Here is a 144,179-nt window from a genome sequence, read left to right as displayed (position 1 = left end):
AGGAAGATAAGAAGATTCTCATAATCTTGGGAAGGCCTTTCTTGGCTACTGGCCGTACCTTGATAGATGTGCAAAAAGGTGAACTTACTATGCGGGTCCAAGATCAGGATGTGACCTTCAATGTATTCAAGGCAATGAAATTCCCTACAGAAGATGAGGAGTGCTTAAAAGTGGATGTGATTGATACTGCGGTTACTTCAGAACTCGATCACATGCTAATGTCTGATGCATTGGAAAAGGCCTTAGTGGGGGATTTTGACAGCGATGATGAAGATAGCAACGAGCAATTACAATATCTGAACGCGTCTCCATAGAAGCGAAAGCTGGACATACCATTTGAATCTCTTGGTACTTCTGACCTTAAGAATGCTGAAGGGAAGCTCAAACCATCAATAGAGGAAGCACCTACCTTGGAGCTCAAACCATTACCTGAACACTTGAGGTATGCTTTTTTAGGTGATTCATCTACGTTACCTGTTATTATTTCATCTGACCTTTCAGGTAGTGAGGAAGACAAGCTCTTAAGGATTTTGAGAGAATTCAAATCGGCTATAGGATGGACCATAACAGACATCAAGGGGATAAGTCCTTCATATTGTATGCATAAAATTCTGCTAGAGGAAGGTAGTAAGCTAACTGTGGAACAACAGCGAAGACTGAATCCCATCATGAAGGAGGTGGTGAAGAAAGAAATTCTGAAATGGCTAGATGCAGGCATCATTTATCCTATTTCTGACAGCTCGTGGGTGAGCCCCGTACAATGTGTACCTAAGAAGGGAGGTATCACTGTGGTCGCAAAGGAAAAGAATGAGCTCATCCCTACTCGAACAGTTACAGGATGGAGAGTATGCATGGATTATAGAAAATTGAACAAAGCCATAAGGAAGGATCACTTCCCCCTTCCATTTATTGATCAAATGCTTGACAGATTGGCGGGTCATGAGTATTTTTGTCTTCTGGATGGTTATTCCGGGTATAATCAGATTTGTATTACACCAGAGGATCAGGAAAAGACTACCTTCACTTGTCCATTTGGCACATTTGCTTTTCGCAGAGTTTCGTTTGGGTTATGTGGCGCCCCGGCCACTTTTCAGAGATGTATGATGGCTATATTCTCTGACATGATTGGAAATAACGTCGAAGTGTTCATGGATGACTTCTCCGTCTTTGGACACTCATATGATGAATGTTTGAATAATCTGCGCGCCGTACTCAAAAGATGCGTGGAAACTAATTTGGTGCTTAATTGGGAGAAATGTCATTTTATGGTGCGTGAAGGCATTATCCTTGGGCATAAGGTCTCTAGCAAGGGTCTGGAGGTGGACAAGGCCAAGGTGGGAGTCATTGAAAATCTTCCCCCACCTAATTCTGTGAAAGGAATCCGTAGTTTTCTTGGTCATGCGGGTTTTTATCGGCGATTCATCAAGGACTTTTCAAAGATATCTAAGCCGTTGTGCAATTTGCTTGAGAAAGATGTGTCATTCAAATTTGATGATGAATGTTTGGCAGCATTCGAGACTCTCAAGAAGAGTTTGATCACTGCACCAGTTATTACAGCACCAGATTGGACAGAACCGTTTGAGATGATGTGTGATGCAAGTGATTATGCGGTAGGTGCAGTTCTGGGACAGCGCAAGAAAAATCTCTTCCATGTGGTCTACTATGCGAGTAAGACTTTAAATGGTGCCCAATTGAACTACACCACTACTGAGAAGGAGCTTTTGGCTATAATCTTTGGCTTTCAGAAATTTCGATCTTATCTGCTTGGTACGAAAGTAACAGTATTCACTGATCAAGCAGCTATTCGCTATCTGGTTTCTAAGAAGGATTCGAAGCCAAGACTCATTCGTTGGGTGCTTTTACTTCAGGAATTTGAGTTAGAGATCAAAGATAGAAAAGGTACTGAGAATCAAGTAGCTGACCATCTCTCTAGGTTGGAGAATCCCGATTCTACTTCACAAGATAGGACGTTAATCAATGAATCTTTTCCGGATGAGCAGTTGTTTGCAATTCAGAAGGAAGAACCATGGTTTGCAGATATTGTAAACTATCTCGTTAGCAATATAATGCCTCTTAATTTGACATCCGCTCAAAAGAAGAAGTTTCTGCATGAGGTGAAGTGGTATATGTGGGATGAACCATATTTGTTTAGACAGGGAGCTGATCAGATCATCAGGAGATGTATCCCGTTCTGTGAGACGGAGGGGATATTACGAGACTGCCATTCCACGGTGTATGGTGGACACTATGGAGGTGAGAAGACGGCAGCTCGTATTCTGCAAGCAGGTTTTTTCTGGCCTACTTTGTTCAAGGATGCTCATCAGTTTGTTTTAAGGTGTGATCGTTGCCAAAGAGTGGGAAATTTGTCAAGGAAAGGATGAGATGCCATTAAATGTGATGCTTGAAGTCGAGGTCTTTGATGTGTGGGGAATCGATTTCATGGGGCCTTTTATCGCGTCTTGCAATAATCAGTACATCTTGCTGGCAGTCGATTATGTCTCAAAATGGGTCGAAGTTAAAGCTTTACCGACAAATGATGCAAAGGCAGTGCTAAATTTTCTTCATAAGCAAATTTTCACAAGGTTTGGAACACCTCGGGTAATCATAAGTGATGAAGGATCGCATTTTTGCAACCGTAAGTTCACTTCTATGATGCAGCGTTATAATGTGAATCATCGAGTAGCTATTGCCTATCATCCGCAAACAAATGGTCAAGCGGAAGTGTCTAACAGAGAGATAAAGCGTATTCTAGAGAAGGTTGTTTGTCCGTCAAGGAAGGATTGGTCTTTAAAGCTCGATGAAGCTGTTTGGGCTTACAGAACAGCATACAAAACTCCACTTGGGATGTAACCGTTTCAGTTGGTGTACGGTAAGGGATGTCATCTACCGGCGGAGCTTGAGCATAAGGCCTATTGGGCATTGAAGAAATTGAACCTGGATTTAGATGCAGCTGGTAAGAAAAGAATGCTTCAGCTTAATGAACTTGATGAATTTCGACTTCAAGCGTACGAGAATAACAAAATGTATAAGGAAAAGGTGAAGAGGTGGCACGATAGGAAGCTACATCCTAAGTTATTTGTGCCAGGGCAACAAGTTCTTTTATTCAACTCTCGGCTCCGACTTTTTCCTGGGAAGTTGAAATCAAGGTGGTCTGGACCTTTTATTGTCAAAACTGTGTTTCCACATGGAGCGGTGGAAATTTTTGAGAATGATTCGGACCAAGCATTCAAGGTTAACGGTCAGCGGTTGAAGCACTACTATGGGGACATGGCAAACCGAGAGGTGGTTAGTGCCATTTTGTTGACTACTTGAGAAAGGTACGGAACGTCAAGCTAATGACGAAAAAGAAGCGCTGCGTGGGAGGCAACCCATGAATTGTTGTTACAGGAACCCTTAGAAGTTAATAACCTATCCAAAAACATAAAAAAATCAGAAAACAGGGGCTAAAAAAAAAATTTCCAGAGACCCTCTGCGCGCCCGCGCAGCTATGCTGAGCGGCCGCGCAGGGGTCGAGTTCCAGAAATTTTTTTACAGTTCAAAAAAAAAAAAAAACAAAAACACAAAAATAGTTTTAGCCCATAAACCCACGAATTGTTCCCACTACCCCTTCATTTTATCCCTTAATTCCCAAACCCTAATCTAATCCACACCCTATATATACATACACATATCCTACATATCTCCCACAAAACTTCCTACACTTAAACCCTCTCACAAACATCAAAAATCAGTTCTTACACACTTTTATTCACGAATCAATGGCACCCAAGAGAGCACGCACTATTGACAGCAGCAGCACAGTTCCTACTGCTGATTCATCGAGGGGTACTGCTGCAAGGCCTCGGTTAACTCACAGAGCTGCGGAGGAGGAGTACACTAGGCTGTTGGGGAAGCCGATTCTGAAGGAGAGGGGGTTTTTACCATCAGGGAGGGATGGTGAGTTGTTGCCCATGATTGCAGAGAAGGGGTGGATAGCTTTTTGTGAGTCACCCGAAGCAGTACCGATGAGCGTTGTTCGCGAGTTCTACGCGAAGGCTGAAAAGAATGGGTTTTCTGTAGTCCGTGAGCTGACGGTTGATTATCATTCCGCGGCGATTCGCCGTGTGATTGAACAGCGAGAGAGGAAGCCCGAGGAGGAGAACTGGAATGAAAAGACTACTGAGGATTTTGACTTGGATTTGATTTGTGCGACTCTCTGTCGACCGGGCACAGTTTGGACCCGCAGTCCAGGCAATAATGAGTATCGTCACTTTCCGGCGATCGCCATGAACAGGTATGCCCGTGCATGGAATGCATTTATATGTGCTAATATTTTGCCTTCTTCACATGCACACGAGGTCACAGTTGAGAGAGCACAGTTGTTGTGGGGAATTCTGCATGATGAGTACTATGTAGACCTTGGTGAGTTTATCTACCAAGGAATTCTGAAGTTTTTGAGGGGAGCAAAGCATATGAACATCCCTTATGCATCCACGGTTACGAAGCTATGCCGAGCAGTGGGAGTGAACTGGCCGGCTCATGAGCAGTTGCAGTTGCCAGCAGCTCCGATTGATTCTGGCACTCTGAATGGGATGCAGGAGTGGACCGGTGGTGAGCCTGAGGAGCATGGGTTGGGTTATCGTCTTCCAGGAGGGCGTCCAGCACGAGGTGCTACTATGGCTAGGCCAGGGCGTGGTGAGGCTGGTTCTTCGAGAGCTCAGGAGGGTGCTGGGATGGGTGATGCCCAGTATAGGAGGCTTTCACGGCGGATGGATGCCATGTATGAGACGCAGAGCAGGTTTGCTCAAGAGCTCACCCTTGCGTTAGGGACTGCTTTTCGAGGCCTTGGAGCTGATATCCAGTGGCCAGTTTTTGGTGAGGACTCTGCATACCCACCGCCTGATACTCCACCCACTGAGGGTGATGATGATGATGACTCCGAGTAGGTATACCCTGTGTTCCTTTCTACTACTTTCACTGAGGACAGTGCAGATTTTTAGTTTGGGGGTGGTAGTTAAGGAATATTGTGTGTGTGTCATTTAGTTGCATATTCATGATAGTTTAGTTCATATAGTTGCATAATTTATGCCATTTAGTTTTTTTTATGAATGTCATGTAGCTCATGCATTTACTATGATCCCTTTTGCAATAAGTTATCGACTGAATTGTGATATTGATACGAGTGTAGTGATAGCATTAAAGTGATATTAAGTTATGTAGGTTGATATGCATGCTAGAAACAATTGTAAGTCCACTAAGTCTTAAAGAATGCGTAAGGGCTAGATTGTTGTTATGATTTGGTTGTTTTCAAAGTCAATCTACTTATTATGCTTAGAATTCGATTATAGGTTCTTAGTGATAAAGACATGAAAAAAGAAAAAATTTTGGAGAAAAAAATATGGAAGTTGTTGCTAGTTGTGGCTAGGCGTCAAATGGCTAGTAGCCGGCTCGCGTATGTTGCGAGTAGTCTAGGGTTGAGCAAGATGGAGCGAAACGCACTTGCTCAGAAATTAAAAAAAAAAAAAATTTGGCATAATTGATCAAGAGTGGGCTCTTTGGTATTCGAGTTATTAAGTTCTTAGGGGACTTTGTGCCTAACGACCTAAGGCTTTTAGAGTCTGGGATCCGCTAACCTAACGCTCGTTACATGGATATCATTGTATAAGTCTTTTGTGGACCTCACTCATTGCACGGTCAAATAAGCATTTGAGTTGTAAATAAAAAGCACGATTCCGTAGTAAGCTCCAGAGTTCTTGTAGTGTTGTATATCACTTTGTGCCTAGAATTTTTATTCTTTGTATAATCGTAGGATTGCCTTGAGGATAGTCTAGTCATAGTAATTGGTCTAGTTCCGAAGCATATCTGTTAAGCATTTGCACACACCACGTTTCTGGCTGTATGTCCGTTTGCATTAGTTTATTGATCTTTAGTTGTCTAACTGCATTCGTTGAGATGTGACAATTTGGTGGGTTAATTGTAGTAAGGGGGATCGTTGCATTTTCATATAGATTGCATTCATGCATATTTTTATTTGTTTTTGAGTCTGTGACGCTTAAGGACAAGCATCGATTTAAGTTTGGGGGTGTGATAAGTGGCATTTTATACCACTTAGAACGTCTTAAAATGGCTTAAATTGGTGTCTTGAAATCAAGTATCTTGTGTATTTGATGCGTTTTTCTAGTGTTTATGCATTTCAGGGTATTAGTTGCATTTCGGGGGAGGAATCATCAAGAATAAGCCTTGGCATGTGTTCACCATTGCGAGAGGAAAGGAACGGGTAGATTACGGCGAAGAAATGGAGCAAACCTGGATTTTTTCCAGTAGAAGCCTGTGCGCCCGCGCAGCAATGCTGAGCGGCCGCGCAGCAACCTGCGCGCCCGCGCAGCTATGCTGAGCGACCGCGCAGGGTCGGGGAAAAAGATAAATTATTTTAGACTTCTACTTCTGTTTGGCTTCCAACTTCTATGTAATCTGAGTTTTATGGGACTATTATATAGGTAGATTTGAGACGTTTTCACAGAGAGTATTAAGGGGATTATGTTTTAGATTGTGTTTTACGCAAGAAGCGAAGGAGATAAGGAAGAAGACCGATTTAGCACACCATAACGAAGAGGAAGCATATTTTCTTGTGATTCTTGTTTCTTTGTAACGTTGGATGCTAGTTTTCTTGCTTTGACTTATTTACTCTTGTGATGTACTCTGTTTTAATATAATTAGTTTAGTTATTATTTTCTTGTGTTTGTTTGTCATGATTTCATATGAACCCATGATGGCGATAAGTTCTATTATGGGCTAATCGTGATCATGGGGTTGCAACGGATTTATTATGGAATTCTTTAGTTAATTGTTTAATATTTTAGTGTGTGATGATTGTTTGATATCTAGTATTGGTTGTGCGTATTCGTCTTATATGCGTCGCGAACATATAAGATAGGGTGTTAATCTCTTGTGAAGTGACGGTGGATCTTGAGATTTAGAACTTGCCATGCTAGCATAGGTTCATGTACGTTGTGCATGATTAGTGGGTAACTCTAACAGTTTTATTTGCCCTATGTAATCAAAAAGGAATAACTTGAGCTTAAATCGTTGTGTTGTCAATTTCTGTAGACATATAGGAACTTAACATAATTGATGACTATTCAACTTCTATCTTAATTGTGGATGCTTGGTAGAATGGTATTAGTACAATGAAAGTTGGCTTTTATCAGTTTCGTGTTATTCGATTAATATCATCACTGTCACATGCTAAAGGTAATAACAATGGCTATAGAAGGAAGTAATAAGGAAGTTGTGATCTCATGAGTGTTTTATTATTGATAAATTGAAGTGTTAGTTAAGTGGTTAATTAAGTAGTTAATTATAGTTAATATTTAATCAACAATTTTAAGTGTTATTATCTTAACATTGAGAAGTAATCATACATTGGTGAGTGAGTTTAATTAGACAATAATTTAGTCTGAGTCTCTGAGGGAACGAACTAGAAAATATTCTATATTACTTGCGAACGCGTATACTTGCGTGAATATTAGCGCGTGTTTTCGCCCTAACATTCACCCCTCCCCTCACCACTCACACCCTGTTCACTCCCTTCAGGGTTTTTGGTAGTTGTTACAACTGTTGTCTTTTGAGAAACAACAGATGTGGTTTTCTTTGACTTGTGTTTTGGAATTTTAGTTTTGGTGGCTTTGGTAGACATATGTTGGGATAAAGACACATATTCCATGGCCACACTAGAAGTCAAAGAAACAATGGGGTTGGAAAAAGTAAGAGTTGCAGAAGTATTTACCTCACTTATCTGAGGTGCATTCATTATTGGTAAATATACCAATGGCACCTGGCTGTTGAGGTTGATTCTCAAAAGGTCTGCAAGGACCCTTTTCTCTTGTGCTCAACATTTTAGTTTATTGCTCTCATTAGTTATGACCAAACCTTCAGCAACATGGTTAACCAATAACATAAAGAATCTAGCACAGTAGATGTTATGAGGTCTATTTGCTTTGTTACCTAACCTGGAACCTAATTCTAGCATGACATAGTTGCTAAAATTAAAGTACCTATCAGAAACTAGCATGTAGAGCATATTAACAAGAGATGAAGTTATGGCATCAAAATTGCTAATCTTCCCAGAGAAAACCTTGATAAAGGAATCTCCAATAAAACTCCATTCTTTCCTAAGGCCCTTTCTTCTAATGCTTCTTAAACTAGCAGAATTAAAAGAATAGCCTATGGAATCTAACATAGCAGATACATCTTTATCAGTGTGTGGTGTCATGGCATTATTATCAGGCAACTTAAAGCAAGACTGTATATCGTCACAGTTAATGCAATAATCATTACCTTTGAGAGAGAAAGCAATGGTCATATCTGTGGAGTTGAACTCTGCAGTTGTCCAAATCTCCTCAATTACCTCACAGTAGCTGGTTGGGGCTTCCAGCATTGCATAGCTTAGTTTGCAGTTTTTGATGAAGTCCATCATCTTGTGATAATCAGAGTGGGCTTCATTCTTTTCAACCAAGGCTATGAAATTGTTCTTTTCGTAAACAAATCCAGACTGAGACATAATTTTGACTACTGGTGCCATTGTTGTGAGTAGAGGTTGCAGAGAAAAACTTGAGAGTTTTGGGAGAGAAAGAGAGTAAAATTTGCAAGAAAGCGTAAAGTGAAAATAAGAATTCAATGGGCTTTTATACTTTCTTGAATTAAAATGTAAATAAAATGATTAAATGATACTTTTAAATAAATTACAGCCGTTTGAGAATAAAGAAAACTGTAGAAATTCTGAAAACTACCTTTAATACAAATACATACACTTGTGTATATATATGTATGAACGGGTAAGTAAAAGAATCAACGGATGTGACTCACTTAAAGTAACTGATGTGACACTTCAACGGATGAGGTAAATAGTTATCCGTTGAAGATTAACACAGTTTTTATCCGTTGAAGGATAAAATTACCGGAAATGTATTTGTCTTTCAATGAACATCCGTTGATAGAACAATTTTGGCTTTCAACGGATAGGGAATTTCCATTGATAGAATAATCTTTACTTAAAGTCAACTTTGTTCTTGCAGCAAATTCATTTCAGGCTTCAATGCAGATTATAAAGAGGACATAAATTTATGAATAATTAAGCATACCTAGCTCACTTACTAATCTTGTGAATGTTGATTCATCAAGTGGTTTGGTAAATATGTCTGCAATCTGCTTTTCACTTGGAACAAAATGAAGTTCCACTGTACCTTTCATCACATGTTCCCTAATGAAGTGGTACTTGATGTCAATGTGCTTGGTTCTTGAGTGCTGCACTGGATTTTCAGTAATGGCAATGGCACTTGTGTTGTCACAGAATATAGGAATTTTGTCAACAGTTAGTCCATAGTCAAATAGTTGATTCCTCATCCACAGGTATCTGTGCACAGCAACTACCAGCAACAATATACTCAGCTTCAGCTATTGATGTAGAAACATAATTTTGCTTCTTGTTGAACCATGACACAAGCTTATTCCCTAGAAATTGACAGGTGCCAGTTGTGCTTTTCCTGTCTATTTTGTAGCCTGCATAATCTGCATCTGAGTAGCCAATTAGATCAAAATCAGACTCTCTAGGGTACCAAATTCCTAGATTTGGAGTCCCTTTAAGATATCTGAAAATTCTTTTAATAGCCACTAAGTGAGATTCTTTAGGGTCAGCTTGAAATCAAGCACAGAGACATGTAGAAAACATTATATCAGGTCTACTAGCAGTTAAATATAAAAATGAGCCAACCATGCCTCTATAACTTGAAATGTCCACAGACTTTTCAGCCTTGTTTAATTCAAGCTTGGTAGCATTGGCCATGGGAGTTTTTGCAGATGAACAGTCCATTAGGTCAAACTTCTTTAAAAGATCATAAATATATTTAGTTTGACTAATGAAAATTCCACCACTAACTTGTTTAACTTGTAAACCAAGAAAATAAGTTAGCTCTCCCATTATGCTCATTTCATATTTACTTTGCATTAGCTTAGCAAACTTTTTACAAAGCTTATCATCTGTAGATCCAAATATAATATCATCTACATAAATTTGAACAAGTATTGTAAAGCCATTAACATTGCTAAAGAAAAGAGTTTTGTCAACAGTACCTCTTGTGAAGTGATTATCTAGAAGAAATTTTAACAAAGTCTCATACCAGGCTCTAGGTGCTTGCTTTAGTCCATAGAGTGCTTTCAACAGATAATACACATAGTCTGGAAAATTTGGATCTTCAAATCCTGGAGGTTGGCTTACATAAACTTCTTCCTCCAATTCCCCATTCAGAAATGCACTCTTGACATCCATTTGATAGACCTTAAAATTGGCATGGGCTGCATAGGCTAGAAAGATTCTGATGGCTTCAAGTCTGGCAACTGGAGCAAATGTCTCATCAAAATCTATTCCCTCTTGTTGAGAATAGCCTTTAGCAACCAATCTGGCTTTATTCATTATGACAATGCCATTTTCATCCATCTTGTTTCTGAATACCCATTTTGTGTCAATAGAACTCTTGTTCTTTAGTTTGGGTACCAGCTTCCATACTTTGTTTCTCTCAAATTGGTTTAGCTCCTCTTGCATTGCTAAAATCCAATCTGGATCCAATAGAGCTTCTTCCACTCTCTAAGGTTCCTCCTGTGACAGAAAGCTAGTATACAGACAGACATTCATCTTGAGTAGCCCTTCTAGTTTGCCCTTTAGATGTAGCATCACCAATGATCAGTTCAAAAGGGTGATCCTTGGTCCATTTCCTTTGAGGTGGCAGATTAGCTCTAGATGAGGTTGCCTCAGTATTGTCATGATATGAGATAGAATGTTGATTGGTTGAAACTCCCCCTGAGTTGCTGATCCTTTGAAAAGAATTGGGAGTTCTATCAACTGATGAAGTGAATTGATTATCTGTTGACAGACTATGATCAACGGATGCTTCATTATGAACTTCAACGGATGATGCACTTTGTCTTTCAACGGATGCTGCATTGCTTCTTTCAACGGAAGCTGAATTAAGACTTTCAACGGATGCAGCATTCTGTGCATTATCCAAAGGCATATTTTGTATTCTTTTCGAGGTGCCTTCTTCATCATTCTCATCTTCACTATCATCACAATATATCTCAATGTTGTCAAATTTGAGTCCTTCATGATGTCCCTCATCTGTCAATCCATCAATCTTTTTATCATCAAACACAACATGCACAGATTCCATGACAATGTTGGTTCTTAGATTGTAGACCCTATATGATTTTCCAGCAGAATAACCAACAAATATTCCTTCATCAGCCTTTGCATCAAACATTCCTTTGTGATCAGGTTGATTCCTTAGAATGTAGCATTTGCAACCAAAGACATGTATAAAATTTAAAGTTGGTTTTCTTCTTTTGAACAATTGATAGAGAGTCATGCCTTTTGCCTGATTAATTAGAGAAATATTATGAGTATAACATGCACAGTTTACAGCCTCAGCCCAAAAGTATGTTGGGAGTTTTGACTCTTCAAGCATTATTCTTGCAGCTTCAATTAGTGATATGTTCTTCCTTTCCACCACACCATTTTTTTGTGGAGTTCTTGGAGCTGAGAACTCATGTACGATCCCATTTTCTTCACAGAACAACTTCATGGTTGAATTCTTGAACTCAGTTCCATTGTCACTCCTAATATTCCTTACTTTGAAATCAGGATGATTGTTGACTTGCTTGATATGATTGATAATGATTTCACTAGCTTCATCCTTTGATCCAAGAAAATGAACCCATCAAAACTTTGAGAAATCATCTACAATCACTAGGCAATATCTTTTCCTTGAAATTGACAATACATTGATTGGTCCAAAAAGATCCATGTGTAGCAGTTGTAGTGGTTCATCAATTGCAGATTCAAGCTTCTTACTGAATGATACTTTCTTTTGCTTTCCTTTCTGACAAGCATCACACATCCCATTCCTTGAAAATTCTACTAGGGGCAATCCTCTAACTAAGTCCTTTTTGACTACATCATTCATTGTTTTGTAATTCAAATGGGACAGCTTCTTGTGCCATAACCAACTTTCAACTGGACTTGCTTTGCTAAAAAGACAAGTAATTGATTTTGCATCTGTAGAGTTGAAGTCAGCTAAATACACATTCCCTTTTCTAACTCCAGTTGGAACCACTTTGTTGTCCTTCTTACTTGTGACAACACAGGCTTCAGAATTGAAGGAAACAGTGTTCCCTCTGTCACATAGTTGACTGATGCTCAATAAATTGTGTTTGAGACCATAAACTAATGCAACTTCATCAATGATGACATTTTCTTTTGAAATCAAGCCATATCCCATAGTGAACCCTTTGCTATCATCTCTAAAGGTTATGCTAGGGCCAGCTCTCTCCTTAAACTCTATGAGCAGGGTGAAATCTCCTGTCATATGTCTTGAACAGCCACTGTCCAAGTACCATAGATTCCTTCTTTTTCCCTGCACACAACAAAATTAATCAAGTTGATTTTGGTACCCAAGTTTCCTTAGGTCCAGCCTTGTTAATCTTTTTCCTAGACTTCATTCCTCCTGCATCTTTTGACTTAGGTAACTTTGGGTCAACCTTGATCTCAGATGTAGTTGGTTGAAGAGTAGGGTTAGTCACAAAATCATTTGGCACATTTGATTGAATTTGGTAAGGCATGGATTGTGCAAACATATTATTCCACATAGGCATGTTGTATGGCATATGAGGTATACTGAATGCAGTAAAATAGGGATTATTAACATATGGCATGTTTGCAAAATGTGCATGAGGATTCTGATGAGACATAACAGGCATAGTATGCAGAGGTGACATAGACATGTTAGGCATGGAGGGAGTTAAAGGCGTGGGAGCATTCTTAACAGATTTGCAGTTATCAGATAGATGATTAACACTTTTACAATGCACACAGCTTTTTCTAGGAGCATACTTATCAGGTGTGTAATTGTTGTGTTTATTAATCCCTACCATCCCATTTCTATTAGATTTTCTTTTAGTTTCCTTTTTATCCTCAACCAATTTAAGCCTATTTTTCAGCTGATCTAAAGTCATGTGTCCTATGTTCACCTTATTGGCATCTTTGGATGTGCTATCTCCTTCTTTGACAAAGTTCTTGAAAGTTGAACCATCCTTCTTATTGAAATTTTTCTTTTTAGAATCACTTGCCTATTTTAATTGACGAGCCTTCAACGGATGCTCTTTTTCTTCCTTCAACGGATAACTTTCATCATCCGTTGATTCCACATCTGTTGATAATCCATCAATTAATTCTAACTCCTTTTTGTTTTTCTTCCAAGAATTCTCACAGAATGATTCAATTCCCTGAACCTTGGCAATCTGAACACTAACATCCCTAGATTTTTTCCAGGCCTTGATTACCTCTTGCTCACTTTCTAACTGTTTAGAAAGAATTTCTACTTTCTTAACAGCTTCTTCTAGTTCACTCTCAACAATCAAGCATTTAAGTTTAATCTTTTCAAGCTCAATTACCTGATCCTCTAACACAGCATTCCTATCACTTAAAAACACATTATTCTCTTTGATCCTTGTGTTTTCTTTAGCTAGTGATTTAAGGGACACACGCAAATGATATAATTCACTGGACATATCATTTATGGCTTCATTTCATTCATTTTTAGAAAGCTGAGAGAGGTCAGTAGTAATTACCTGGTTGCTTGATGAACTAGTTTCATTTTTATCAGACTTAGCCATCAGGGCTAGGTTGACATATTCCATATCATCATCTTCATTGGCTCCATATGCTGCCCAGTCATCTTGAGTGAGAAAAGCTCTTTCCTTTTGTTTGAGCAAATCAAAATACTTCTTTTTATAATCAACTTGCTCAAATTTCTTCTTATTAGAGGTTGGATTTCTGCACTCATTTGCAAAGTGTCCACTAATGCCACAGTAATAACATTTGAACTTAGACTTGTCCACCATGTTTTTGTTTGACTTAATGAATTTTGCATTTTTCCTGAATTTCATCTTTGCAAACCTCCTGGACAGAAAAGCCAGATGTTCATCAACATCATCAGAGTCATCTTGACTGGAATTGTCTTCATCCTCAGCTACTTGCTCTTTTCCCTTGCTTGATTCTGATTTGCTTGTGCCAATTTTGAGACTTGGCATTTTCTTCTCCTCAATCCTGGCTTCAATTTTCTCATTGTCAGCTACAAGTGCAACTGATCCCCCTTTTCTCCTTCCCTTTTCCAACAGCTCATCTTGCTCCATCTCCAGTTCATAAGTCTTCAAAATTCCATATAATCTTTCAAGCGTGAAGTTCTTATAATCTTAAGAATTTCTTAGAGAAACAGTCATAGGCTTCCATTCCTTTGGTAGAGACCTCAGAAATTTTAAGTTGGAATCTTTGACTTGGTACACTCTACCATACAGCTTCAATCCATTTAACAGTTTCTGAAATCTGTTGAAGGTATCATTTAATGATTCTCCTTCTTCAAAGTGAAAATATTCATACTATTGAATAAGAAGCTGCATCTTGTTCTCTCTAACCTGCTCAGTACCTTCACAGATGATTTACACAATATCCCAAACTTCCTTTGCAGTTTGGCTATTGATGACATTGTCAAACATATCTTGATCTAAGCTATTAAACAGAATGTTCATGGCTTTCTTGTCCTTGCGAATTTCTTCCATGTCTTCAATAGTCCATTCTGCTTTTGGCTTGGGAATGGACTGTCCAACAGCAACTGTTGCAGTAGCAGCTGTGGCCACTTTGTGAGGAATGTGAGGACCATTTTCAATGCAGTTGATGTAGCTTTCATCCTGAGACAGTAGATGTAAATGCATCTTCACTTTCCAGTGATGATAGTTATCTTTTTCCAGGACTGGAATCTTTATACCAATATCCTTCCTACTCATGTTGGTAGCAGGAGGATTCTTCTGTGCACTCATGATGTTAGCAGAATAGATCTTTAAACTCTTTGAATGTTAAGAGCTCGCTCTGATACCAATTGTTATTCCCAGTGAACTAACAATGAGTTTTACAGAAGGGGGTTGAATGTAAAACTCAAAATTTTTTCAAGTTTTGAGCAGTTTCTAGTCTATGTGTTTTGATGAGCAAGTGTGTGTGAATTGCTTTTGAGCTAATGCAGACAGATATATATCCAAACACAAATGTAAAGAACACAACAGACTTAAAAACTTTTCTGGTGGATTTGTTGTTCCACCAGAGATGTGTTATTTCAGAAAATCTGTGATTCAAAGAATTAAATCACAGCTGCTTCCTAGTACAAACTAGATGATTTTCTCTCTGGATTTTTCTAAACAGCTCTGGAAAATCACATCTAATTACTAGCTGCTACTTGGTTTATATATCACCAAGTTTACAAGTGAAGACAAAACTGTAAAATACAATTAAAAGGTTCTTCACATGTTTCTTCTTCATTTCTCTATCCAATGCAATTTAGGTTTGGCTGTGAATCTTTGAATACTTTCTTGTTTTCACCAGAATGGAAATGCTGCATTTTCTTGATTCCTCCTAGAGGCTGCCACATTCCAGTTTGTCTCTGTCAACCCATGTGCCTCTGTCAGCTTATAAATTGTCACTATCAACTGCTATTGAACTAAGCATCCTTTGAAGCTTTCATCTGTTGATGCTTTATCCGTTGAAGCTTTATCCGTTGATGCATTAGCAGTTGAAGCTTTATCCGTTTACGCACTTATCCGTTGATGGATCTTATCTGTTGAAGCTTTAGAGACATCTGTTGAAGCTTTGTTTCTTATCCGTTGAAGGTCTTTAATATCAGTTGATACTTTTTTACTTATACAAAATTACAAGGCATGAAATATTTACAATTAGACCTCCTATTTGCATATCCACTAGTAGTCAACATGACTGATAATTTCCCACAACATCTAAGAAGTACAACTTAAATACAGAGACTGAAATGTGCTACAATACTAAACTTATTTCTAAGTGAAGCTACTCCTTCAACGGATAGCCAAGATGGTCTTATCCGTTGAGGCTACAAACACTAGATTTCTACTTAAGTGTTTTGTTTAACTTATCATCAAACTAATACACATATTCCTAACAGTACTTCTCAGCATATCGCGACTATCCGGATAATACGAATTCACTGCTTAGAATACCAAGAACCTATTCAGTGAATAGTTACCGTACAATTAATTACTTCTATCCTGCAATGTTATGATTAAATACAAGGCATGGAACTCGTGTCAAGCCTACCTTATTTAATCATATGCTTTCCCATTCACTTTGCTTAGTTCTAATTAATGTGAATTAGAAATTCCTTTCTAATTTCATTCACTCTGGCCAGAGATTTCTGAACTAGCATAAGTGGATCAGCATTGAACATTCTCTTCCTTCACTGGAAGGGGTAGATCCTTTATTAATCATACACTATCTTCGTATACAAATTCCTACACCCAGTAGAGCCCTTATTATTGTTCCTGGAGACTAAGAACTAAACCAAAGTATAGTTCAGTGTACACAAGATGACTATGATGACCTCAAGTCTAAGGATACTTGTACAACTATCACTATGTGAACATCTGCTGACACGTGAGTGAACTCCATCAGTTGTTCAGCTGTGTGAGTCATGTTCAGTGAACTTATTCTATAATAAGCACCTACATACTAGCTATAGTGTCACCACAAAAATGTCTATGAGAACAGACATCCTTCATAATAAAGCAAACATAGTACGTACCGATCTTTGCGGATTACTAATTACCAGTTAGTAATCCTACGACCAGTAACTATTTAAGTTCAGAGTTATCATCTTTTAGGTCTCATTATTATGAAATCATCATAATCTATAAAAAACTTTACTCTAAACTATGGTATATCTTATTTAAACACTTAAATAGATAAAGCCCGCAATAAAACCAAAACAAGTCTTTTATTAATATCAATGAAATCAAAACAGATTACATAAAAGTTATTCCTAAATCATCATACATGATTGGACTTTGGACACATCTCTTTCAAAAATTACTTGGTATATAAGCATGGCATGACTTTTGAATTGCTTGCATAGAAATCTCCAAGCAAAGTTAAACTACTTGCAATAGATACTTGAGGATTCATGACATTTGCATAAAATACAAAAGATAGATTTGAAACAATTTGGATCATATATATCAAGGTGAATTAGAATACTCGCATCATATATAAAAGCTAGGCTAACACTATCTTGCACTATAAACAAAATGGTAGGTTGAAACACTTAACTTGAGAAAGGCTTGACTTGACTGGCAGGTGGGAGCAACTGGAGCTTCACTCGACTTTAATGGAAATTTTATTCTCATCTTGAGAGCACTAGAATGGCAAGGATTTGATGAAGAAAAATTAAAGGGAATGGGGGAAGGGGCTTCGGCCGAATGAAGAAAAAGAGAGGGGGAGAAGAGAAAATTTGAGAGTAAAAATGATGAGCTTGAGTGGAGTGTGGTTTTGGGTTAACTCCTCTCTTTACGGTTCATCATGCACTAATTCAATAATGAAATTTGGAATGTATTAAAGTGCCCTTCTCCAATAACCAAGCGAAACTGCATGCAAGGGTAGTTTAGTTTTTTGGTGGATAGATAAGGTTAGTGGGGTATGAATTGTCTCTTATGCCCTTTTAAATTGAATAGGCGGGTATTTGCATGCATGGGCAACTAAGTAATTTGCAATTTAAAAATCAACTAATTTATATAAAAAAATTATAAATATAAATGCACCTCCATAAATCACAAAATAAATATCATAAAATAGCTTATTTAGAAATTTAATGATATAAAATTTAAAAGTTTAGTGTTAAAAGATTTTTAAAATCAATTTTTCATATAAAATGAAGTACTTTTGATTATCATTTAAAAATACTAAATGATAAGATTTTCTTTTCAAATTTTTTTTATATAAACTAATACATTAAACACTTAGTTTATAGGCACTCAGTCATATAGATCATCCACATTTATAATTTCATACAATTTAAATTTTAATTATAAACACACAATTATATATAGATAGGGTTTAGAAATGCCGGTCGTAACATCCTCTCCCCCTTTAAGGATTCTGTCCTCAGAATTTAGGAGAATAAGTGAGGATACCGGCTATGCATATTAGACTCTAGTTCCCACGTTGACTCTTCAACCTTGGCATTTCTCCAAAGTACACTTACCAACTAGACCAACTTATTTCTAAGACTCTTCTCTTGCCAGTCGAGTATTTTGACAGGTTGGTCCATAAATGACAGGTCTGCCTGAATCTCTATAGGTTCATATTCTATCACATGGTTGGCATCAGGATTATACTTCTTAAGTAATGACACATGAAACACATTATGCAAATGCTGATACCGAGGTGGCAAAGCTAATTCATAGGCCACCTTCCCTACTTGACTCAAAACTTCAAAAGGACCAATATATCTAGTAGCTAACTTCCCTTTCTTGCCAAATCGAGACAATCCTTTTCACGGTGATACTTTCAGCAATACGGCTTCACCTACTTGGAACCTGATATCATTACGTGTCGGGTCTACATACTTTCTTTGCGTATCTTGAGCAGCAAGTAATCTCTTTTGAATTAATTTGACTGTCTCATGCATTTATTGCACCAATTCCGGGCCTAAAATCTTTCTTTCTCTCACTTCATCCCAGCTGGTTGGTGATCTGCATTTCCGTCCGTATAAAGCTTTATATGGTGGCATGACAATACTGGTGTGATAGCTGTTGTTATAGAAGAATTCTACCAATGGCATGTGGTCATCCCAACTTCCCGCAAAATTAATCACACAGCTACGCAACATGTCTTCAATTATTTGAATTGTCCTTTCGCTTTGACCATCAGTCTGTGGATGATACGCCGTACTCATATTCAACTTGGTGCCAAGACTTTCTTGAAATTGCTTCCAGAATCTCGAGTTAAATCATGGATCTCTGTCCGAAACTATTGATACAGGTACGCCATGTCGTAATACAATTTCATGCACATACAGGTGGACCAATCTTTGCAATGAAGACCGTTCGTTAATCGGAAGAAAATGTGCCAACTTCGTAAGGCGATCAACTATAACCCATATAGCGTCATGTCCGGATTTCGTTCGTGGTAATCCTACTATAAAGTCCACGGAAATGTTTTCCACTTCCATTCTGCAATCTTTAAAGGCTGAATTAATCCACTTGGACTTTGATGTAATAACCCCAAAATTTTGAACTTTTTTGTAACCCTTATGAATAGTGTTTGTGCTGATATTGCTGAATAAGAAAACTTTTCATGCCACACTATGTAGGGGTTCTTTTATTGTTATTCTGAGATCTTATTAGCACTCTATATGATATATACGTGTATATAAAGATCGTCAGAATCCAAATTCAAACACTTTGATTTTTCCCGAAAATCCACCAGATACCGAAAGAATTGAGTATAAGATAACAGGATAAAAAGGATTTAAATTCAAGGATTATAAGAGAGGATCATAAAAAAGGAATATAATGTATTGAGAAAGGATAAGGAAACCCAAGTAATAAGATCCCGGGTATGATCCCTCAGACGATAAACGAAAACGAAAGTTAAGCGAACCGTATAACAGATCAGCGGTCATTAGCCAAGTAATTAGAAGTTAATCAAAGAGGTTAGTGAGGATGATGTCATCAAACCAATAAGAAGAGGACAAGTGTGGGAGGATGACATAACATGGTGACATAAGCATGACAAAAAGGAAAGGTGTTGTTGGTTGATTCTTGGCCATGCAAAAGTTACCATGGTTAAAAGTAATAAATCAAAACAAAACAACATCAACCAAGCCAAAATAATTCATTTCACCAAAACACAAATTTGACTTCTCTTTTCTTCAAAGAAATCTCTCGGCCTCTTTTCCATTTCAAGAAGAAAAAAACCAAAATCTAAGATCCAAGCCTTGTTAATTAGTGAGGTAATTATCTAATACTCCTTATGCATAGATATAGCTATCCTATAAGTTTGAGCTTCTAATTCATTCACAATCTCTTCCTAAAAATCATGGAAGAAGAGGGTTAATAGTGTTTTTCAAGAACTTAAATTTTTGTTCTTGAGTTTTTGTTTAGATTAAGCTTGGATAAGGACTTTTAAGGGTGATTCCAAGCTAATTACTTGATTCTCCACTCTCCAAGGAAGGTATAACCCCTCCAAACCCTAACTTTACTTTGAGTATTAGGTTTAGTTTTGTTGTTATGGTTCATTAGAAGCATGATTCTTGTAGACTTAGAGTGTGGTTGGTTTTGTAATGAGTTGGAGTTGTAATTCTTGGATTATTGATTAATGAACATATGTATAGTTTTAATTCATGTTTGAGAATAATATAAATTGGAGAACTTGAGGTGTTGGGGCTGTTGTATTATGGTATGGATGGATTTTAGTTGTATGAATGAATTGTGGTTGATTGGTAGTTGGTTTGGAGTAGAATAAAAATTGGTAATCGCGTAAACATAGCCGTCGTAATGTCCGATTTACTTTAGACTGTTTTTGCTCTTACCATCAGGACCCGAGAACTCCCTCTTACATTTTGACCATTGCTATGATTAGATAGTTCATGTTACGAGCTTCGTTTTGATATGTGGTTCGTTTGAATCCGATGTACGGTTTAGGAGAAACGACCGTTTTAAGTAACGGCATTTCGCGAACGAACCATTACCCCTCGCCTTACTTTGAAACATAGGTTAAAGACCTTAAAGGACTAATTGGAGTATGAATCATTTATGTAAAGTGTATTAGGCAGTTGGTAAGTCACTCGCGAAAGAATCGCCATAAAACCCTTAATGGTTAATTTATTAAAAATGGTGGAGCCGAGGGTACTCGAGCGACTTAAGTGAATCGTTAAGCGCAAAAGCGAGTGTTAGAGTCTAATTGGTTAAAGTATAGATTCATAAGCGACTTTGGTTTAATTCCAACTTATATGTTGTTTATAGGTTACCAGACTCGTCCCAAGCCATTTGCCACCCCCAGTTGCTCAGGCAAGTTTTCTACCCGTTATACTGTTGTTGTGATGTATAAATGTATATGCATTATCTTGTGATAAATACATAATTGTTATTAGCAAATCTTGCGATATATTGGAGCATGTGATATGGTATGTATGCATGCCTGTTTCGTAATCTTGATACATATATCTGTTGATTCAGTTGCATAATATCTATGCTAGAGATAAGCTGTATTTGCGTATACCCTTAGTATAGGGGACCCCAAGGTGAACATTTTCTAAAACCGGGAGTCGATGTTCCCGAGTATATTATATATATATATATATTGATATAGTTTTCAAAACTATTAATCGAATAAGGTTTATTCGATAACTTTATTTTATTTAATAAATATTAGTTGAATATTCATTCGAGGACTTATGACTCCGTTTATTTTATTTAATGAATATTAGTTGAATATTCATTCGAGAACTTAAGACTCCGTTTATTTTAATTAATGAATATTAGTTGAATATTTATTCGAGGTCTTATGACTCCATTTATTTACTAATTAATATTCTTTATTTTATTAAAGAATAATGTTTCGATAATCAAACTTATTTTCGATTATTCAAATAAAGATCATACTTTCGTATAAGTATACCTTTGGTTATTTAATATCCATTTCAAGTATGAGTTTTAAAACTTTACTTCAATTATTTTTATAAGGATTATCCTTATGGGAATATTATTTAAATAATAATATTCAGATATTTTCTAATATATCGGGACTGATTTATTTCATTAAATCAGCATTACTCCAAACATTCTTAAAAATGTTTTCGAGTCTTCAAAATGATTTTTAAAGTTAGAGCGGATCCCAAAACTTATTTTTATATTTAAGATCTTCCTTTCAAAGGGGATTTAAATACTCGTTCAAAACCTGAGGGATCCGGCTCTATGGTGTATTTTATATTCGCAACGTGGTTGCTGTTTTGAGACAACAATTTGATTACTTGCCCAATGTTCGGGAAGTAAGTCCATCTGATTGAGTCGGCATAAGCGACAGGCCGGGGTACGGTCTGTGAAGGTGTAAGAGGCTGGGTGACAGTCCATCCATGCGTGAGTGGCCGGGTAACGGTCTAGCGCGAGGTCCGAATGCGGCCAGGGTGATGACCGGCGAGGAATTCATCCATCTACAGTAGGAAAAGGTTACTTATTGGTATCTTTGCCTGATCAGCAAGATATCGGGTTTATGCCACAATTCTTTTCCTTTCCAAAAATTCATTGGATGTTGCAAACTCTGTTCATACTTTACATGACAGAGGTTTTCAGGAAATGTATAAGAGATATATATGTGGATATATATATCGGGACTTAATGAAGTATCTCATAACTTCATTTCATTTAATAATATTTCAAAGATTTAATCTATTCAAATCTTATCTTGTAGTCTCATCTATGTGATGAACTGTCGAAAACTTATTATACTCTGAACAGTGGTAGTTCAAGTAGTTTTATAAATGATATAAGTATAGTGAAGTATTTGGTAACTTCATCCCTTGTTTTGCTTATATCCAGTAAGTAATTATCTTACACTTGATAAAGGATTTTAGTAAGTTATCCATTTAGATACTTGTATTATTGTTTACACTATATATTATCTTGCGAGCTGTAATGCTCACTCTTTCTTTATTTCTTCATCACACAACAACCGTTAGGAAAGATGGCCAGACTCAAGCAGACCCAACGCAAGAGCGTGGGAAGCGCCCCGCACCTTCCCGTTGAGATCATAGCTGATATAGCTGCAGACGTAGATCTATCTGTAGATCAGACCTTCTACTTTTGGGAATCAATTATGTATAATTATAACTTGTGGCAGATAATGGCAATTAATTGTAAACTTATCAAGTAATCATTTTGGGTTGTAATAACTTTTAAATTGTGGATTCAAGGACTTGTACTTATTTCAATTTCATCTCTGAGACTATAACGGGTTGTGGTGTGTGTTAGTGGGGGGTCACAGCATGAGGTTATTTATTATTAATTAAGTTAAGTGATATTGTGGAAAGAAAGACCGTGACGACCCAGATCCCCGACCCCGGATCTGGGGGTGTTACATTTGATGTTCAGCCTTCACTTTCTGACAAGTATAGCACCTCGCAACCCATTCTGCTACTTCTCATTCTTCAATTCAGTCACATGAGGAATCCAAATTCTTGAGGAAAACCTTAATATACCTTGTTCATCCCTTTGAGTATAAATCTCTTCTCCAGTCAGTTGATTATTCTCCTGTTTCATCACTTCTTCCTGACATTTCTTTATCTTTTCCAACAATGATTGCTGAAAAGTCATCGTACGACAAATCTCCTAAGCTTTTCTGCAAACACACAGTTCTAATTCAAATCTCCTGATCTCTCCAGATAATTCCTTTGATACTGCTGCCATATTCAACCTCTCTTTCCTACTCAAAGCATCAGCTACCACATTTGCCTTTCCCGGATGATAATTTATCGAGCAATTATAGTCCTTAATTAATTCAAACCATCACCTTTGCCTCATATTGAGCTCATTCTGAGTGAAAATATACTTCAAACTCTTGTGATCCGTGTAGATCTCACACCTTTCTCCGTAAAGGTAATGTCTCCAGATCTTAAGTGCAAATACTATAGATGCTAATTCCAAGTCATGTGTAGGATACTTCAATTCATGTGGTTTTAACTGTCTTGGCGCATAAACAATCACCTTGTTGTGTTACATTAGCACGCAACCCAGGCCCTTATGTGAAGCATCACTGAAAATCACAAAGTCTCCTTGATCGTCTAGTAATACTAGTACTGGAGCTGTAACCAACCTCTGTTTCAATTCTTGAAAACTATCTTCACATTCTGCATTCCATTCAAATTTCTGATTCTTCCTAGTTAACTTAGTCAATGGCGTGGCGATTTTCGAGAAATCTTTAACAAACCTTCTATAATATCCTGCCAATCCTAGAAAACTTTGCACTTCCGTAGGTGTCTTTGGTCTCTCCTAACTCATAATTGCCTCAATCTTTGCCGGATCCACTTTGACTCCTTCATTTCCAATAACATGTCCCAAAAATTGAACTTCCTTTAACCAGAACTCATACTTAGAAAACTTGGCATACAACTTCTCTTGTCGAAGTATCTCCAATGCTAACCATAGATGTTGCATATGTTCTTCTTCTGACTTTGAATATATAAGAATATCATCAATGAATACCACTACAAACTTGTCCAAATACTTTTTAAATGCCCGGTTAATCAGATCCATAAATGCTGCATGAGCATTAGTCAACCCAAAAGGCATACTAAGAATTTACAATGTCCGTATCTTGTTCTAAATGCTGTCTTCGGGATGTCATCTTCTTTGATCTTCAATTGATGGTATCCTGATCTTAAATCAATCTTGGAAAAACACTTAGCTCCTTTCAGCTGATTAAAAGTAATCATCTATCCTTGGTAACGGGTAACGGTTCTTAATTGTCTTCTTATTCAACTCCCGATAGTTTATACATAACCTCAAGCTTCCATCCTTCTTCTTTACGAATAGAACATATGCTCCTCATGGTGACGTACTTGGCCGTATCACTCCTTTGTCCAACAATTCCTATAGCTGGCTCGCCAACTCTTTTATTTCTGCTGGTGTCATTCTATAAGTTGCCTTCGAAACTAGTTCTGTGCCTGAAGCAAGGTTGATCTCAAACTCAATCTGTCGATCGGGCGGTAAACCTGGTAGTTCATATGGAAACACATCTGGAAATTTGTTGACTACGGGGATATCTTCCATGCAGAGGCTCTCTCTTTTTAAATCCACTACATAGGCTAGGAACGATTCGCAACCTCTTCTAAGCAATTTCTTAGCCTGGACGATTGTAAGAAATAGTCGCTCTTGCCTTTGACCCTTAAATACCACTTTTTCTCCAATCTCTGTCTTTAAATATACTTTCTTAGATTTACAATCTATCTGGGCGTTATTCTTCCCTAACCAATCCATGCCTAAGATTATGTCAAATTCCCCTAACTTGAAAAGTATCAAGTCTGCTGAAAATTTATGCCCCGAAATATCAATCTCACACTTAGGACATAATTGACTCACAGGAATCTTCTCTTGGTTCGCAATTACCACATTTATTACCTCGTTCAGGGTTATTTTATCACATTTAAGTTTATCAATGAAAGTTTCTGATATAAAATATCTAGTAGCTCTAGAATCAATCAATACCTTAGCTTCAACATTATTCATTAAAAGATTACCTGCTATCACCTCAAAATTCTGAACAACGTCCTTCATCTTTAAACCAAATGTCCTTGATGTCGCTTGTGGAGTTGCAGTAGATGGTGGAGGTAATGCCAATACCTCAGCTGGCATGCTTGCACTAGTACTTGCCACGTTCATCAAAGCCTTGACTTATCCGGTTGACTTGCATTCCCTAGCTATATGTCTAGTCTTTCCACACTTATAGCATGTAACTCCCGGCTTCGGTATCTTACACTCGTTAGCCAAGTGTCCCTTCTGATTGCATATATAGCATGTCATGTTCAACTTATTACACACTCATGGATGTCTTTTTTCACAATGCTTGCACTCTGGTCTCTGAAATCTATTTTCTCCAACTTATCATTGGCTTGATTGGTTGTCCCCCTTAGAATCTTGTCTCTTGTTCAAATTTCCCTTCTTCGGAAAATTTCTGCCTTTGTGGAATCCAATCCTTTTCACACTCCTATCTTATGAGCTTCTGGCTTCAGACTTCTCTCCATAAAATGGAACCTTTCTCTTATTGTTATCCTTTTCTTTCCTTGAATGTATCCCATTACTCTCAATCAGAGCAGCCTTTTATACTACTCCAGCATAAGTATCAAGCTCAAACATAGCCACTCTATCTCTGATCCAAGGCTCTAATCCTTGTTGGAATCTCTTTGCTTTCTCTTCCTCAGTGTTGGTATACTTCGTCAGAAACCTTGACAGCTCCTTAAACTTCTTCTCATACTCCAATGCAGACATACTTCCTTGCTTCAATTTAAGAAATTTAAGCTCCATCTGATTCTGCATATACTTAGGGTAATACTTTTCCTGGAATAACCTCTTAAACCTTTCCCAAGAAACCGACTGATTTTTCTCCATAGCTTTCACTGAATCCCACTAATAGATAACTTCCCCTTTCATAAAATAAGTAGCATATGGCGTCTTCTGATCTTCCCCTAACTGAACCAATTCAAAAGCTCTTTCCATTTCCCTAGTCCATGTATTAGCTATTACCGTATCAGTGGTATCATGAAATGCAGGTGGATTCACATTCTAAAAAGCTTTGAAAGTAACAATTTGTCGAGGTGGTACTGGTGGATTAGGTGGTTGGTGTGGTTCATGGTTATCTTGTTTTTCTAATTTGTTGAAGAGTTAGTTGTTGTTGAGCTATATCGTTTGTTTGTTGTTATAAGGTTTCCAGAAGTCGAAGAATATTAGGATCTGTGGTAGAAGTTGTTGTCGGGTTCTTCTTTTTGGGTGGCATGATCCGGAAATAAAAGTTATATCAAAACATGTATGAATAATACAGAAAATTTCATGGTTATGGTGTCACAAGTCATTATATTCATTCAATCGGGTTTCAAATTAACCAATAAGGGTGATGCATATAAAAGCATAAGAACAATTGAAAGCAAATAGAACGATAGTGCATAATTATCGAAATTAGGGTCAAGGTACATCAAGATTGGAATAGAGTCTGAATCTAGGAATAACATGCTTAATTAAAGGAAATAACAGGGAATTCTACAAAGTCCAACAATACAACGACATGAAAAGTAGATAATGGAAAGAACTAAGGCTCCAGTCCATCAGAACGGGGTCTGGTAGTCTCCTCTTCACGAAGCGTCTTCACAATACACTGGAGCTCGTCCGCAATCATCTGGATATTATACTGGCTGGTACGGTCTCGGTGCGATGGCATCTCATCAAGCTTAGTGTTAACATACTGAACCAAGGTCTCAAGTCTCGCAATCATCTTCTCCTTAGGATTTCCTTCATATTTTCGGTTGTCCGGATACACGTTCTTCAATCGCTCTAACATTCGATCGTACTTGCCCTGAAGCCTGTCGAACTTAAGCCTCAACTCAGCATACACGGAGAAAGAACTTGTGTCAGACGGTTAAGAAGATGACGAGGAATGTGCCCCTTGCCGCCAAACAATGCATATATATATACAAGAGAATTAGTAGCGAACGACTCGAATATCCTATACCTACACTCTCGTATAATATTCTATAAACCTATACACCTATATAACCTATTTTGGCTGTCCAGGGACTCTAAACCATAGCTCTGATACCAAAACCTGTCACGCCCCAAACATTTACAAAAGACAATATACGAGTAATTATATTAGTTAACAAAAGGAAGTATATACATCCGAATCCAAGATCTTTACAGTTTAGGGTTTGGAACAGCCCAACACTATTAACTATTAAAACCTGATTCCAATATCGAGTCCTCACACACAAAATCACTAACTACCTGAACTCGAACATACGAATCGACATCACAAGTCTTACGCGATGTCTTCTTGAATCTAACCATATCTGCTAGCTGTAATATCAGGGTGAGCAAGTAGTGAGCCAAATGCTCAACAAGCGCTATAATATACATAAACAAGAATAATACGTTAACAATGGAATTGAAAGTGTTACGACCGACATTTTGTGTAATATTATTTGCGAACTTTGTATAATATTAGAGTCGATCATAAATATATTTTTTGATTGTACATTTGTGTGAATGAAATTTGCTGCATTATAAATTGCTTTATTTAATATATGAATTTTTCAAAGCGAGAGTTTTATTAATTGATCTTATTCTTGATGTATAGAGAATATTCTTTACCATGGGAAAATTATCTTTTAAAATTATTTCATTCACAAATCACAAAATTGATCTCATAAAATTTCTAAAAATCCAACTTAATTTATGGTACAACTTTTATAATTTTTGAAATTTTATTTTATTTTATAAAAGTAAATCTTTGAAATTAGTTTTTTAGTAATTAGCAATTTACATGGATACCCATGCATGTAAATACCCTCCCATTCAACTTAAAGGGTTAAAAAGACAATTCATACCCCATTAACTCTCTTTTATCCATCAAAAGACCAAACTAACCTTGCATGCAATTTTGCTTAGCTTTGGGAAAAGGGCACTCTTGTAAATTCTAAACTCCACACATTACTTGGTGCATGATGATCAAAAAGAGGAGAGTTAATCCAAAACTAAACTCCACTCAACCTCACCATTTTCACTCTCAAAATTTTCTCTCCTTCCCCCTCCCCTCTTTCTTCCATTCGGCCAAAGCCCCCTCCCCCATCCCCTTCAATTTTTCTTCAACAAATCCTTGCCATTCTAGTGTAATTTCACTACCCATTAATGTGGCGCCTTCCAAACCCGGGTCAGAAGTTTGGGGTCCACAACACATAGACAATATATAAACCTGAATAAGAAATATTATTTGCAATGACCCTTGCTTTACATAACCACGGATCGCAACAGGTTTAAGTATGAAAAGAAGCCACAATCCTAACCTTTATTACAACAAACCAAATCCCAACTAATTTAACTTACAATTGATAATAAAATCATTCTTACAATCTTACTATCTCTACACCGCATGAAGCTTCTGCTAGCTTGATTCAACTCAACTGGAACATTAGCCCGCACTTTGGACCGAGGAACTTCACTATCATCCATATTCTTTTCAACTGTAAAATATATAAAAGAATCGCAAGGGTGAGCTAACAAGCTCAGCAAGTCGTAATAGTGATAACTGAGGTTAAACAATGATCAAATAAGATGATTCAAAGGAATCAAATTTCTTTTAAACTAATCATTAGAATTGGATATTCATTTTAAGTTTTAAAAACCAAGGTTAGGTTGCTGATCAGTCACGCACTAACCCCGAGCAAGCACACAGCACTGCTCTAATTACTGGATCCAAGGCACATATTGGCCTAATTCGACCACGAATCTGGTCTGACCATGAATCTGGTCCATATAAAGAAAATTATCCAATTCTAGAACAATTCAGTGTAATAACAATGTAATTCAATAAGCAAGATCATAATCAACAGCGATAAAGCATTGGTATTAAAACATTATGCAATTCAAGATGTACCATAGGGGTATATAAGGGTACGTATAAGAAACGGTTTTCAGTTTTGTAAAATGATCAGGTATTAGACAAATAATGATTGTTCAAGGTATAGTTCTTTGATGTTATAAAGAATGGTTGAGATATAAAAATTTCTGTGTTTTCAAACAATTTTGTTTCAGTGTTTGAAGTTTGGTAGTTATACATTTGGGAAGTAGTATCATATTTGTGTGGTTTGGTTTCTGAGGGTCAACAAAGTACGGTTTGCAAAGAATAAGGCTTACGGCTCAAGATCAAGAAAGAATCAGGGTTTAAGGGTAAATAGTTTAAAGCATATACATTATAAAACAAGAGTTATGTTTAATGATAACAATATGTTATAAAACAGTTCGAAAACATTGGTAGTATATCTTGAAGAAAAGTTCAGAAATACTTGCCTTTTAGGCTTCACAACTACTACTGATCAATTCTGATCCGACGCTGCCGCTCAGGCTTTAACTTCCAACCACTAGATCCCATTGGATTTGACTTCGACACCCAGGTTTTTCTGTTGAAACTCTACTGAGCTCGTCGACTGATTGTTAGGGTATCTTTAGTTCATCATCCACTGTCAGTGTTCCCGACTATAATCTACAGGGTCGAAATACCCTACGTTAGATGTCTAGGTATGCTTGACATATCCTCGATATCAATTCTACCCAACTATTTTCAAACCCGACTCGTAATTATATGGATTATTATAATATAACATCACACCCAACAGTTAGGGTTCACATTCTCGAGAAATCGGTTTGGTGTTCGCTTTCCGAAAATACGTATACTTGTAATTTTACAAAATCAGGGTTATGGATTTTAGCAATTTATTTCACCACATCGTGCAATCAAGTTCCATATAGAACACATATATATATATATCTATGTAACCATTCGACGTCCCGATAATCGTCGGATACGCTCCCGTATTTTCGTAGGTAAATTTCCCGAAAATTGGGTAGCGTCTCTTTTGTTTATCGGACTACCCGTCAAAACAATTCGACGTCAAACCAATCAACAATACAACAATCACAACTCCAGTCAACTCAAATTCAAAACTTAATCATAATTAAATACGCAATCCAAGTCTCAATACAAAGTCCAAGTCTCAATACAAAATCCAAGTCTCAATACAAACTCTAAATATCGGATAAATATTTCTCAAACTAAATTAATATTTTTAAATTTTAGGACTCAGAATAAACATCACAGTCCACCGTCACCTCACCGATGGTCATCGCTGATGGCAGCGAAATCTCGGAGGTACCCCAATTTCGGATGCCAATCACGAGTTTCACCGATTGATTTTTAATAATTCCTGTATCAATTACTTATTTCACGAATTGCAATCAGTAAGCCCTGCAGAAATTAATACAATTAATTAATTATTCCAAACAACGCGCACAAAGCAACAACAAAACAGAACCAGGCGACCAACGCACACGCGCGGCCCTAGAGGCACAGGTACCTCGCCGGAGTTTAATCCAGCGTCAACCGGGATGAAACAGAGAAGGAAAACACCACCACAATGAAGATATACACACACATGACACACACACCATCGCACCATAGTCACCTCACCAGAAAAAGAAAAACGGCGGCAATAAGGCGGCCGGAGTTTGTCTGAGGAGGGAAGAACAACAACGAATGAATACAGGACAGGGGCAACAGAATAGAGGGTGAGAGAGATGTAGGAGAAGTAGAGAGATTTAAGAGAATTTTCTAGACAATTCTCGAGAGATTAAGCCGAGAACAATGGAGAGAAAGGGGTATAGGGGTGGGTGTTTGTGTCTGTGTTTTTGTTTTTGTTTTGTTTTTTTTAATTACCAACACGTACACAAACACAGCAAAAACCCAGCCTGATAAGCAAACACATGTCCCGTTGTCTTGGTTTTTCCCGAAATTCGCGAATAATCGAACCAAGTTGCGGGTAAAATAAACCCGAAAAATTATCAACATAGTTTTAAAATATCACAAATAATTCGAAGTTATTAAAATAATTTTTTTTATAATTTTCAAAGTATTTTTGAAACGTAATTCATATCCGTATTTAACAATTAATGATCTGAGTTGCACTTAAAATAAATTCAGAAAATTACAGAACAGTCTTAAAATGTTAGAAATATCACGAAGTTTATAAAAACATAATTTTCAAAATTTTAGAACAATTTTCAAAGTGCCCTTTATACCCGCTTTTTAACAATTAAACGAAACAACGCGCGGGTGAAATTAATCCCGAAAATTTTCAGAATAATTTTAAAATTCTCAGAATATTCCAAACTTAAATAAACATGAGTTTCATAATTTTTAAAGAATTTTAGAATTAAATATAGATTTTACCATTAAACATACTCAGGAAATCATTTAAAGATAAATAATTAATGAAATATTGATTTCTCAATTTTATAAAATTCTAAAAATAATTATTGTAATTATAAAATCATAAAAACAATTTTAGAAACATTCCCAATATTTATGCAAATAAATTTGCACTAAATCCACTTTTGAAAGTGAAAACAATTCAATACAATCCCATAATTAATCGCACGGACAACCCGGTATACTATAAATCACATATGGATAATAATCAAACAACACATAGCGGTTAAAACCAACACACAAATTTTATTTATTTAATAATTTCCATAATTGCACAATTAAATAATTCAAAAAGAATACACGAGTCGTTATATCCTTCCCCTTAAAGAGATTCTGCCCTCAGAATCTAGTCTAATTAAATAAGTGAGGATATTTGTCAAGCATATCTGACTCAAATTCCTAAGTAGACCCTTCTACTCGAGGGTTCAAACGTACTTACAATAGGTATGCACTCATTTCCAAGGGCTTGCCTTTGACGATCAAGAGTTTGGATTGATCACTATATGCAGAACAACTTGGACAAGAGCCTCATTGGCTCCTGATCAATCACTTAATTTAAATCAGATACTTATCGTTTTTATCTTTAACAGACTAAACAAAGTATATGTACACACTGTTGTGACGGTAACATCAACTCATGAACAACCTTATCTATATTTATCAATACCTCGAATGGTTCACCAATTTTTAAGACTTAACATGTCTCTTCTACTTAGACTTATCTAGTCTTTTTCAAGATGAAACTTGTACTAATACTACCGGTCCTATTTCTATACTCATATTCTCTATCGATATAATTTTGCCTTCTTTCTTTGTCTACTCTGAGCTGCTTCAATCAATATTACTTCGCTCTTGGTGTGCTGAATTAATTTAGAATTTGACAACTTTCTTTCTCTCACTTTATCTCAATAAAAAATGAGGATCTACACTTGTGTTCACATGAATCTTGATAAAGTAGCATTCTAAAGCTGACGTCGATGATAACTATTCATTCCCGTGTTTCCTTAAAACTCAACTTCTCAACATATCTTACATTTCTTAAATCACCTCCGTACTTTGACTCTCCGTTTTAGGATGATAGGTGGTGCTTATTTTCAACTTGGTTTCCAAATATTTAAATATTTCTTACTCCTTTTTATTAGTTAAGGCTGAAAAGTAATCTCATATATTCACGTATTATTATCTTTAAGTATTTGAACTCCAAATTCCACTCTTTCCAATTCGTTTATTAATTCCTTGGTAGTCTTAATTACATCCAACCCTTCCTGTCGGTATAGGGCACCTGTTATCATACGGCTTTGCTTAGGTAGTTGTTAATGGATTAATTCAGAACCTTTTGTTAACCCTAGTTAAAATTTCATTCTTGAAAACTTAACTCATAGTTGCTTTCCTTCTGATCCTTGGAGAAAATTCTTGGGCATTCCACGCAGACTTCCTTATTCTTTGAGTAGCTGAGGATGTTATCAATAAATACAATTTGCTTATCTAAGTACTCCTTATACACCATGATCCTTAATTCCTTATAGTCACCTGATACACTTGTTATTTCACATAATATCACCAAATCTTGCTATGCTCTTAACTCACTTCAATCGTAATCTCTGATATGTTCTCAGGTCGGATCTTAAGTTAATCCCCGAGATATAACACACTTCTTGGATTAGATTTCATAGGTAATCAATTCTTTATAGAGTCTCACTTCTCCATATTCGTTGTTTTGTTAAACTCCCGATAATCAGTACATACTCTTATACTTTCATTCCTTTTTCTCCCTTAACATCACTGGTACACTTCACGATTCGCTTCTTGTAGAATTACTACCTGGATCTGCCTTATCTACTAGGTCTCCGATATTTCGCCTTATTCCTTTGACATGTCCACACTTCCTAATCCATCTTGAAATTTCCTTCGTATACCTGGTTATCCCTATTTTTCTTTAAATTTCCGTATATCTTGGCATTCCTTTAATAACTTAAATACTTAATATTGTGAATTCCCTGTGGGATCTCGTTTCTTAATTCTTCTATTTGTAGCATCCAAGTGCTGGAAGAAAATCTGGAGATATCATGATCGTTCTCCTGGGCGCATAAATTTCCTTTTTCTAACTACTAACATCATGATCCATTATCTTCTCTTGACATTTTATCTTTCCCTTCACAACTTCAACTGAAAGGTCATACTATCCATCTTTCTTCCTTTTAGATTATGAACTTTAGCTTCCAATTCCAACTTGGAAAATCCTATAGTTAATCCTTCTGATGTAGTCTCTATGTTCGTTCTCTCCTTTTTGTTTATCGCTTGCCACTACATTTGTTTTTCTCGTGAATACTTACTTCAAACTCTTATGGTCTGTATAAATCTTACACCTTTATCCTTACATATCATGTTTCTCAATCATTCAAAGCGTATATGATTACTGCTAGTCCTGATTGTGAGTAGGATGATTCTGCTCATAAGGTTCCGATTGTCTGGGTGCATATACAATAACTTTATTATACCGCATCAACACACATCCTACTCCCTTATGAGAAGCATTACTATAAACTACCAAATCCTCTTGATACCTTCAAAGTGATAATGCAGGTACTATAATCATTCCTTCATTTAACTCTACAAAACTTTCTTCACCCTTCTCCATTTCATCTTTACTTATTGCTTTTCCAAATTAGCTTCGTCAAAGGTATTGCAATTTTCAAGAAATCTTGTACAAATTTTCAGTATAGCCGGTCCATGGTAAAACTTCTTACATTTGTTGGTGCTTTTGGCCTCTCTTTATTCATGGTGACTTTAATTTCTACTGGATCTCCTTTGGTCTCCTTTTCACTAATTATTTATGCTTTCTACCATCAAAACTTTCACCTTGTAAACTTTACATACAACTTCTTTCTTCTTCGACTCCCCAATTGTCATTAAATGCTTCGCATGGTCCTCCATTAACTTCAAGTAACATAATTACAACTTATCCAGATATTCCTTAAAGATTATGTCCATAGGTTCAATCTCCAATTGGTAACGCCCAAATCTTAAATCAATTTTAGAAAATACTCTGCTTCTTTTGTTTGATCAACAAAGCAGTAGTTCGAGGTAACAGATACTTACTCTTGATAGTAAACTTGTTGAGCTTTCTTTAGTCGACGCATAATCTCATACTTTCATTTTCTTATTAATAAATTAATACCGGTGCACTTCATGGGATACACTGGGTTTAATTGCTTCTTTTTCTAGCATCTCTTGCATCTGCTTTGCTAACTTCCTCATTCTAACTGGTGCCATTTTGTGTAAGGCCTTGGTCACTGGCTTCGTATCAGATATTACGTCACTCGCGAGCTTCATTTCTCTGTCTGGAGGAAATGTTAATAACTCATCTGGAAACATATCTTCATACTCCTTAATTGCTATAAAATCTTCAAACTTTGTTTGCTTCCGACTTTTATGTATTCCATAATCACCATAATGCTCATATCTTGATCACCGTAATCATCATTAACAAATTCGTTACCTTCTTTTATCTTCTGAACCTTCTCGCCTTCTCATTTGGCATCCTCAGAATTTTCTTTTCGTCACAACGGTCTGTCTGGACATCACACTTTAGTAGTCAATCCATTCCTTAGAATAATATCAAATCCTCTTATATTCCAGGATATCAATTCTACACAACTTATTGCCAGGAATCTCAATTTCACCATTGGTACTCACTTATTTAACAATTACACGTTCTTGACTTGCTAGTCCTTTAATCACAATCTTATCAATTCAACAGGGTAATTCATCTTATCAACAAAACCTTGAGAGATAAACAATTAAATTTCTCTCACATCTTTTAATACTTTAATGCATAAGGTATTCCCCATAATCATCCATGTCATCCCGTCCATATTCTGAATAACATATTTCTTAGGAAAATCGCATATTCTCGTCCTCAAAAACGTATTCCTTATTGGAGTAGATTCCCTTGACTCTTAGTGGATCCTTTACTGGGGCTAGTGATTTGCAATCCTCGCCAGGTGCCCTTATTTCTTTCCCATGCATAAGACGTAGATGGAACTTCGTCCGCTTAATTCAGGATACGTTGATTTCTGTTTGAAAACCCCTTGCAAAGAACGACAGTACAACGAAACGACTAGAAGGATTCAAAGTCCAACAAAAATTAGAGTTGAAAAGAAAGAAGAAACAAGGATTTGAATATGAATGAGACAACCACATTGGTACTTAAGATGGCCAGTCTTTCATACCATATGGCATACAACACATGATTAGGTGGTATCCCACCCGACTCTTCGTCATTTTGACAAAGTGTCTTACCATAACACTGTTTGTCCCAATCAGAAAGCAAAACTTGAGGGAAGCACATAAATTTGAAAGGAATGGAATATCCTCTTTTTCGATATCATAGAAAAGAGTTCATTGGAGAAAAGAAGTTCATACATTTTTAGGAATTGAGAAGGAATATATGCTGTAATATTGAAGACTAGAACGATACCATTGGTCACCATCCACATTTCACTTGTATTCATCTTTCGAGCTTGTTCGATCACATCCCAATTGCATCATATAGCCACTTTAGAGGGTACACTGAAATGCCTTTGTAGATTAAGCATTATGGTAGATTCCTACTTGTCACGTCTTGCGTCTTTAATATCGCACCCACACGGATGATACTTTAACAATTCGATCATAATGGCATTCCTTACCACATAACTTCAAGATTCCTCTTTTAATTTAGAATAACCACGTACCATTCGACATAACGATCCTTTTGTTAATAATATTCTGTTTTTAGAGAGATCTGGAAATCTTTCCAATCTTCTGCGATCACGCTCCGGCTTCTGCTAAATTAATGAATTCTTCGAACTCTGATAGTCCTAATAATTGAATGTATAGTTACTCCGTACGCTGATTCTGTTGTAAATTTTATCAAACAATACTTACACTTTACTGTTAGGAATAATCAACTTCTTTATAATCGTAGGTTATTTCGTTCTCGAAATTAGCAATACTAAGTCTGAAACAACATCCTTCTAGGTAATCCAGGCTTTCTAACAAACAAGAAACTCAAATAGTAACTTGACAACCAATGTTTAAAAATCGTTTTATTCGAAAAGGCTTTTAGAAATTTGTAAAGGAAAATCTTTTTCGAAAACTTGTTTAAAAAAATTTGGAAAAATCACAAACCTGGTTGACCTTACTATATGAGTTGGTTGTTGTTCTTCCGACCTATAACAAGGTACCAAATTAATGGATCGATCATATAAAAGTCCATTCACTTCAATCTATCTTATCTTCTTCATCGTGTCCACTTACCTTCCTTAATCGACGAAACTTCAATTGTTGTCGCACATTATCTTATTCGTAGTTTCACATCAAGGCTCCCATACTGGTGATACTCCCGACATTATCGTTGCAGTAGTTAAGTAGACCAAGCTATCCAATAGTCCACAAGTCTATTTCATAGAACAAAGTTTACCCGTATCACATCACATCACTACTTTACATATCGCATTTATCATAGCATCATCATTTAATGTTACCAAAAATTCCAGATTTATACCTTTCTCTCTAACTCTTTCAAAATTCATCTAATTCATCCCATAATTATTCACGGGTGGCTTAGTCACTAATGACTTCTTTTAACCCGATAACAGCTATCCTCTGAAACACTTAAATCTTTTCTCTAAACTTCTTTTCACCTTTATTTATCTCTCATGCGCTCCCCATTTACTATAACTCTCGAATCCATCCTCGTAGATACAATCGCTTCATAGGACAAATTCTAAACTGGGGGTATAGAACAGGATATAGGGTAAACTGAAGAGATACACTCGCAATTGAATGTTCAATAAAACAAAAATAAACAAATGGAGGTTCTTAAATAGATAGTCTCGTAACAAGAGGTGGTAGAGTAGCGTAAAATAGCTTGAGGAGGTCCAACTGACATAACGGAAGGTATTGCCATTAATACTGATGGAGGAACAAGGTGCAAATCCAATCTGAGAAAAGATGACAATCCTCGAACGGAAAGCTCCAAACGATCAAATGGCATCGGGAAATCAGGATCTGCCATTACCGTTGTCTGAAAATCACATCGCCAGCTAAGAATCCCGAATCCTAACACAAACCGTGCCGAAGACTTACTATATAGTCGCACTCATCCTCACGACGTCTTATCTTTCTATTTCCTTCCTAATCCTAACCCTCTACCCAATGCCGACAATCTAGGCTTGTTTCAGTAACTTATAACTTGTAGCTCTGATACCATCCTGTGGCGCCATCCAATCCCGGGTCAGAAGTTTGGGGTCCACAACACATAGACAATATATAAACCTGAATAAGAAATATTATTTGCAATGACCCTGCTTTACATAACCACGGATCACAACATGTTAAAGTATGAAAACAAGACACAATCCTAACCTTTATTACAACAAACCAAATCCCAACTAATTTAACTTACAATTGATAATAAAATCATTCTTACAATCTTACTATCTCTACACCGCATGAAGCTTCTGCTAGCTCGATTCAACTCAACTGGAACCTTAGCCCGCACTTTGGACCGAGGAACTTCACTATCATCCATATTCTTTTCAACTGTAAAATATATAAAAGAATCACAAGGGTGAGCTAACTAGCTCAGCAAGTCATAATAGTGATAACTGAGGTTAAACAATGATCAAATGAGATGATTCAAAGGAATCAAATTTCTTTTAAACTAATCATTAGAATTGGATATTCATTTTAAGTTTTAAAAACCAAGGTTAGGCAGCTGATTAGTAACGCACTAACCCCGAGCAAGCACACAGCACTGCTCTAATTACTGGATCCAAGGCACATATTGGCCTAATTCGACCACGAATCTGGTTTGACCATGAATCTGGTCCACATAAAGAAAACTATCTAATTCTAGAACAATTCAGTGTAATAACAATGTAATTCAATAAGCAAGATCATAATCAACAGCGATAAAGCATTGGTATTAAAACATTATGCAATTCAAGATGTATCACAGGGGTATATCAGGGTACGTATAAGAAATGGTTTTCAGTTTGTAAAATGATCGGGTATTAGACAAATAATGATTGTTCAAGGTATAGTTCTTTGATGTTATAAAGAATGGTTGAGATATAAAAATTTCTGTGTTTTCAAACAATTTTGTTTCAGTGTTTGAAGTTTGGTAGTTATACATTTGGGAAGTAGTATCATATTTGTGTGGTTTGGTGTCTGAGGATCAACAAAGTACGGTTTGTAAAGAATAAGGCTTACGGCTCAAGATCAAGAAAGAATCAGGGTTTAAGGGTAAATAGTTTGAAGCATATACATTATAAAATAGGTGTTATGTTTAATGATAACAATATGTTATAAAACAGTTCGAAAACATTGGTAATATATCTTGAAGAAAAGTTCAGAAATACATGCCTTTCAGGCTTTACAACTAAAACTGATCAATTCTGATCTGACGCTATCGCTCAGGCTTTAACGTCCAACCACTAGATCACATTGGATTCGACTTCGACACCCAGGTTTTTCTGTTAAAACTCTACTGAGCTCGTCGACTGATTGTTAGGTTATCTTTAGTTCATCATCCACTGTCAGTGTTCCCGTCTATAACCTACAGGGTCGAAATACCCTACGTTAGACGTCTAGGTATGCTTGACATATCCTCGATATCAATTCTACCCAACTATTTTCAAACCCGACTCATAATTATATGGATTATTATAATATAACATCACACCCAACAGTCAGGGTTCACATTCTCGAGAAATCGGTTTGGTGTTCGCTTTCCGAAAATACGTATACTTGTAATTTTACAAAATCAGGGTTATGGATTTTAGCAATTTATTTCACCACATCGTGCAATCAAGTTCCATATAGAACACATATATATCTATGTAACCATTCGACGTCCCGATAATCGTCGGATACGCTCCCATATTTTCGTAGGTAAATTTCCCGAAAATTGGGCAGCGTCTCTTTTATTTATCAGACTACCCGTCGAAACGATTCGACGTCAAACCAATCAACAATACAACAATCACAACTCCAGTCAACTCAAATTCATAACTTAATCATAATTAAATACGCAATCCAAGTCTCAATACAAAGTCCAAGTCTCAATACAAAATCCAAGTCTCAATACAAACTCTAAATATCGGATAAATATTTCTCGAACTAAATTAATATTTTTAAATTTTAGGACTCAGAATAAACATCACAGTCCACCGTCAGCTCACCGATGGTCATCGCTGACGGCGGCGAAATCTCGGAGGAACCCCAATTTCGGATGCCAATCACGAGTTTCACCGATTGATTTTTAATAATTTCTTTATCAATTACTTATTTCACGAATTGCAATCAATAAGCCCTGCAGAAATTAATACAATTAATTAATTATTCCAAACAACGCGCACAAAGCAACAACAAAACAGAACCAGGCGACCAACGCACACGCGCGGCCCCAGAGGCACAGGTCACCTCCTCGGAGTTTAATCCGGCGGCAACCGGGACGAAACAGAGAAGGAAAACACCACCACAATGAAGATATACACACCGTATGTATATGTGATCAACACAACCGAACACACACATGACACACACACCATCGCACCATAGTCACCTCACCAGAAAAAGAAAAACGGTGGCAATTAGGCGGCCGGAGTTTGTCTGAGGAGGGAAGAACAACAACGAATAAATACAGGACAGGGGCAACATAATAGAGGGGGAGAGAGATGTAGGAGAAGTAGAGAGATTTAAGAGAATTTTCTAGAGAATTCTCGAGAGATTAAGCCGAGAACAATGGAGAGAAAGGGGTACAGGGGTGGGTGTTTGTGTCTGTGTTTTTGTTTTTGTTTTGTTTTTTTTAATTACCAACAGCTGCCACGTACACAAACGCAGCAAAAACCCAGCCTGATAAGCAAACACGTGTCTTGTTGTCTCGGTTTTTCCCGAAATTCGCGAATAGTCGAACCAAGTTGCGGGTAAAATAAACCCGAAAAATTATCAATATAGTTCTAAAATATCACAAATAATTTGAACTTATTAAAATAATTTTTTTTATAATTTTCAAAGTATTTTTGAAACGTAATTCATATCCGCATTTAACAATTAATGATCTGAGCTGCACTTAAAATAAATTCAGAAAATTACAGAAACTGTCTCAAAATATTAGAAATATCCTGAAGTTTATAAAAACATAATTTTCAAAATTTTAGAATAATTTTCAAAGTGCCCTTTATACCCGCTTTTTAACAATTAAACGAAATAACGCGCAGGTGAAATTAATCCCAAAAATTTTCAGAATAATTTTAAAATTCTCAGAATATTCCAAACTTAAATAAATATGAGTTTCATAATTTTTGAAGAATTTTAGAATTAAATATGGATTTTACCATTAAACATACTCAGGAAATCATTTAAAGATAAATAATTAATGAAATATTGATTTCTCAATTTTATAAAATTCTAAAAATAATTATTGTAATTGTAAAATCATAAAAAACAATTTTAGAAACATTCCCAATATTTATGCAAATAAATTTGCACTAAATCCACTTTTGAAAGTGAAAATAATTCAATACAATTCCATAATTAATCGCACGGGCAATCCGGTACACTATAAATCACATATGGATAATAATCAAATAACACATAGCGGTTAAAACCAACACACAGATTTTATTTATTTAATAATTTTCATAATTGCACAATTAAATAATTCAAAAAGAATACACGAGTCGTTATAATTACTATATAATACACTTTCCAAGAAGTTCCATGCTTAGGAGATGAAGTCCATGAGATATAATTTTATGTGCATAAACTAAGTGTTTCTTTGATTAAAACTCATTTAAAACACTTGCATGCTACTGATCTCTAATTTTAATGCCATGTTTTACTTTGCATGTTAGAAATAGGGCATTATTTTCAAGAATGATCAAGCTATATATGCTCTCTTTTTCGACATTATACATGCATGTTTGGTTTGTGATTAAATTCGACCTATATGGATAAAAACAAATTGTTTCCTTGATGTCATGTTTGATCTTAGGTGTTAAAAGATAGTGTTCATGATCCCTTGAAATAATTTAGTATTTTAAGTCGAAATTATGAGCTAATAATCCCATTGTTTAGTCGAACTTGTTTTTGTGATCATTGTGAGTTATATGTTAAGTTTTAGTTTGCATGATGGTGCTATAGGGTATGAATAATCTCCATTCTTGGTTGAGGCCTTAGTTTAGAGTCTTATAGAAGTAAATTTGCCTTGGTTGAGATTTAATTCGTGGTTTTGAAATGGCAGTTAAGGTGGAAAGGCTAGGATAGAACCCTGAAAATTTTCCAGATTTTCATGTGAGTTGTGTGTTGATTTTGAATGGGCAACTCTTAGGCATTGTTAGGAACAATCCACGGGGAGTTAGTATCTGGGTTGTAGTTGAGTCCAGAAGCCATAACTTAGACAAACCCAACCATTTAGTGAGGTGCACACACCAAAACTTAGATTCTGCCAGAACAGGGGACAGTATGAGTTTAGTACCTTTTGGAGGTCAAAAAATTGGATTAAGAGTAAGCCCTCATTAGGACTTTATTAGTATCGATACTAGGGAGTTTAAGGAAGAGTTTCAAGTCAAACCATGGAGGTTTAGAGTTAGAACCAATGAGTTTAAGTTAGTCCAAAATAGGGGAGTTTTCAGGACACCCATTTAGAGTTGTGTCAACTTTGAGGTTAGGCCCAAGAAAGTCTAGGAAGGCCCTTGGTGTCATTTCAAGTGCACAAGTTAGCTTATAGACTTAAAAATCCAGTAGGTCAGTTTTGGTTAGGAATATTCGATCTTTAGTGGTGTCAAAAACAGAGAGTCGCCTAAGGTGTCGCCATAAGTGTGCAAGTGAGAACGCTTTTTTTAGCGTTTAGTTTTGTGGACCCTATGAGTGAGGCATGAGTGAACCCTAGTGTTTACATTTAGATATAGGTCAGTAGAGTGTTAGGCCAAGGTTTTGGCTAAAAGAATTAGAACCACCAAGTGTAGGCCCTTCAAGAGTCGAGACTAGCTTAGTAGTGTGTCACAAGTGGAATTGTGGAGATTTGAGAGTGAGATCATTCAAGTCTCGAATAAAGCACCAAGTATAAATAATAGTATGAGTATAGCTATCTGTTTTATATGCTCCAAGGTGCTACTATATGTATATGTGCATGGTATTGTGTGTTAACTTAGTGTCTTACGCAATATAAGATATTAAGCGTTACTTGGAGTCATGTTGTGCATTTAGTGTTAGGATTGTTTGGTGTCATAAGAGTCTATAGTAAAGAGGGATTCATATTATTTTGTAGGATCGAGTGAAGATATGAAGCTTGCAAGGTCGAGTAGTGCTCCCGTCGCTCCCAAGACAAGTCGTGTGTAGTCAAGTCTCTCAAGGCAAGTGTCCTTCCCTTGAAAACTTATATTGTGCAAGTGTTTCAACCTACCTTTTTGTTTACACTACAAGTGTGTGTTAGCCCAGCTTTTATATATATGAATATATGATCCTAGTGGTTTTAAATCTATCTTTCGTATTATATGCAAATGCCATGAACCTTCAAGTATCTATTGCAAGTAGTTTAACTTTGCTTGGAGATTTCTATGCAAGTAATTCAAAAGTCATACCATGCTTATATACCAAAATAATTGTGATATTGAGCCCTGTGCAAGTTATACTCAGTAACCTTATCTTGATACCTAAAAGTCAATTGTTCCTTAAAGTCGTTCATGATTGCTTGATAACCCCATTTTTACCCCTAAAACATGATACCATTTTATACTTTGAATTGATGTTCACCTTCTTTATATTTTAATACCTATGTCTTATCTGGAACTATTACCATGAACCTAGTTTGACTTAGTTCCTTTATACTATCTGATAAACCTGCTAAACCTCCTTGTCAAATTCCTTGTGAATAGAAACTTTGTGATTCCATTTGATAAGGTATTAGTCTAGTTGATCATGGCTTTAAAGTTGATCTAGAACCCTTGATAAAGATGTTCATTGTTCAATAGTTTAACCGTCACTTGGCATCAAATAATTTTTTTTTTAAATGAAAAAGTTAAAATTTGGATTTCCAGTCCCAAAGGGGGACAAATATTTTCTTTAAATAGTGGATCTGGACTGAGACGCGGGTCCTTTCTGCTCTTAATTTGTAGGCTTAAAGGTTGCCTAGGGATCCCATTAATGTTCTAGAACCCAGCGAGGTTCGGGATTACTTCGTGGCTGATCACCGGCTATAATCCGTAGCGTCATAAAATGGTTTTTGATGAAGAAATGGTTTTGAATTATTTTATTACAAGTAAAAGATGCCATCACCCTGAAAGTTTATCTCTTGATACTATATTGATGAATCTTTCATTTCCTTTGTTATATTTTTTTATTCTTCTTGTTTATGTATATTATATTACTTGTTAAGCATTTGGCTCACTACTTGCTTACCCTGATATTTCAGCTAGCAGATATGGTTAGATTTAAGCAGACAGCGCGTAAGACTTGTGATGCCGATTCGGATGTTCGAGCTCCAGGTAGAATAGTGATCGTTTTGTGTGAGGACTCGATATTAAAATCAGGTTGTAATAGTTAATAGTGTTGGGCTGTTCCAAACCCTAAGCTGTAAGATCTTGGATTTGCATGTATTTACTTCCTTTTGTTAACTATTGTAATAAGTTGTATAATATCTATTATTAAGTCGGGGTGTGACAGAAATATTCAACATTATAGTATCAAGAGATAAACTTTCAGGATGATGGCATCTTTTATTGTAATAAAACCATTCAAAACCATTTCCTTATCAAAAATCATTTTATGACGCTACGGATTACAGCCAGTGATCAGCAGCAAAGTAATCTCGAACCTCGCTGGGTTCTAGAACATTAATGGGATCCCTAGGCAACTTTTAAGCCTACAAATTAAGAGCGGAAAGGACTTGCGTGTCTGTCCAGATCCACTATCTAAACAAAATATGTATCCCCCTTTGGGACTGGAAATCCAAATTTTAACTTTTAATTTTAAAAACTGATGCCAAGTGATGGTTAATTTCTTAAACAGTGAGCATCTTTATCAAGGGTTCTAGATCAACTTTGAAGCACAGGGAATAGGTCCACTAAATTTCAAGGCCATGATCAACTAGACTATACTTTTTCAAGGGAATTGCAAGGTTTCTATTCACATGGAATTTGACAATGAGATTTAGCAGGGTAATCGGATAGTATGAAGGAACTAAGTCAAACTATGTGCAAGGTAATGGTTCCAGATAAGACATAGGTATTGAAATATAAAGAAAGTGAGCATCAGTTCAAAGTATAACAGGGTATCATGTTTTAGGGTTAAGAATAGGGTTATCAAGCAATCATGAACGACTTTTAAGGTATAACAGGGTATCATAAGCTTTGTTGAGCGACCGCTCAGGGGTCGACTGCCAGAATTTTTTAAGTTCAGAAAAAAAGAAAAAAAAATCAGAAAAATTAAAAAAAAAACAATTTCAGCCCATAAACCCACGAATTCTTTTCCTATTACCCCATGATTTTATCCCTCAACCCCACTCCTAATCTAATTTTAACCTAATTCACATCCTATATATACATACACATATCCTACACATCCCCCACATATATTTTATACTCAAACTCTCTCCCAAACACAAAAACTCAGTTCTTAAACACTTTTATTCAAGATTCAATGGCACCCAAGAGAGCACGAACTATTGATAGCAGCATCACAGTCCCTACTGCTGATTCATCGAGGGATACTGCTGCGAGGCCTCGGTTGAATGACAGAGCTGTGAAGGAGGAGTACACTAGGCTTTTGGGGAAGCCGATTCTGAAGGAGAGAGGGTTTTTACCATTGGGGAGGGATGGTGAGTTGCTACCTATGATTGCAGAGAAGGGGTGGATAGCTTTTTGTGAGTCGCCCGAAGCAGTGCCGATGAGCGTGGTTCACGAGTTCTATGCGAACGTGAAGGCCGAGAAGAATGGGTTTTCTGTGGTCCGAGGGCTGACGGTTGATTATCACCCGGCGGCGATTCGCTGTGTAATTGGGCAGCGAGAGAGGAAGCCCGAGGAGGAGAACTGGAATGAGAAGACTGCTGAGGATTTCGATTTGGATTTGATTTGTGCTACTCTCTGTAGGCCGGGCACAGTTTGGACCTTCAAGACCGGCACTAATGAGTATCATCACTTCCCGAAGATCGCTATGAACAGGTATGCCCGTGCATGTAATGCGTTTATTTGTGCTAATATTCTGCCTTCTTCGCATGCACATGAGGTCACAGTTGAGAGAGCACAGTTGTTGTGGGGAATTCTTAATGAGGAGTACTATGTGGACCTTGATGAGTTTATCTACCAAGGAATTCTGAAGTTTTTGAGGGGAGCTAAGCACATGAACATCCCTTATGCATCCACGGTCACGAAGCTTTGCCGAGCAGTGGGAGTGAACTGGCCGTCTCATGAGCAGTTGCAGATGACGGCCGCTCCTATTGATTCTGGGACTCTGAATGGGATGCAGGAGTGGACCGGTGGTGAGCCCGAGGAGCATGGGCTGGGTTATCATCTTCCAGGAGGGCATCCAGCATGAGGTGCTACTATGGCTAGGCCTAGGCGTGATGAGGCTGGTTCTTCGAGAGCTCAGGAGGGTGCTGGGATGGTTGATGCCCAGTATAGGAGGCTTTCACGGCGGATGGATGCCATGTACAAGACACAGAGCAGGTTTGCTCAGGAGCTCACCCTTGCGTTAGGGACTGCTTTTCGGGGCCTTGGAGCTGACATCCAGTGGCCAGTTTTTGGTGAGGACTCTACATACCCGCCGCCTGATACTCCACCCACTGAGGGTGATGATGATGATGACTCCGAGTAGGTATACCCTGTGTTCCTTTCTACTACCTTCATTGGGGACAGTGAAGATTTTAAGTTTGGGGGTGGTAGTTAAGGAATATTTTGTGTGTGTGTCATATAGCTGCATTTTCATGATAGTAGGTCATATAGTTGCATAATTTTTGCCATATAGTTTTTTTTTATTTATAGCTTTATTTGTTTGTCATATCATATAGCTCATGCATATGCCATGATCCCTTTTGCGATGATTGATCGACTAATTTTTGATGTTGATGCGAGTGTAGTGATAGCATTAAAGTGATGTTGAGTCGTGTAGGTTGATATGCATGCTAGAAGCACTTGTATTTTCACTAAGTCTTAGAGAATGCTTAAGGGCTAGATTGTTGTTATAACCTGATTGTTTTCAAGGTTAATCTATTTATTATGCTTAGAATTTTATAATAGATTCTTAGTGATAAAGGCATGAAAAAGAAAAAATGGAGTAAAAAATGGAATTTGTTGCTAGTTGTGGCTAGGCGTCAAATGGCTAGTAGCTGGCTCGCATGTTATGCGAGTAGTCTAGGGTTGAGCAAGATGGAGGGAAGCGCACTTGGTCAGAAATTTAAAAAAAAAAGAAAAAAAGAAGTATGTGTTTATGTATAATTGATCACGAGTGGGCTCTTTGGTGTTCGAGTTATTAAGTTCTTAGGGGACTTTGTGCCTAGTGACCTAAAGCTTTTAGAGTCTGGGATCCGCTAACCTAACGCTCGCTACATGGATACCATTGTATAAGTCTTTTGTGGACCTCACTCATTGCATGGTCAAATAAGCATTATTTGTGTGAATAAAAAGCATGATTCTGTAATAAGCTTTAGAATTCTTGTAGTGTTATAAGTCACTTTGTGCCTAGAATTTTTATTTTTGTATAATCATGTGATTGCCTTGATGATAGTTGAGTCATAATAATTTGTCTAGTTCCGAAGCATATCTGTTAAGCATCCGCACACACCACGTTTCTGGCTGTATGTTCGTTTGCATGATTTGATTGATCTTTGATCGCCTAACTGCATTTGTTGATATGTTGTAAATTGGTTGGTTAGTTCGTAGTAAGGGGGATTGCTGCATTTCATATAGATTGCATTCATGCATGTTTTTATTTGTTTTCGAGTCTGTGACGCTTGAGGACAAGCATCGATTTAAGTTTGGGGGTGTGATAAGTGGCATTTTATACCACTTAGAACGTCTTAAAATAGCTTAAATTGGTGCCTTGAAATCAAGTATTTTGTGTATTTGATGCGTTTTTCTAGTGTTTATGCATTTTAGGGTATTAGTTGCATTTCGGAGGAGTAATCATCAAGAATAAGCCTTGGCATGGGTTCACCATTGCGAGAAGAAAGAAAGGGGCAGAATACAGCGAAGAAACGGAGCAAACTCAGGAAATTTCCAGTAGGGTCCTGAGCGCCCGCTCAGCTATGCTGAGTGGCCGCGCAGAAGGCTGAGCGCCCGCTCAGATATGCTGAGCGGCCGCGCAGGGTCGGGAAATTAAATAATTATTTTAGGACTTCTACTTCTGTTTGGCTTCCAACTTCTATGTAATCTGAGTTTTATGGGACTATTATATAAGTAGATTTGGAGACGTTTTCACAAGGTTGGATCGTGGTATTAAGCAAGGAGCGAAGGAGATAAGGAAGAAGACCATTTTAGCACACAGCAACGAAGAGGAAGCATATTTTCTTGTGATTCTTTATTTCGTTGTAACGTTGGATGCTAGTTTTCTTACTTTGAATCTAATTACTCTTGTGACGTACTCTGGTTTAATATAATTAGTTTAGTTATTATTCTTTTGTGTTTGTTTATCATGTTTTCATATGAACCCATGATGACGATAAGTGCTATTATGGGTTAATCGTGATCATGGGGTCGTAACGGATTTACTATGGAATTCTTTAGTTAATTGTTTAATACCTTAGTGTGTGATGATTGTATGATATCTAGTATTGGTTGTGCGTATTCATCTTATGTGCATCGCGAACATATAAGATAGGGTGTTAATCTCTTGTGAAGCGACGGTGGATCTTGAGATTTAGAACTTGCCATGCTAGCATAGGTTCATGTATGATGTGCATGATTAGTGGGTAACTCTAACAGTTTTATTCGCCCTGTGTAATCAAAAGGAATAACTTGTGCTTAAATCGTTATGTTGTCAATTTCTGTAGAAATATAAGAAATCAACATAATTGATGACTATTCAACTTCTATCTTAATTATGGATGCTTGGTTGAATGGTATTAGTACAATGAAAGTTGGATTTTATCAGTTTCGTGTTATTCGATTAATATCATCACTGTTGCATGCTAAGGGTAATAACAATAACTATTGAAGGAAGTAGTAATGAAGTTATGATCTCATGAGTGTTTTAATATTGTTAATTCGAAGTGTTAATTAAGTGATTAATTAAGTAGTTAATTATAGTTAATATTTAGTCAATAATTCTAAGTGTTAGTGTCTTAACATTGAGAAGTAACCATACATTGGTGAGTGAGTTTAATTAAACAATAATTAGTCTGAGTCTCTGTGGGAATGAACTAGAAAGTATTCTATATTACTTGCGAACGCGTATACTTGCGTGTATTATTAGCGCGTATTTTCGCCCTAACAGGCAGAGCAACTTCAGTTTTTGAATGCATCTCCGTGGAAGAGGAAGTTGGATTTAACATCCAAGTCTCTTGGATTAGTAGAGCTGAAAAATTCTCAGGAGCGTCTTAAACCATCTATTGAAGAAGCTCCCACACTTGAGCTCAAACCATTACCTGATCACTTGAGGTATGCTTTTTTAGGTGATGCATCAACCTTACCTGTTATTATTACATCTGACCTTTCAGGTAGTGATGAAGACAAGCTCTTGCACATTCTGAGAGAGTTTAAATCAGCAATCGGGTGGACTATAGGAGATATCAAGAGAATCAGTCCTTCCTATTTCCAGCATAAAATTTCGCTTGAGGAAGGAATTAAACCTACCATTAAACATCAGAGAAGACTCAACCCTATCATAAAAAGGCGGTGAAGAAAGAAATTTTTAAATGGTTGGATGCAAGGATCATCTATCTTATTTCCGATAATTCATAGGTGAGCCCAGTGCAGTGTGTGCCCCAGAAAGGAGGCATTAAAGTTGTGGCTAATGAGAAGAATGAGCTCATCCCTACTTGGACAGTCACAGGGTGGAGAGTATGCATGGATTATCGGAAACTGAATAAAGCCACCACGACAGATCATTTTTCGCTTCCATTCATCAATCAAATGCCTGACAGGTTGGGTGGTCATGAGTATTATTGCCTTCTGGATGGGTACTCAGGTTTTAATAATATTTGCATGGCCCTAGAATATCAGGAGAAGACCACTTTTACTTGTCATTTTGGAACTTTCGCTTTCCGTCGAGTTTTTTCGGGCTCTGTGGTGCACCTGCTACTTTTTAGAGATGCATGATGGCCATATTCTTTGAAATGATTGGTATTAATGTGGAGGTGTTCATGGATGACTTTTATGTTTTCGGGTCTTCTTATGATGAGTGTTTGAATAATCTGGGCTTGATGCTGAAAAGATGTGTTGAGACCAATCTGGTGTTTAACTGGGAAAAATGTCACTTCATGGTGCAACAGGGTATCATTCGTGGGAATAAGGTATCTAGAAAAGGGCTGGAAGTGGATAAGGAGAAGGTGGGGGTTATTGAAAATCTTCCTCCACAAATCTCAGATAAAGGAATCCGCAGTTTTCTTGGTCATGCGGGTTTTTATCGACGATTTATTAAAGACTTCTACAAAATCTCCAAACCATTGTGTAATTTGTTGGAGAAGGATGCTCCCTTCAAATTTGATGCAAAATGTTTAGCTGCTTTTGAGAGTTTGAAAAAGAGTTTGACTAACACCCATTATTACTGTACCTGATTGGGATTAGCCCTTCGAGATGATGTGTGATGCTAGCGACTTTGCAGTTGGAGCTGTTCTTGGATAGAGAAAGAAAAACATTTTCCATATGTTTTACTATTCGAGTAAAACCCTTAATGGTGCTCAACTGAATTACACCACTACGGAGAAGGAGCTTTTGGTAATTTTCTACGGGTTCGAGAAATTCAGATCTTACTTGCTTGGAACAAAAGTGACGGTTTACACTGATCATGCAGCTATTAAATATTTGGTCTCGAAGAAAGATTTTAAACCTCGATTGATTCGATGGATTCTCTTGCTTCAGGAAATTCGAGTTGGAAATCAAAGACAGGAAAGGTACAGAAAACCAGGTAGTGGATCATCTATCACATTTGGAAGATCAAGGTAAAGCTTCACTAGAGAACACGTTAATCAATAAAACTTTTCCTGATGAGCAACTTTTTAGGGTGCAAGAAGAAGAACCATGATTTGCAAATATTATGAACCATCTTGTGAGTAATGTTATTCCCTCAAAATTTTCTTATGCTTAAAGGAAGAAGTTTTTACTTTAAGTGAAGTGGTATCGATGTGATGAGCCATTCTTGTTCAGACAGGGGGCAGATCAGGTTATCAGGAGGTGCATTCCGTATAGTGAAATAGAGGGTATTTTGCGAGATTGTCACGCCACTGCGTATGATGGTCATTATAGTGGAGAGAAGACAGCTGCCCGTATCCTTCAGGCAGGAATTTTATGGCCAACCTTGTTTAAAGATGCTAATCAGTTCATGCTGAGATGTGATCACTGTCAACGGGTTGGAAATGTGTCCAAGAGAGACGAGAGGCCTCTTAATTTTGCTTCTAGAAGTTGAGATTTTTGATGTACGGGGAATAGACTTCATGGGACCATTTATCTCATTGTGCAACAATCAATATCTTATTTTGGCAGTGGATTATGTGTCTAAATGGGTTGAGGTTAAATCTTTGCCAACCAACGATGCTAAGGTGGTGATAAATTTTCTTGATAAGCATATATTCACACATTTCAGTAATGCAAGGGTAATAATCAGTGATGAAAGATCGCATTTTTGCAATCACAAATTTACTGCATTAATGGAAATGTATCATGTGAATCATCATGTTGCCACAGCTTATCATTCTCAAACTAATGGACAGGCTAAATTCTCTAATCGAGAGATCAAATGAATCTTGTAGAAGGTTGTGAGTCCGTCAAGGGAGGATTGCTCATTGAATCTAGATGCAGCTGTGTAGGCTTATAAAACAACATTCAAGACTCATCTAGGAATGAATCCTTTCCAGTTGGTGTATGGTAAGGCATGTCATCTTCCTGCTGAGTTAGAACATAAAGCGTATTGGGCTTTGAAGAAGCTATATCTTGATATATCGGCTGCTGGAGAAAAGAGAATGCTTCAAATTAATGAACTCGATGAGTTTCGCCTATAGCTTATCAAGAGATGGCATGATAGGAGGTTAGCGCACAAGTCATTTGTGCCTGGTCAGCAAGTCCTACTTTTTAACTATCATCTCATAATTTTTCTGGGGAAGCTTAAGTCAAGGTGGTCATGTCCGTTCATAGTCAAGACGGTGTTTCCACATGGTGTAGTGGAGATTTTCGATAAGCATCTAGACCAGACATTCAAGGTTAATGGTCAGAGGTTGAAGCATTACTATGGTGATACGGAGAACCGTGAGGTGGTGATCGTCATTCTTGCTATGACTTGAATTCAAAGTTTCACGTCAAGCTAAAACGTAAAATAAGCACTTCGTGGGAGGCAACCCACGCATTTAGAAGTGTTTTTGCTTATAAAAAAATGAGAATTTTTTTACAGAAGCTAGGCACGCCCGCGCGCTACCTAAGCGCGCCCGCACTTGCTCTCTGATAAAAATAGAAAAATTTAAAATCAAAATACCCCACTCCTACTCGAATTTTACCCTAAACGCACCCATTATTTTACAGCCTTTATATCTCAGCCCCCTTATATATCTCTCCTACATATTCATATCTCTATATACACATCCATCTTATATACATACAAACCCTAGCTCTACATACACTACTTACACCCAATTCACACTCACTTGTTTGATTATGGCCCCTAAGAGAACAAGATATACGGGTAGTGGTAGCACTCATCCCTCTTCTGAAGAGGATTCTAGTATGGGTGGTGGTGATAACGAATTCACTTCACCGGAGGCACAAGCTGAATTTTCTCGATTGATATCTAAATCAGTGGCAAAGGAGAGGGGATTTTACCAATGGTTCAAGATGGGAAGCTATTGGAGATGATTGCTGAGAAAGGTTGGGAGAGTTTTTGTGAGGTACCATCTACGGTTCCATTGAGTATTGTGCGATAGTTTTATGCCAATACTAAGGCTGAGAAGATTGGATTTTCTGTGGTTTTGGGTTTGACTGTGGATTATCGGCCTGCTGCTATTCGTCGGGTTCTGCATCAACCTGCGAAGCCTAGGGGTGCTGATGATTAGATGCACAAGACCCAGGGCTGATTTGGATTTTGACTATATCTTGGGAGTGCTATGTGTTCCAGGCACGGAATGGAAATATAAGGTAGGCAGAACTAAGCTGCTAATTTTCCCTGCTTCTTCCATGAACAGGTATGCGAGGGCATTGAATTTGTTTCCGTGTGCTAATATTCTGCCCTCTTCGCATTCACATTAGGTCACTGTGAACCGCGCCATACTCTTGTAGGGGAATCCTAAATGAGGATTATGTTGATATTGGTTATGTCCTTCATCAGAGCATGCTTCTATTTCTATGAGGGGGGATGACATGGGAGATTCCTCATGCCTCTATTGAACTAAGTTGTGCACATCTGTGGGTGTTAGGTTGTCTGAGCATGAGCAGTTATAGATGCTGAGTGTGACGCCCTCAATCTCGGGGTTAGAAAATGAGGACTCACACACCTTTAATCTAATAATTAAATAAGCATAAACCCCGATTAACTACTAACAGGATCAACTAGATAAAGTATGAGACAAGATTACAACTACCAATCATAAAATATAACTTACAACCCCAAAATATTATTAAGTAATCATAATCAATTCTGGCTGGGAACCGACAGATAACCCATTGTATCTTTAAAACTTTCCTTCTAAGCGCTTGCTCACTCAGAAATACCACTACCTGCTCTGGCAACCAGAAGCTCTCAACACGACAGGGACCACCAGGTACGCTCTTACGAGTAGTGCGCCTAAGCCTGGCCATCTTCTTGCTTAACTGCCATGGTTAGATTAAAACAAAACATATGAGTATGAAACTCAGCAAGCAACTATAAAGCAATTCTGCGATATCAAATCCACAATATACTTTACATGGACTCAGGGCATTCTACTTTATTGGATCTAGGTGGAAGATTTCTATCTTTTGGGTTAAGGGAAGGTTATGAAGGATAATGTGGGGATTTCAAGGAACAAGGCTCAATGCAGGACGAAAGCCGACATTCATCACAAATCATTAAAGGATCAGAATAGATCTTTCAGAAAGAGGAAAGCAACAGTATTTCACTATATGGAATCAATTTTTTATGATCAATAGATTAAATCAGGGTTCTCGAGCTTTAAGCTCCATGTTAACACAATCAACTCTTTTTAAAACAATATAAACCATTTTCATTTTCAAGAATCAATTTACTGAACAAAAAGTTCCAGTTCCCTTTTAAATAATCATTTAGAACCCTTGATTGGATCACTTTATCTTTCCATTTCATTATAATATGGGTGATTAGCCCGTACCGACCTCCATCCAGTCTTTAAGGTACCAATCGGCATAATATCAGCCTTAAGTTGGACTAGCCCCGCTAGCCTCTTACCATGACTGGACTAGTCCCACTAGCCTCTTACGTCCCAATCCAATCCATCAGGAATTCGTTTGGAAAACCTTGAGTTTGGAAAAAAGATAGGTTTCCTAAATTCATTTTATCATTACCAAGAATATGAAATCATTCGGACTCTTTCGAGTCGAAACTCATTCTTAAGTCAAATTTCAAGAAAACAAAGTTTGGGGGGTGATTCAAGACAAGCAAGGAACAACTCTAAGGATTCTGTATCAAGGATAACAAGGTACTTAAAATAGAAGGATCAATATCTGTTTAGGGATCAATAGTGTGATCAAGAAGTGAGGTATCATTAAATAGGGTTTGCAAGGATAATTATAGGGTTCAATACAGTTCATGGCTTAATAAATGACTTGAACAGAAAGGACAGGTTACCAAAAGGGTTGAATCAGTAAGCTTATCAATAACAGTGTATCAGAATCAAAACAGGATATCTCAAGTCATTAACAGGGGTTCATTAATTAACAATTCCATACTCTACATGGTATGAACAACAACCTCTCCATAACCATTTTTACAAGTAATGAGAGTTACTTGCCTGAATTTGCTTTCCTGAAGGTTGAACTACTGCCACCTAGTATACCCTTTCCTTTCCTAGCCTGAATGCCCTCACGCTCCGGATCTATAATAAAACCAAAATCTTAATCAGTTCTCAACTCTCATTCCCAGAACGATCACTCAATACATTAGCTCGATTATACCCTTGGCTCAAGTATACGAATATAGCTTATACACATAAGCACATAGCACATCACACGTCATATATATTTTACTCTTAACCTTTACACCTTTATATACTCGACCATTGCCTTATAAACATCATTATCTTATTTCGAGGTTAAATCGCACTTCATATTAGTACACATAGCTCTTTTTACTAGAAATTCTTATACGAATAGACAAAACTTGCAGTATCGTCCTTAAAGTCATCTTTAAGCCAACAAGACAACCATAAATAATGCAAATCAATCATCCCATTTCTATATATTTTAATTCAAAGCAAAACAACCACAAATAAGTCACCTTTCTTCTAGAATTTCACATGTAATTACTTAGCAAGGGATTAGAACCAATTCATTCATTTCTCCACTTGTATTATATTCGGCCATTCACATAAAACACAACCATGTATACTCAAATTTATTTAAGTATCAAAATTCAACATCCTCTTTTAAATTATCAAATTCGAACACAAACATATGTAAATCAATGTCATGCAACCAAGTTTTTATTAGCAATTAGCACATATTCTCATTAAAGTCCACCCAATTCTCTTCTAACCATATGAATTATTCAGGTTTTTCCAATAATCATGCATGCAAGGATCAATTTTTGACATGCAAAGTCTTAGATTACATTCCCAACTTGTTTTAAACCTTAACTTAGTCATCCATTTCATTTTCATCAAGATTTCCGAAACACAACACCAAGCATAACCTAATGAATCCAACCCTAATCAAATCATTTAATCAACATGCATGCATTCACTTAATCATCAAATTAATCTTTTCTAAACTCATTTTTATTCGGCTATATCATGATTTACACTCTCAAGGATCAAACAATGACATGCACTACTTGTTCTTCTTTAAAACTAACATGCAATCACTTTCTATGCTAAATAAGCTTGGTTTACACTAAGATCAAGCCATCAAATCCAATTCCCCTTTTTAATTAGCACAAAGCCGAATTATAACCCAACATGCAACCTTAAATTTTAATTTCCTAATCATCAAACGACTTACACAAACATCAATAATCAAAACAAATCCATTTTTAATCGCATACTCAAGTTTTAAAGGAAATACCAAAAACTCTTTTAATCTTTCAAAAACCAAACATGCAAGGCTCAAAATTCATATTAACACATCATTAAAGTTCCACCGGCTCTCCTTAGATCATAGCCGGTGGTGGTCGAACTTAAGAGAGCCCGCAACGGGTCTCCTCTTGAGATTTAAACCACATAATCCTCTTGAATTTACTCTTATAGTTTTGTATCAAGAAATCAATTTCCTTGAACACAACCATAGAGATCATCACCAAAACACTTACACGAATACTTACATGCAAATGGAATTTGAGAAGTATACCGAAAATAGAAACTATAGAGAGCAATATCTTTGAGTTTGAGTGAAGATTAGGTGTTGCATGCAAGAGAGAGAGAAGAGAGATGGAGGGAGCCGAGAAAGAGAGAGAGAGTAGCTGAGAGAGAGAGTAAAAAAAAGAAAGAGAGAAGGGGAGAATGGGTGCACGGGAAAGAAAAGAAAAAAAGGGGGAGATGGGTTTATAAATTATCAAAGATAAGGGCAATTTAGTAATCTACTAAATCCCTGTTATGCTTATTTGATCCTTTCTTTTTACTCAAATATAATAAAAATCAAATATAAAATATATCTCTCTCGGAAGGTCGAAAATTATTGCAAATGACAATTTTAATACGTTCATCTCGAAATTAGCTTTCCAACCATTACTCATAATAAACTTTTGAGCGAACGGTTGATTTTATATGAATTTCGCAAGCTCGCCTTAATAATAACATGTTTCCACATAAAAATCAATTAAAATGCAATGACCACCAAATAAATCCATTCATCATTTTTAAAAATTCTCTAGGACTACTATGAAGATAACAAAATAAATGCCATATTTTTATCTTACTAGGATAATTTTATAAAAATGCGTGAAGGTTAAATAAACCTTTATTTAAATCAAATAATTCCTTTAAATTCAAAAAAATGTCATAGCGCACATAGCCATGCACACAGACCAGTAATCACACATATACGAACTCATAACAACTCAGGTCTGATCAGAGAATTTGTTCTTCTTTAATCTTTATCCTTTTCTACGCGTACCGGGTCACGTTCAGCCTGACGGCCCGACGCTCAGCGTTTCGATTATGCTTCTCATTATCATTATCGACCGACACGTCACTGAGGACGAAATACTTTATTCAAACATTCATTTCATTCAATCACACATAATTCATATTTTACATTCTTTAAATCTTTATTAGGACAGGTTCCGTTCTACCTGAGGGCCCGACAACACAGCTTAACTCCTAAGCTGACCTTTAAATTGGAACTCTTTTATTTACACTCCTATATTCTAATATACAGAAAAGACAATTAATCAACACTTAATAACATAATTATAATCACATCACATAATGCATACTTTATTAACTTAAAAACATCATAAAATTCTCAGTCGTCACAATCTACCCTCCTTAAAAGGATTCTGTCCCCAAAATCTAATCTAAGCAAATAGTTGGGGATACTTTTCTTTCATTTCACTTTCTAATTCCCAAGTCGATTCTTCGACTAATGGATTTTTCCATAATACTCTAACTAGAGGTACAACTTTATTCCTAAGCGTCCTCTCTTTTCGGTCCAAAATTCGAACTGGCCGTTCCACATAAGACAAATCTGGTTGGATTTCCACTGGTTCCAACTCGATCACATGGCTCGCATCAGCATTATACTTCTTCAGAAGAGATACATGAAATACATTGTGCAGATGTTGCATTTGCGGAGGTAGCGCCAACTCATATGCCACTTTCCCAACTCGTCGCAATACTTCAAATGGTCCAATATACCTAGGACTCAACTTCCCTTTCTTTCCAAATCGGGTTAAACCTTTCCAAAGAGATATCTTTAATAAGACTTTGTCTCCAGATTCGAATTGCACATCTTTTCATTCTTGATTTGCGTACTTTGCTTGGCGATCTTGAGCTGCAATTAATCTCTTTCGAATCATTTCTACATTTTCCTTTGTTTGTTGAACTAGCTCTGGGCCAATTAATTTGCGCTCACCAACTTCATCCCAATATGTTGGGGACCTAAATTTTCTTTCATACAACGCCTCATAAGGCGGCATGCCAATACTTGCATGATAACTATTGTTGTAGGAAAACTCAATCAACGGCAAATGATCGTCCCAATTTCCTTTGAAATCTATTGCACAGGTTCGCAACATATCTTCAATTATCTGAATTGTCCTTTCACTTTGTTCGTCCGTCTGCTGATGATATGTCGTACTCATTTTCAACTTAGTTCCCAAATGATCATGGAATTGTCTCCAAAATCTCGAGTTGAACATTGGATCTCTATCAGACACAATAGATACAGGAACTCCATGACGCATCACAATCTCATCCAAATACAATTTGACCAACTTTTCCAATGAAAACCTTTCATTTATCGGCAAGAAATGTGCTGACTTTGTCAACTGATCGATTACCACCCAAATCGCATCATGATTTGACTTAGTTTTAGGTAATCCTACCATGAAATCCATAACTATATGTTCACATTTCCATTCCGGTATATCCAGTGGCTGAAGCAATCCGCTCGGCCTTTGATGTTCCGCTTTGACTTTTTGGCACATATAACATTTACTTATCCATTCTGCAATTTCCTTCTTCATGTTTGGCCACCAATAACTTTCTTTTAAATCCTGGTACATTTTCGTACTTCCAGGGTGAATTGAAAATCTCGAGTTATGCGCTTCTTGCAAAATCTCGTGCTTTAGTTCCACGACATTAGGTATCCAAATACATGAGTTAACACGGTATATTCCTTTTCCATCTTTTTGAGCTTTAATTTCTTCTCCCGTCAACTTATCCTTTTCGCGATTCAACACTTGCTCTTGACAGCATCGTATCTTTTCCAAAATTTCGGGTTGAAAAGACATTGCATATATAGCTTCACCTCCAAATTCTGTAGTCTGCACCTCTATTTCCATCTTTTCAAAATCCTTGATAAATTCTTCCGATGATGTTAACATATTCAACCTTTCCTTGTGACTTAGAGCGTCTGCTACCACATTTGCCTTTCCAGGATGATAGTTTATCGCACAGTAATAATCTTTGATCAATTCCAACCACCTTCTTTGTCTCATATTCAATTTCTTCTGAGTAAAGATATACTTTAAACTCTTATGATCCGTATAAATCTCGCACTTTTCCCCGTACAAATAATGCCTCCAAATCTTAAGGGCAAACACAATTGCTGCCAATTCCAAATCGTGCGTTGGATACTTTTGCTCGTGCGGTTTGAGTTGCCTTGATGCATATGCTATTACCTTTCCGTGTTGCATTAACACACATCCAAATCCTTTATATGAAGCATCACTGAATATCACAAATTCCTCTTTTTCATCTGGTAATACTAACATTGGGGCGGTTACCAACCTCTTCTTTAACTCTTGAAAACTTTCCTTGCACTTTTCTGTCCATACAAACTTCTCATTCTTTCTTGTCAACTTCATTAACGAAATGGCAATCTTAGAAAAATCTTGCACAAATCTCCTGTAATATCCGGCTAATCCCAGAAAACTTCTGACTTCCGTTGGAGTCTTGGGTCTTTCCCAATTTATTACAGCTTCTATCTTGGCTGGGTCCACTTTGATTCCTTCTTTATTAACTACATGACCAAGAAAATGCACTTCCTTTAGCCAAAATTCACACTTTGAAAACATAGCGTACAACTTCTCTTTTCTCAGAATTTCCAAGGAAATCCTCAAATGCTCCTTATGATCTCCTTCCGTCTTGGACTAAATCAGTATATCATCGATAAACACAATAACGAACTTATCCAAATATTGCTTGAACACTCTGTTCATAAGATCCATAAATACGGTTGGCGCATTCGTCAAACCAAATGCCATTACCAAAAACTCATAGTGCCCATATCTCGTTCGAAACCCAGTCTTGGGTATATCTTCTGCTTTGATCTTTAACTGTTGATACCCAGATCTTAAATCAATCTTGGAGAAACACGAAGCTCCTTTTAGCTGATCAAACAAATCATCGATCCGCGGTAGAGGGTATTTATTCTTAATCGTCAATTTATTCAATTTGCGATAATCAATGCATAACCCCATACTTCCATCCTTTTTCTGTACAAACAACACCGGTGCACCCCATGGGGATACACTCAGTCGGATCACTCCTTTGTCCAACAATTCTTTTAACTGAGCTGCCAATTCCTTCATCTCGACTGGCGCCATGCAATAGGGAGCTTTCGACACTGGTTCCGTTCCAGGAGCCAAATCAATCGTAAATTCGATCTCTCTGTTTGGAGGCAGTCCAGGCAATTCATCAGGAAATACATCCGGAAAATCTCTTACTATCGGAATATCCTCGATCTTTTCAGATCCTTTCTCCACATCCACGACATGAGCCAAATAAACTTCGCATCCTTGACGTATCAACCTCCTCGTCTCAATAGCCATCCGGAATTTCTTTTCTTGCTTCTTTCCTTTGAATACCACTTCTTCACCATCCTTGGTTCTTAACTTCACCTTCTTACTTTTACATTCTATTTGCGCTTCATGGTTTGAAAACCAATCCATTCCTAGTATAACCTCAAATTCTCCTAACTTAAAGGGAATTAAGTCAGCAGAAAAGTGCCGACCTTCTATAACCACATCACAATCGAGACAAACTTTGCTAGCAATAAATTTCTCTTGATTTGCTACCTCTATAATCAAACTAGGTTCCAGAGGGTACGCAACACAATTTAACTTATCAAGAATACTTTCAGAAATAAAGGATCTAGTTGCTCCAGAATCCATCAATACTTTTACTTCTACTGAGTTTATAACAAGCATACCTGCTACCACGTCCACATCTTGCACCGCATCTTTCATCGTCATGTTAAAGGTTCTAGCTCTGGGTTGAGCTGATGGTGCTGGGAGAGTCGGCGGTCCAGCAATCCTGAGAACATTAGCCTTCTGAACAGGCTCTTTACAATTCCTGGCCATATGGCCCACTTTACCACACTTGAAACAAGCTAAATCTGGCTTCCTTGCTCCACTTGGGCATTCTGAAGAGTAATGCCCCTTCTGGTTGCACTTAAAACACGTCACATCCAACTTATTACACCTTCCTGGGTGTCTCTTTCCACAATTCTTGCATTCCTGAATATGAGGTCTGTTATCCTTCCCCGGTTGTCCAGTTTTCTGGAAACGGTTCTTCTGAGCTCCGTTACCGGGTTTAAACTTCTGAAACTTTTGGTTCTGACCTCCACCATTCTTGCCAAACTTTCCTCTAAACTTTGACCTCCCTTGATCTTGCTCTGAGCTTTCAAATTTACTCTTTCTTCATTTTCTCTCCTTGCAGCTTCACGCTCACCTTCCACTATCATTGCCTTTTGAACTAAGGCAGCATAGTTCTTGATGTCCAACAATGCTAGTTGACTCATAATCCATGGCTTAAGTCCCTGCTGGAACCTCTTAGCCTTCTTTGCCTCTGTATTCACATATTCAGGTATGAATCTAGACAATTCCGAGAACTTCACTTCATACTCCTCTACTGACATATCCTCCTGTCTAAGGTCCAGAAATTTCATTTCCAATTGATCTTACATATAGCTCGGCAAATACTTCTCCAGAAACATTTCAGTGAACCTCTCCCATTTTAAGTCCTTGCCTTCCAACAACGCCTTCGAAGACTCCCACCAGAAACTTGCTTCATCTTTCAGGTAATAACTTGCATACTGAGCTTTCTTGCCGTCCTTAACTTCTGCTAACTCAAAAGCTTTTTCCATTTCTGTCAACCATGACTGAGCTTTAATGTTAGTCCCTTAACAATGTAGCAATAATTACAGAAGGGGGGTTGAATGGAATTCTTGAACCTTTTTCTTGAAATAAAAATGTTCAAACTCGAATACAAATATAAGTGTTTTGATTAGCACAATACGGAATAAAAACTTAAGTGAATCAAACCATAAGTAATTAAAAACAAGAGTCTTTAAAAACGTTCTGGTGGATTTAAACAATTCCACCAGAGATATATATTATATTGAGAGAACTCTGTCTGCAAGAATGCTCACAACTGCTTACAAATTTGAACTACTGAGAATACAGAGAAATGCTAATAATTCTGCTTACAAATGTTTCTCATTTTTTGTTTCTCAGATTCTTGTTTCTATTTGCTACTTCTTGGTTTATATATATTACCAAGATTACAAAGTCAAAAGATAGAATCATTATAAAAACTATTGGGTCTAATGCTTTGTTACTTTGTTCTCTATTACCCGGTTAATAGGCTTCCTCATTCCATTTGCATACATCCCGACGCATGTGACCAGTTGTCACTATCAACTAATGTTTGAATTCTTTATCCGTTGAATACATGATTATCCGTCGACTTTATGATCATCCGTTGATGGCTTCATTGATCATCCGTCGACTGCTATATAAAACATCCTTTGATAGCCATTTGATCATCCGTCGATGGCTTTGTTAATCATCCGTCGGTAGCTATTTTGGCACTTGACTTCGATTCATTTATGCAGAATTACAAGACATCATCTATGTACAATTAATCAACCTATTCTGCATATCTAGTTAAAGTCAACATGACTTATATGCTACTACAGAATTTATACAAAGGTGTATGCAGAAATGTGCTACAGACTCATTATTACATAAGCTACTCACTCGATGGATAATAAGTCATCATCCGTCGGGACTATAATGATTTATCCATCGGGACTATAATTCTTATCCGTCGAGTGCTACATTATTTCACTAAGTAAAATCTACTTAGGTGTTTTGTTTATGAAATCATCAAGTACACAACATATGCACGACAATCTCCCCCAATTTATGACTACTGGAATTGTAGCCATAAATTAAGAGATACTTGAAGATAACAAAACATCCTAAACATACAACTTTAAAGAAAAGTAGATAATATTGAAAGTGCTTCAATTAATCAAAATGTGCAAAGTTTAGCTCACAGTCATTTCAAGATGCTCCTCTAGCCTGAGCAGATTTTTCTAGTTTCTTGAAGGCTGGATCTTCTTCCAAGCTTTCTGTTGTTTTCATTAATCTGATTTTGGAGCTGCCTGTGGAATTCCAGTTCATCAGATTCTAAGAGATTTAGCTTTTCTTTCATTTCCAAGAGAGTCTCATTGCTGGAGATGCTCAGTTGGTCTTCTAATCTGAAGAATCTTCTCACACCTTTGTCATCTATGAACTCCATCAGCCAGTAGGCCCTTAGATGCACTCTTCTCCCTGTGTATGGGATGATTAGAGTCATTGGGAGTGCATCTTTAGCTCTAACACTCCTTAGTTCTTCAATCTTCTTCAATACTAGTCTTCTTGCAGTGACATTGAACATAAAGTTCTTCTTCAAGGATGAATAAACTTTAATTAGTATAGCTTGGCTCTCTTGAAGAATCCTGTAAAGTGGCCACTGAATCTCCTTTCCTCCTTTGTACTTGAACACTAACCTTTCAGGTAGGTTTCTGTATGCATCAATTCCCCTCACTTCATCCAGATAGAGGTTTAGATCAGAAAATTCTCTGGTATCACACAAGTACAAGTAGTCTCCCTTATTGACTTTGGGCTGAGCTTTGACTACAGATTTGGATTTGAGGGGTGACAGTTTCACTTTCTTGACTGCCCTTGACTTTGTCCTTTTTGGCTTGCTAAGGATTGGTAGACTGAAGTCAGGAATTGGTATGTTGTCCCACTCTATTGGCTCATCCTTGGGCACAATATGTTCACCATGAATGTTCCTATAGGGATCCACTACCCTTATATCTTCAAATACCACAGAGGGCTTTGATGCTTGAGTTGTAGCTGGTGTGGGTTCCTTAGGAAATTGATCTCCCAATTCCTTGTCAGCAATATCCAGTTTCCTTTTTGTTCTTTTAGCCAATTCTTTCTTCCTTGGAGATTTCTTCTGTTCTTTAACTTGCTCACTTGATTCAGTAGCTTCAGATGGTTGAGAGGGAATTTGTTGGGCTGAGCTCACAACATATAGCTTGGCCAAGATAACAATCTGCTCTTTCTTTTGTTTAGCCTTCTTTGCATCTAGAATAGCTTGCTTCTTTTCCTGCTTCAATCTGGCTTTTTCTTCTCTCTTTGCTTGAGCAAATTGAGGATGTCCAGCTATCACACAAATTTCCTTTCCATTTTTGAATATCTTAGCAATTCTCCTTTTTGAAGCTGAATCAGTTGGATCTTTGTAGAAAACAATTAATCTTGACAGAAGCTTCTTCTCATCAGGCTTGGGTGTCTCATACACAGTATCAAAGGGGTTTTTTAGGGATGATTTTGAATAGTTTGCCCTTGGTTTAAGAATCATTTCAGCCTTTGGAGACTTGATGCAGGAAGAGTATCCTCTTTCCAGATAGTTCATGCTCATCTCATTCACACTGATTTGCTTAACTTGAGAGTGATGGATGGCTGACTTAACTGGCTCCTTGACAAGTTGGAACTTCTTCTGTATCTCCTCATCAATCTTCTCCCAGTTGATCAAACTCAACCTTTCTTTCTCAGCAACTTTCAAGTTTGCTGCTGCTGCCTGAATCAGATCTATACCATCTGCAACTAGTGGCTTTGAGACAGTAATTGATGGCACAATTACCTTAGTGATTTGTTTCTGAAGCTTCTCCCCCTCACTTGGTCCTTTCTCCCCCTTTTTGTTATCATCAAGTTGAGGAGTCAGGCCTTGTGCTTTAGCCAGTTGCATTAGAAGATTGGTCTGAGACTGTTGATTTTGAAGAATGGTGGCCACATAATTTTCAATAATTTAAACTCTTTCTTCCAACTTGGCCAGCTTCTTTTCAGCATCTGATTCTCTTATCAGTCTCACTAATAGATCCTGCATGGTACCATATGGCATGACTGAATCCAGCTTCTCAGAATTGTAGGTCTTCAAGTCAGCTATATCCTTTTTGAGTTCATCTACACTTAGATTTTGTCTTAATTGTTGTAGCTTCATTAGATGTAGAGAATCTAGGTGAGCTTGAAGAATAGCCTTGGTACCAACATTTGAGCTCCTCTGAATGGCCTTTTGGATAGACATGATTTGTTTGACCAAGGATACATTAAATTGTCCTGGTGTGGACTCCTTTGTCAAGGCCCATTCAGGTAAATCTGGAATAGAACTTGGGCCTTCATCTCCCCCTAAGTTCATGCTTCCATCAAATGAAATAGAGTCATCATCATTAGAATTTACTCCAAATTCCTCAGATGGCTCACCAGCTGGAGGAGGCATTAAATTGATAGCAGCTTTATCCCTTTGTAGAGATTCTGAAGTATACACCAGATTCAAAGTCTTTTCTGCCTCCTCATTGCCCTGAGCAGCCAACAATTGATAGGCTAACACAGGATGAGTAAAAGTGTCAGCATCCAAGGAAATGTTATCAATGACAGCTTTGTAATGTTGCTGAAATTGTCTTTCATTTTCAGCATCATCTACAATCATTAGCTCATGAGCAATGGCTGGATCTACCCTTATACCCTATGTACCTGCTTTTCTCTCATGTTCTCTCTTTTGTTGCATCAGGGTCTCACCCTGGCTCCCCACCCTCACACCCTCACCTTCACCTACTAAGGTGGGACTCCTCTCACTCCCTTTTTCCAATCCTGAATAAATGAATTGCAGATTTTCACTCATTTCCTCTCCTTTTTCCTGGGAGCAACCCAGCCTCTCACTCAAGACACTCTCCTCTCTCAATCCTAAGAGTGACTGTACAACCACTAAATCTTCTACACTTGAAATAATTAAAGTTTGAAGTTGTGCAGAGATACTCGACGGGTGAGTGATATCCATCGAGTGAGTGGTAATGTTATCCGACGGATAACTACTGTTAGGCTTATCCGTCGGGATACAATCACTACTTGACGGATGAGCAATATACGTCGAGAGAGTAGAAATTGTTACGACCGGCATTTTATGTAATATTATTTGTGAATTTGGTATAATATTAAGTCAAATGAAAATATATTCAATGATTGTACGTTTGTGTGAGTGAAAATTTCTGCATTATAAATTTACTTTGGGTAGTATATGATTTTTCAAAGCAAGAGTTTATTTAATTTCTTTATTTTTGATTTATAAGGAATATTCTAAGCCTTGGAGAAATTTTCTTTTAAAAGATATTTTGTTCACAAATTTTGAAAGTGATTTTATAAAATCTCTAAAAATCCAAGTTATTTTATGGTGTAAATTTTATAATTTTTGAACTTGTGTTTTATTTTATAAAAATAAATCTTTATAAATATAATTAGCAAATTACATAGTTATCCTTGCATGCAAATTCCTTCCATACATTCCAAAAGGGCTAAAGAGTCAATAACCACCCCACTAACTCTTATTTCCTAGCCAAATACCTTCTTTACCCTTGCATGCAAATTCAACCAAGTTCAAGTGGAAGGCTAATCATGTCAATTCCTAATTCCACTCACTTTTGCCAATACAAAAACCATAAGACAAGCAAAGTCATGATCATTTTTACTCATCACCCACACCACACTCACTCTTCTCTCCCTCCTCCTCCCTCACTCTCGGCTCTCTCTCTCTCACTCTCGGCCTTTAGCCGAGAACCACCCCTCCCCATTTTTCTTCATTTCTCCACCAAGCTTCTACTCTTTATACAAGTAAATGTTATCTCCCATACCATGATCATTCATATTTCAAAGAGTTTTGAGTAGAAAGTTTAAGTTTAAGGGTTGCATGTAAAGGTTTTAGTGAAACTCAAAATACAATCTTGATTCTTATGGATTTAAGGTTGTTTTTGAGAGGACTACAATGAATGGATAAGTGCCAAGTCTTGAGAAGGAAACTCTTGATGATTTAATGGCCATTTCCATCCATTTCATTCGGCCATGACCATATGGGAGCCGAATGAATGGTCCTTGAAATCATTCTTGTTGTTTTGTTCAATTTTTGCATGTTTATGTGATAATGACTTGAATTTTGTGGTGAAAATGTGATAAAACTCCTTGCATGCTAAGTGATCATCTAGGTGTACCTTATGCTAGGCTTGCATGTAAATTTTAAGATGGAATATATGTAGAAAATATGTTGTTTGGTTTGAAAAACCCGAAGGCATGCATGCATGTGGAATTCTCTTAGTTTGTTGTAATATTTTGATCATTTGGAAAAGATTTTGTTAGTGAGCTTTAATTTCAGTAGGAATAATGTGATAATATTGATTTATGCTTCTTGTTGCATGGTAATAATTTGTGGTTATCTTTTATAAAAATATATATCTTGTTGTTTCAAAGGCATGAAGATTTGCGATTTGTTAAGAGTAGTCTCTTTGTTTTGCCATAGTTGCACCTTAGGCAAGGATGATCTCACTAAGGTTATTTTGAGAAAAAGGGAGTTAAGTTCAGTAGAATACCAAGTATAGGTCTTGGTTTAAGTATTTAGTTGTTGATAATTGGGTTTGTCAAGTCAAAATCTTGGAAAATGAGAGTTATAGTTTCTGCAGAAAAATCAGTTGAGTACCCTGAGGTTTAGAGTGAGTTTTGACCATGTCATTGATGTGCACTTTGAGGCCCAAGCCACCAGAAGTTAGTATGGAGAGTATATAATAGGTTTTAGGAGTTGGTTGGAGGTTTGCATGTCATTTGGTTAGGTGCACAAGTAGAATAACAAAATCTGTCCAGCAGGGGACAGTTTTGTTGCAACTTAGAAATAGGGAGATTTGGCCATGTCATGGGTAGGCCCTCATTAGGCCCAATTGGGCCTTAGTTAGAGGGTGTGTCAGAGAAGTTTTTCCAACCATAGTTCATAGGATATGAGCTAGAACCATGTGTCACAAGTTAATTCAAGTCAGGGCATTTTCTGCCCAGAAAAACAGGGGAACCTTGGACTTTTAGCTTAGGCCCAAGAAGGCCCAAGCCAGGCCTTTGAGCCACATCAAGCTTATGAGATGCCCTTAGGTCAGGAGAGTCTTGTGTAAAAATTTTGAAGAAAAACTTGTAGTTTAAGAGTGTCTAATGCACTCAAGAAACCTTAGTTACCATTCTGAAATTTGCACCAGTAAGCACTTTCATTTATCACATAGTTTTAGGACACTTAGAAGTGAGTATTAGGTCGACCACCATAGTTGTAAGATAGTATAAGGTCAGTAGAGCAAAAGGCACAAGTGAGGGTCAATAGGTTTTGGATAATTTAGGAAAGGCACATTGAGTTAGGAAGCCCAAATTCGAAGACTTCGTTTAGTTAGCGACCAAGTAATTTAAGTGGTGAGTCGAGATCATCCGAGCCTAGTGTGGCGTTATGGTGTATGTGATGTTATTTGGTATTAATATACGATATGTGATTATGTGGCTACGTGTGTACATTTAAAAATATAAATGTTGGATATGAATTAAGTATGTATAGGCCTAAGTGCCATCCATGTTTAATTTCGGGTTGTAAATAGGTTAAGATGGAAAGAATATATTATAATGAGGATTATTATTATTTATGTAGGATCTCGAGACGAGGGAAAACTTGCCTTAAAAGTCGAGTGAAGCTCCAGTTGTTGCTCCTACCAGTCAGACCAGACCAGTCTATCTTAAGGCAAGTGATTCAACTTGACCTTCGTATCTGTTGTAAACAGTTCATATATATATCGATGCAATTATCCTGAGTCATTTTGATGTATTTAAATTAAGCGTATCTTTTGTTTATCTTTGAGTTACATAGAGATGCCATGAACCCTCGAGTACATATTGCAAGTAGTTCAAAAGTCTTTCATGATAGTTTAATGCCATGATAAATTAGAGATGCGTTATAATATCTTATTGATCCTTTTGTTTATCATGCTATTGATCTCTGAGAAATCTTGATGTTGCACCCTGATGCTTTGATTCAACTCTTGAAATAACCTCGATAGAAACTTTATCTTGATACCTAAAAGCCAATCATTTCTTAAATACATTCATGATTGTTTGATAACCCTATCCTTACCCTAAAGCTTGATACCCTGTTATATACTGAGCTGACGATCGCTTTCTTTATATTTTAACACCTTTATCCTATTGGAACCAGTGATGCCTATCTTTTGATGTTCTAATACCTATATCTTGTCTACAACCGTTGCTTTAAGCCTAGTTTGGCATTACTCTTTCATCTTATCCAATAGCCTGGCTTAATTTCCTTGTCAAAATTCTTGTTTATGGAAATCTCTCGATTACCCTAATATAGTAAAGTCTAGTGGATCATGGCCCTGAGATTTAGTGTCATATTTCCAGTGTTTCAAGTTGACCTATAATCCCCTGATAAAAAAATGATTTCAGTCAAAAGAGATTTTGTCATAAATCGGCATCAGTTTTCAAAATGAATAAAAGGTGGATTTTTCAGTCCCAAAGGGGGACAAATGTTTTCTTGAATGGTGGATCTGGACTGAGACGCGAGTCCTTTCCACACTTATATTAGGCTTAAAAGTTGCCTAGGGATTCCCAATAATGTTTTAGAACCCAGCGAGGTTCGGGATTACTTCGCGGCTGATCACCGGCTGTAATCCGTAGCGTCATAAAATGATTTTGATTAAGAATGATTTTAAAATTGTTTTGATGCAAGCATAAGGATGCCAACCCACATAAGTTTTATCTCTCGATTATCATTGATTATGTCATTCCATTGTCATTCCTAAAGGTATATCTCGATTTATGCTTTGCGTTGTATTGTTAGCACTTGTTGAGCTTTTGGCTCACTTCTTGCTTTAACCCTGATATTACAGCTAGCAGCCATGGTTAGATTCAAGCAGACTGCCCGTAAGACCTGTGATGCGGATGCTTATGTTCGAGCCCAGGTAGAATAAGTAATAATAGTTGTGTGAGGACTCGGTATTTGTAATCAGATGTAATAGTTGGTAGTGTTGGGCTGTTCCAAACCCTAAACTGTAAGATCTTGGATTTTGGTTGTGTAGTACTCATTAAAATGATGTAATAGCTATAATTATTTTGCTATTTAAGTTGGGGGTGTGACAGGTTTTGGTATCAGAGCTACGGTTTAGAGTCCCTGGACAGCCCAAATAGGTTATAGGATTTGTGTGTAGGTTATAGATATTATGCGAGAGAGTAGGTTAAGTAAATTATTATTAATACTCCTCTTATTGGTTGTCAGCAAAGGGCGCATTCCTCGTCATCCTCTGGGTCGGACGACACTATTGCTTTCTCCGTGTATGCTGAGTTGAGGCGCGAGTTCGACATGCTTCAGGGCAAGTACGACCGACTGATAGACCGACTGAAGAACGTGTATCCGGACAGCCGAAACTACGAAGGGAAGCCCAAGGAGCAGATGATTGCGAGACTTGAGACCTTGGTTCGGTACGTTAACACTAAGCTTGAGGAGATGCCAGCACACCGGGACCGTACCAGCCAGTATGTCATTCAGATGGTGGCGGATGAGCTCCAGAGCATTGTGAAGACGCTTCGAGAGGAAAAGACTACCAAGCCCCGTTCAGATGGAGTGGAGCCTTAGTTCTTTCCATTTACCTTTCATGTTGTTGTACTATCAGACTCTATGGAATCCTCAGTTGTTTCCGTCTTTCCTTTAAATAAGCCTGTTATTCCTAGAATCAGACTATATCCCAATCCTATATATTGTGACCTTTAAAAATTTCAATAATTATGTGCTATTGTTCCATTTGCTCTCAACTGTTATTTTATGTTTTTATCATCATATCTGCTTAATTTGGAAACTTGACCCCATATGTAAATGAGAATGCCATGCGATACCCTCGAATCATTTTATCATTCATATTTGTTATGACACAACTCTTATTTCAGGATCATGCCTCCCAAAAAGAAGAACCCAACAACCACCTTCACCATAGACCCAAATATTCTTCGACCACTGGAAACCTTGCAACAGCAAACCAATGCTATATCTCAACAACAACTAACCCTTCAACAACGAATTGAAAACCAAGATAACCGTGAGCCACACCAACCACCTGAACCACCAGTACCACCTAGACAAATTGTCACTTTCAAAGCTTTTCAGAATGTGAATCCACCTGTATTTTATGATACCACTGATCCAGTGATAGCAAACACCTGGATCAAGGAGATGGAAAGGGCTTTTGAGTTGGTACAGTTAGGAGACGATCAGAAGACGCCGTATGCCACTTACTTCTTGAAGGGAGAAGTCATCTATTGGTGGGAATCAGTAAAAGCTATGGAAGTCACTCAGCAGGTTTCTTGGGAGAGATTTAAAAAGTTATTTCTGGACAAGTATTACCCTAAGTACATGCAGAATCAGATGGAGCTAAAATTTCTTGAGTTGAAGCAAGGGAACATGACTGTACTGGAATATGAGAAGAAGTTCACTGAGTTGTCAAGGTTTGTGACAAAATATACCAGCACTGAGGAAGAAAAAGCAAAGAAATTTCAGCAAGGATTGGAGCCTTGGATCAGAGATAGGGTGGCTATGTTTGAACTTGAGACTTATGCGGGAGTAGTACAGAAAGCTGCTCTGATTGAGAATAATGGGATGCAGTCAAGGAAAGAGAGGGATAACAAGAAGAGGAAGGTTCCATTTTATGGAGAAAAGTCTGAAGCTGGAAATTCGCAAGATCGGAATGTGAAGAGGATTGGTTTCCAGAAGGGCGGAAATTTTCAAAGGAAAGGAAATTTGGGCAAAAGGCAAGAATCAAAAGGGAACAATCAGGCAAGCCAAGGGCAAGTTGGAGAAAACAGGTTCCAGAGGCCAGAATGCAAGCACTGTGGAAGAAGGCACCCCGGAGTATGCAATAAGCTGAGTATGACCTGTTATAGGTGCAATCAGAAGGGACATTTGGCAAATGAGTGCAAGATGCCGAAGCCAGGAGTTACGTGCTACAAATGTGGGAAGACTGGACACATGGCTAGGGAGTGTAAGGCAACAGGACCAGTCAGAGCTCTGATGAACGTGGCAAGTACCAGTGCAAGCGTGCCAGCTGAGGTATTGGCATTACCTCCACCACCCGCACCAACCCCGCAAGCAACAGCAAGGACATTTGACCTAAAGATGAAAGATGCTGTTCAGAATTCTGAGGTGATAGCAGGTACACTTTTACTCAATAATGTCAAAGCCAAAGTATTGATTGATTCGGGAGCCACAAGATCTTTCATATCAGAATCTTTTGTTGATAAGATCCAATGTGATAAAACGGTTATGAGTGAGGTAGTAAATGTGGTAATTGCGAACCAAGAGAAGATTCCTGTGAATCAATTTTGTCCAAAATGTGAGATTGATATTTCGGGATATAAGTTCTCGGCCGACTTGATACTCTTCAAGCTGGGAGAGTTTGATATAATCTTAGGAATGGATTGGTTAGGAGAGAATAGCGCGCAGATAAATTGTAAGACCAAGAGAGTGAATTTAAAGACGAAGAGTGGAGAGAAGGTAGTATTTAAGGGACAGAGGCAAGAGCGACTATTTCTTACAATTATTCAGGCTAAGAAGTTACTTAGAAAAGGTTGTGAGTCGTTCCTAGCATATGTAGTGGATTCAGAGAGAGGCAGCCCCAGCATGGAAGATATTCCTGTAGTTAATGAGTTTCCCGATGTGTTTCCCGACGAACTACCAGGCTTACCACCAGATCGACAAATTGAGTTCGAGATCAACCTTGCTCCAGGCACGGAACCAGTTTCAAAGGCTCCGTATAGGATGGCACCAGCAGAAATGAAAGAGTTGGCGAGCCAGCTACAAGAATTATTGGATAAGGGAGTGATACGACCAAGTACGTCGCCATGGGGAGCACCTGTTCTCTTTGTGAAGAAGAAAGATGGGAGTATGCGTCTATGCATAGATTACCGGGAGTTGAATAAAGTAACGATCAAGAACCGCTACCCGCTACCAAGGATAGATGACCTTTTTGATCAGTTAAAGGGAGCAAAATGTTTTTCGAAGATTGACTTGAGATCGGGATACCATCAATTAAAGATCAAGGAAGGAGATATTCCCAAGACCGCATTTAGGACCAGATATGGGCATTATGAATTCCTAGTAATGCCGTTTGGATTGACCAACGCCCCGGCCGCATTTATGGATCTGATGAATCGAGTATTTAAGAAGTATTTGGATAAATTTGTTGTGGTATTTATTGATGACATCCTTATTTATTCTAATTCGGAAGAAGAACATATGCAGCACCTCTGGATAGCATTGGAGATACTCCGACAAGAGAAGTTGTATGCCAAGTTTACCAAATGTGAGTTTTGGTTAAAGGAAGTTCAATTTTTGGGGCATGTTATTGGAAATGAGGGAGTTAAAGTGGATCCGGCGAAGATTGAGGCAGTTATGAGTTGGGAGAGGCCAAAGACTCCTACGGAAGTGCGAAGTTTTCTAGGATTGGCCGGATACTATAGAAGATTCGTCAAGGATTTCTCGAAGATCGCCACGCCATTGACCAAGTTAACCAGAAAGAATCAAAAGTTTGAATGGAGTGCAGAATGTGAAAATAGCTTTCAAGAGTTAAAACAGAAGTTGGTAACAGCTCCGGTGTAGGTACTTCCAGATGATCAAGGGAATTTTGTAATATTCAGCGACGCTTCACATAAGGGTTTGGGTTGTGTGTTGATGCAACACGGTAAGGTAATAGCATATGCGTCAAGACAGTTGAAGCCGCACGAGTTAAAGTATCCGACGCATGACTTGGAACTAGCCGCCATAGTGTTCGCACTCAAGATTTGGAGACACTATCTCTATGGAGAGAAGTGTGAAATCTACACGGATCACAAGAGTTTAAAGTACATTTTTACTCAGAAAGAGCTCAATATGAGGCAGAGGAGATGGCTGGAATTGATCAAGGACTATGACTGTTCGATAAATTACCATCCTGGAAAGGTGAACGTAGTGGCCGATGCGCTGAGTCGGAAGGAGAGATTGAATATGATGATAACATCAAAAGAGTTATCTGAAGAAATCGGAAAATTTGAATTGGAACTTTGTGCTTATGGGAAAGTCAAAGAAGTTTGTCGTGCAATGACCTTTCAGCCAACACTAATGGAAAAGATAAAGAAGTGTCAAGAGGAAGTAATGGAAAAAGAGAAAAATCAGTTATCTGGAGAAGAGATTAATACTAAAAGGGATGAGCAAGGAATACTAAGGTTTTCATCCAGAATATGGATTCCTCATGTACCTGAATTAAAGAATAAGATCCTCCATGAAGCCCACCATTCGAAATTTTCAATCCACCCGGGAAGCACCAAGATGTATCAAGACTTAAAGAAGAACTTTTGGTGGCCAAATATGAAGCGAGACGTGGCAGAATGGGTTGCGAAGTGCTATACTTGTCAGAAAGTAAAGGCAGAACATCAACGACCAAGCGGATTAATTCAGCCCCTGAAGATTCCAGAATGGAAATGGGAAAATATCGCTATGGACTTTATAGTAGGACTACCGCGAACAAAATCCGGACATGACGCAATATGGGTTATAATTGATCGTCTTACGAAGTCGGCGCATTTCCTTCCAATAAATGAGAAGTCGTCACTGGACAAGTTGGTTCATCTGTATGTGCACGAAATCGTATTAAGGCATGGAGTACCCGTATCAATAGTTTCAGACAGAGATCCCCGATTTAACTCAAGGTTCTGGAAGCAATTCCAGGAATGTCTTGGCACGAAGTTGAATATGAGCACGGCGTATCACCCGCAGACTGATGGTCAGAGCGAAAGGACGATTCAAACAATCGAAGACATGTTGCGCAGTTGTGCAATCGATTTTGCAGGAAGTTGGGACGACCACCTGCCATTGATTGAATTCTCATATAACAACAGCTATCATTCCAGTATCGGCATGCCACCATATGAAGCTTTGTACGGGCGAAAATGTAGATCACCAACAAGTTGGGATGAAGTAGGAGAAGGAAGAATTCTCGGCTCAGAATTGGTACAACAGTTGCATGACTCAGTCAAGTTAATTCAGAAAAGGTTGCTTGCTGCTCAAGATAGACAGAGGAAGTATGCGGATCCAGCGCGTAAGGATGTTCAATTCCAAATTGGCGAAGCTGTGTTGCTAAAGGTGTCACCTAGGAAAGGGTTGATGAGATATGGCAAGAAAGGAAAGTTAGCACCTAGATACATAGGTCCTTTTGAGATTTTGAGTCAAGTAGGAAAGGTGGCCTACGAGTTGGCCTTACCACCTCAGTATCGGCATGTGCATAATGTGTTCCATGTGTCGTTACTTAAGAAATATAATCCTGACACTAGCCATGTGATAGAATATGAACCCGTAGAAATTCAGGCAGACCTGTCATTTGTGGAGCAACCGGTTAAAATACTCGACTGGAAAGTAAAGAGTCTTAGAAATAAGTCAGTAAAGTTATTAAAAGTACTTTGGAAGAACCCTAAGGTCGAAGAGTCGACTTGGGAGTTAGAGTCTGATATGCGTTCCCGGTATCCTCATCTGTTCTCTTAGATTCTGGGGACAGAATCCCTTAAGGGGGAGAGGATGTTACGACCGACATTTTATGTAATATTATTTGTGAATTTGGTATAATATTAAGTCAAATGAAAATATATTCAATGATTGTACGTTTGTGTGAGTGAAAATTTCTGCATTATAAATTTACTTTGGGTAGTATATGATTTTTCAAAGCAAGAGTTTATTTAATTTCTTTATTTTTGATTTATAAGGAATATTCTAAGCCTTGGAGAAATTTTCTTTTAAAAGATATTTTGTTCACAAATTTTGAAAGTGATTTTATAAAATCTCTAAAAATCCAAGTTATTTTATGGTGTAAATTTTATAATTTTTGAACTTGTGTTTTATTTTATAAAAATAAATCTTTATAAATATAATTAGCAAATTACATAGTTATCCTTGCATGCAAATTCCTTCCATACATTCCAAAAGGGCTAAAGAGTCAATAACCACCCCACTAACTCTTATTTCCTAGCCAAATACCTTCTTTACCCTTGCATGCAAATTCAACCAAGTTCAAGTGGAAGGCTAATCATGTCAATTCCTAATTCCACTCACTTTTGCCAATACAAAAACCATAAGACAAGCAAAGTCATGATCATTTTTACTCATCACCCACACCACACTCACTCTTCTCTCCCTCCTCCTCCCTCACTCTCGGCTCTCTCTCTCTCACTCTCGGCCTTTAGCCGAGAACCACCCCTCCCCATTTTTCTTCATTTCTCCACCAAGCTTCTACTCTTTATACAAGTAAATGTTATCTCCCATACCATGATCATTCATATTTCAAAGAGTTTTGAGTAGAAAGTTTAAGTTTAAGGGTTGCATGTAAAGGTTTTAGTGAAACTCAAAATACAATCTTGATTCTTATGGATTTAAGGTTGTTTTTGAGAGGACTACAATGAATGGATAAGTGCCAAGTCTTGAGAAGGAAACTCTTGATGATTTAATGGCCATTTCCATCCATTTCATTCGGCCATGACCATATGGGAGCCGAATGAATGGTCCTTGAAATCATTCTTGTTGTTTTGTTCAATTTTTGCATGTTTATGTGATAATGACTTGAATTTTGTGGTGAAAATGTGATAAAACTCCTTGCATGCTAAGTGATCATCTAGGTGTACCTTATGCTAGGCTTGCATGTAAATTTTAAGATGGAATATATGTAGAAAATATGTTGTTTGGTTTGAAAAACCCGAAGGCATGCATGCATGTGGAATTCTCTTAGTTTGTTGTAATATTTTGATCATTTGGAAAAGATTTTGTTAGTGAGCTTTAATTTCAGTAGGAATAATGTGATAATATTGATTTATGCTTCTTGTTGCATGGTAATAATTTGTGGTTATCTTTTATAAAAATATATATCTTGTTGTTTCAAAGGCATGAAGATTTGCGATTTGTTAAGAGTAGTCTCTTTGTTTTGCCATAGTTGCACCTTAGGCAAGGATGATCTCACTAAGGTTATTTTGAGAAAAAGGGAGTTAAGTTCAGTAGAATACCAAGTATAGGTCTTGGTTTAAGTATTTAGTTGTTGATAATTGGGTTTGTCAAGTCAAAATCTTGGAAAATGAGAGTTATAGTTTCTGCAGAAAAATCAGTTGAGTACCCTGAGGTTTAGAGTGAGTTTTGACCATGTCATTGATGTGCACTTTGAGGCCCAAGCCACCAGAAGTTAGTATGGAGAGTATATAATAGGTTTTAGGAGTTGGTTGGAGGTTTGCATGTCATTTGGTTAGGTGCACAAGTAGAATAACAAAATCTGTCCAGCAGGGGACAGTTTTGTTGCAACTTAGAAATAGGGAGATTTGGCCATGTCATGGGTAGGCCCTCATTAGGCCCAATTGGGCCTTAGTTAGAGGGTGTGTCAGAGAAGTTTTTCCAACCATAGTTCATAGGATATGAGCTAGAACCATGTGTCACAAGTTAATTCAAGTCAGGGCATTTTCTGCCCAGAAAAACAGGGGAACCTTGGACTTTTAGCTTAGGCCCAAGAAGGCCCAAGCCAGGCCTTTGAGCCACATCAAGCTTATGAGATGCCCTTAGGTCAGGAGAGTCTTGTGTAAAAATTTTGAAGAAAAACTTGTAGTTTAAGAGTGTCTAATGCACTCAAGAAACCTTAGTTACCATTCTGAAATTTGCACCAGTAAGCACTTTCATTTATCACATAGTTTTAGGACACTTAGAAGTGAGTATTAGGTCGACCACCATAGTTGTAAGATAGTATAAGGTCAGTAGAGCAAAAGGCACAAGTGAGGGTCAATAGGTTTTGGATAATTTAGGAAAGGCACATTGAGTTAGGAAGCCCAAATTCGAAGACTTCGTTTAGTTAGCGACCAAGTAATTTAAGTGGTGAGTCGAGATCATCCGAGCCTAGTGTGGCGTTATGGTGTATGTGATGTTATTTGGTATTAATATACGATATGTGATTATGTGGCTACGTGTGTACATTTAAAAATATAAATGTTGGATATGAATTAAGTATGTATAGGCCTAAGTGCCATCCATGTTTAATTTCGGGTTGTAAATAGGTTAAGATGGAAAGAATATATTATAATGAGGATTATTATTATTTATGTAGGATCTCGAGACGAGGGAAAACTTGCCTTAAAAGTCGAGTGAAGCTCCAGTTGTTGCTCCTACCAGTCAGACCAGACCAGTCTATCTTAAGGCAAGTGATTCAACTTGACCTTCGTATCTGTTGTAAACAGTTCATATATATATCGATGCAATTATCCTGAGTCATTTTGATGTATTTAAATTAAGCGTATCTTTTGTTTATCTTTGAGTTACATAGAGATGCCATGAACCCTCGAGTACATATTGCAAGTAGTTCAAAAGTCTTTCATGATAGTTTAATGCCATGATAAATTAGAGATGCGTTATAATATCTTATTGATCCTTTTGTTTATCATGCTATTGATCTCTGAGAAATCTTGATGTTGCACCCTGATGCTTTGATTCAACTCTTGAAATAACCTCGATAGAAACTTTATCTTGATACCTAAAAGCCAATCATTTCTTAAATACATTCATGATTGTTTGATAACCCTATCCTTACCCTAAAGCTTGATACCCTGTTATATACTGAGCTGACGATCGCTTTCTTTATATTTTAACACCTTTATCCTATTGGAACCAGTGATGCCTATCTTTTGATGTTCTAATACCTATATCTTGTCTACAACCGTTGCTTTAAGCCTAGTTTGGCATTACTCTTTCATCTTATCCAATAGCCTGGCTTAATTTCCTTGTCAAAATTCTTGTTTATGGAAATCTCTCGATTACCCTAATATAGTAAAGTCTAGTGGATCATGGCCCTGAGATTTAGTGTCATATTTCCAGTGTTTCAAGTTGACCTATAATCCCCTGATAAAAAAATGATTTCAGTCAAAAGAGATTTTGTCATAAATCGGCATCAGTTTTCAAAATGAATAAAAGGTGGATTTTTTAGTCCCAAAGGGGGACAAATGTTTTCTTGAATGGTGGATCTGGACTGAGACGCGAGTCCTTTCCACACTTATATTAGGCTTAAAAGTTGCCTAGGGATTCCCAATAATGTTTTAGAACCCAGCGAGGTTCGGGATTACTTCGCGGCTGATCACCGGCTGTAATCCGTAGCGTCATAAAATGATTTTGATTAAGAATGATTTTAAAATTGTTTTGATGCAAGCATAAGGATGCCAACCCACATAAGTTTTATCTCTCGATTATCATTGATTATGTCATTCCATTGTCATTCCTAAAGGTATATCTCGATTTATGCTTTGCGTTGTATTGTTAGCACTTGTTGAGCTTTTGGCTCACTTCTTGCTTTAACCCTGATATTACAGCTAGCAGCCATGGTTAGATTCAAGCAGACTGCCCGTAAGACCTGTGATGCGGATGCTTATGTTCGAGCCCAGGTAGAATAAGTAATAATAGTTGTGTGAGGACTCGGTATTTGTAATCAGATGTAATAGTTGGTAGTGTTGGGCTGTTCCAAACCCTAAACTGTAAGATCTTGGATTTTGGTTGTGTAGTACTCATTAAAATGATGTAATAGCTATAATTATTTTGCTATTTAAGTTGGGGGTGTGACAGAAATGAATGAGTTGGGAAGAGAAACTATTGTTGACTCTATGCTGATTGAAGATATTTGGGGCACAGATGTCACAATAGTTTCTGAAAGAATTCGCAAGTGAGTCAACAAATCATCTAAAAGATGATGCTCACTTGTACTAGATTTTGTCTTCCCCAACAGAGTTAAAGAAGGGGAATCAGGAATTGATGTGTGTATCATATCCACATCCAGAGAGTTTGTTGGTGAGTATAGTGTATGAGGTGCTTCTATGACTAGAGATTTTGGCTGTGACTCCACATTTATTGGAGCCACATCAAACTGAATTTAAGAGAGTGCAGGGACTGTGTCTTTAGCACCAGTTTGCACTGTGTGTGTGCCCTATGCATCCCCAGAGGTTTTAGATTTCTTCTTTCTTGTATAAGTTTGGGGTGAGTTTGTGTCCCTAACCCTTTTGGCATGTGCTCTTGGCTGAGAGCTTTGTTCAATAACCACATCCTTTTGGGAGGATGCAGCTAGAAGTGAGCTTTTGTCCTTTTTAAGCACTGCAGTTTGTTGGGAAACTACAGTTTGGCTAGGCTGTGATTCACTCAACTCTCTAACCTTATTCTTGGGGTTTCTTTGATGTTCACCACTTCCCTCACCTGACTTTCCCTCCTTCACACTCCCCTCTTTTGCTTTTGAGGATTTTTCAACTGGCATCTTTTGAGAGATACCAGAGGGGGTTTTCTTTGATTTAGATTTGGAAATAGTAGTAGGTTTAGAGGCTTTGGTAGGCAACTGTTTCGTCATTGGCACAGTTGCCATAGCTACTCCTGAATTCAAAGAAATAGTGGGGGTTGGAATAGTTGTAGGGATGGATGAACTTATCTCACTTACCTGAGGTGCCTGCATTACAGAAAAGTAGAACATTGGCACATAGGTGGTTAGCCAATAACATAAAAAATCTGGCATCATAAACATTCTTCCCTCTTTTATTTAACTCTCCTAATTTATAACCTAACTCAAACAAGACAAGGTCACTGAAATTATAAAATTTATCTGTAACTAGCATGTATAGCATGTTAAGCATGGAAATATTCACTGAATCAAAATTACTAACTTTTCCAGAGAAGACCTTAGTAACTACATCACACATGAAACTTCACTCCTTCCTAAGACCCATTCTCCTAATATCACTCAGTTTAGAAGTAGGAAGTGCTTAATGCATGGAATGAAACATATTGATAATATCAGTATCATTGTGTGGTGAAGTCACATTATTATCAGGAATTTTGAAACATGCTTTTATCACATCACTATTGATACAGAATTCATTACCTTTGATGGTTAGAGTGATGGTCTTGTCAGTAGAGTTATAGATAGCAGAGGTCCACATCTCTTCAACAACTTCGCAGAAGATTGTGGGTGATTCCAGCATGGCATAATTTAGCTTGAAATTCTTCACAAAGTCCATCATCTTGTGATAGTCCTCTGATTGCTGAATACCCTTATTGACCAATGCAGTGAAATTGTTCTTCTCATAAATGAACCCAGTTTGAGACATAATCTTTACTACAGGTGCCATTGTTAGAGAATGAAAGCTTGAAGAGAAGGAGAATAATTGCTTGAGAGAGAATAAAATAAGAGCAGTTGAATTTGAGAATGATAAAAGAGAACAATTGCAATGAAATAAGCTTTTATACTATCTCAAAAATAACTGATAAAACTAATAAAGTAAAGTAAATTAACAAATAGAAATTGCCTAAAATAGCAGTTTATAAATAAACTGTAAAAATTCCACCCATTATCCGTCGTGTAATGCTTATAAACTGTAAGTATACTCGATGGATAATGTACAGGGAATTAACGGATGAGATTAAGACAATTCGACGGATGAGGATAACCTGTTATCCATCGAGTTTTAAAAGATTCCAGAAAAGTAATTGAGTTTCATTAGCAAATAGTATATCGATAGATGACTAAACTCGATGGATAAGGGTCATCCGTCGAGATGTAAATTTTGACTTAGCCAAAATTTCATCCAAGACTGAAAAATCAATTAAATTTCTGGCTACATGATAACTTGCAAAATAATTCAGATAAATTTAAGAGTAATTAAGCATACCTAACTCACTTACCAACCTTGAAAAGGTGGATTCATCCAGTGGCTTGGTAAAGATATTTGCAAGTTGCTTCTCACTTGGAACAAAATGTAGTTCCACAGTACCATTCATCACATGTTCCCTTATGAAATGGTACTTGATATCTATGTGCTTTGTCCTTGAATGTTGCACTGGATTTTCAGTGATGGCAATTGCACTTGTGTTATCACAGAAAATAGGAATTCTCTCAACTTGCAAACCATAGTCTAGTAATTGATTTTTCATCCATAAAATATGTGCACAGCAACTGCCAGCAGCAATATATTCAGCTTCATCTGTAGAAGTAGAAACTGAATTTTGCTTTTTACTGAACCAGGACACAAGTTTGTTTCCTAGAAATTGACAAGTTCCTGTTGTGCTCTTTCTATCAATTCTACAACCTGCATAATCTGCATCTGAATAACCGGTTAGATCAAAACCAGAATCTCTAGGGTACCAAATGCCAAGTTTTGGTGTTCCCTTGAGATATCTGAAAATTCTCTTAATAGCTATCAAGTGAGATTCTCTAGGATCAGCCTGAAATCTAGCACATAAACAAGTAGCAAATATTATATCTGGCCTACTAGCTGTTAAGTACAGAAGTGAGCTAACCATGCCTCTATAACTTGAAATATCCACAGACTTTTCAGTAGTGTTTAATTCAAGCTTAGTTGCAGTGGCCATGGGAGTTTTTGCAGATGTGCAATCCATTAGATCAAACTTCTTTAAAAGATCAAAAATATATTTAGTCTGACTAATGAATATTCCATCACTAACTTGCTTAACTTGTAAACCAAGAAAGTAAGTTAGTTCTCCAATCATACTCATTTCATACTTACTTTGCATCAATTTGGCAAATTTTTTGCAAAGTTTCTCATCTGTAGAGCCAAAAATAATATCATCTCCATAAATTTGAACAAGTATACTAGAGCCATTAACATTTCTGAAAGATAAAGTTTTATCTACAGTACCTCTTGTGAAGTGATTTTCCAAAAGGAACTTTGATAAAGTGTCATACCAGGCTCTAGGTGCTTGCTTCAGTCCATAAAGTGCTTTCAGAAGATAATAGACATATTCTGGAAAATTTGAATCTTCAAAACCAGGAGGTTGACTGACATATACTTCTTCCTCCAAATCTCTATTCAGAAAGGCACTTTTGACATCCATTTGATAGACCTTGAAATTGGCATGGGCTGCATAGGCTAAGAAGATCCTGATGGCTTCAAGTCTTGCAACAGGAGCAAATGTTTCATCAAAATCTATTCCTTCTTGCTGACAATAGCCCTTAGCAACCAATCTAGCTTTATTCCTGACTACTATGCCATTTTCATCCATCTTGTTTCTGAATACCCACTTGGTGTCTATTGGATTCTTTCAATACATTATTCCTTTCAAATTGGTTTAGCTCCTCCTGCATAGCTAAAATCCAATCAGGATCCAATAAAGCTTCTTCTACCTTCTTTGGTTCTTTCTTTGACAGAAAGCTGCTATATAGACATTCTTCCTGAGTTGTTCTTCTTGTTTGAACTCTAGAAGAAACATCACCAATGATAAGCTCAAAGGGGTGATCTATTGTCCATTTCCTTTGTTGAGGTAGATTAGCTCTAGATGAAGAGACCTCAATGTTGTCTTGATGTGTGATTGAGTTTTGATTGCTAGAAACTCCCCCTGAGTTTGTGGATCTTTGATTTGAGAGAGGAGAATTTTCTATAAGTGATCTGTCTTGACCTCCTGCTCCTTTTGATAACCCGACGGATGGTGAATTTTGAGTACCGACGGATGAGGCAGGTTGTCTCTCGATGGATAACGCAGGTTGCCTTCCGACGGATGAAGCATTATGCAACTCGACAGATGTTGAGTTTTGTGCTTCATTGGTAGTAGATTTGTCTGTATTATCCTTAGAAACTTCTTGATCACTTTCATCATCACTGTCATCACTAACCATCTCCATATTGTCAAATTTGAGGCTCTCATGGTAGTCTCCATCTTTCAGTCCTTCAATCTTTTTATAATCAAACACAACATGTATAGATTCCACAACAATGTTGGTTCTTAGATTGTAGACTCTATATGCTTTACCAACAGTATATCCAACAAAAATTCCTTCATCTGCTTTAGCATCAAACTTCCCATTTTGATCAGTTTGATTTCTCAGGATATAGCATTTGCGGCCAAAGACATGAAGAAAGTTTAGAGTTGGCTTCTTGTTCTTGAACAATTGATAGGGAGTCATGCATCTTGCTTGATTAACCAGAGAAATGTACTGAGTGTAGCATGCAGTATTTATAGCTTCAGCCCAGAAATATGTTGGTAGTTTAGATTCTTCAAGCATTATCCTTGCAGCTTCAATAAGTGATCTATTCTTCCTTTCCACTACTCCATTCTGTTGTGGAGTCCTTGCTGCTGAAAATTCATGCAGAATCCCATTTTCCTCACAAAATGCTCTCATGACAGAATTCTTGAACTCAGTTTCATTGTCACTCCTGATTCTTCTAACTTTGAAATCAGGATGATTGTTGACTTGCCTTATGTGATTGATGATGATTTCACTAGCCTCATCTTTAGACTTCAGGAAATATGTCCAAGAGAACTTTGAGAAATCATCTACAATTACTAGGCAAAATCTTTTCCTTGAGATGGACAATACATTGACTGGTCCAAACAAATCCATGTGAAGCAGTTGCAAAGGTTCTTCAATTATTAAATCAAGTTTTTTCCTGAATGATGCTTTGATCTGCTTCCCCTTTTGGTAGGCATCACACAGTCCATCCTTTGAAAACTCCACTAGAGGAATGCCTCTTACCAGTTCTTTCTTTATTAGCTCATTCATGGTCTTGAAGTTTAAATGAGATAGCTTCTTGTGCCATATCCAACTTTCATCTTGACTTGGTTTACTGAGAAGACAAATTACATATTCTGCATTAGATGAGTTGAAATCAGCTAGGTGCACATTTCCTTTTCTCACACCAGTGAGAACCACTTTGTTGCTTCTTTTATTAGTCACAACACATGCTTCTGAGTTGAAGGTTACTGAATTGCCTTTGTCACAAAGCTGGCTGATACTCAACAGATTGTGTTTGAGACCATCCACTAAGGCAACCTCCTCAATGATGACATTGTCCTTTAAAATTAAGCCATATCCCACAGTATAACCCATGCTGTCATCTCCAAAAGTAATACTTGGGCCAGCTCTCTCCTTAAACTCTGTGAGCAGGGTAGAATCACCAGTCATGTGTCTTGAACAACCACTATCCAAGTACCAAAGATTCCTTCTGTTTCCCTGTACACATCAAAATCAAATCAAGTTAATTTTGGTACCCAAGTTTCCTTGGGTCCTGCCTTGTTAGCCTTCTTTTTCTATTTCTTAGGCTTTATCTCATTTGACTCAGAATTTTCAGATTCATTCTTAGTCATTTGAGTTGATCCTTTGAAACCATTCATTGCAACAAAATTATCATGCATATTATGACTAACAGGAAATGGCATGCTATGAGTAAACATGTTATTCCAGTAAGGCATGCTAAATGGCATTTGTGGCATACTATATACAGCATAATAAGGATTAGGTGCAAATGGCATATTAGCAAACTGTGCATTCATGTTCTGTGTAGGCATAGCATTAACAGGCATGGGAGGCATGGCATTCATGTTAGGAAATTGAGACTGAACAGACACGGGAGTAGGCCTAGCAGATTTGTAATTAATAGATAAATGATTTACACTACCACACTTGACACAGATTTTTTGAGGAGCATATTTATCAGGTGTCTAGTTATTGTGTTTGTTCCCTACTTTACCATTCCTATTATTTTTCCTTTTAGTCTCTGTTTTTCCCTCAATTTTCTCAAGTCTGTCACTTAACTGTTTGACAGTCATGTGACCAACATTAGCCTTTTTCCCTTTCTTAACTGACTTGACTCTCCTGAAAAAAGTTTTTTGGAAACAGACCCATACTTCTCATTCAGCTTAACTAGTTTGGCTTTGCTAATGGGCTTGCTCACAGCGGACGGATGAGGATTTTCATCATTCGATGGATAACACTTTTTGTTATTTGACGGATAGTCCTCATCATCCGTCGAGTCTACATCTGTTAGCAGTCCATCTACCAAATTAGGTTCTAGTTTCTCTTTGTTCTTTGTCCAGACTTCATCACAGAAAGACTCAATTCCTTGAACTTTGGTGATTTGAGCATGGACATCCCTGAATGTTTTCCAAGCTTTAATCACCTCTTGTTCACGCTCGAGCTGCTTCTTTAAAATTTCTTCCTTTTTCAAGGACTCAGTTAATTCCTCCTTAGCAATCTTACACTCAATTCTTAATTTCTCAAAATTAATAAACTGAGACTCAAGCACGTTATTCCTCTCACTTAAAAACAGATTATTTTCTTTGATTTTAGCATTTTCTTTAGTAAGAGACTTAAGTGTAACACGCAAGTGATATAACTCTGTAGACATGTCATTTATGGCATCATTACACTCAGCTTTAGATAAATGTGCAAGGTTTGTGGTAATTACCTGATTGCTTGAGGAACTTGTCTCTGTCTCATCAGACTTGGCCATTAGGGCTAGATTGACATAGCTGACATCTTCATCTTCATCCAGACCATCTGCTGCCCAGTCATTTTCTTGTGTAAAAAAAGCCATTTCCTTTTATTTGAGTAGATCAAAGTATTTTTGCTTATAATCCACAGACTCAAACTTTTTCTTACTGGAATCCGACTTTCTACACTCATTGGCAAAATGCCCTGCCAAGCCACATTTGAAACATTTGAATTTTGACATCCACCATGTTTCTATTTGGCTTGGCTGCTCCAAAGTTCTTCTTGAACTTGAGCTTGCCAAATCTCTTGGAAAGAAATGCTAGGTGCTCATCAATGTCCTCCATGTCATCTTGGCTCAATGAATCTTCACTTTCTACTACAAGCCCCTTGCCCTTGTTCTCACAGACTTTTGAAGTTGATTCAACAGCTTCCATCTTCACTTCCTTCTCCTTTTCCAACTCAGCAACTAGTGCAATGGATCCTCCTTTCTTCTTTCCTCTCTCCATCCTTTCATCCTGCTCTATTTCAAGCTCATAGGTTTTCAGGATGTCATACAGTCTCTCCAAAGTAAACTCCTTATAATCTTGTGAGTTTCTTAATGAGACTGTCATTGGTTTCCATTCCTTTGGAAGAGATCTAAGGAATTTCAGATTAGAGTCTTTAGTCTGATAGACTCTCCCATGCAACTTAAGAGCATTTAGTAGTTTTTGAAATCTACTAAAAATGTCAGTGAGAGACTGACTTTCCTCATTGTGAAAATGCTCCTATTGCTGAATCAAGAGCTGCATCTTATTTTCTCTAACTTGCTCAGTGCCATCACAGATTATCTGTATAGTATCCCAGACTTCCTTGGCAGTTTTGCAGTTGATAATGTTGTCAAACATGTCTGCATTAACTCCATTAAACAGAATATTCATGGCCTTTTTATCCTTCCTGACTTGTTCAATGTCGGGATCAGACCATTCATGCCTTGGCTTGGGAACTGATGGCTCGTTTCCTGTTGCAGCTCTCATTGGAACATGAGGGCCTCTTTCTATGCGGTCCACATAGGCCCCATCTTGAGAAAGCATATGAAGATGCATCTTTACCTTCCAATGATGGTAATTATCTTTATCTAGAAAAGGAATCTTGACTCCAACATCCTTCTTGTTCATCTTGCTGAATTATTTTGATCTTTAAACTCTTTGTTGATTAAGAGCTTGCTCGGATACCAATTGTTAGTCCCTTAACAATGTAGCAAGAATTACAGAAGGGGGGTTGAATGGAATTCTTGAACCTTTTTCTTCAAATAAAAATGTTCAAACTCGAATACAAATATAAGTGTTTTGATTAGCACAATGCGGAATAAAAACTTAAGTGAATCAAAATATAAGTAATTAAAAACAAGAGTCTTTAAAAACTTTCTTGTGGATTTAAACAATTCCACCAGAGATATATATTATATTGAGAGAACTCTGTGTGCAAGAATGCTCACAACTGCTTACAAATTTGAACTACTGAGAATACAGAGAAATGCTAATAATTCTGCTTACAAATGTTTCTCACTTTTTGTTTCTCAGATTCTTGTTTCTATTTGCTACTTCTTGGTTTATATATATTACCAAGATTACAAAGTCAAAAGATAGAATCATTATAAAAACTATCAGGTATAATGCTTTGTTACTTTGTTCTCTATTACCCGGTTAATAGGCTTCCGCATTCCATTTGCATACATCCCGACGCATGTGACCAGTTGTCTCTGTCAACTGATGTTTAAATTCTTTATCCATTGAATACATTATTATCCGTCGACTTTATGATCATCCGTTGATGGCTTTATTGATCATCCGTCGACTGCTATATAAAACATCCATTGATAGCCATTTGATCATCCGTCGATGGCTTTGTTAATCATCCGTCGGTAGCTATTTTGGCACTTGACTTCAATCCATTTATGCAGAATTACAAGACATCATCTATGTACAATTAATCAACCTATTCTGCATATCTAGTTAAAGTCAACATGACTTATATGCTACTACAGAATTTATACAAAGGTGTATGCAGAAATGTGCTACAGAGTCATTATTACATAAGCTACTCACTCGATGGATAATAAGTCATCATCCGTCGGGAGTATAATGAGTTATCCATCGGGACTATAATTCTTATCCGTCGAGTGCTACATTGTTTCACTAAGTAAAATCTACTTAGGTGTTTTGTTTATGAAATCATCAAGTACACAACATATGCACAACATTTAATCGGGTCTGGCAAACCTAAGAACTTCGGGGGATGAACAGATTGAAAGTGTTTGAAGTTTCCAACTTTAGGGGCCAGAGGTTGTTGCAATAGTTGAGCAAGTCTGCTCATCATGGTGGTTTCTGGGTTTACTTCTGGATCTTGGGTTGGAATTTCTTCTTCTTGGTGATCTGTTGAGTTGGCCATTTCTTATAAACCTGATTGAGCAATTATTTATTAATATGATAGCATGGCATATATAACAGTATTTTCTATAAAATCTCTTTTGCGGGTTTTAAGCTTCACCCAATTTTGCACATGCAATCCTATTACTACATAATTCTCATATCAGTGTTGTTTTATCATGGCAAAGAATAGGGTATTACGAATTTTACACAGGGTGGTATGGAAATATGATATTGAGAACAGTTTATGAGATATTTAAAGTGCACAATGGAAACAAGACAAAGGATTTATTTAAACAAACGGTACATAAAGAAAAGTCTGGCTATCACAAGTTCTTGAGATAAGGTACAATAATATAGCAGGGTTAAACAGAGGAAAAACTGGAAAATATCCCCCTATCTACCCCTAACTTCCAACAACTACTACTACAACACAGTTCTGAAATACAACAAGATAAATGAAAAAGGGATCCCGGCATCTGACCAAGTATCCCAAAGCCTACCGGCGCTGAAAAACAACAATCTACGGGCTCAACCAACAGTCCCGTCTAATCATCCAGAATCTCTCTCAACACAACCAACATCCAGCGAATGATCTTATGCAGCCTCCGGGCCTCAGCATCAGCATCACTAGTGGATGGTCCTTCATCCAATCTCCTCCTAGCAACCTGCTCCACCAACTAAATCCTAGCTCTCCACTCCTCCATAACTACTGAAGTCCTCTGCCTAGAGTCTCGGATTAGCTGTAATAACCCCAAAATTTTTGAACTTTTAGTAACCCTTATGAATAGTGTTTTGCTGATTATGCTGAATAAGAAAACTTTCCATCCCACACTATGTAGGGGTTCTTCTATTGTTATTCTGAGATCTTATTAGTACTTTATATAGGATATAAGTGTATGTAAAGATCGTCAGAATCCAAAATCGAACACTTTGATTTTTCCCGAAAATCCACCAGATACAGAAAGAATTGAGTATAAGGTAACAGGATAAAAAGGATTTGAATTCAAGGATTATAAGAGAGGATCATAAAAAGGAATGTAATGTATTGAGAAAGGTTAAGGGAAACCAAGTAATAAGATCCTGGGTATGATCCCTCAAACAATAAACGAGAACGAAAGTTAAGCGAACCGTATAACATATCAGCGGTCATTAGCCAAGTGATTAGGAGTTGATCAAAGAGTTAGTGAAGGGTGATGTCATCTCACCAACAAGAAGAGGACAAGTGTGGGATGATGACATAAGGGGATGACTTAAGCATGACAAAAAAAGGAGGGATTAGTTGGTTGATTGTGAACCATTCATTCTTTACCATGGTAAAAAGTTAATTAAGCAAACAAAAGGATGTTAACCAAGCAAAACCAATCAAAAACACAAAACACAAAGTTGACCATCATTTTCCAACAAGAAGCTCTCGGCTTTTCTTCATTTTCAAGGAGAAAAAAATCAAAATCCAAGATCCAAGCATTGTTAAATCATAAGGTAATTATCCAAGGTTCCTTATACATAGATATAGCTATCCCATGAATCTAAGCTTCTAATTCCTTGTAAATCTCTTCCAATAAATCAAGGAAGAAAATGGTGAATAGTAACCTTCAAGAAATAACTTTAGTTTTCTTGATTTTTATGAAAGTTTAAGGTAGCTTAAGCATAGATCAAGGCTTCCATGGGCATTCCAAGGATCTTTCATTGATTAAAAGCTTCAAGGAAGGTATAACTCTAAATTATCTTAGCATTAAGTTGTTTGGTATAAATGATTATGTTGATGGAATGATAGATTAAGTGTAGTAGTTGTTTTGTCATGTTGAGATCTTAGTTGTTAAGTGTTTTTGTTGATTTTGGGAGTTAAGAGTAGCACTAGTTGTTCTTGATTATTCATGGTATGATTTGGGCTTGGTTTAAATGGTTTAAAGTGGTTGATGAGTGATATTGTCATATGGTTGTATTGGGATTGATTGGTGATGGTTTGGTGTTGAATTGGTTTGGTAAAATTTTGGGAAATCACGTAAACATAGCCGTCATAATGCCCGATTTACCTTAGACTGGTTTTGTTCTTAACATCAGGACCCGAGAACTCACTGTTAGGTTTTGACCGCTGCCATGATTAGATAGTTCATGTTACGAGCTTCATTTTGATATGTGGTTCGTATGAATCTGATGTATGGTTTAGGAGAAACGACCGTTTTAAGTAACGGCATTTCGCGACCGAACCATTACCCCTCGCCTTACTTTGAAACCTTGGTTAAGGACTTTAAATGACTAATTGGGGTATGAAACAATTATGTTAAGTGGATTAGGCAGTTGGTACGGTACTCGCGAAAGAATCGCCTTAAAACTCGTAATAGTTAATTTATTAAAAATGGTGGAGCCGAGGGTACTCGAGCGACTTAACTGAATCGTTAAGCGCGAAAGCGAACGTTATGGCTCTAAATGGTTAAAGTCTAGTTTCTTAAGCGACCATGGTTTAATTCCGGCTTATGTTGTTGTTCATAGGTTACCGGACCCACTCTAAGCTTAAGTCTACCCCGGGACACTCAGGCAAGTTTTCTACCCGTTATACTGTTGTTGTGATGTATACATATGTATATGCATTATCTTGTGATACATGCATGGTGGTTAATTAGCAAATCTTGCGATATATTGGAACATGTGATATGGTATATATGCATGTCTGTTTTGTACTCTTGATATATATATATTGTTGATTCAATTGCTTATAAGTTGCATAATACCTATGCTAGAGATAAGCAGTGGTTGTGTATACCCTTAGTATAGGGGACCCAAAGGTGAACACTTTCTAAAACCGGGAGTCGATGTTCCCGAGTATATTATATATATATATTTATATATATATATATATATTGATATAGTTTTCAAAACTATTAATTGAATAAGGTTTATTCGATAACTTTATTTTATTTAATGAATATTATTTTGAATATTCATTCGAGGACTTATGACTCCGCTTACTTTATTTAATGAATATTATTTTGAATATTCATTCGAGGGCTTATGACTCCGTTTATTTTATTAATGAATATTTTTGAATATTCATTTGAGGACTTATGACTCTGATTATTTACTAAATAATATTCTTTATTTTATTAAAGAATAATGTGTCGATAATCAAACTTACTTTTGATTATTCAAATAAAGATATTACTTTCGTATAAGTATATCTTTGGTTATTTAATATTCATTTCAAGTATAAGTTTTACAACTTCGACTTCAATTATTTTTATAAAGATTATTCTTTATGGGAATATTATTTAAATATTAATATTCAGATATTTTCTAATATATTGGGACTGATTTATTTTATTAAATCAGCATCACTCCAAACATTCTTAAAAATGTTTTCGAGTCCTCAAAATGATGTTAGGGCGGATCCCAAAACTCATTTTTATATTTAAGATCCTCTTTTCGAAGGGGATTTAAATACTCGCTCAAAACCTGAGGGATCTGGCTCTGTGGTGTGTTTCATATTCGCAACAAGGTTGCTATTTTGATAAAAGAGTTTTTGATTACTTACCCAACACTCGGGAAGTAAAATTCTTGGAACAAGTTAATCCATTAACAGGCATCGCCTGGGAAATATCGGTGAGTTTTCCTTTCCAACTAGATACGACTTCTTAGTGGAGCCGTATCAACAAGTGTTTACTTGAGGAAAAGGAGAACGAGCTTTACATTTCAGGGTCATGGATTTCATCTGAACTAGGAGTGGCGTAAGTGGTCGAGTAGCGCCGGCCCAGCCTTATTATATTGGCCCAAATGGCCCGGAAGTTCGGCTAAGACGGTCCATTCCTTAGGAGTCCAGTGTTCGGTTGACAAGTAAATTCGACAGGGTCTCCTCTACATGTAGAAAATGGTGGGGTTGCACTACTACGACTGATCATCGTAAGTGGTCTTCCTGGCGCGGCAAACTCCCCTAATGAGTTCATCATCCAAGTGGATATTTCTGCAACACTACCCAGAGCACTTCGATAGTAGTTGGGCGATTGTTGAGTGTTGGCAGGGTCAAGTTTTCAAAATGATGTTTGCATTAAATGAAGTATCTCGTAACTTCATTTTATTTTGATGATATTTTAAAGATTGAATTTTATACAAGTTTTGTCTTGTAGCTTAACCTATGGGATGAACTATTTATACATTGAACGGTGGTAGTTCAAGTAGTATTCGGAAAAGATATAAGTATATTGGAGTATCTTGTAATTTCATCTTTCAAACTTATATCTAGTTAATGATTGTCTTATGAATGACAAAGGTTTCAGAAAAATGTTGAGACAAGGTTAGATATATGAGATCACCTTGCAACGATATTTTTACATAGTTATAAACTGGGACTCTGTGGATGTTATACATGTCAGAGGATTTCAAATATTGTGAAAAGTATATATATATATATATATGTATGTATATATATATACTGAATATTTTGCGACTTGGTCGCGTTAAGATATCAGCTTGGTTCATTTCTTTTGACCAAGACTTTCATGAGTACTATGAGAATGCTCATATATTGTTAATCATTATAAATATTATTTTGGTGGGCTTGTTGCTCACCCTTGCTTTCCTCTTTCATCACAAAACAACAGATAAAAAAGATGAACAAGACCAAGCTTCCAATTCGCAAGCGGTTAGAAAACGTTCCGCAGTTTTCTGGAAGCGTTGATGCCGCCGTAGCTGAGGTAGGAGCTACCAATAGGCTAGGTTTTCAACTATTGATGAACCAGACTTATGTATAATATGAATTGTAATAATGGCAAAGAAATGTAAATTTATTTAGAACCTTCTTGAGGTGTAATGGCTTATTATGTGGAATAAAATGACTTGTGTTATTTTTTTGGTATTCATCTCTGAGACTATAACTTGTGGCGTGTGTGTATATTGTGGGGTCACAGTACGGAGTAGTTGATTGTTTATTTAGATTGGGTGTTATTAAGGGAAATGGAACTCGTGACAACCCGAATCCCCAACCCCGGATTTTGGGGTGTTATATTAGCCTATCCACCAAAGCTCTCAACTCAGGAATGCGGGAGTAAACAAAGTCTCGTCCTGGCTAACTTACCACCAACACTGACAGGTACAGTCTTAGGCATCTCAGACTCTGGCTCAGGGGCAGGGGTCTCTGAATCTGGCCTCAAGGGTGAAATCTATATAGGGATCTCACTACTCTCAGAAGGGTCCTCCTCTGGGTCTGAACTAACATACACAGGCTCCTCTGGAGAGGGTGGAATGGGGTCCACTGGGGTACCAGTCAAACTAATCTCTGAATCTGAATCACTACCACTATCGGGTGAAAGAGATATGTCCTAAGTCCAATCATGTATGAGGATTTTGGAATAACTTTTATGTAATCTATTTTGATTTCATTGATATTAATAAAAGGCTTGTTTTGATTGCGGGCTCTATCTATTTAAATGTTTAAATAAGATATACCAAAGTTTAGAATAAAGCTTTTTATGGATTGTGATGAGATCATAATAATGAGACCTAAAAGACGATAACTCTAAACTTAAATAGTTCCTGGTCGTAGGATTACTAACTGGTAATTAATAATCCGCAAAGATCGGTACATATTATGCTTGCTTCATTATAAAGGATGTCTGTTCTCATAGACATTTGTGTGGTGACACTATAGCTAGTATGTAGGTGCTTATTATAGAATAAGTTCACTGAACATGACTCACACAGCTGAACAACTGATGGAGTTCACTCACGTGTCAGCAGTTGTTCATATAGTGATAGTTGTACAAGTATCCTTAGACTTGAGGTCATCATAGTCATCTTGTGTACACTGAACTATGCTTTGGTTTAGTTCTTAGTCTCAAGGGATAATTATAAGGGCTCTACTGGGTATAAGAATTTGTACACGAAGATAGTGTATGATTAATAAAGGATCTACCCCTTCCAGTATAGGAAGAGAATGTTCAATGCTGATCCACTTATGTTAGTTCAGGAATCTCTGGCCAGAGTGAATGAAATTAGAAAGGAGTTTCTAATTTACATTAAATAGAACTAAGCATAGTGAACGGGAAAGCAAGTGATTAAATAAGATAGGCTTGACACAAGTTCCATGCCTTGTATTTAATCGTGACATTGCAGGGTAGAAGGAATTAATTGTACGGTAACTACTCACTGAATAGGTTCTTGGTATTCTAAGCAGTGAATTCGTATTATCCGGATAGTCGCGATATGCTGAGAAGTATCCCTCACGATGTAGAATAAATATGATTAATTAATTAATCATATTTAATGAATTAGAGAATTTATATAAATAATGATAAAATAGTTTTATTATTATTTATTTCTACTACCGGCTTAATATTGAACCTACAGGGTCACACCATAAAAGAGAATGATTTAATGGTGGAGGAATTAATTATTAATGGTTGATAATTATTTATTTCTGAAATAAATAATTAATTGGCAAATTTAATAATTGATTAAATGAGATTTAATTGATTATAAATTAATTAAGAAAAGGTTCTTAATATTATTAATTAAGAATTTAATTTTTGGAAATTAAATCAAGTGAGAGAATTATTTCTAAAGAGTTTAGAGAAAGGATTAATAATTGAAAGGTGTTTTAATTATTAGTGAGAATAATAAAGGGTTAATAATAATAATATTTTATGGGAAAATTTTCAGCTGAAAATTTTGCCTATAAATATACTATTATAAACCCTAATTTTGCCCAAAAACCAAAAAGATTTAGAAAACCGTAATTCTCTCCATCTCCTCCTCCTTCATTACATCGTTTTCTTGGGGGATACCGGTGGAGTGCTTCACACTTGAGGAGCAGCTGCTAAGGATCTCCGTTCATCGTTCTTGGATCGCTATTAAAGACCTCCATCTTTTTATTAACATAAAGCTTCTCAAGGTAAAATACTGAACTACGAATTAAATATTATTTTTCGCATGGATCCTGCGGAGGGTTTCGGTTTTTTTTAAAGATTAAATTTACGTTTTCGCTGCGTTTATGTGCTAAAAACCCTTCACTGGGATCCTGAGAGAAAACGCAAAACAACAACCAAGTAACAATGTTAGGGTTAAATAAAGCCTCTAGCTAACTCACGCCCTAACTCTAGTTTCCATTTCACTATTACACACTTTCCTTAGACTATACCTAATAGTCTAACTTAACTCTATATGAGTCTAACTCTCTCGCGATATTGATATACCCAAAATACCCCTTTTTATTCCTAACTTGTCTCAGGGACTAGATCCTGTAGCTCTGATACCAGCTTGTGACGCCCTCAATCTCGGGGTTAGAAAATGAGGACTCACATACCTTTAATCTAATAATTAAATAAGCATAAACCCCGATTAACTACTAACAGGATCAACAGGATAAAGTATGAGACAAGATTACAACTACCAATCATAAAATATAACTTACAACCCCAAAATATTATTAAGTAATCATAATCGATTCCAGCTGGGAACCGACAGATAACCCATTATATCTTTAAAACTTTCCTTCTAAGCGCTTGCTCACTCAGAAATACCACTACCTGCTCTGGCAACGGAAGCCCTCAATACGATAGGGACCACCAGGTACGCTCTTACGAGCAGTGCGCCTAAGTCTGGCTATCTTCTTGCTTAACCGCCATGGTTAGATTAAAACAAAAGATATGAGTATGAAACTCAGCAAGCAACTATAAATCAGTTCTACGATATCAAATCCATAATATACTTTACATGGACTTAGGGCATTCTACTTTATTGGATCAAGGTGGAAGATTTCAATCTTTTGGGTTAAGGAAAGGTTATGAAGGATAATGTGGGGCTTTCAAGGAACAAGGCTCAATGCAGGACGAAAGCCAACATTCATCACAAATCATTAAAGGATCAGAATAGATCTTTCAGAAAGAGGAAAGCAACAGTACTTCACTATATGGAATCAATTTTTTATGATCAATAGATTAAATCAGGGTTCTCGAGCTTTAAGCTCCATGTTAACACAATCAACTCTTTTCAAAACAATATAAACCATTTTCATTTTCAAGAATCAATTTACTGAACAAAAAGTTCCAGTTCCCTTTTAAATAATCATTTAGAACCCTTGATTGGATCACTTTATCTTTCCATTTCATTATAATACGGGTGATTAACCCGTACCGACCTCCATCCGGTCTTTAAGGTACCAATCGGCATAATATCAGCCTTAAGTTGGACTAGCCCCGCTAGCCTCTTACCATGACTGGACTAGTCCCACTAGCCTCTTACGTCCCAATCCAATCCAACAGGAATTCGTTTGGAAAACCTTGAGTTTAGAAAAAAGATAGGTTTTCTAAATTCATTTTATCATTACCAAGAATATGAAATCATTCAGACTCTTTCGAGTCGAAACTCATTCTTAAGTCAAATTTCAAGAAAACAAAGTTTGGGGAGTGATTCAAGACAAGCAAGGTACAACTCTAAGGATTTTGTATCAAGGATAACAAGGTACTTAAAATAGAAGGATCAACATCTGTTTAGGGATCAATAGTGTGATCAAGAAGTGAGGTATCATTAAATAGTGTTTGCAAGAATAATTATAGGGTTCAATACAATTCATGGCTTAATAAATGACTTGACCAGAAAGGACTGGTTACCAAAAGGGTTGAATCAGTAAGCTTATCAATAACAGTATATCAGAATCAAAACAGGATATCTCAGTCATTAACATGGGTTCATTAATTAACAATTTCATACTCTATATGGTATGAACAACAACCTCTCTATAACCATTTTCTCAAGTAATGGGAGTTACTTGCCTGAATTTGCTTTCTTGAAGGTTGAACTACTGCCAACTAGTATACCCTTTCCTTTCCTAGCCTGAATGCCCTCACGCTCCGGATCTACAATAAAACCAAAATCTTAATCAGTTCTCAACTCTCATTCCCAGAACGATCACTCAATACATTAGCTCGATTATACTCTTGACTCAAGTATACGAATATAGCTTATACACATAAGCACATAGCACATCACACATCATATATATTTTACTCTTAACCTTTACACCTTTATATACTCGACCATTGCCTTATAAACATCCTTATCTTATTTCGAGGTTAAATCGCACTTCATATTAGTACACATAGCTCTTTTTACTAGAAATTCTTATACGAATAGACAAAACTTGCAGTATCGTCCTTAAAGTCATCTTTAAGCCAACAAGACAACCATAAATAATGCAAATTAATCATCCCATTTCTATATATTTTAATTCGAACCAAAACAACCACAAATAAGTCACCTTTCTTCTAGAATTTCACATGCAATTACTTAGCAAGGGATTAGAACCAATTCATTCATTTCTCTACTTGTATTCAATTCGGCCATTCACATAAAACACAACCATGTATACTCAAATTTATTTAAGTATCAAAATTCAACATCCTCTTTTAAATTATCAAATTCGAACACAAACATATGTCAATCAATGTCATGAACCAAGTTCTTATTAGCAATTATCACTTATTCTCATTAAAGTCCACCCAATTCTCTTTTAACCATATGACCCATTCGGGGTTTTCCAATAATCATGCATGCAAGGATCAATTTTTGACATGCAAAGTCTTAGATTACATTCCCAACTTGTTTTAAACCTTAACTTAGTCATCCATTTCATTTTCATCAAGATTTCCGAAACACAACTCCAAGCATCACCTAATGACTCCAACCCTAATCAAATCATTTAATCAACATGCATGCATGCATTGACTTAATCATCAAATTAATCTTTTCTAAACTCATTTTTATTCAGCTAAATCATGATTTATACTCTCAAGGATCAAACAATGACATGCACTACTTGTTCTTCTTTAAAACTAACATGCAATCACTTTCTATGCTAAATAAGCTTGGTTTACACTAAGATCAAGCCATCAAATTCAATTCCCCTTTTTAATTAGCATAAAGCCTTTAAGGCATATGTCATAGCCTATTTGTATATTCGAGGATTTAACTCAACTCAAATAAGAATGTAATAAGTAAATAGTGGATCTACCGTCAAAGAGATCTCGCAAAGTAACATATGTCAAAGGATTCAGAAACAAGGTTCATCTACAGACTTCAGGAATTAATTCACTGGAAGAAATTCAAGAAATTGTTCAAGCCTCAGTGATATAAATCAAGATAGTGGATTTAATCAAGTGACAGAGATCTCGTCAGGGTATCAATTAATTACAGGGATTCAATCTGAAATCAAAGTTAAGACATGAAGAAACATCACGAAAGTTAGTCACTCATGAACCACACAGTACATCGAGTGTCAACATTGAAGTGGTGGAATTGATTCATAATTCTCAGTGATTTTCAGAAGATATTAAGAAGAATGGTTGCTTCTCAAGGTTAGTATTAATTCTCTATTAATTAATTAAGTCATATAATTTAATTAAGAAAATAAATTATATCTGCAAAGATTAATTTATTTATTAATTGAATTAAATGATTAATTAATTCAGAATTAATATTAAGGTTTTTCAGAATTTAAATTGAATTAAAATTCATTTAAATTCAGCAAGACAATCTTTTGTACTAATATGACAATCGGTATGACAATTAATAGTCATACCGAAAGTCATGTTAGTACAAACAATAGTCATACCGAAAGTCTCTCCGGTTCAACAGATTCTCTTGCTAGTACAATTGGATTGTCTCACCGATTGTCACTCCAGTTCATTCAAGTCTGTTGATTGATTTAAAAAGAAGACAAGCAGCAGAAGTCATTCCATCATCCAACACAACAGAACTCGAGAACAAAAAGAAAAAGAAGCAGAACAAATATTTCATCTTCTCTGCTAATTTCAAGATAAAATTTCTAGTTTGTAAAGTTAAATCCAAACCACTAGAAATCTTTATCTTGTTCTTGTATAACAATCTAGTGGATCAAAATCCCTAGAACTTAATCTCAAAACGCGTTTAGCATTTGATTCTAATTATTGCAAAAATAAAAAAAGTTCATGTCGAATTTATTCTAAATTTGTGATAATTAATTTGAGATTAATTCCTTGTAATCGATACAGTTGTTGTAACACCTTTCAAGTTTAATAATATTATTATTTAACTTGAATTTTATTTCACATTTTTTTTATTCCGCATTTATTCGATTATTCGGTACTATTTGTATTTAACCCGCCCTTCTACTGGTATCAGAGCCTTCTAATTAACGAACAAATCAAGATCCTAGACTTTTGTGATTTTTCAACTCCTCGAATTTTTATTTATTCAAAAATTCATAATGACTTCACAAAAAGTTGGAACCGTTAAAATTCCACTATTTGATAAAGAAATTATATCTTGTGGAAGAAGAAGATGCTCTTGTTTTTACAAGTTGCAAATCCCAAATATCTGAACTTGTTAAAGAATGGTCCAACAACTCCAATGGTTATTGAACCAGAGGTGATATTAGATGATGTTGTGATTACCAAAGCTAGAACCTATCCAAAAGAGCCTGAGGATTTTTCTCCTGCTGAAAAAGAAGAAGCCTCCTTGGATGCCAGCCTTCAATTAATATTAATTGATTCCCTTGATCCCTTGATGAACAGACATGTGATGAACTGTAAAAATTCCAAACACATGTGGGAAACTATTGAGATGATTAATGAAGGCACAGAGGAAGTTAGGGAGAACAAGGTGGAGATCCTAACCTCTGAGTATGAACATTTTAAATCCAATCCAGGAAAAGGAATTATTGAAGTGTTTGAGAGGTACAATGCGTTGATCAACAACCTGAACATAAATGGAAAATATTATTCAATCAGGGAGGTCAACAAAAAGTTCCTTTTAACACTGCCAACTCATCTTGAATATAGAATCACTGCCATTAGAGAAGCTAGAGATCTGAGTGAGATTTCTTTGGATAGACTCTATGGTGTGTTAAAAACCTATGAGTTGGAGCAGATTTAGCAAAAGGAAGTCTACGGGAAAGATAGAATGGTCAGCACATCTACTGCTCTTGTAGCTGAAAGTCAACAACAATAAATATCTCAACAGTTAGAGAGAATGGTACAGTTTTCCAAGGCTGAGGAAAATGTGTTAGTAGCAGAATATGATCCTCCTACTACAAATCAATCCAATAATGATTTTTATTCCTTGGAAGAGCTGGAGCAATTGGAAGATGAATCAATGGCCCAAATTGTCAAGAGATTCTCCATGTCAGATTCAAGAGAAATCCCAAGTTCAAGTACAAGTCCAACTACAACAGATTCCAGACAGGTGGATCTTCATCCTCTAACACCAGCAGTGGTGGATATAAAACAGGGATGGTTGATCGGAGCACCATTAGATGTTATAACTACAATGAGTTGGGACACTTTGCCACAGAATATAGGAAGCCAAAGCAAGTAAGGAAGAACTCTTATAATTCAAATCAGAAGAGCAACTCTGAAAGGGCTTATCTGGCAAAGGGAAAAAGCTGGGATGATACTGATAGTGAAGATGAAGAAGAAGGGAATCTTGCTCTTATGGCTATTGATGGAAAAGCTTCATCGTCAAGAAAAGAGGTAAAATATACTGATGCTGAATTAGTTTATCATCTAGGAGGTAACTTAGATTGTGCTCGTCGTGATAATGAACTGTTAAGTTTACAGATCAAAGACCTTGAGAAAGAGGTCAATGAATTAAAACTTGTGCACATTAATCAAGACAAGTTAAAAGAACAAGTATCTTTTCTAGAGAATAGAGTTGACTGTTATAGAAAACTCAAAACTATTCTCAAAGACAAGATCACTGGTCTTGAGACTAAGGTTAGAGCCTACTTCAATTCTTGTTCGAATGCTAAAGAGTTCTACAATAAGCAAGCTGTTAATCAAACAACTGGAATAGGTTATGATTACAATGTTGCTATTGGAGAATTAGGCATAAACTCCCCTCCTCATGTCTGTGCTAAAGGGAGGGAAGTACCACATGTGCTTAAGGGTGTTGATGAACCCCTCTATAAAGCATCAAATGTTGAACCATTTGATGCGACCTCTTCTGTTATTCAAGAAGAAATACGTGCTGAAGATCATGCTAATGAGAAGGTTGTTTCCAAGTCAAGTGTGTCGAAAGTTCCAGTCAAAGTTGTGAAAGCAACTGAGACTAACTCAGACATACATGAGTTGGATAACAAAAATGCCATGTCTACCATGCATAAATTGCATGTTGTTAATCACTCTCATAAAGCATGTGGTGTTGCTAATTGTATGTCTTGTGCTTTTAATATGATGTATGCTTATTTTAATGGTAAGCATGTTTCTAATGATAAGACTACTCCTCGTCAGCATGTGAATAACAAGAAGCATGATAGGTCTAAGACTGCTAGTCCTTCTAAGGCTAGAAAGGAGACATTTGTGCCTAAGCCTAAACAGAAATTTGTTAAGGCTGTTTATAAGGTCAAATGTTCAGTCATTGAGAAAGTTGAGACCATTAAAGTTAAAAATGTTGTTTTTCCTGACAAAGGACAATTCTACAAGTATGTCGGGCCCAACCAAGTTTGGGTTCCGAAGAAGGTCTAATCCATTTGTAGTGCAGGGCATTAAACATGTGGAACTGGTAGTGTGGATTCTTGATAGTGGATCATCAAGACATATGACTAGAGATAGAGCCCTGCTATCAAATGTGGTTGAGAAAGCTGGCCCACTGGTTACCTTTGGAGATAACAAAGAAAGTTTATCTGACGGATATGGCTGTTTGCAAGATGGGAATGTTATCATTGAAAATTTGTATATTGTGCTAGGTTATTATCAGGAAGCAGTATCTAACATATAGCACCAGTGACGAGACTTGAGAATATTACGACATATCACGCACCTGATGCACATTACACTTGGAATTGGACTCTAGTAAGATGTGTACAAGTGTACTCCTGGTTGGTGAGTCAAAAGAGGAAGTCAATGCACCACAGTTCATGGACTTTGCAGTTGTAGATCTATTGGACTATGCAATCTCTTCTTCACAATCTCACTTCAGGTTGGTATGAACTAGTGTTCTACTCAAGCAATCGTCAAGAACATGGTATGACACTCTAACTGAAGTTACAGTTTAATATGAACTAGTAGAGTCGTCATATTAATAACTCTCTTATTTCTAGGCTCAAACATATTGATTTATATGTGCAGTGAGTTTTAGGAGAAAATCAAACTTCTTTCTACATTAATGATTTCTTATTTCATTAAAATCTTTTGCAATCACTAGTGTACATCATTTCTCTCAAAAGATTAAATGTATAATTTTCATTCCTTAAAGATCTTAAGTACATTTTTTCTCTCTATTACCATATGTTCTGTGATACGGGTTCAGTCTCCAATGACCTTCTTTAATTGACAGTCATGACATTGAAAACCCACAACTTCTATCCCAGACTGTAAAGACAAACACATAAATAGAACCAACCAACACTCTCTTACCACTAAATGTAGTATGAATGAGCGTGAGGGAGATAGTGCCTTCGTGCACCACATAAGGAAGGTTCTGTAGTCAACCCAGTAGCTCTGTCTCCTACATAGATGAGTAGTATTTAAACCGAGACAACTGCTAGCCCCCATACATCTTCTCAAAAAGATGTAATGGCTGAAAAGGCACAAAAACAGTTACTAGATTCATTCTCTCAACAGGGTGCATCTATTGAAATTTGCCTGTCGGCCAGGGTATCCGATGTAGTGTCACCACCTCAAATATAAACAATTATTGATGCACAAGGAAAGGTTACACACACAAAGGATGAGTTGACGGAAACAAGAGTTTTGACCATTTTATGGTCAGATTCGATTGTTCAAGGTTCGTTAATGGACCAATTGCCTTTACAGGTGTTAGGAGAGGATACTGATCCAAAAGCCATATGTCAGTGGTCAGTGTCTACCTCCCCAGGCTTAAATCCCCTGGATGCATCTGCGGATAGTGGATCTGACATAGGTGCAGATCGGCAACTTGTTGACAATGATTCAGATATTACCTGATGAGTCACAAGGAAATGTCTTCACAGACATTAGAAGGGAACTTTGATCTTTATGCTAAATTCATTGGATCATTGTTTACCTTCCCAGAATTCAAATCTGGAACCCTAAAAGGGAAACTAACAATTTGTAGATTATGACTCAGATTCATCTGACGAGTTTAAGAAGGATGGGGATTTGCGAACTCCCATTGCATCACCTGTGACCTCCTTAAGGATGGCTAAGGTGATTTTCCTTGCATGTACAGCTGGATTATGGAGCTATGAGAGAAGAGTGATACACTTGTGAGAATGAGTGTAAACACGAGTGGAGAGAAGAGTGAAACACATGTGAGGTACACTAAACAGAATCACACACTCACAGTGAGGAAGAAAGAGAAACACTTGTTATTTCTTTTCCAACCAAGTGAAATATGAGAACTCCTTCAGACGACGGCATGCATTCCTTCTTTAAGGGGGAGATAAAAGCTTAAGTAATAGTTTGGAGGATTCCTCAACTAAGGGGGAGAAATAGCAGGGAGGAAGAAAAAGATCCTACATATGTACACTACACCACACCATTGTTATTTGTAACTACAGATCCTATTGTACGGGAGAGGTGGTAAACACAAGGTAATTTTCTAGTAAGGGAAGAAGCTGTTTTCCAAAGGAGAGTACCATTGGTTTTTATCTGCGGATCCTATTGTACGGGAGAGGTGGTAAACGAAGGTGATCTTCTTTAATCAGTTGATTCTCATAGGGGGAGAAGAAAGAGAGATATGTGCTTCTCAATAGGAAATATGGTTGTACAAAACAAGATGAAACTACTTGAAAATATGTTCAGTCTAGAGGAACATCTATTTGGAATCTGGAAAAGGTTAAATGTTATCCAGAACTTTTCTGCTATTTACTTTGCATTTCTGTTTATATCTTTTTCTTATTTGTTAGTTGAGTTATCCTCAAGGTATTTGTGTGTTATTGTCTAACAAACAAATAGGGGGAGATTGTAAGGCATATGTCATAACCTATTTGTATATTCGAGGATTTAACTCAACTCAAATAAGAATGTAATAAGTAAATAGTGGATCTACCGTCAAAGAGATCTCGCAAAGTAACATCTGTCAAAGGATTCAGAAACAAGGTTCATCTACAGACTTGAGGAATTAATTCACTGGAAGAAGTTCAAGAAATTGTTCAAGCCTCAGTGATATAAATCAAGATTGTGGATTTAATCAAGTGACAGAGATCTCGTCAGTGTATCAATTAATTACAGGGATTTAATCTAAAATCAAAGTCAAGACATGAAGAAACGTCACGGAAGTTAGTCACTCATGAACCAGACAGTACATCGAGTGTCAACATTGAAGTGGTGGAATTGATTCATAATTCTTAGTGATTTTCAGAAGATATTCAGAAGAATGGTTGCTGCTCAAGGTTAGTATTAATTCTCTATTAATTAATTAAGTCATATAATTTAATTAAGAAAATAAATTATATCTGCAAAGATTAATTTATTTATTAATTGAATTAATTGATTAATTAATTCAGAATTAATATTAAGGTTTTACAGAATTTAAATTGAATTAAAATTCATTTAAATTCAGCAAGACAATCTTTTGTACTAATATGACAATCGGTATGACAATCAATAGTCATACTGAAAGTCATGCTAGTACAAACAATAGTCATACCGAAAGTCTCTCCAGTTCAACAGATTGTCTTGCTCGTACAATTGGATTGTCTCACCGATTGTCACTCCAGTTCATTCAAGTCTGTTGATTAATTTAAAAAGAAGACAAGCAGCAGAAGTCATTCCATCATCCAACACAACAGAACTCGAGAACAAAAAGAAAAAGAAGCAGAACAAATATTTCAACTTCTCTGCTAATTTCAAGATAAAATTTCTAGTTTGTAAAGTTAAATCCAAACCACTAGAAATCTTTATTTTGTTCTTGTGTAACAATCTAGCAGATCAAAATCCCTAGAACTTAATCTCAAATCGCGTTTAGCATTTGATTTTAATTATTTCAAAAATAGAAAAAGTTCATGTCGAATTTATTCTAAATTTGTGATAATTAATTTGAGATTAATTCCTTGTAATCGATACAGTTGTTGTAACACCTTTCAAGTTTAATAATATTATTATTTAACTTGAATTTTGTTTCACATTTTTTTTATTCTGCATTTATTCAATTATTCGGTACTGTTTGTATTCAACCCCCCCTTCTACAAACACATTGGGACCTAACAAAGCCGAATTATAACCCAACATGCAACCTTAAATTTTAATTTCTTAATCATCAAACGACTTACACACATCAATAATAAAAACAAATCCATTTTCAATCACATACTCAAGTTTTAAAGGAAATACCAAAAACTCTTTTGATCTTTCAAAAACCAAACATGCAACGCTTAAAATTCATATTAACACATCATTAAAGTTCCACCAGCTCTCCTTAGATCATAGTCGATGGTGGTCGAACTTAAGAGAGCCCGCAACGGTCTCCTCTTGAGTTTTAAACCACATAATCCTCTTGAATTTAATCTTATAGTTTTGTATCAAGAAATCAATTTCCTTGAACACAACCATAGAGATCATCACCAAAACACTTACACAAATACTTACATGCAAATGGAATTTGAGAAGTATACCGAAAATAGAAACTATAGAGAGCAATATCTTTGAGTTTGAGTGAAGATTAGGTGTTGCATGCAAGAGAGAGAGAAGAGAGATGGAGGGAGCCGAGAGAGAGAGAGAGAGAGAGAGAGAGAGAGAGAGAGAGAGAGAGAGAGAGAGAGAGAGAGAGAGAGAGAGAGAGAGAGAGAGAGAGAGAGAGAGAGAGAGAGAGAGAGAGAGAGAGAGAGAGAGAGAGAGTAGCCGAGAGAGAGAGAGTAATAAAAAAGAGAGAAGGGGAGAATGAGGTGCATGGGAAAGAAAAGAAAAAAGGGGGGGAGATGGGTTTATAAACTATCAAAGACAAGGACAATTTAGTAATCTACTAAATCACTTTTATGCTTATTTGATCCTTTCTTTTTACTCAAATATAATAAAAATTAAATATAAAATATATCTCTCTCAGAAGGTCGAAAATTATTGCAAATGACAATTTTAATACGTAGATCTCAAAATTAGCTTTCCAACCATTACTCATAATAAACTTTTGAGCGAACGGTTGATTTTATATGAATTTCGCAAGCTCGCCTTAATAATAACATTTTTCCACATAAAAATCAATTAAAATGCAATGACCACCAAATAAATTCATTCATCATTTTTAAAAAGTCTCTAGGACTACTATGAAAATAACAAAACAAATCCCATTTTTTATCTTACTCGGATAATTTTATAAAAATGCATGAAGGTTAAATAAACCTTTATTTAAATCAAATAATTCCTTTAAATTCATAAAAATGTCACATATCACATAGTCATGCACACAGACCAGTAATCACACATATACGAACACATAACAACTCAGGTCTGATCAGAGAATTTGTCCTTCTTTAATCTTTATCCTTTTCTACGCGTACCGGGTCACGTTCAACCTGACGGCCCGACGCTCAGCATTTCGATTACGCTTCTCATTATCATTATCGACCGACACGTCACTGAGGACGAAATACTTTATTCAAACATTCATTTCATTCAATCAGACATAATTCTCATTTTACATTCTTTAAATCCTTATTAGGACGGGTTCCGTTCTACTTGACGGCCCGACAACACAGCTTAACTCCTAAGCTGACTCTTTAAATTGGAACGCTTTTATTTATGCTCCTATATTCTAATATACAGAAAAGACAATTAATCAACACTTAATCACATAATTATAATCACATCACATAAAGCATACTTTATTGACTTAATTACGTCGCAAAATTCTCAGTCCTCACATTGAGTGCCCCTATTGATGGTTTTATGATTTCTCGGATGGGGGAATGGGACGGCGGTTGGCCTCATGAGAAGGGGTTGGAATATATGATTGATGATTCAGAGGGTGGCCGCCCAGGTCCTCCTAGTTTTTCTCGTGCGCAGCAGGCAACCGCTAGATCCTCTCCTGTACAACAGACGGTTGATAGGTCTGATCTTGGTGATGATCAGTATAGGCGGTTGACTTGGTGTATGGATTCTATGCATGACATTCACCGCCGTTTTGCAGAGGACTTGACACAGGCTCTAGATACTGTTTTCCAAGCCACTGGTGTTGAGGTTGATTGGCTACTTTTTGAAGCTAGAACGGTGTATCCGCCTCTTGTTTATCCACCCGAAGAGGGTGATCCTGCCGATAGCTAGGTATGCTCTTGCTATCCTTATTATTGCCTTCAATGGGGTCATTGAATATTTTAAGTTTTGGGGTGGTAATTTAAGGATTAGTAGTAGTAGAGTCGTGTTCATATAGGAATCATATTGCATGTATAGTGGTAGTTCATTCATAATTTTGCATAATTGTTCATATAGGCCATATTTGTTTGCATAATTATTCATTCTTATTATGCGAGTCCATTTAGTTGCATTTGCATTGCATATAGCATGATCCCGTATGATGAGCTATTTTCGGTTGCTAGGTCGGTGTTGATTTTGGGTGTAGTGATGATGAATAGAGGGATGATTAAGTTCTTATGAATTGATTGCATGTCCAGAAGTAAAACCTATTCACAAGTCTCATTGGGTGCTTTTTGGCTAGATCAGGGCCATACTTGTTTGATTGTTAAAATTTAATCACTTTTTTACATTTAGAATGTTTGTTATTCCTTTGATGACGAATGAGCACTAAAATATAAATTGGGGGAAACCAGGGATTTCATTGTTGGTTGTTAATAAAATTTAGACATCAAAACCCTAGTAGCCGCTCATATTTATGTGTAGTCTAGGGTTGGATGAGATGGAACGAAATGCAATCATTCCAGAAATGAAAAAAAGAAAACGAAAAAAAAAGAAAAAATAGAGAAAAAAAAAGTAGAAAAAAATTGTGTTAGTATCTGATTATGCAGAATTGACCACGGGTGAGCACTTTAATACTCGAGCAAGCTATTGCAAGATACTTAAATTGTGTTTGTATCTGATTATGCACTAACGCTTTTTTGCTTGTAAGCTAGTGCATTGGATTTAGTCGAGCTCTGTTTAGAGTTATTGTATTCTTAGAGACATTGACTTACTTATTTGATTATGGTTATTCCAAGGGGATCTTTGTATTATCATATATTTGCATTCATTCATTTAGTTGCATTCATGCATTATTAGTAGTAGTTGTGGAGTCTGTTTATGCTTGAGGATAAGGATCGATTTAAGTTTTGGGGTGTGATAAGTGGATTTTATATCCAATTAGAACTCTTCATATCGGCTTAAGTTGATGATCTGACCTTAAGTATGTGTTGTTTTTAAAGCATTTTGTGTTGAGTATGTGCAGAGCTTTAGTTGGAGGCAGGAATGGACTTCTATATGCTTTTATGGTGATAGGAAATTAGGAAATGAAGTACGAACTCTTGTGAGAAGATCATAGTGAGAAACAAGAATTTGCAAAAAAATTCCAGAAGCCAAGCGCGCCCGCGCTTGACTTAAGCACGGCCGCGCCTTATTGTCCAGAAGCAAAGCATGCCCGCGCTCCATACAGGCGCGCTCGCGCTAGGTTGAGCAGACAGAATCCTGTTTCTAGTATGTTTTGGATATTCTGAGCGGCCAAGTGAACCTGGAGGTTATAAATAAACAAAAGGAGATGAATTAAACAAGATGGAAAAAGGGAGAACTCTGGAAAAAAAAGCGCACAGGACGGCTAAGAAGAAGAATATTTAGTTCTATATCGTTCTTTTGTATTCTTCTAATTAGGCGATACTTTGGATGCTTGTTTCAGATTTGTTTTCTAAACCTTAAGACTTTAATATTCTCTTGTAGTATTTAGAACCTTTTTACTATCATGTTTTCATTGGAAACCATGATGACAAGCCGTTCGATTATGAACTAATCGTTAGCGTGGGATTCTAACGGATTTATTTATGGAGTTTAGTAGTTGATTGCCTAAAGTTTTTAGTGTGTAATGAATTATTGATTTCCTAGTATGGTTGTACTTAATCTTCTTGGATGCGTAGCTAACATCTAAGTTGTTTTTTAATCTCTATTGAATGCGAAAGTGGATATAGGGGTTTAGAACTTGCCAAGCTAGCATAGGTTTATGGATGTTTTAACATGCATGCTTAGTAGTGTAATTTTAACCATCTTACACTGCCCTATGTAATCTCAATAGATAACTTGCTCTTAGACCGTTATGTTTTCAAATCTTATAGACATATAGGGTCTAAACATAATTGGTGTCTGCCCAGCTTCTATCTTAATTGTAGATGCTGAGTAGTAGGCTACACGTATATTGAAAGATAGCGTGTACTAATTTTGTGTTGTTTGATTAGTTATCATAACCGTCACATACTATAATTAAAGGCATAAACTCTTAACGAAGTATTTAAAGAAGTTAGAATCCCATGTTTTATTTCATGTAAGTAACTTGATCTTAATCTCTTAGTTAATTCATTCTAGCATAATTACTTTTAGATAATCAAACTTAAAATGATGCATGTCTTAGCAGTGAATAATAATCATACATTGTTGCATAAGTGCACATTCTGAATTAAACCAATCTCTGTGGGAACGAACTTAACTTAATCATGTACTACTTGTGACCGAGTATGCTTGCGTGTTTTAGTGCGAACATAAACCTAGCCCATGGGATATGACCCTCTGCTTCTTATGCTCTGGTTGACTCCCACCAGTAATTTGCTTCATTCTTCAAGAAGTAGCTTGCATAATCGGTCTTAAAATTATCACTTACTTGGATGAGGTTGAAAGTTTTCTCCATTTATTTTAACCATGATCCAGCAGCCACTGGATCAGGCTCACCCTTAAACTCAAGAGGTTTAACATTCTGGAAAGATTTAAAATTAACAGTCTGGTTCACTCCTTGATATTATTGTTGCAATAGCAGTTGCTGCTACTGAATCTGTTTGATTAACTGTTGTTGTTGTTTTTGCTGCCAGCGTAACAAATCTAGAATTTCGTTTATAGCTGAACCCTCAGAAAAACTACTACTACTTATTTTAGACTGGGTAGCTTTCTTGGGTGGCATTTTCCTGAAATATAGCAGTGGATTTATTCAAAAACATAACAAGAATGTATGACAGAAAATATCACCGTTTAAACAGTGCACCTGTATCAGGAAAATGTTGCCCAATCAAAATACCCATGTCTTTATTATCAGGGTCCATTTATAAAAGATATCTAGATTAACAACACTAGCAACAATAGCAACAATAAAAGTATCAGAATCAATAACAGTGGGAGAAAACTGGAATATAAAGATACTAAACATTATAGTATAGCTTCTCAATACAACAATAGCTGATTAACTTCGCTCCACTACTTAAAATACAATAGCTAAACTAATCTGATACACAATAAAATTGGGCTGGCTATATCCGCCACAAGCTACATAGGGCAAACTAGTAAGCCAAGTCAAACTTAAGGAATTCCGAGTTCAACAAACCATTCTTTTAAAGGCGATTTCCTATCATGTGCAAGTGACTTGCCAACTGTGACGACCTCAACCCCGGGTCAGGAGTTGACGTCACTAACAACATGAAACTACAATTATAATACAACTAACTTACTTTATTTCAATATAAACAGTTCTTCCACAAGATCTTTCCAGGTTCAAGTCTAATTTAGGTTACACACTTATTACAAACCAACTAATTAAAACACCCTGTCATGACTGTTATTCTACAGCAACTCACAGACCACACTTCGCCAGACACAACCTAATCAGAGGAGCTCAACACAAGAGGAATTGGAAATGGCCCTTAGCAAAACAGCAACATCCCCTAGGCATCTGCAATGTGGAAATATACAAACACATTTACAAGAGTGAGCGATCAACCGCTTAGCAGTACCACTATATGAATACTAACTAAAACAGTTTATAATACACAATTGTAGGAACAGAAATTACAACTTGTTAGTAGAAAACAAGTAAAACAAGTGTAAATAGATAAAAAAACTGATAAACTGTTGAAACTGGATCTTTAATAGCTAGCATGCTCTCTAAACATTTTATTAATAGTGATGTGTAAATAGTAGGGTTAAATTTTAGCATGCTACTTCCATTTTCAAATCATTTGTCCCATTGCAGGACCTATAAAACTAATTGTTCCGTTACGGGAACCATAAAACTTGTCCCATCACAGGACCTATAAAACTTGTTCTTCTCCGGGAACCTCAAAATCGTTTGCTCAGATATAAAAGCATTGGATGATCCCTGGAAAGACAGCTGATCAGGCTATCCTATGAAACTTGTTCCAGAACTCAGAGACTAGCTAGGTCTCTTTCACGCTGGGCCGGTGGTTATAACAGGGTGCACAATCACTTCGCCTCTTACGCTAACTTCCAGGCCATTACGGGCCTTCTGCGCACACTCATCCAATTATCTGATCATTTTTATCTAGTTTTCCAAATCACTTACCTATCTCTTGTCAAAACAATTATAACACAACACATTTTCCAAAACATTTTCATTTTATTCAAAACTTAGAGATAGGTATTTTCAGAATTTACTTTTCCCCCAAAGCACAAGTTAGTAAAACAATTTGAAACCCAGGGGATACGTAACTTAAATCGTTCTGTTCCATTACGAGAATAAAACAACATTATATTCATATATGATGAACCATAAAGATATGGTCAGGAGTACTTGCCTTAATATGCTTTAACACTAATTTCTGACTGGCTTTGCACCGACCGGGATGCTAAGGATTTCAACTGGAACCAGGAGGATTAATCGAGCGAAAGAAAAGGAAGAGAGGTGAGGAAAAACGAGAGAGAGAGAGAGGAGAGGTTGTAAAGAGAGAGATGGAATCGAGATGAGAGAGGGGGTTACAGGGGTGTGTGTGTGTGTTTATATTTATTTATTTTTTTTATCCGCATCACGTACTCTGAAACGCCCGCAAAACACGAAACACTTATTTTTAAACGGCCAATACGAGTATAATAATTCTAACATGTTACCAAAATGATTTTTAAAATTAGCACAATAATTAACAATTAATTAAACAAAATTTTTAAAGATTTTTAAATCATTTTTACAGCATACATCGGACCCGCGTTTTATAATTAAACGAAACCACGCGCGAGTCAAATAAATCCCAAAAATTTTCGAACCAATTTTAAAATTCTCATAATATTCCAAACTTAATAAAATATGAGTTTCGTAATTTTTGAAGAATTCTAGAATTGAATACTGATTTTACAATTAAATACAATCAGAAAATCATTTAAGGGTAAATAATCAATTAAATATTGATTTCTCAATTTTAAAAATTCCTAAAAATAATAAATAAAATTATGAAGCCATGAAAATTATTTTAGAGATAACCCAAGTATTTATGGAAATAAATCCTGAATAAAATCACCTTTAAATATAAAAGTGAAACAACACAGCTTCACAATGAATTACACAATTGATACTCGAACACCAACGATCACACATAATTAACAACAAAATAATATCCAACTGACAGCACCCATACACATATTTTAAATATTTACTTATTCAATAATTGCACATTTAAATAATAAAAATATACGAGTCGTTATATCCTTCCCCCCTTAAAAAGATTCTGTCCTCAGAATCTGATTTAGCTAAACAAGTGAGGATATTTGACAAGCATATATGTCTCTAACTCCCAAGTGGACTCTTCCACTCGAGGATTCCGCCACAATACTTTAACTATGGGAATAGACTTATTTCTAAGAACTCGCTCTTTACGATCTAGGATCTGGATCGGCCGTTCCACACATGACAAGTCTGGCTGAAGCTCGATCGGTTTATATTCAATAACTTAGTTTGAATCGGGGATATAACGCTTCAGTATGGACACGTGGAATACATTGTGGATATATTGTAATTGCGGTGGCAATGCCAATTCATAGGCAACTTTACCAACTTTCCTCAATATTTCAAAAGGTCCGATATATCTAGGACTTAACTTGCCTTTCTATCCAAATCTAACCAATCCTTTCCAGGGCGACACTTTTAGTAACACCAACGATCCTATTTCCATATCCACATCTTTTCGATGAAGATCCGCATTCTTTTTATGTTTATCTTGAGCTGCTTCTAACCTTTTTCGAATCAATATAATTGCGTCCTTAGTCTATTGAACCAACTCAGGGCCTAATAATTTCTTTTCTCCTACTTCATCCCAATAGAGGGGGGACCTACGCTTATATCCATACAGGGCTTCGTAGGGCGGCATCCCTATACTGGCATGATAACTGTTATTATAAGAAAACTCAATCAGCGGCAAGTGCTCGTCCCAATTTCCTTTAAAATCCAAAGCACAAGCCCTTAACATATCTTCTATCATCTGAATGCTTCTTTCACTTTGGCCATCTGTCTGGGGATGGTAGGCGGTACTCATTTTCAATTTAGTCCCTAAACATTCCTGGAACTTTGTCCAAAATCTGGAATTAAATCTTGGATCTCGATCAGACACGATTGAAACAGGGACTCCATGCTTAGTCACAACTTCATCCAAATACAATTTGACTAGCCGGTCCAAAGAATACTTTTCATTGATCGGGAGGAAATGTGCAGACTTGGTCAATCTATCAATAATTACCCAAATTGTATCATGGTTCGATTTTGTCTTTGGTAGTCCTACTACAAAATCCATCGCGATTCCTTCCTATTTCCACTGTGGAATGTCCAACGGTTGTAACAATCCACTTGGTCTTTGATGTTCCACCTTCACTGTCTGGCATACATGGCATTTGTTAACCCAATTTCCAATTTCCTTTTTCATTCCCGGCCACCAAAAGTTCGTATTCAAATCTTGGTACATTTTATTACTTCCCGGGTGAATGGAAAACTTGGAATTATGAGCTTCCCGCAATATCTCATTCCTTAGTTCAGTTACATTGAGAATCTATATCCTCGAGGAAAACCTATACATACCCTTGCTATCCTTTTGTGTGCAAAGTTCTTCTCCAGTTAAACTATCTAACTCTTGATCCATTATTTCTTCCTGACACTTCTGAATCTTGTCCATCAATTCTGGCCGAAAAGTGATCTCATACAATTGTCCTTGATTTTCGTCTATCACTCGAACCTCAATTTCCAGCTTCTCCAATTCCCTGGAGAGTTCTTCGGAAACTTTGATTGCATTCAACCTTTCCTTTCGGCTTAGGGCATCTGCCACTACATTGGCATTCCCTGGGTGGTAATTTATGGAACAATCGTAATCCTTAATCAGTTCTAGCCATCTCCGTTATTGCATGTTCAGATGCTTCTGAGTGAATATATACTTTAAACTTTTGTGATCTGTATAAATTTCGCATTTTTCTCCGTATAAGTAATGTCTCCACAGCTTCAACGCGAACACGATTGCTGCTAATTCCAAATCATGCACTGGATACTTTTGCTCATGAGGCTTTAACTGTCTAGAAGCATAGGCAATGACTTTATCATGTTGCATTAATACACAACCCAAACCTTTCAAGGAAGCGTCACTATAGATCACAAAGTTTCCTGTCTCATCTGGCAATACTAATACTGGAGCTGTTACTAACCTCTTTTTCAATTCTTGGAAGCTTTCCTCACACTTCTCCGTCCAATTAAATTTCTCATTCTTCCGGGTCAACTTGGTCAATGGATTCGCAATCTTGGTGAAATCCTTTACGAATCTTCGATAATAACCTGCTAATCCAAGAAAGCTTCTGACTTCCATCGGAGTCTTTGGTTGTTCCTACTTGGATACAACCTCAATCTTTATGGGATCCACTTTAATGCCATCTTTTCCTACTACGTGACCTAATAATTGAACTTCATCTAACCAAAATTCACACTTCGAAAACTTTGTGTACAACTACTTCTCTCTTAGCCTTTGCAGGGAAATCCTCAGATGATTAGCATGATCTTCTCTAGTCTTCGAATAAATGAGGATGTCATCAATAAAAACAATCACAAACTTATCCAAGTATTCTTTATACACCCGGTTCATTAAATCCATGAAGGCAGCTGGTGCATTGGTCAATCCAAACGATATTACTAAGAACTCATAATGTCCATATCGGGTCCTAAATGCAGTCTTTGGTATGTCTTCAGGCTTAATCTTTAACTGATGGTAGCCTGATCTCAAGTCAATCTTCGAGAAAAAGCACGCTCCCTTAAGTTGGTCAAACAGGTCATCTATCCTTGGCAGGGGATACTTGTTTTTAATGGTTAACTTGTTTAATTCCCGATAATCAATACACAATATCATACTTCCATCCTTCTTCTTTACGAATAGTACTGGAGCACCCCACGGAGATACACTTGGCCTAATCACGCCCTTGTCCAATAATTCCTGGAGTTGCTTAGCTAGCTCTTTCATTTCCACTGGAGCCATGCGATAAGGTGCCTTTGAAACTGGTTCTGCTCCGGGAACTAAGTCTATGGAAAACTCAATTTCATGATCTGGTGGCAATCCGGGCAATTCATCTGGAAAAACGTCTGGGAATTCCCTTACTATTGGAATCTTGTCTAGATTAAGTACTTCTTTCTCCACGTCTACCACATGTGTTAAGTAAGCTTCGCATCCTTGTCTTAACAATTTCTTTGTCTGGAGTATCGAGAGAAATTTATTTTCTTGCCTTTGTCCTTGATAAGTCACCTTAATATTATCCTCAGTAACCATCAGAATTTTCTTCTTCTTACAATCAATGTTAGCCTTATACTGGGACAACCAATCCATTCCTAAAATCACGTCGAACTCTCCTAGCTTGAAGGGTATTAGATCAGCTGAAAAAGAGTATCCGTGGATTTCCAATTGACACTTAGGGCAAAACTGACTCACTGAAATTCTATCCTGATTGGCTACTTCTATAGTCAAAGGTTCAGCCAAATCTTCTAACATTAAGTCCATTTTAACCACACAATTCCTTGATATAAAAGACTTAGATGCTCCTGAATCAAATAAAACTTTAACAGGTACGGAGTTGAGAGAGAGCGTACCTGCCACTACGTCTGAGTCCTGAGCATTGGACCTTTTTGTCATTTTAAAAGTTCTGGCTTTAACTGTGCTGGATGCCGGTCCTTGAGTTGCAGTACCTTGAGTAGCTGTCTTATAATACCAAGCAACATGTCCCACCTTCCCACAGTTGTAGCAAGTAACTGCGGGTTTCTCTATATTGCATTCAGATGCATAATGACCCTTTTGATGACATTTGAAGCACTGAACATCCCTTTTGCACGGGCCACTATGTCTCTTCCCACATACCTTACAATCCATTACGGAATTTGATGACTGAGCTGGAGTGGAGGCAACTGAGGTGGCAGCAGGCCTAGCCTGAGGAAAATTTTGTCTTCTAAATCTTTTATTTTTGTTCTGGCCAAACCTCTTCTGAAACCTCTGACTGGATCCCCCTGGATTCGTTTCACCAGTGATGCTTTCAGATTTCCGCTTATTATCGCCCTTTTCCTTTGCAGCCAATTTCTGGTCACTTTCAATTACCAGCGCGGCCTGAACTACGGAGGGATATGTCTTGAGATGCAAGGCTACAACCCCACTGCGAATTTCTGGCTTCAGTCCCTGCTGGAACCTCTTTGCTTTCTGAGCTTCAGTATTCACATACACAGGCACCAGTAAAACTTGTTCCTCTCCGGGAACCTCAAAATCGCTTGCTCAGATATAAAAGCATTGGATGATCCCTGGTGAGACAGCTGATCAGGCTATCCTATGAAACTTGTTCCGGAACTCAGAGACTAGCTAGGTCTCTGTCACGCTGGGCTGGTGGTTATAACAGGGTGCGCAACCACTTCGCCTCTTACGCTAACTTTCAGGCCATTACGGGCCTTCTGCGCATACTCATCCAATTATCTGATCATTTTTATCTAGTTTTCCAAATCACTTACCTATCTCTTGTTAAAACAATTATAACACAACACATTTTCCAAAACATTTTCATTTTATTCAAAACTTAGAGATAGGTATTTTCAGAAGTTACTTTTCCCCCAAAGCACAAGTTAGTAAAACAATTTGAAACCCAGGGGATACGTAACTTAAATCGTTCTGTTCCACTACGAGAATAAAACAACATTATATTCATATATGCTGAACCATAAAGATATGGTCAGGGGTACTTGCCTTAATATGCTTTAACATTAATTTCTGACTGGATTTGCACCGACCGGGATGCTAAGGATTTCAACTGGAACGAGGAGGATTAATCGAGCGAAAGAAAAGGAAGAGAGGTGAGGAAAAATGAGAGAGAGAGGAGAGGTTGTAAAGAGAGAGAGATGGAATCGAGATGAGAGAGGGGGTTACAGGGGTGTGTATGTGTTTTTATTTATTTTTATTTTTTATCTGCATCACGTACTCTGAAATGCCCGCAAAACACGAAACACATATTTTTAAACGGCCAATACGAGTATAATAATTCTAACATGTTACCAAAATGATTTTTAAAATTAGCACAATAATTAACAATAAACTAAACAAAATTTTTAAAGATTTTTAAATCATTTTTACAGCGCACATCGGACCCGCATTTTATAATTAAACGAAACCACACGCGAGTCAAATAAATCCCAAAAATTTCCGAACCAATTTTAAAATTCTCGTAATATTCCAAACTTAATAAAATATGAGTTTCGTAATTTTTGAAGAATTCTAGAATTAAATACTGATTTTACAATTAAATACAATCAAAAAATCATTTAAGGGTAAATAATCAATTAAATATTGATTTCTCAATTTTAAAAATTCCTAAAAATAATAAAATAAAATTATGAAGCCATGAAAATGATTTTAGAGATAAACCAATTATTTATGGAAATAAATCTTGAATAAAATCACCTTTAAATATAAAAGTGAAACAACACAGCTTCACAACGAATTACACAATTGATACTCGAACACCAACGATCACACATAATTAACAACGAAATAATATCCAACTGACAGTACCCATACACATATTTTAAATATTTACTTATTCGATAATTGCATATTTAAATAATAAAAATATACGAGTCGTTATACCAACCACTGAATTAACCTTTTTAAGGATGCACCCTTAACCATTGGATCCTAAATCCTTTCTACTACATTTATTGCTGAAATAGCAACCTGATAGAGAGCCTTTATTCTTTCACACAACCAATTTTTTTGTTTAATTTCAATAACCAGGACTGTTTAACTTCAGAGGTTACTGAGGAAATTCATTTCCAGGGGATATCAAATGGAATTTTGAAATTAATGAATCAATTATAAAGGAAAGAAAGATGAAGAATATGCAGGTATGACTGAGAGCAACCAAATAAGTACATAAGATGGAAAGTCCTAGTACCATATAATTTACAACACATAATTCGGTGGCGTCCCACCCGACCTTTTGTCATAAAGACAAATAGTCAAATCATATGCATTGTCTACCTCAATCAACTGGTAGAAATACCGAAAAAAGAAACAATGTTTAAATAGAAAATTAATGGTTAGGAAGGAGAATCTAGGTTATGATGAAATCAACACAACCTTGAGTTTAGTTACTTCGAGTTTTGCCCTTCTTACGGGAGAACAAGCAGCTTATTAGGGGATATACTAACATTCTGGAAAATGAGGTATAATTTAAGAAGTTTTAATTTGCATATAAGGGTTCAGGATACAACAACAGTACTAATCCCCGTACACAACCAAAACTTGGCATTCATAGCGGCCGCCGACTAGTATAATAACATGCTAGCTGAACCCACTAAGGTCGCATACTTGGTCTAGCAATATCACTAGGCATAAAATGAGTAACAGGTGGGGGTGGCACTGGTGCCTCCTCATCCACAACATCAAGGGTCCGCTCTGAATCCGAACTCTAATGGTCAGACTCGTTCTCTCGAGAGGGAGAATTAGGAATCTCTATCAGGCGCTGACAATAGTATATATTTATACGAGGGAGGCATACTAAAAGTTAGGGCAATTCCAACAAAACATCCATAGATGCCAGGGTCACGCCTTCGAAACCCTCGACTGGACTCTTAGACTCGCTCCTCTATATACGTTGCTGACTCACATCTTTGAATGCAATTTCCTACATCTTTTTGACTCTACTCCTAACCTAAATTAAGGACTTAAACTTGTAGCTCTATACCAACCTGTGACGGCCTCAACCCCGGGGTCAGGAGTTGATGTCACGAACAATAACAATCACAATTATAGTACAACCAAGCTCATTATTATTACAACATCACGGCCCCCTTACCAAGATCTTTTCCAGGTCTAAGTATGATTTAGGCTGCCCAACTATTAAAAAACCAAATTCATTTAAACAAGCCTAACACAACTGTCTTATTACAGCAACTCAACAGACCTACAACAGGTCTGAGAAAACTACCTTATAAGGACTTGATAAAGGAAGAGCTGACTCTCTTCCCTGGCTATAGTTAATAATAGGTATTCTAGCATGCACTCGATCTCTAGGCATCTGTAAGAGAGTAATATAGAGATATAAAAAATAATGAGCCAACGAATGCTCAGCAGTACCAGATATATGAATAAACAGGTTATAGATTTCTTACCAAACGATTAAGTAAAATAGTTGGAATTATTTTTAAGAATTGGAAACCACATCATACTAGCATGCTTTTCAAAACCAAACATAATATAAGCATAATAACGAATTTCAAAACTTTGACTTTAGCATGCTATCCTTTTTTTGAATAATTTAACTTTAAACATTTTCGCAATTAAATTAATCAGTTCTATTGGACGTTCAACAGGTGAAGATAGCTGGTAAGTCTATCATAACCGGACAGTGACTAGCGGCTGTCAATAATAAAGAATGTGTTCCGGAACTTAGGAGACAAACTAGGTCTCCCCCACGTTGGACTAATCGGTTTAACAATGTGCGGGACCAAATTAGCCTCTTATGCCACCATCTGCTGGGCCGTTACCGAATAACGAGCCTCTTACGCAACTCCAATAGATTAACTCATTTATCTTTTTACCTCTTCCCAAATTCCACAATATAGGTGGATAGAATATTCCATGACATAGGTGGACCAAAATATACCATGATATAGGTGGACCAAAACATTCCACGACATAGGTGGACCAAAATATTCCACGACATAGGTGGACAAAAGATTCCCACTTTATCCAGTTTTCAAATTTGTTTATACCTATCTCGTTTCAAAACAATCTTTATCACAACACATGTTCAAACCTTTTTGAATATCAATTATAAATAGAGATAGGTAATCCAAGAGTTACTATTTCCTAAAAAACCTTGAATAGAATATAATTTCAAAATAAGGAAATATGTAACTTAAATTATTTTGATCAAGTATGAGTATGTTAATCAAATAATGCAACCATGTTTATTTAAAACTACTGAACCATGAAAGATATGGTCAGTGGTACTTTCCTTGCTGAGCTTTATCGACTAAACACTAGACTTCGTTAGTCCGACTTCAACATTTGGGTCTTTTGAATGCAACCTTGTTGATCTCGTCGACTGAATTTTAGGCTATCCTTAGTCCGACTTTAACACTCGGGTCGTTTGACTAGAACCTACAGAATCGAAATACCCTAATTTAGACAATCGTTTATGCTTGACACATCCTCGCTATCAAATCTACCCGTTCGATATGAAATCCCGACTAGTAATTATATGTATTATCATAATACACATAATAACTAGGGTTCACATATTCAAAACTCGGTTCGATAATCATTTTCGGAAAATACACATAACAACTATGGTTCACATATTTACATATTTTACAAAATATTTTATCACGGCACACAAGTAGGTTTTATAAAATTATTTATAATTATGTAAGTATATATATTCGATTGGTATTCCCTATAATTACAGAATAATTTCCCGTATTTTTGAAATTAATTTCTCAAAAATTGGGCAGCGTCTCCTCTGCTTATCGGACTACCCGTCGAAACATAATCGACACAACACAACCCACAATCACCGCTCGCACCCACAAATATTAGTTATTTTACTATTATGTTTTATTTTTATAATTTATAGGACTCAGATTAAATCATCACCGTCCACCATCAGCTCATCGAGGCTCATCGCTGACGGCGGCAAAAATCGTGCCTAATTAATTCGGGTATCCATTACAAATTTTACCGATAAGAAACTACTAATATTCCAATAATCAAATATTTCGAATAATCATAAGAATTCATTTGAATTTTCATAAAATAATTCGAATAAACATAGCATAATTCATTCAAATTTTTAAGAAAATGCTTCAAATAAATTTAGGAAATAATCAAATAAACTTTTCATCACAAAGTAGCTGCAGAAAAAGACCGTATGAATCAACAATACATACATACACACATGTATACGTGTATGTGTGTGTATATATATAGCTATGTAGACACAAAACCAAACTGCGGAAATAACCAGGAACGGGGGGGGGCAAGTTCGGCGGAAACAGGCCAGTGGCTTACCAGAAAATGGGAGAATGGCGGCGACCACATAAAACGAGAGAGAAATAAGAGAGGGAGAGAGAAAGGACGTGAGAGAGAGAAAATAGAGAGAGAGAGAGAGAGAGAGAAGATGAGAGAGGTCGAGAGAGATCAATGGGAGTGGAGAGATTAATGTTTTGTGATTAAAATGAAAGACCCATTCTAAAATCCGGCCACGTATCAATGGGATTACAGGTGTCCAGTTTCCGTCTGCGAGCCTGACTTTGTCTCGCCTTTTTACAATTTAATGAATAACGCGCGGGTAAATAAAACTTGAAAAATTGCCAAAGTACTTTTAAAATTCTCAGAATAATTAAAAAACTAATAAAATTTTCATTATTTTTAAATCATTTTTGAATGGGTCAGAGAGATTGGCCATAGCACTGAATTCACTAAGACCAGGGAGATGTTCAGAACCAAGCTAAGAAAAGAATGGAACTTCTACTTTGACTGCATAAGCATAACGTTTTTGAATAAGGTATCTAATTTTGATGCCCTTCCATTATCTTCATTGCAGATAGGATATTCACTGTTATATGGTCATGCTTTTTATTATGGTAACACTATCATGAAATTTCTAATAGTTAGGCTTACTAATAAATATGGTGTTGTTATACTAAATTTTTACAATTAATTTTCACTTATCTCTTACCTAATGTGAGCTTTAAGAAAGATGAATTGCTAATGATTTTTCAAAATGCTGATATTTTTGTCTAACAAAATGCCTCACATATATTCAACTTCATATAATTTAGAACAGGACATATCCCACCATGTTCCTGACCCAATTGTTTCTTCTTCACCCACCAAATCTACACACAATATGACCTCTGATTCTTCTCAAAAGGAATCAGTTGTAAAATGAAAACCAATAGCTAAGAATGATGTGTCTGAGAGACAATGAGGTCTAAGGGTTGGTTCACCTTCACCTACATCAGTGAAGAAACAAGGTGGAGCAAGGAAAAAAAGTGTACAACCACCAACAAGCATCAAAGAGGGTATAGCTAGAAAGAAAAGAAGGACTGCAGCTGGTATAAGGTTGGTTGCTGAGCCATCAGATACTGATAGTGATGGAACAACTATTTTTAATTTTCCTGTTAGACCAGTGGAGGCTATTGGTGCTACTACAGAGGAAGAATGGGCTGAAACTGAAGCTGATAGCCCTGTACATAAGAGGAGAAGACTGTTTAAAGAAGCTGACATAGCTCAAGCTAAGCAATAAAATGATAAACTGAAAATACTAGCAAAAGTTGCTCTTGATCTGGAAACTGCAAATCCTGACAGCACTTCATCAGTTCCTGACAAGTCTCCATCAGTTTCTGATCCAGCATAGTCAAATTCTGATGAAGTGATCACAAACCTGATCAGTCAATTCTTGACTCCTCACCAGAAAAATTTATTGAAGTTTCTTATGAAAAGGTGAGGGAATTAGCTAAGAAAGTTGGACTGGATACTTCTCCTAAAAGAAAAGCTGCAGACACCACAGTGTGTGTAAGAAAATGGTCCAAGCTGCAATCTCTATAGAAGGGGTACAATACACAAGAACCATCTTCTCAATGTGAAGATGCAACTGTTAATGCCCCTACTATACAAGAACCACCTGATCAAAGTGTGGGTGCAAGCACTGAAACTCAACAGACTATTCTTGACATTGCTAAAAGGATTCATTTTTTTATGGATGCTGATATTCAAAAATAGTGTAAGAAAGGGAAGATCATCAGGAGCATATTTCTCAATTGGATGCTTTCATAAATGATCCCATCTTTGAGGGAAGCACACAAGAACCTTTAGTTCAAAGGATTGAAGAAGCTTCTGAACCTTAAGTCCCATAAGAACCAACAGTTCAAAATACCGTTACAGACTTAGTACCAAATCCTGACATGATATCAGTTCCTGAAAAACAACCAATTCCTGACACAAGGTCAGTTCCTAATGAAGTTGTTCCTGACTCTACAAATTATGTTGTACTGGTCAATGCTAAGGATATCACTGGAGCCATCTTGGTACCTCCACTTACTACAATACCAATGGTTTCTAACACTCAAGGTATAATTCTTTCTAAATCTCCATTATCTGCTAGCATGATTATAAATAGACCTTTTACTAGGAATTACTCTATTTTTATGACTCTGGACCACTCATTTTTGCCCCCTCTTATTTCTTCTTTTTCTAGAGAGTTGAGCCTTTCTAGTGAGGTTGTGAGAAAATATCAAGAGAAAAAAAGAATAATTGAGAGGTAGTCTCCTGAACTGGAAAAAGGAGAGATAGATAAGAGTGACAAAAGTGAGCTAGATATTACTACTTAAAGTAATATGTGTGTGAGAAATGACGAGATCACTTTAAAAGAAAAGAGAGATTTAGGTGTTCTTGGTTTTTTTCTTTCAGGTTCATCACAGACAACTGGGCCTTCTAAGTCAAATCATGATTTGAAGCTCAAAGGCAAAGTTGATCCAGTTTCTGATGTTATTCTTGATGTTCCTGAAGATTTCAGTATTGACTTTGGTGATTCTGATGATAATTCCGATGCTAATCCTGATGATGATGCACTTAAAGCTGACATGCAAAGAAGCTTCTAAATTGTCTACTTTTGGGTCATCATCTGGTCATGCTCATGCTCTTGATGCTCATAGAACTCATGAATTGAATCATTCATAGAGATTACCAAATGAAAAGATCTCTTTGGAAGCTGCAGAATCATTGGCTGATCATGTTGTTAATCTGGTCTCCAATCTAAAAATGAAGCATTTTATCAACGCTACTACAATACTAGTCAAAAGGGTTGTATTCTTCTGTCTCGACACTCAAACAAGGCAATATTGATCTTAGAGAAGAACTTGCTGACCTTTCGGTGACTATTAAAGGTACAAATAAGCACAATGGCCTGATTAAGAAGATGTTTAGCATGGAAGCTAAATAGAAGCAAATGACAGAAAAACTGAAAGCTCTTGAAGCTGGTCAGAATGCTACATATTCAAAATTGGATGTTATTCTATATTTTCTATAAAGTTTAGATGCCAAAAAGGGAGAGATAGTACCAAAGACAAAATGCCAACCTGAATCAGGTTTAAGGAGAAATGCCATTACTGATAATGATGGTGATAATCAAGGTGCAGGGACCTCTGATGTTGTGGTAGTTAAGTCTAAAGCTGGTATTAAGACATAAACATAAACTACACAGTCAACTCATGTCTCCAAGGATGGTGTTAAGACTGTAAAGACCAAGACAATTACTCACTCTCAAATCCTGATGGAACAGCAACAATCAGGATCTGTAATCCTGACAGAGATGAGGTGATAATTGATAACCATGAAGATGCACAGAGGTTTTACAAATCTTACAAAACAAAGGCTGTAAATATTGTGACTCTTTACCACAAGGATAAAAGGGTGGAAGTGCTGTTTGATAGGAAAGCTCTCACTCATCTGGCTGATAAGTATTCTGATATGTCACATGAACGAATTCTTAAACAGCAAGGGGAAATTCTTGAACAGATGCAATTTAAAGGAAAGAGAAAAGCTAAGGGTTGAAAGAAAGGAAGCAGAAAGATTGCTAAGAAAAATGCTCAAGCCATTGTTCCCTCTCAAAGAAGGACAAGGTCTAGCGGAGTCGGGATTGAGGAGATTCCTGATTCTCAGGTTCCTAAACTTTATGTTAATCCTTTATATCTCAATCATGAACATAGGAAGAATGTTATTAAGTTGATAAATGTTGATGATGATGCTGAAAGTGTGGATACTGAAATGCCTGTATTAAGGAGAATAAAGCAATTACAGACTAAAGTTGTTCCTTCAAATCCTGACATCTCAAATGCTTTTCCTGAAAATTAAACTCTAAATCCTGAATATAATATGACAGTTCCTGATGCAATTCCTGAAAAGGGAAATACTGACACTACAATTCCTGACAGTTCAGTTCCTGACCTAGCAGGATGTCTATCTCTGATTTCTTTGAAGATGAAGATGAAAAAGCTCTATTGAGATTGAATCTTGAAGTTTTATCTATATATGTTGAATCATTCAATGCTAAAAATGGAGAAGATGAAAGAGATGTTGCTTTTAATGAAGAAGAGAGAAGGCAGGAAGGAAAAATTTGGATATCTGTTTCCAGAGCCAACAGGGAATTTCAGAATATGCTTAGAAGATCTAGCAGGAGTAGATGGAGGAGTTATGATATGAGGGTGCTATATGAAATAGCAGAAAAGAGAGCTCAAGTTTTTCGAAAGATCAAGAACATATATAAATTGAAGAAAATTGGCGATATTTATTGCAATGATGAGATGAATTTTGTTCCTAGAGGAATATGGGTGGATGGTTTACCTGGTTCTAAAAGTATGAGAGATAAGAAATCATGAATGGTACAAGCTATTGCTCTCAAACTATCTGCACCATATACAAGAGCTAGGATTGGGCATCATGAAGCTGATTTGGTGAATCTAAGGTTGATCAATTTCACTCTAGCTGATAATCCTGGCCAGGAAGTCACTGTTGATCACTTGGACAGACTTGAAGCAGTGAAGATCATACTTGAAAAGCATAATGGCTCAGAACTCAAGCAAAATATCTTACTCTTACTGCAAGGTGATCAAGTTTAAGTTATATCTCTTGATGAACTACTAATCATGACAACCAAAGAACTCAAGTATATCCATTACTTGCTAAGAGTTGAAGATGAAGCATCCAAGGAATGGTCCAACATGATTCTTGCTACTATCAGGAAAAGGATACTTGATAATGGTTCTCATTATTTTGGATCTTATGTTCCCACTTACATGAATTTCAAAGGGCAAGAATTCAACAAGAAGATATAAGGAATTGTGATTGATAATGTCCTCACATAGAGACATATAACCATGAATCATGATGGTCCTAAAGCGTGTTATGTGTCACTAGAGGAATTGATGATTGAAAGAACTCATATCAGAAATTTAAGAGCTGTTATTTATCAATTATCTACAATAACTGAGTATGAAAAGAACTCGAAGATTAGACTAAAGTAAATAATATTGAAGAAGATTGATGACAGAGTTAAATATTTTGTTCAGAGATACTACAGAGTCTATCAGGAAATATGAAGATGAAATTTTGGAACAAAGTATGTTGTACTACTCTTGCTCTTAACATTTTATCTATCTGATTTTTGGCACTAGAAAATGCTTTAAAATTTATGCTTATTCTGTAAAGCATAAATTGGGGGAGATTGTTGAAAATTGTCTATGTCGAGAATCAGGATCATTCAAGAGTCATCAGGATGTGTAGACAATCAACATCTATCTGCCAGTTAGGATTTGTCAAGCCGTCAGGATCTGTTGCTATCAGGATATGCATCAGGATTTGAAGACTATCAGGATATGATTGGATAAGTAAAAGCTACAGGATAAATTAGAATCTGCTGATTTATAGGATCGTAGTTGTTGATTTAGATATGTATAGAAACTGGATAAATTATATTATAACATATCTTGTAATTGATAGGAATTGATTGTAGATGTGTGATATATAAACACAGATTAGGTTATCATTTTGTGGTGTGCACAACTCGAGTATTCTGTAACCTAGGAGCTCTTAAGAATATTGTTCTTGAGAGAGTTTTGTAAAAGTTAATTAAAGATTAATATAAACTGTTATTTAATTAAACTATTTATTTTTATTCTTACTTTACTTCTTTAATCAATCGATTTGTTTGATAATTGTATCCAACCCCAATAAACAATTATCATTAATGGGCAACAGCTCAGAACCCATGATTGGAACAAGAGCAGAGAGTTATTATCTATGACCCTGGTTCTATTGACAGTAAGAGTACGACAGTTGCAAAAACCACTACACTTATTGATCATGAACCTGAAACTCAAGAAGTCAAGGTTACACCCTCCTCAACAATCAAGGAAATTATTGTAGCTGAAATTGCTCATGATGAGCCAGAAGCTGAAAGTGAGTTCTACACTCAAGAAGAATTTGAAGAGTTTGAGGATAAATCTATGGCATACATGGCTGTAAAATTTAGTCATATTAGATTCAGAAGAAAACCCAACTACAAATTAAGAGGTTCATCTGGGAGATTTAAGAAGGTTAGCTACTTGTCAGGGTCAAGCTCCAGAGGAGGTTACAAGTCAAGCTGGTTAGACAAGTGCAAGACAAGATATTACAACTGTAATGAGTTGGGGCACTTTGCATCTAACTTCCTAAAGCCCAAGGCAGCAAAGGGAAAAGATTCTTATGAAAAGAAAGAAACTTATGAAGATATGAAGTGGTAGAATGAGAAGCTGAAATGGAAGTTGAGTGCTTATGTGGTTTAGGAAAAGGGAAGAGCATACATTACTGAAAGAAAAAGCTGGGATGATACTAAATCAGATGAAGAGGAAGAGTATGTGAATCTAGCTCTTATGGCAGACTTTGTAGAAGAATCACCACAATCATCTCAGGTTCCTGAACTTACCACTATTGATATGTCGGAATCTGAATACAAATCTACTGTGCATGAACTTACTTTAGAATTATATAATGTTAATACAAGCATGCTTGCATATAAACTTGAAAATGATAAGTTAGTTCTTAAAATTGAAAGTTTGACCTCTAGAAATGAAGAACTAGAATTGCTTGTACTTGTCTTATAAGACCTTAAGCAAAAGAAAGAATATCTAGATAATAAGGTTAAGTGCAACGCAGACATAGAAGCCAGTATTAGAACCCAAATTGCTGATTTAGAAAAGAAGTTACAGGCATTTAAGAATGTAGCTTTGACTCGAAAGGAGATAATAGATAGTCAGAGATTTAAATCTAAGACTTTAATAGGACTTTACTATTCTAATTTAGTTGGTAAGAAACATAGTGGTGCATCAGAGATAAACATGTTTGTCTCAGAAAAGGTACCATATCTTATTAAGGATGTTGTATCTCCGCTATAACGACTCGTGTATTTTTATTTTATTTGGAAGTATAATAAAAGTTTAAGTAAATAAATAAAAGGTGTATCATGGTTTTTGGTAGCAGTATTGATTGTACTTAATTAATTATGATTTGTTGATATGTGGAATTGAATTGTGTGATTTATTAGTGAGTTACATGATTTTATTTTGCTTGTAAAAGTGATTTTATTGTAATTTTAATTCCATAAATATTTGGGTTGTCTTTTAAATTGGTTTTCTAATTTTATAATTTCAATAATTATTTTTAGGACTTTATAAAATTGAGAAATCAATATTTTGTTAATTATTCATTTTTTAAATGATTTTTTGAGTGTCTTAAATGCTAAAATCCATATTTAATTATGGGAATCTTTAAAAATTATGAAACTTATATTTTATTAAGTTCGTATTATTCTGAGAATTTTAAAATTATTTTGGAAATTTTTGGAAGTTGTTTTAACCGCGCGTTGTTTCGTTATTTGTTAAAACGCGGGCATAAAGTGTGTTTTAAAGATTATTTTAAAATTTCGGAAGTTACATTTTTATTTTCTTCAGGATATTTATAATATATTAAGATGGTTTTTATGATTTTCTGGGATCATTTTAAATGTCGCGGTGGTTCGATAAGTGCAATTTTCGGTCCCCGGGTAATATTTGGACACGTGTCAATTTCATATATAAATGAATTGACACGTATCCTTTAATTTTGTGATATGTGTTGCAGCAGGAGCAATTGTAAATAAAAAAAAATTAACAAACCCCCCTTCATCCCTGTTCTCGGCTCATTGTCTCTCTATCTCGATCTCTCTACAGTCTCTTTTCTCACATCTCTCGTTATCTCTCATCTCTCCACTCTTCCTCCTCCTTTTTCTTTTTCGTTCTCCTATTACTTCTCGGTGCAGTTGTCGTCATCATTTTCCGGTGGGTTCTTTTTCCGGCCACTCGGTTTTGCTTCTCTGTTCATCCGTATATGCTTGTGTGTGTGTGTTGTGATTGTGTGTGTGTGTCGTGTGTGTCGTGTGTGTGAGTTGTGTGTGTTGTTTGCGGTGTGTGCACGCGAGCCGCGGCGCGTGTGTGCTGTGGTCGTGTTGGTTCCTGTGCTGTGTTGTTTCCCTGTGTTGGGTTCTGTTGGGCTCGATTCTGTTGGTTCTGTTGGGCCTATTATTGGGTCTGGCAGTTGGGTTTTGTTGTTGGGCCTTGTTGGGCCGTTTGGGTGTTGTTGGTTTGGATTGTGCAGATTTTAATTTAATTTCTTTTATTGCAGGGAATTATTGATTAATATTCGTGATATTAATTATTCGTGTTGGAATTGGTTTTACAATAATCGGTATAATTTATTTGGGAACCCGTAATATATCGGGCGCCAATAAATTGTGCCGCCGTTGACGATGAACTTCGGTGAGTCAACGGTAGACGGTGATGACGATGTTCTGAGTCCTAAATTCTATAAATAAATAAAATAAAATAATTATGTAAAATATGTTTGGATTTAAATAATTAAATTTGATTGATGTTGGGTTGTACGGAATAATGTTGTGGATTGTTGAGAATTGTTGACGTCGATTATAATCGACGGGTAGTCTTATAAATAAAGAAGTTGCTGCCAAAATTTTCTAAAAATATATTTGTAATCGTACATAATTATGTGTTACGTGTTACCCCTATTTATGTTCGAGAGATGTGATTACATGATTATGTGTATAATAATAATAATAATACGAGTCGGGTTGTCGGATTTGGGTTATTAGGATTTGAGGATATCAAGCATATCGATATAACTAATTAGGGTATTTTGGTAATTGTAGATCCCAGTCGAGTTGTTCCAGGATCAAAGTCAGTGTGAAAGCTACTTAGGTTTTGTAAAGCGTTGCAAGGCAAGTACCCCTGACCATTCTTTTATGGTTCAGTGCATATGAATAGCTAAATGTTTTATTCTCGTAATGGAACAGAAACGTTTTAAGTTACGTATCCCTTGTAGTTATAATTCACTGTTTTTAAATTGTTTTGGGGAAAAGTAACTTCGAGAGGTACCTATCTCGAATGGAATGATTTGCAAAACGGATTTTATATGTGTGCTGGTTAAATAAATGATTTTGAAAATGAGATAGGTACAAGTGTTTTGAAAACTGGATAAAACGGTCAGATATGGGATACATTTGGGCCAGAGTAGGCCTATTGAGGTGGCGTAAGAGGCTAATTCGGTTGCGCACACTATAAAACCAATTAGTCCAGCAGGTCAGAGACCTAGCTAGTCTCTGAGTTCCGGAACAGGTAAATGGGATGACATTTAGAGCCATCTGGTGTTGATAGCCCGATCAACTGTCTTCACATATCCGCTATGTATCTGATCGGGATTTGTGAATTATATAAAAGCATGATTGATTGATACAGCGGTTTTATAAAATGATTAGCTTGCTAAAATTGGACTCTGGTATTACGCAGCACACTACTATGTTGTTTTCACAAAGCATGCTAATTAGTGATATCCAGTTGCTTTGATTATCATTATGAAATGTTAATATTATGATTACAACTCTGTTCCCATTATTGTTACATTACTGTTTTAATCTGTTATTCATATTTGGTACTACTGAGCTATTATGCTCACCCTTGCAAACTGTTATGTATATTTCGCAGATGCCTAGAAGATCAGTCAGACCGACCCGTGTTCCCGCCCATACTGGACCTGGCTCCTCTGAGGTAGTTTGTATCAGACCATGAGGTCTGAGGAGTTGCTGAATATAGTTAGTATGTCTTAGATATTGAATAAAGAGTTTGTAATAATGAGAACCTGAATTATACTTGAACCTGGATCGGATCTTGGTTCGGGGTCAAGTTAGTATACTTTAATAATAATTTTGTTGTTTATATTTTTGGTAATTGTGTTTTGTGACGTCAACTCTTGACCCCGGGGTTGAGGCTGTCACATCCGTTGTTCACTGAGTCTGTTTCAGAACCTTTGGATGAAGTAAATTTGCTAATCAATGAGGAAATGATTGCTGAGGATAGAGAGAAAGAGAAGGTAGAGGAATCCCCTAAGACTCCTAAGGTTCCAGTTAGTAAGACAATACCGAAAGCTGACCTAAGTAACAAGGTGGATAAGCAAGGACCTAACACACTTAAGAAACCAGACACAATAGATGAATCTAAGAATGGTGAGAGTGTTAAGGTTAAGGCTAAGAAGAATAGGAATGGTAAGGTAGGTGCGAATAAGAAATCTGATTTTCCATCTTCCTCATCTGCATCTAGAAATTTATGTAATAATTGCAATTCTGTTACACACCTTACACATGCATGCACTAAAGTTAAAGTAGAATCTATTACATCTTCTAGTGTACCTTCCATACCTAACATGCCTAGTTTTTATGAGCCCTGTTGCGTAGTTGGTTGTATGCCATATGAATATGTTACCATGTCTGAGTATTTTAAAGTTTTTCATGTAACTGCTAGCACTTGCCCCAACACTAAGACAAGCACGAGTAATGAGCACACACATGCAAAGACCGTAGTACCTCCTATATCTAAGTCTGACAATATTGTTGAGACTATTACTGAGAAAGAGTCAGTCAAAGTGAAAGCTAAGCATGTTAAGGTTCCATTTGTTGATCCCGTTTCTACCCTTAAACTTTCAGGACCTAAAAAACTTGGGTACCAAAGTCTTCTTAATCAATCTGTGTTTGCAGGGTAAGGTTCGAAAGGAACAAATCATGTGGATTCTGGATAGTGGGTGTTCTAGGCACATGACAAGAGAAAAGGCTCTACTCACAGGTGTGGTTGAGAAAGCTGCCCCTATAGTTACCTTTAGAGATGACATCAAAGGATTTACTACAGGATATGACAACTAGGAAATTGGGAATGTCATCATTGAAAACATATCTCTTGTGGAAGGATTAAAGCATAATCTTCTAAGCATTAGTCAGTTCTGTGATTAAGGATATAATGTTGACTTCAGACCAAAAAAGTGTTTGATCACACATAGGAAAGATTAGAAGCTTGCTTTACAGGGAGTGAGAAAAGGTAATATGTTCGCAGCTGACTTGAATTCTACATGTGATGGAGTAATGAGGTGTTTCTACATAAAAGCTTTATCAGAACAAAGTTGGTTATGGCACAAGGAGGTTTCGCACTTGAATTTCAAAATAATGAACTCTTTGGTAGAGAGGGAGTTGGTGAGAGTTTATCATATATGGAATTCTGTCAAGAAGGACTTTGTGAAGCATGTGAAAAAGGTAAGTCAAAGAAATCATCACATATAAGCAAGTAAATGACAAGCATAACTGAACCTCATCAGTAATTTGCATGGATTTATTTGGTCTGGTGAATGTGTTGTCACTATCAACGAAAAGATACACTTTAGTGATAGTCGATGACTACTCAAAGTACACATGGGTGTTGTTCTTACAATTAAAGGATGAAGCACCAAAAGATTATAGTTGATCACATAAAGAAGATTGAGATGGAAGCGAAACTACCTATCAGAAAGATCATATCAGACAATGGAACAGGGTTCAAGAATGTATTTCTTAATGAATTCGGTACAGAGAAAGGTATTTCGAGACGGTATTCAGCACCAAGAACTCCACAAAAGAAAGGAGTAGTAGAAAGGAAAAATTGTACCTTAATTGAAGCAACAAGGACTATGCTAAGTGAATCAAGACTTCCTGCCTACTTCTGGGCTGAAGCTGTCAACACAGCATGTTACACTCAAAATCGTACCCTGATTAATAAAGATCATGATAAGACTCCTTATGAGATTATGGCTGACAAAAGACCAACACTGAAATACTTTGATGTGTTTGGTGCTAAATGCTTTCTGCTTAAAGAAGGGAATGAGCATCTGGGGAAGTTTGATGCTAAAACAGAAGAAGACATATTTCTTGGCTACTCTCTGGAATCTAAAGCTTACAGAGTTTATGTGGTTGCTGATCAGAAGATGATTGAAGACATTAATGTAACGTTCGACGACACCAAGTTAGCAAACCTGCAAAGAGAAAAGGATTCTGAATCTATGGAATTTGAAAATATTTTAGATGATGCTTTGGATGAAGAAGAACCTGAGATTGCTCGTGTTATACCTATAGTACATGGCAATAATGATCCCTACAAGAACTACTACCCAAAGATCGGAATCATTCGTGATCTTGACACATGAGTGAGAACTAAACATGCCACACATAATGAATGTCACTTTTCAGGGTTTCTCTCAGAAATGGAGCCTAAAAACGTGGATGAGGCACTTGAAGATCCAGATTGGCTTATTGTTATATAAGAAGATCTCAATCAGTTTGGAAGGCAGAAAGTATAGAAGCTGGTACCCCGACCAAAAGACAAATCAGTAATTGGCACCAAGTGGGTATTTAAGTTAGATGAAGATGGAATTATAACAAGAAACAAGGCCAGACTGGTAGCTAAACATTACTCTCAAGAAGAGGGGATAGATTATGATGAAACCAATGCACCAGTAGCAAGTCTTGAGGCAATCGGGATATTTCTGGCATTCGCAGCATATTCAGACTTTAAAGTTTATCAAATGGATGTGAAGAGTGCATTCCTGAATGGGGAGCTAGAAGAAGAAGAAGTGTATGTGGAACAACCTCCAGATTTTGAAGATCCAAATTTGGTGGACTTTGGGTACTTTCTATTCAAAGCTCTCTATGTACTCAAGCAAGCACCAAGGACATGGTATGTCGCTCTCTCAAAATTTCTACTTAAAAATTATTTTACTAGAGGTGTTGTAGATAAAATTTTATTTCATAAAATGCATAAATCTGATATGATATTAGTTCAAGTATATGTTTATGACATTATATTTGGCTATACTAATGATGATCTTTGCAAATTATTTTCTAAGCCAATGTAGAGTAAGTATGAAATGAGCATTATGGGAGAGTTGAACTACTTTTTTGGATTGCAAGGGATTCAAAGGAAAGATAATATACTCATTTTTCAATCTAAGTACATCACAGAACTTCTCAAGAAGTACAATCAGGAAGATTGAACTCCAGCAAAGACTCCAATGCCAACAGCTTGTAAGCTTGATCAGGACAAAACTGGTAAGGAAGTTGACATCACGAGCTACAGAGGTATGATAGGATCATTACTATATCTTACAAAAAGTAGGCCAGATATTATGTTCTCAACATGTGTATGTGCTAAATTACAAGCTGATCCTAAAGAGTCTCATCTTATAGTTGTTAAAAGGATTTTTAGGTATCCTAAGGGAACCCCAAATCTTGGTATTTGATATCCTAAAGGTACATGTTTTGACCTTGTTAGCTATACAGATTCAGATTTTGCAGGTTGTAAGATTGATCATAAAAGTACTTCAGGAAGCTGTCAGTTTCTTGGAAGAAGGTTGATATCCTGGCATAAAAAGAAATAACACTCAGTATCCACATCAACTGTCGAAGTTGAATACATAGATGATGTAAGCTGTTGTGCTCAAATTTTGTAGATGAGGAACCAACTCCGGGATTATGGTTTGTTAATTTCAAAGATTCCAATTTTTTGCAAAAATACTAGTGCCATAGCAATCTCTAACAACCCAGTTCAATGTTAGGGATTCGGGCATAAAAATGCAGCGGAATAACAAAAATTTTGAATCCCTACCGCATGATCTATGTATAATGAACGGATGATTATGGAGAATAGGATCATGTACCTTAATAAAGTTTTCCTTCTGAATATGATGAACATTCTAATCTTGATGAACCATAGCAGCCCTCCTTACGAAGATCTGCTCTCCAAAGGTATCCACATGAACGTCCGATCATCCAACGATCACCGAAGCCGGTACTAGCCGATATGGTTGCCTCCTTCTCTCTCTCTCTAGCCTCTCTTAGATGTAGAGCTGCTTGGGTTTTTCTCTAAAACGTGGTGCAACTTCTAACCCTAAAATTATACATCTTAATATATAAATAGGGGTCCGCAAGGGTTGGCTCATTTGGTTAAAGAGAGGAAAATTGTCCTCTTGGTCACAGGTTCGAATCCCACGGGAGGAGAATTTATGATTATGCCTCCTGAGTCAGAGCCTGTCGCTTAAATGCGGTTTACCTTGGTTCACGTGGTTTGCAGGCTATTGCGTGAGCCCGTAGGGTTTACCCAGTGCGCACCCGAAGGGTAGCGGTTGCGGGTTACCTACGATAAAATATATATATATATATATAGGGGGGAGAGGATTAGGGCCTAACCCTAAACCTAATGGGCTTCTAAAAAGACCCATTATGTTTTGGGTTTATATTATTATTAAATTTGAATTCTAATATATTTACAATTAATCAAGTCTCACTTAATTAATTTAATAATTAAATTCGAATAAATAATAATAAAATATTTAAATTCATAATTTAAATAATACTCCGTTTAAACGTTCTTTGTGTGTGACCCTTTAGGTTATTATTACGTTGGCAATAATTTTATTTTTTAATAATAAAATTATAAACAATGAGTGGCATATAGTAATACATCATTGCTCTCAAGTAATAATAGTAATTGGTGATTCAATTAAACCTTTCGTGAATAATGTACAATGTAATTTAATCCCTTTAGCCGTATATTATAGATCAAACTCGAGGCATGCATTGTGTCATCCTCTGCAAGCGTTTAATCCTTCTTTCCTTGATCAATGAGTAAACTAATAAATAAATCAGTATTTGAGTACGACCATGCATTTCATAGTCTTACTCAATCAAGAGGCCATTAATATCACTCATTTAATATAGGAGGGCTAAATCACATCTATATCATTCATATTTCTTATACGATTCATAATATACCCAATGTCTACTTTTATGATTACTCAGTCAAGGATAACTTTCAATAGTATCAAAGTATATTAATTCTCGTATAGAAATGTAATGATTTCAGGTCTAAGAACCAATGCATCATTATCACTGTGAGATCAACTTATTTCACAATAAACATATAGTACATGTGCCTGTGTTTTTACTTTAGTATCACTATACCTATGATCAATAAGATGTGATCATCAGTCAACAAATACACTAGTCTCAACGCATTTATTATCGTCCCTTAACAATAATAATTGAATAGGGACCTTTAGAAATATTAATACTATTTTCATAATCTCATTTCTAAGTCACGCACTTAGAGATATAGATTTACATATAATATTCCAAGGACATTTATTAATCTAACATTTTATCGCAGAAAATAAAGATACAATAAATTACTAAAGAATAATCCATAAAATCATAATTAATAATCCAAATGTTTCATAACATAGTAGTGTTGTCTCTTGGGTACAAACACTAACATTCAGCACTCAAGAACAAATCATATTGATATCACATATCACTGTATCAGAGAGCATGTCACAAATAGCACTGTGGAATTACATTTTATACCCACAGAGTATCAAATTGCAGACATCTTCACAAAACCACTTGATGAAAACACTTTCTCTAAGTTGGTTTGTGAACTTGGGATGTTAAATCTTTCTAAATTAGTAAATTAGAAGTCAGTAACTGCACTTTGCCTAGGATGAATTCACTTATTATTTATTTTGAATATTTTAAGGACATGTGAATTTATTTGCCATTATTTATTTCTCGTAATTCAAATATTTGTGTGATTTTATCTAATTGATAAATATTTCAGCATATTTATATTGATAAATTGTTTAAAAATAGTTTAATCATGATTGGTTAAATTATGAGTAAAATATTGCAGCATAATTTTGATGTAAAAGATTGAGGTGTTATCAATACAATAATAGATATTTCAATTTTGATAATCAAAATTGTGATTTATTAATTTAGTGGACTTTAAATCATTTAATATTTAAAGAGGTTCATTAAAATTAAATTAAATTAAGCAACATAGTTTTATTTCATCAATATGATATTATCAAATTAATGACGATAATTGTATAAAAATAAAAATTATGAATTATAAGTCTTAATGGATTTTAAATAAATTGATATTTAAAAGAATTCATAAAATTGATATAACAGTAGCACATCATTTTTTTGGACTTATTAGCTGCCTTTAATTAATAATTATCAAATCAAAATAAATTTTATGGGTGTACAAATTTTTCTAAGTGTTTGTTGTTATACAGGGTTCACAACTTAGAATTCTGTAAGTTGCGACTGGAAGCTCTGTTAAGCAACTTAGAAATTGTCTAGTTATGATAAGCTCGCGAGTTAGAAAAATTCTAAGTAATGTTGATCTCCTTGTAGTCGCAACATAGCTTCTACAGGGAGTTAAAAAAAATTGTTAGCTACCAACTGTGGTCGCAACTTAGACTTAATCTAAGTACAACACAGTGGTCGCAAGTAAAATCTTAACTCACTATTTTTTTGTGTTGTTGTGACTACTGTGGTCGCAACTTAGATTCATTCTAAGTACTCACCACAGTAGTCGTAAGTTAGGCCCTTAATATTTTTTTGCTTTATGCCGTGTGTATATATACCAAACACCTTCTTTTCATTCACAATATATACACACATCTGGTTACAAGTCGCAAGAGATAAAGAAAGACAAATTTTTAAATCGATTGTTACCCTACCAAAACTCTGTCAAATTTTATAGAAATCATAGATTCTTAAAGCCTAGAACTTGCACATTTGTTTCATAGTAACATCTTTTGAATTCAACCAGGATTAAATGAGGTCAAAATATGTGGTTTCTTGAACTTTAGGCACTGTTTGATTCTTTAATAATTGATTTTAATTGGTTATTCGAGTCATTTTCCCTCTAGGGTTAATTACATATATTTGTTCCTTTTTGTTTGTGTGTATTGGATTTAATTTCTAGTTTTAATATAAGTGCATAATTAATTTGTTTTACGATCAAAAATTTTATTCTCACTTTTTAATGAAAATAGCGGATAGTATAAGATACTAAAAACAAATTATGTCTCAGTTATAGATCGTGATCCATTTAAATGGGTGATTTTGAAAAATGGATCCGTTTTATAAACGAGCACTCGATTGTGTAGTATGCTTTTTTTACTAAAGTCAAGTTAAATGTTGAGCTCCTCAGATACGTGCATACTATAGCTAAAGACACATCAGATGACGATAAGCTAGGTTTCTCTTTCTTAGTTGGTGATGACACAATTAGAATCACTAAGGATAATTTCAATGAGTATCTTCAACTCCCTCAGGATAATTTTGTTAAATTGCCACAAAAATGGGAACTGATTAGCTTCTTCAAAGCCATCAGAAGCACCATTCCAAATGACACAATTCCAAAGCACTTCAATCAAAGTCATCTAATGTAACTCCTTAGTTTTGATGATCACAACACAGTAAGCCATTATATTGTTATTTAAGACTGTATACTATATCGGCTTAATGCCTTTGATGTTTAAGCATCATGACAGCAAGCTGTCATACGACAGTAATGTATATCAGCAAGCTATGATCACGATATTCAGAATAACAGCAAGCCAAGATGAACAGTACAGAATCAACATGGAAGTCGATTTTAAAGGAGAAAATTCAGGAACTTCTTTTATTAAATTGTAAGGACTTCTCTATTATATTATACGTGTTTTATATATAATAGAGCTTAGATTTAAAATGTTTTCTTGTCTTTAAAAATGGTTCCTAACTCGTAGGAGTTTGTTTTATCTTCAAACTCTATCTCCTACAAACTTGTTTAAAACGTTTTATACTCTTTTAAAATAGAAGAGACTTTTTTTGATCATTTTTATTTCTTTCTCTCTTCTGTCAAACGTATACATGAACGTTGGAAATCATCCCAACGAACTTAAACGTTAGAATTGGATTCTAACCATTTTCAGTTGTTGAGATTGTTTTGAATGTTGGTGTATATTTATATATGAAGTTTATTACAGTTTTTATGATGTACGAATTGCAGCAAGAACACTCACAACTCACTGAACTTTATTGATTCTAAATTACTCTCGAGCTCTTAATTATATATTCACGTTATATCTTAGAGAGTCTATAATTTGAGTTGTAATCTCTTTATTATTCGATTTGTATCGTTCGATTTTGTATTGTGTAGATGCTGGATAGTTGGCTAGGATACAAGGGTTTGGTGAACTAGTGCTAGAGAAGTTTGTACTATGGGGTAGTATAGTACTGAGAGGGCAGGTTCAGAAACAGGGTTTCAGCAGGCCATTATCAGCAGCTGGAATAAAGGAAGATATATTATTGTATCTTGTAGTTGTAAACATATTGTGATTCAATAATATATTCTCTTACTAAGTTTGTTAAGGGACCAGGACGTAGACCATAGGGGATTAGGGGTCGAACCTGGCTAAAATTCTTGTGTGTTCTTATTAGTTTTCTGCATACTATTTTCTGCACTGCATTTAGTCATCTCAGCTTACTATCATTGTCAGATTATTGAACTATTTATAAAATCTCAGTAAGCTATTATCGGGTAAATTTAAAACTAATCTTAGTTAGCCATAATCACCTATTCACCCCCCCTCTCTAGGTGTATTTTCAGTTGGTATCAGAGCTTTGGTATACTAATCTTTCTGTAACAGGAATAGTATTCGATCGAAATGGCTGACAAATATCTCGAAGGAACCTCGGATTACCGAGCACCTTTCTTGCTTGGTACTAGAAAACTACAACTGGTGGAAAGGTCACATGGAAGTCTACTTATCTAGGGAACCACTAGAATTGAGAGTCATTCATAAAGGTCCATTTGAGTTCAAGGACAAAGAAGGTAAAGTGAAAGACATTGATGATCTCCCCGAGGCTGAACTACTCATATACACTTTCAATGGAAAGGCTAGGAATTCTCACATAAATGGGTTATGTCCTAGTGAATGTGATAAAGTCTCTTCATGCAAATCAGCTAAAGAGATATGGGATACTCTGTAATTGTACCACGAAGGATCCAAGAGCTTAAAGAAGGTGAAATTGAGCAAACTAATGAATGAGTTTGGAAATTTCAAGCTTCGAAATGGAGAAACTATTCGAGAAAGTCAAGCTAGATTCCAGACAAATCTGAATGCCTTAAAGCAACTTGGAAAACATATCCCTTAAGAGGAAACTAATATGAAGATACTTAGTGTTGTGCCATTCATCTATGAACCAAGGAAAGAAAAATTTGAAAGAAAAATCAAGGAAATCCAATCAAGTTCTATGCAAGCTTCAATTGCTCAATTGAAGTAGTTAGCTCTTCACACTAATGGCAGCTTACTGGAATCTGAAGATGAATCAGATGAAGAACTAGCTTTAATATCCAGGAAGATCAGAAAGATGATCGAGAAGAAGAACAAGCTGAAAAGAGATAAAGGCAAATTTTCCAATAACAAGAAGGTCAACAAGGATTCTAAAGATCAGACATGATTTGAATGTGGAAAGCCAGGCCATTATAAGTGGGATTGCTACAAATTGAAGTCAAAATAACAAGTTGTCTTCAAGGATAAGAAGAAAGCTAAAGCTCTAATGACTTGGAGTGATGATGACTTAGTTTCCGGTGATGATTCAAGTAGGGACATGGTTAATATTTCCCTAGTTGGACTTGATGATGATTCTGTTCGAGGAAATTCAGAAAGTGGCTACCTAGAAAGTGATTCGGAAGAAGATCAGAGTGAGGTAAACTCTTTTAAATATAATTTATCTTCTGAAAATATTATTTTCGAACCACTAACCATGCAAGAATGTGAGGATGTATCTATGGGAGAATATTATTCTCTTAAAGCTGAAAATAACAAACTTAAAGAGAAGAATAATTATCTCAATACCATGGTTCAAGATTTGATGAGCAAAGTGGATACTTGGATTGACAAGAAGGTACCTACACAAGCTGACAAAGAGGCTAAAATCAAGGATCTTCAAGCTAAAGTCAGTCATGTGGAAAACTTCAATAAAATTCTCCTCAAAAGAAACAAGACTCAATTAATGGAGATTACATAGCTAAAGAAGGAGATTGAAGCAAGGGATGAATGTTTGGAGCTGTTCAAACTCAGAGAATCAATAAATGCAGAACCCAAAAATCAAGCAGAAGAACCATCTCAGCAAGCTAAAATCATAAGTCAGTAAGCTGAAAAGATTGATTTGCTCACAAAGGAATTTGAGTATCTGAAAAGAGGCATGGGATATTTTGTTCAAGGAGAAGATAGTCTCAAATCAATGATGAACAACACAAATATTCCATTGGTCAGAGAAGGAATTGGAATGAATGCCAACAAGAAGGACAAATCTCTAAGATATGAAGGAAAACATGGTATACCCTATGATTATGCTATGCCTTGGAAGCTATGCAACAGGTGTGGAAAGAAAGGGCATCTAGAAAAATATTGCAAAGTTCATAATGGACAGAAATCATACCATGGAGGAAATAAACAAAAAATAGCTTACTATGGTCAGAATGGCATAACAAAGACAGCTTACTATCATCAGGCTGGCAGAGTTAAATCACCCAAATTTGTCCAAAAATGGATAAAGAAATCCGATTTACATATTTTATATATTTTATCTGCTAACCATGTTGGACCCAACAAACTTTGGGTACCAAAAGGTTGAGTTATTTTATTTGTTTTATAGATATGTCTTACCGCTCGAGTCAAATCAACTCAATGGATCTTGGATAGCGGATGTACTAGACATATGAGTGGAGACAAAGCACAATTCTTGAGTCTTCAGATGAAAAAGGGTGGAAGAGTGACTATTGGTGATAGCAAAACTCTTCAAATTCTTGGAAAAGGTAAAATAGGTAATAAACATATTTCAATTGATAAAGTTCAATATGTTAAAGGTCTAAAATATAATCTACTTAGTATAAGTCAGTTATATGATGATAGTCATAAGGTTGATTTTGGTATTGAGAAGTGTATTATTACTATTGGTACTAACAAAGTTCCCCTAGTTGCCAGAAGGGAAGGAAATATATATATATTTTGGACTTTGAGTTATAAAAAACAGCTTGCTGTCTTGCTGCAATAGACACGGATCCTTATGTTTGGCATAGAAGATTGGGTCATGCTCAGATGGACTTTCTTAATAAGCTTTCAAAGAAGAAACTAGTCAGAGGTTTACCCAAAATCAAATATGTTAAGACGGAGGTGTGTTCGGCATGCCAATTAGGCAAGCAAATTAGAAGTACTCACAAAGCAAAGAAGATGGTATCTACTTCTAAACCCTTAAAACTTTTGCATTTAGACTTATTTGGTCCAGAAGCTTATAAAAGTATTGTAGGTAAGCAATATGGTTTTGTAATTGTTGATGATTATTCTCGTTTTACATGGGTATTGTTTCTTCGTACAAAAGATGCTGCTTTTATTGAGTTTGAGAAACTAATCAAGTTACTTGAGAATAAGTTCAATACAAAGCTTGTAGGTATAAGGAGTGATCGAGGTGGTGAATTCCAAAAAGACTTTATTTCTTATTATGAAGAAAGAGGAATATCACATGAATTCTCGGCTCCAAGGACTCCACAACAGAATGGTGTGTTAGAAAGAAAGAATAGGTCATTGCAAGAAACAACAAGGACATTGTTGCAAAAAAGCAAGCTACCTAGAAGTTTTTGGGCAGAAGCAGTCAACACAACATGTTATGTTCTGAATAGAGTATTGATAAGACCTATTTTGGACAAGACTCCATATGAATTGCTAAAGAAAAAGAGGCCCAACATCAGTTACTTCAAGATTTTTGGCTCAAAGTGTTTTATGCTCAAGACAATTGGTAATCATGGTAAATTCGATGCTAAATCTTATGAAGCTATTTTTCTTGGTTATTCTATGAATATTACAACCTATAGAGGTTATAATTTGTCTAAGCATATTGTTGAGGAATCTATAGATGTTACTTTTCAAGAACCTAACAATGATCTTCCAAGAGACGAGGAAGATGATGCAGGTGAAGCTGGACAACATCAAGCTGAAACAAAGAAGGCTACTCTAAAATAGCAAGCTAAAATAGAGACTAATTCTGGAAAATAGCAAGCTGAAATTGAAATTGCCTCTGGAAATCAGCATGCAGAAATTTCTACTCCAGTTGATGATGCAATTTTAAAGATGGCAAAGATGACTCTTAATGGTCTTAGAGGAAATAGAGCAAAGGATAAAATGCTAATCTATGATGGTGAAGACTTAGCTCATCCATCTAAGATAAGGAAGACCTCACATGAAGATATCTCAAAGCATTTATTGCCAAAAGCTACACGGACAGTGAAGAATCACCCTCCAGAACAGGTTATTGGTGATATTACTGATGGACTCAAGACAAGGAAAGGTAATGCAAATTTTCATGCTTATGCTGCATTTCTAGCTCAAGAGGAACCCAAGAATGTCAAAGAAGCACTTGAAGATGAAAATTGGATCGCGGCTATGAAAGAAGAACTCAATCAATTCGAACGATGTGATGTTTGGGAACTTGTAAAGCCACCAAAGAATGCTTCAGTCATTGGTATAAAATGGATTTTCAAGAATAAAGTGGATGAATTTGGTACTATTACTCGAAATAAAGTAAGTCTCGTGGCACAAGGGTACAATCAACAAGAAGGCATTGACTTTGATCAAACTTATTCTCCAGTAGCTAGATT

Source organism: Apium graveolens, chromosome 6, assembly GCF_009905375.1.
Source record: "Apium graveolens cultivar Ventura chromosome 6, ASM990537v1, whole genome shotgun sequence".
In the NCBI taxonomy this organism is placed as follows: Eukaryota; Viridiplantae; Streptophyta; class Magnoliopsida; order Apiales; family Apiaceae; genus Apium; species Apium graveolens.
The sequence above is the reverse complement of the archived record's forward strand: the minus strand, read 5'-3'. Positions refer to the sequence as shown.